Below are 140144 nucleotides of genomic sequence, written 5' to 3' on the forward strand. Positions count from 1 at the left end.
ATCGTTTAGAAATTCTTTGTTCCAGTTCAAATGTATGTTGCTGCCGCATGGGTGGGCACTTTACATGTAGACCGTTATGTAAGATACCTTAAACTATTTTTACTGTTTATGATGCACTGCTACGTTAGTCTGCTTTATAAATATTTAACTGCTCTGGTCAAGCTTTTCATTCAAATATGATTAAACGTTCTTTTTATGCGTTCCTGTTAAAAATGATGCAAAGTTTTCAATTTTAGCAATTTCAATGTGAAGAAAAGGTCCTGTTAGTACCTTCCTGTTACTTGCTGAAAATTTTGCGGGGTTTGTTTTACCAGGGCGATTCATGACGCCTCCTGGAATAAGCTATACCTTCCCTAGTTGAATCGTCATCAGTTTATCGTACGTTATTCAGGTTATTGATTGGAAAAATAATTATACTTTTGAACCTTGGTTCCTCTATTTTCAGGGGATGGGGGGTGGGCTCACTTCTTTCGGAGGTCGTTTCTTACGGCCTTTTACGATTCGTTACGTGTACGAGCCATTGGCCAAGCGATTGGCCAAGCCTTTGGCAGCCGTGGATGGTCACGTTAAGCACTGACAATCTATCTTAGCTTCATGTACTAAGTTTCTCCTCGCGCTTTTTTTTTTTTTTTTTTTTGCCCTCGGCTGTGTAATTGTGCGATATTTTCTACACAATAACTTCAATTGCCGAGCATGATAATACTGCACGTGGCTCCCACTGCCAACCTTGTTTTGTTCCAGATTATTGGCGTCGGTGGAGTCCGCCATCATTTGAAAGTATCGAGAATGACTCGAACGCACTATTTACTTTTAAAGCCCTATTAATATCCTGACTTCATTTTAAAGCTTGTCTCATATTCCATCGACCCTTTCTGGTTTATTTTTTATGTAATATCATCGACATGTCACTGAAACAAATTATGACGCCTTCCGTGGCCGCAAGACGAAAAACCCTAATGAGAGTATGTAAGGAATGCTAGAAAAATTTCCTACCATTTCTCGGCATACTTACAGTAGAAGCCCCGTGCGTCCCTCCATGCGACTTAGACGAAATTTACAACTTAGACGAAATTTACCTTTCAGACGAAATTTACCTCTTCGACAAAATTTACGACTTCAACGAAACTTTCCTGTACGACCAAATTTACCACGTAGAAGAATTTTACGACTTAGACGAAATTTATCACTTTGACGTAATTTAACTCTTAGACGAAATTTAAGACTTAGACGAAATTTACCTCTTAGATGAAACTTACGACTTAGACAAAATTTACTACTTAGACCAAATTTAACTCTAAGACAAAATTTACCTCTTAGACGAAATTTAGCTGCAAAACGAAATTTACGACGTAGACGAAAATTAAGACTTAGGCAAAATTTACCCCTTGGACGAAATTTAACTCTTACACAAAATTTACCTCTTAGACGAAATTTACGACTTAGACGAAATCTACCTCTTGGACGAAATTTTCGACTTAGATGAAATTTATTACTTAGACGAAATTTACCTTTTAGACGAAATTTACCATTTAAACGAAATTTACGACTTAGACGAAATTTACCTGTGAGACGAAATTTACGACTTAGAGGAAATTAACCTCTTAGTCGAAATTTAACTCTTACGAAATTTACCTCTTGACGAAATTTACGACTTAGACGAAATTAACCTCTTAGACGAAATTTACGACCTTGACCAAAGGCGGCCCAGACGTTGAATACGATTAATACGTGACATTATGCTGTTGGCGATTGCGTTACAATTTTAGCCGTTTATAAGGCAATGTATGAGAATGCTTCGAAAATTACTCTAAATGCTACGTGTAGAAAATAATTTGAATAAAATGGCTTACCTTGCGTTTGCATTGCGTTATTTTGATGTCTCTGGGTTCCTGGAGGTGGTTTAGAGCCATTTAGGCGAGTTTTACTTTCTGGCGGTTTGCTTCCCCTAAAGAGAAACGAAAGGCGGGCGACCCACTGGCCCGACGGCCCGCACTCAAAGCTCCGTAAATTCCACAAAAATGGTCTAATCTCGTCAAAATTGCCTCATGGCAGCCGTCGATAACTCTTCTTCCCATTCGCTTTCTCCCAAGGTTCCAAAGTTTATCTTAACCGCCCGAGAATCGCTGGTTTTCAAGCTCTTGCTTTCCATTTCTGCTCCGTCTCGATCCCTAACGGATTATCTTGGGCACAGAATTTGAATTTTTAGCTTAACGACCTCGCCATCGTGACAAAGTCGCCTCCAACCGTCGAGAGGCACGGGGCATTTTTTGATCATGCAAATTGCACCGTGCCGCGGTGTTAACTGAAATTAGGCTCTGTTAACTGCAAAAATACAAGGAGCAAACAATGTTCAGCTGAATTTAGCGCCTAAAAGCACTGTTAATTGCAGCGAGAGATGGTAACGAGTAATTTACGACTTAGACGAAATTTACCACTAGCTTAGACGAAATTTATCTATCCGACAAAATTTACGAAAAAATTAATGACTAAGACAAAACCAACCAGTTAGACGCAATTTGCCTCTCAAACGAAATTTACCTCTCAGGCAAAACTTACGACCTAGGCGAAATTTATCACTTAGACGAAATTTACGTAGGAGAAAGAAATTTACCTCTTAGATTAAGTTTACGAGGGAGACAACATTCACGTCTTAGACGAAATTTACGACTTAGACGAAAGTAACCTCTCAGACGAAATTTACGTCTCAGACGAAATTTACCTCTTAGACGAAATTTTCGACTGAGAGGAAACTTACCTCTCACACGAAATTTATGACTTAGACGAAATTTACCTCTTAAACAAAATTTACGACCTAAACAAAATGTACCTCTCAGACGAAATTTACGACCTAGACAAAATTTACGACTTAGACGAAATTTACCTCTTAAACGAAATTTACGACTTAGACGAAATTTACCTCTTAGACGAAATTTACGTCTTCGACGAAATTTACATCTTCGACGAAATTGACCTCTTAGGCGAAGTTTACCTTTTAGACGAAATTTACCTCTTTGACGAAATTTACCTCTTCGATGAAATTTGCCTCTTAGACGAAATAAACCTCTTAGACAAAATTTTCGTCTTAGACGAGATTTACCGCTGAGACGTATTTTACGGCTTAGACGGATTGTATGGCTTAGACGAATTTTACATGTTAGACGAGATTTAACATATTTAGGCGAAATTTACGTCCTGGACGAAATTGACCTTTTAGATGAAATTTACCTCTTAGACGAAATTTACGTCTTAGACGAAATTGACTTCTGAGACGAGGAGGCATCAATAGTATCCCCGCGTATTAAAACGTTTTGATAAATTGGTAGCATTTGTCTGTAGTAATAGAATCCATCCTGATATGAAGAAACTTGGCGCGTTCGGTGGTCCCGGTTAAGTCGGTTAATATACTCCAAGCATGACGATTGTGCCGCGATCAAGTAAATTCGCTTCGTAGTGGCGGAGATTCTGATATAGAACAAATTGAAAGCGATTTTAAAGATCCTGAAGATGGATTTTGGGATAAAACCAACTGAGAAGGTATCGTGAGTAATTCTGAAGTACCGATAAATCGTGTTCAATTGTCAATGAAATACCTTTCCGGTTGCAAGTTCTACCTTTGGCATGTCGTTCATTCGGATCGCTTACTTGTCTTGAGAATGTCATGTGGCGTAGAATCCAAACATAAATGTACATGGCATGCAGCGTTTTTGTCGAGGACAAAGAACTAGACTCTAATTTACATTTATAGAGGTGAGGTGACAGTAACGCGATACAGAATTTTATGTTCACACAATAATTTTCAATTGTTTTCAATCAGTAAAAATAAAAGTAAGCGGGGGCAGCCTTAGTGATAACTATTACTAGTTTTATACTAAGGACGCATCCTCGTCTGGACGAACTTAGGCAAACATTTATGGTTCGTCTTGTCATCCGTTTCTAGTATAAAGAAGGGCACAAGACGGATATTGCGTCCAGACGATCTATATTTTGAAGTGCGTCGTTCAAGACGCATTATAAGGCATCTTCTGGCCGTTTTTTTTTACTAGAGACTCATAACCAAACGAAATACAAATGTTTTCCCAAGTTCGTCCAGACGGATGATGTGTCTTTTGTATAAAAACGGCGAAAACGCTTTATCCCGTTCGCAAGCTGGTTCACGCGACAAAAACATCTATTTGCATTATGGCCTGTGATACCACAATAGAAACGGTGGTCTGGGGAGCCCTTGACCAGTAGGGCCTGGCAAATCCCGAGAAAAGTCAGGAAACGCTGAGTGAGGTCTGAGGGAAGCGATTGTTCACCTTCGAGATGCGGTCAAAGATCTCAGTATACTCTTTAGCATGCAGCAAACAAAGCAAGGAAGTAAGGTTGGAAAACTTTGTTAGACTTCCTGAGAAGACTTGATCGCGGCGTTTGGAAAGCAAATGGCAAAGAACGACGCTTTAAAGTGATTCACTTGCATTGCGTCAGAGGCCAACCATTTAGCCGGCATGGACAATGCAGTGCACTTGTCGAAGTTAGACAAATTCCTGGCCATACGTTGACAGACGGCTTATTTGCGCCAATATCACCTTTTTGTTGATTTTCGAGAATCCCAATGCATTAGTGTATTTGATGGTTAGTGTCAGGCTGGGAAAATTAAACATAAAAGGAACGTATACAAAATGGACTATATAACAAAACACTAAAAACCATTGAAATCACACTTGAATAATTTTATATGTGCGCATTAGATTATATCTTAAGTCATTCGCAAACATTAAGACATCGAGAGCTCGGCAAGGCGTCGCACTAGTTTGCTGGAGAGATAGGTAGACGACAATAGAAACGAATCGTTTGGGATAAATGGCCACAACTGTGACGAGTTTAATTGAAACTAAGGTTACAAACAAAGATTAAAATCTCTTCAGGAAAGGTGGGGTTAAAACTTTTGCCACCAGTAAAAACTAAAGTAAAATACTACATAAGATATGTTGACAGTCTGCGGGTCGGTGACCGGGGAGGTGGAGGGAAAAAGAACAAATACGTCTGAACGCTAAAAAAGCAGAAAAGTTCTTCTTGCGATGATGGCAATAGTAGAAAGGGGCTGCGTGTACGAGATAACCAACCTTTTGTACTTAACTTTGACACCCATTATTCCACACACTTTGACGCCCATTATTCATTGGACAGGAGACTTCCATTGTTGCCAGATTAGAGCACAACCCGCAAACTGATAAGAAATAGGAAATGCGTCGCAATAAAATTATATTATGCTTTCCGTTATCGGCATAATATTATGTTTGTTTATATGAGTAACTGAAAGCAGGTACAGAGGAAATTTGCTCTCAAACAAATACAAACAAAAAGGAACATCCCGCGTCTCCATTCAGCAGTGAGACAGCAATGCACAGTGCACGTAGATGCTGAAATCCAGTAGGAAAAGAACAATAAGATGTGAGGGAAGAAGGGAGGTAGGACATTATGCAAAACACATGAACAGAAGAAGCATAGAGTAAAGTACAAATTTAACTGAGAAAACTAAATTGGGCAAATCAAAGAATTCAAACCAAACGGATAAGGAACAGCAAAAACCTATGGTACCGTAAAAGCAGAAAGGTCGTAAACCAAATGGAAAGCATACATAAAATTTAAGAGCGAAAAACATTTACCCTAAACATCAGGAATGAGGACAGAACTGACAAAAGCAACACACAATGGGCCATGAGGTAACAATAACAGAACATTTCATGTCGTAGATATTTACAACCAAAACATCGTTTACGAGGCAACAAATAATAGGCCAACCGTCTCACGGCGAAAAAAATGCGAACTAAACATCGGCCATAAGACAACAAATAATAACATCTCGGACCAAAGTAGTTACAAATTAAACATCGGCCATGATGCAACAATAAACTTAATAAAACATCACATGCCGGAAAATTTTCACAAACCAAAACATCGGCCATGAGGCAACAAATAGTGAAACATCTCATGCCTGAGAATATACGAGCTAAACATTAGCCGTGAGGAAACCAGTGATAAAACATTTCATGCCGGAAAATATACGAGCTAAACATCGGCCATGAGGAAACAATTACCGTAAATCCTCGAATTAGCCTTCCCCCCCCCCCTACCCCTCGAATAAGTGACCCCTACGAATAAGCGCCCCTCCTATCGGCCGAAATTTAAAATAAGCGCCCCTTCCTAGAATAAGAACCCCCTCTCCCCATTTTGTTGACAAGTAATGAGACAACAAATGCCGTATAGTTTTCGTCATCATCATCATTATCAAAGATCAAAGCAATCAAGTCGAATGATCCGCACGATTGGGCCAACTTCAAAAGAATGCGTAACAAAGTTAATACTAAAATTAAAGCTGCTAAAGAATTATTTCACAATAATAAGTCCATCGAAACCAATGGCGACCCGCGTAAAACGCGGCAAACATCAATGATCTTGCATCTCGTAAGGCCGTCAATTCATCGATTAGAGAAATAAATCTGAATGGTATTTCGTCGAGTAGTATTAAATTTGTGCATTGTTTCAGTTTGTACACTCGTTAAGTTTGGAAAACGTACTAACGGTGCCGTGATTTAAACTTTAGGATCAGCTTTTTATGTCGATAAACACCTCGTGTTGCTGTTTACGTGCAGATGATTTATTTAAAAAATGATCATGTCAGGCCAAGATTTGGGAAAAATTAAATAAGCGTCCCCCCTCGATTAAGCGCCCCCCTCGAATAAGCGCCCCCCGTCTTCTCCTAAATTTGAAATAAGTGCTCCGGGCGCTAATTCGAGAATTTACGGTAGTGAAACATCATCATGCCGGAAAATATACGAACTAAACATCGGCCACTGTGAGGAAACAAATGGTGAAACATCTTATGCCGGAAAATATACGAACTAAACATCGGCAATGAGGAAACAAATAATGAAGCATCTCATGCCGGAAACTATATACGAACTAAACATCGGCGGAATCAAATTATGGAACGTATTGTGCAAGGGAAATACGGGGTGGCAGAAGAAGAAAAGGAATGCCCCCCCCCCCCCCCCCAAAAATATAAAACTAGACCCAGGTAATGAGGAAACCAAATAGAACGAAACAATATATAGTCGGAAAAGCAGTAGGAAAGCAATTGAATGTGATACTGCTATGAACATGCAAAAAGTAAAAGCGAGCACGCAGTAATGAAGAGAGTGCAAAAAAAAAAAAAAAAACTGCCCAAAATTTGAGTAAACTCGACAAAGAAAAAGACGATGAAACCCCGCTAAAACAAGACTAAACGTACAAAAATAGAATAGGAAAATAAATACCAAAACTTCTAAAGGGGGCAGACCAACTGAATAAAACGCCATGCGGCCCAGGGATAAACACATACGGCAGGTACAAACACGAAAGTGAAAGGTGAAGTATGATAGAAGGGGCAAAAGTTACCTCTAGCTGTTTAGGGTTATCCTACGGTGAATAACTCGGCCGGAGCCATGTTTTGCTCGACATTCTCTTCAAGAGGTTTGCTCTTGAACTTGATGAGCCGAACTAGGCACAACTGCTCGAGTCTTCTATCGAAATAATAATGAATGTATGTCAGCGATACCTCTTATACTCGCTTGGGTAAGACCGCTGTAAATAGTGTTCCATCTGGCGCCAAAATGATTGTTGTCGGGCCTAGGCCTTGACCGCGCGCTTTCGGCTCATAGGAGCCTTATCGCTCTCAATTGCTTGGATCGTCTCTGAGATTCGAAAGCTGACGTTTCGAGCGTTAGCCTTTCGTCGGAGTGAATCGAGGAATTGTGGGCTGTGTGTGCTTTTATATATAGAAAGATGGAGCTACGCTATTGGTTGGTGCATGGTAACGTGAAAAACAACAGAATAAATTTGTTGAATGAAAAGCGTTCGTTGATACCGTGAGGATTAAGAGTGCTAATTTAAAAAATAAATTTTTGTGCTAGCGTTTTGCGGCTTTCCATGCTTCCTTGATGTAGGGAAAGGCCGCAGACTGCCATATGTTGCTTAGAATGATTGGGGAGATTAAAGTGTCTCTCGACCGGTTTAGATGCGTTTTTGTCGTCTTTCTCTACGTCACGAAGGTGTTCTCGGAATCGGTCGCCTAGTCGTCATCGCGAGACACTTTAATCTCCCCAATCATTCTAAAAAGAACAGGAAGATGGACGAGGCAACAGAAAAAGAAAGTGTAGATTTTTGATTCTGTAAATACATTCTGACGTCCCGTAGAGCGCTTGCAAAACATCTGCGTTTCAGCTAACATGCGAGTTCCCATGCATATTTGAAAAAAAAAAAACATCAAAAAAGCAAAATATAACAACGAAAGTACGACAGAATAATTTTCTACAGGCCTCAAACGTCTGATTTAGGTTACAATTTCAAAGTTTTAAATATACAACTATGCAGCCTGCTTGGCTCATTGTGTGGAATTTTGTTGGGTGGATTATTCCATCTTTCTTCGCATCAGGATAATTGAAACACGTAGGGACACATGGTCCTAGCCTGGCTTGACAGGCTAATTACAATAATTTCCCTGTTGTCTCAGAGGTCATTTCTACACATTCCGAGTTGCAGACATACACAGTTCGAATTCTACAACTAACACTGAATTTACTCTCACTTCACTAAGACTGTTCGCTGACCTCTATTTTCTTGTATTTTTATTCGCTCGTTGAACGCGCGGATAAAATCGCGAGAGAACTCGACGCTAGCCTAAAACAGGATACTTGACGGGGCAGGGGGTCGGGACTGAGTTTCGCGCTCGCGTTCGCTTAGTTCGTTTTTTTCTTAATTTCGCGTGCGTTGAAAACTGGAGAGGCTGAGAACAGTCTACACGTGGCTGTAAGCCATATATTTTGAAAAGGCGTTGAAAAAAACCGATAAGTTTGAGAATGACAACGGGTTTTCAAAACATTTAAAATTTTAGAAAAAGCGTCTAAGAAAATTTCATTATTTGGGCTAACCATTGATAGTTTATAAGATAAGCAGTTTTGAGAGAAAAACGGATCTAAAAATGAAAAATTGCATTAACTATTTATAAGTTACGGTTAAATATTTACATTAAACAAACTGTCTGTGCTCACTTAGTCCTCATCACCGGAAGAAAAAATTACCCAGCAGGAAGGCTGTTAAGTTTAAACCTTCAGCGTTTACATCCAAGAAAAACACAACATAACAGGTAAAATTAGCCAAAATCACCAAATACTCAATATTCCCCCATTAGAAAGGTATCGTATATGTTTTAATATATATTAGTCCTTAGCTGGAATTTATTTTGTGTAGTGTTTACCACAAGAGGAAGTTACAGTTCACGCTTAGAAGACCAAGTCTCATGTCTGATTCACTAGTCAATTTTAACTTTTTTCAGGTATTATTTAATTGATACATATTTTCGCTGAAAACGTTCTCTTGATTATTTTCTCATCAGAATCAGTTTTTTCCAGCACTAGCTATTCCCACATTGTTGCCTAATTGGTATTCAGAACTAACGCGGTAAATGATGAATTTTCCTCTTTGCAGATAAATTCATGGAAAGGTTTTCAAAGTGAATTCGATTTCAACGCTAAATATTTACTTTGAGGCTCAGTTCTAAAATCTTAGAGCTTCTTATTTGCCAGAGCCAGGTATCTTTCCGCTTATCTTAGTTATTTGTCTAGACAAAGAGTCAGCTCAAAAATGGTTGTTAACCTTTTCAAAAGGGAACTAACTAAGCGAGAACGCAGTCACGCTCAAGCATATCTTCTTGATAGAACTTAAGCAAACCACGACGACAACAGCAACGAAAACGTCACCAAACAAAAGGTTTAATGATGGGCCCTTAGAAATTTCTGAGATATTCAGAGAAGCTAAGATATTTCGAAAATTTAGGGATATTTCGAAATATTTATTGCGTTTTTGGTGTAGCCCTGTGTTATTTTTGCTATATTCTTAAAGCAATATACTCAGTTCTATGATAGAAACAATTCAGTTCAGTGACTTTCCCCTTGAAAAATTTATTACGCATCACTAAAACCTCTGAAGCAGCAATTTTCCAAAATGGCGGTTGAACCACTCTTTATCACCTGTTGGTACAATCATTGTTGAACACGTAGTTACCGACTGTACTGGTCTCATTGATTATAAAATAGCGAAAAGGAAGCAGTTTTTTAATTTTTTTCTGTCAATAGCTAAATATCATTTCGCGAGAACAAAAGAAGAGTAAATGAATTTTTTATTTCACTGGTGAATCATCAATGGAAGCGATCTTTTAGCGCCTTTTTGTCTCGCTTGCATTTTGATATCCTGTACCGTCTAATGTTGCCCAGGTAATATTGTAGCAAGCACTCTTAAAGGTGCATAATTATGTTTCAGAGCATCTTAAATTCAGTATTCACAAGGATCGCGAACTGGCCAGTCTAAGTAAGTATTGGCTTGAATCTTCTTGACGAAACTCTTTTGCTATTTTTGCATGGCTTTGTTTAGTCTCAGACCAAGGTGCTGGTCACATTTTGTATACAATTCAAGTCATAGAACATAGTAAGATGGATTTTTTGCGCAATGACACGTTCAAAATGTGTGGCAGGTGATTTGCAATATGGAAAAATATTTGTTTTCCATCTTCCTCTACGTCGTAAGAAATAATTACATTATTTTTTAGTTTCAAGAAGGTCAGTTATTCTATAGAAAGGAAAGAAATCCTTGTTGGGCGAATAAGACATGGAATGAATATTACAGACTTTTTTTGTGGTAAGCAAACTGCCATCTTCCAAAGAAGGAGCGACAAAAGTACTTTGCGACTTTTACCGTTAATGAAAAACAAGATGTCCAGACTGTTATAAGTCGAAAATTTCATAACGTTTCATTAGCTAAACCGTGCAGGATAGGTTGAATTCTAAGATAAGAAGCAAACAAGGAGCTATATATTTTTATTCTTTTAATGCAGTTGGTAAATGGCGCTCGCTTTGATGGGTGAAACAGAGGGCGGATATAGTTAACAGTCTGCCGGAAAATATGTATTCTTTTTGCTCACAGTTGTCAAGCTGTTGACAGATGTGAGACGCAGTTTTAATTTAGTTTTGCGAAATCACGATATGTACGCCATCTGATGTTTTTTCGACGTTTGTTGCATTAATTAGGCGAAAATTGAAACTATTGTATTAGATACTTTAATTTATGTACAATGCTCCCTCCTTAAAAAAGAGTTGTTTTCGCTTTTCTTTTTTCAGAACGATGTCATTTTCTCTTCTCGCGAAAGTTAAATAAACCAGTCAGGGGCGTACTTTTTAAATTTGGCAAAACTATCTTAGTCGTATTTCTAATTGTAATCTGAATATTTATTTGGGACTGTGATTAACGCAAGTCGGAAAAATGGAAAAAGGCGGACTCAAAAATCTGGTCAGATCAGATTTAGAGCTTATTGTGTAATATAAAAAAAAAATGCTTTGGAGACCACTATAAAATGAATAAGTAAAATAAAGCATAGAGCCAAGTTCTTCTTCCTCTCTATTGACGATTTTATCTGTTTTTGTGTTGATTCATTTAAAAACATCTGTTATCAGCTTTTCCTTGCAAGACTGTTGAATAGGATAAAATTTAATCCCAGCCATAAATCTATGTGAAATTTAATTACCGTAGTGAAACTTGCAAACTTAGTATTCAGTGTTTGCTTTGCAGACATGAAGACTTTTTGGCAGCACTTGTACATTTGTATTTTCGTCACAAGAACTTTCGTACACAGTTTCACACAACAGTGCAAGTCAGTTCCGTTTCACAGAGAAATTGGTTTTGCTTTGGATGGTCACGTGATTGAAACAAGTTCGTTGTATCCAGATGACTGTTTGTGGCATTGTAGAACTACAGTGAATTGTTTCTCTGTCAATGTGAGAAAGGTAACACACACCGTTGTTATATTTTTGTCTATTTGTCTAACGAAAGTAAATTAGCTATATGTAAGAGATATACATTATTTCTTTTTTATAACAGTATACTTTATAAGAATATCGAGGCTGAAATGTACAAACTTTAAGAATATTTTAAAAAGAAACCCGAGGCTGAGATTTTGAAAATAATATATATTTTTTTGTAAGTACAATAGAGTTATATGTTTTTAACTGAACTGTATAAAATTCTCCTAGCCCTGAACGACAAAACCAGCCAAAAAACCCCACAAAAATAGCACCAGCTATATGTTTGATCCAATAACATTTCTGCAAGACGCTCTGTGTCAGATCAGGCTTCTGTTGCCTGCAGACTGGCTCAAAAATTACTCCAACGCCATCAAAGTTATGATAGAACAGATAATTTGACGTTATTACTATAATCTAAGAATATTCACAACAATATTTTAATCCTGTAATCGGCAGAAAAATAAGAATATTCAGCCTGGGCCGGAAAAACAATATTCTTACACGAAAAAGGAGTTATTAGCCGGCGGGGAGGTCCTTATTTGGAAAAAAAAATGCTTACTCAAGACTGAGGGCACAGTTTTTTTCCCAATAAGGACCGACCAAGGCCGGCAAAGAACGTGTTTATTTTTATTTTTCTCTTCGGTGTCCCTTTGAAAGCAACTTTTGTGTTGAATTTTTAATAAAACCGTTCAGTTTAAATCTGGCGTACGCGTGTGTTTGACAGTTCGGGCACACAAAGTGATACTGTTTGCATACTTGTTTGACTCTGTGTTGAATGTTGACTTTGTTTTACAATGTAACAAAAAACTTGAAAATTTGCCAAAGTTGGAAATTTCGGAGCGCTCCGCACTCGAGGTCCGGATGGGAAAATCCTGACCACTGGAGCATGCGCGATTAGCCAATCAGATTCAAGGATATAGGATTCCGAACCGCAGAGTAACTGGATGTCTGCAGTAAGCTGCACCGTCTTACATGACGTAATGCGGGCTGCTCTGGTGGTGACACCATAGATCTTTCGTTCATTCTTTTAGTCAAAGGAAATTTTTACCACGATTGCTACTAATCTCGCAATCTGATTGCCTAATTTGCCGTTGTCGATAAGAGTCCAGATAATGCTGCTCGTGTCAATTTGTCAGGCTCTTGGTCGCGCTCTGAAAAAAACAAACATTTTCTTCGACGTTGATATTGTGGTAAAAAACAAATCAAACATCGAACCGGATATGTCTTATCATATCCTCAGAGGAGAATAAGGTATGTATTGGGAATTAGTATCACCCAACTAGTGGACTAATGCAAATCCTGCATTTTGATTGGCTACGCTACTAGAGGACTATTAGTAATAGTCCTCGAGTAGCGAAATTGGCGCAATCGAGCGTGACGCTTTCTTTCGTTTTATTCCCAAACAAATATTTCTTCAACTTGCATTTGCTAACTTTATTATTGCCTTTTCTGTCCGACTAGTTGGGTGATACTAAAACAATTAGACCCTTCGCCCTCAAGGGCCACGGGTCAATATAAAACCCATTCGGCTTCGCCTCATGGGCTATTGACCCGTAGCCCTTGCGGGCTACGGGTCTAATTGTTAATTAACTCTCTTATATATAACCATTTGTCCTCTCTTATATTTAACACTTAGCAAGAGAAATCCATCTCATAAGTACTATCTTTTAATCTGTACTTGTTGTTCCGAGCGCTGTGTGTTCTAAAAGTGTTTACGTCATTTATCTTGTCAGATAAAACCAGGTTCATACTTGTGTGAATCGAATAATTCCACCAAAGATGTCGAGCCTAGAAAATTGATTAAAAAGCCTGGGTATGAATACAGAGGGTTTACGGTAAGTTTTGCTCGGAAGTAACTATTAAGGCGCCTGACGAAATTTTCTGTCTGCGTTCCTTTAAATTTTCCGCCCCTGTTGACTTAGTGACTTAACCTGCTTACAATGCACAAAGAGGACAAAAAGAAAATTGAAAGCAATAGAGAATGCAAAACGGAATGGAACGCGGAACGCAAAACGTATACTGAAGAGCTGAGCGCAAAGCAGAAAACGAAATAGAACGTAAAACGAACGTGTAGAGCGACACAAAAAGAAGCGCAAAACGAAAAAAAAAAAAAGTGAAAACGGAACGGAAAGCGGAGTGGAAAAGGGAACGAAAAAGAGCAGACAGAACGTGAAGCGAGATACAAAGCAGAATGCAAAACAGAAGGCAAAACGGAGCGGAACTAGCTGAAATATGACTTTCACCTTATGATATCATTTGTTTTTCTTTGTAGCTGGAAATCTACCATTCAGGAAGTGATTCATATTTTAGAAGAGCTAGTAAGTGGCTTATTGATCACTTTGCCTACAGTATATTATGTTACGCGGGAATCCAGGCCTTTTAAGGACTCAGTAACTACGGCTTACACAGACATCTCTTCTCCACTGCTCAATCCTAGTTCTTCATGATAATGGCCCAGAAAAATTCCACACTAATGACGTAGTTAGACAAAGATTCACATAGCGTCTCTGATTGGTTGTTACTTGCGCGGTAAAATTCAAATCGATTCACCAGCCAATAAGAGAAAGAGTAACTAAACGACATATTTAAGAAGAGTTACTTAGGTCATTAGTGCTGGAATGCTTCAGGTCTTCTTTTAAGTTGAAGCCAAGAAGAATGGGTCATATTCGTATACTCGGTATTGGATTGGAACTAGCTTGGAATGGAGGCTCAGGCGGTTAAAAAGAGATTCAATAAAAAAGATCAAGATTCTCAATTCTCAGCCTCAGTTCCAAGCTCAGCTTTCAGTCTAATACCGGGAATACAAATTTGGCCTATTAACTGAGAACGCGGATAGTCAGAAGATTAATTTAGGAAAAACGAACAATTACCTGTGCCACTATTCCACTATTGATGTTTTTTGTGCTTGTAGTTTATCCAGATGGATGGTACCGTCAAGAAAATAATCTCTACAAGTATTTTCCTGTGAAGAGAACTTGGCAGAGGGCAAAAGAATTTTGCGTTTCCATCGATGCTGAGTTAGCTTACATCCCAAATCAAGATATAAACGAGTTTGTTTATAGAAACCTGTTGCAACATGTAAAAACAAAAGCTGGTATGTTTATAGAATTAAACGTATTTGTCACAATTTTCAAAATTTTAAAATAAGAGAAAGTCAACTATTTGTCACACCTCACGTATTCCTCTCAAATTTGCAGGGTGTGTCACAACAGATGACTTGATTGGCTGCTGGCTTCTTGACAGCTCTGACACTGACGTGATGTATGTTCAGTGTTAACACTTTAGTGATAACTTTGACCCTCAGTTTTTGTGGGAATAAATTATCCAGAGCTCTAATGTCCTTTGAAGGAACTAGTTATGCCCTTGGATATTTAGTCATTTTGTTGGTGGAAAACGTTAAAAAATTAACAATTTGATTATGAGCTCGAGATTTCTTTTTACGACAACCGTAGAAGTTCTCGCGCGCTCGATCATCGACTAATTTTCATTGTCAATAAGCGAACAAACACATAAATTTATAATTTATGCGATGCGTCAACGAGCGAGATTGGACAATTTCTCATCGTGAAAAACAAATTGACGTCAGTTTTCCATGTTTCTGTCCTGTTATTGACAATGAATTTCGCCATAACATTGTCAAAGTAGTCTGCGGATCCACTCGGCTATTGCTTCATGAACCCACAGCTACTTTGATTGAGCGAACGGCATTTGTGATAGAACGCTAGTAGATTTATACTATTTTTTAATATTTCAGACCGAAAGGTGGAGCATCTTATCAATACGAAGACGGAGTCAGAGCGTTGTACATGGACGGCAATGGAGCGTACGCTGACACGCCAGCCGTCAGTCTTCCATTTCCCGCATTTACGATCACGTGCTGGGTGAAGGTCTTAGAGCCCGCCAAAACACCAGGCTACATCTACGCTGACTGGTCAGCACCGCATCAGTTTTCCATTTGGGTTCACGGTGATTGGAAGGTCATCTATTTCCAGTTTAGAAACAAGAACGGAAAAAGCGTATTGGCCATGTATACGTGAGTTTTGAACTTGCAATTGAAAAACCTAAAAAGCCACATTTATCATTTTTGTCATATTCTTCAATATACGAAAAAATTTGAATTGATTTCCTCAACTGAACAAATCCCCACCGGTTAGTTCACCTATAATACTAAAATTTTTTCATCTTTTTTACTAAATAATTTTGAAAACTTAAAGGTATAGGAAACAGAGGGGAATACATATGGGTTATCGACCAAGCATGAGGTCAGGATGGCTAGATATTGGCCTCGTTCTTTTCTCACGTGTTTATGGACCGAGACGGAGTCGAGGTCCGTAAAATCGCTAAAACAGAACGAGGCCAATATCCAGCCATCCTGACCAAACAAGCTTGGTCAATGATGAATTGACCAATTGCGGGAGACAGCGGGTAGTCCCGAGCGGGCGAGATAGAGCCATCTTGCCCGTGCCCGATCGGGTAGTCAATCACAGCGCAGGATTTGGTTTATCTTGCTCTCTCACGGAGCTAGCCATATAATAAATCATATTCATGGACATGCTAAAAGTGGTACTAATCATTGCGTTATCTATATTTTCTATTTTCTTTAGAGCAATCTCTTACAACGTCTGGGTGCACGTGGCTGTCACGTGGTCTCAAGTCAGCCGTATTGCTAAGATATTCATCGATGGGGTAGAGTCTGCGAGCAAGGCAGCTAACGCAGGTTTATCGAGCTATGAAATTATGAGCAATTCTCACACGTACTATCAAGTTGGAATGAAAAAGGACTCTTCAGAAACATTCTATGGCTTTGTGAGAGACCTCAAGGTGTTTAAAAGGCTGCTGACCGCCAATGAAATCAAGCAAGAAGCAGGTAGGTTTCCTTACTAGGGGGTGTCAATAAGAGGAGGCCGTTCCTTTGACGGTTGACGGTTAAATTTTAGGTCGTTTGGTGCTTGACGGTTAATTTTTTCGGAATGACATTTGTAACATGAAATTAAAACGCAAATTTAACTGTAATGTGCCATAAAATGATTCAATTTTGCCCATACTTGAATAATCCAATTAGTCCTATAATTTGTGCATTAATACGGTTTTAGTCCTCAAATATGTGTCTAATTCTGAGCGTAATTAGATCACCTTCGTTACCGCTGGACGTACCAATCGCCTGCTCTGACGACTAGAAGTTAAAGGACTTACACATAAATGTACTTCTGTGATATAGTAGAACGATCATTTATAAACAGCATAACCTTACCCCATTTAACTCAATCGTTTAGTTATTAATTAAGGATATCTGAGACATTTGACGGCTATTGCGTTTTTGATGGTTGACGATTAATTTTTTGGTAATTTAATTTGACTATGGACGGTTTACCCCATTGAGACCCTCATAGGTTACCCTTCTGATCAGTAATAGGAAGTGTCATTCTGGTCTGGAGAAAGTACTGACCATACAATATGTGAAAAGAAAAGGTTTTGCCAAGAACATCTTGAGTTGTCCTCAGTCACGTGACCAGGTTAATTTACCTACGTACATGTACCTTTTTCCGGGTTAAAGCTACTTTCTCTTTTGAGTTAAAAATGACTTCGTGTGCAGAGTAATGCTTAGAGAAAGATACGTGTAGACGTAGTAAACTGGAGTGAGAGCCATGTGAGAATCGTCTGAACACCATGTGAAAATCTTGAGAAAACCCTGCTCGAAAACCCTGAGAGATGTTAAATCTTGAGAGGAGCAAATGAAAAGACTGCGAGAAACACGTAAAACTGCCATTGAGAACTATGAAAAGCACAAAAAGCTGTTCAGACAGAGAGAAGACAGACAAATAGACGAAGGCGTGTGGGCACTTTCGGATGTGGGGGGCGGTGACTTTCTTACCCGAAAAAATTGCGCAATGCCCGAATGCGTGAGTGTTGAAATCGGGATGTAAACGCACTCAAAATGCGTGAAAAACAAAAACGTTCACAAAGATAGTTATATTGAAAGGTTGCATACTCAATGACCTCTATCAACAGGCTCAATCTATTAAAATTTAAAACTTATGAAAAGAAAAAAAAATTTCTTTTTACGGCGCTCTTTCAGCGATCGGCTGATCAGTAATAGAGACATGGGCCGTTTGGACGACCATTACAGAAGCTATCCTATCGTCGAGACGATAGGATATGTTCAAAGAACAACACGAGGCATTGTTAGAAGTCCTTCTTGTTTTGGCCACAGCAGACTTGCAGCGTACACTGCAAGCCTTCCATGAATTCAGAAGTCGCGTAAATAAGATAGTAAACAACATGGACATACTAGAGAAACACCTCCACAGAAAGTTTCAAGAAAAAATTTAAACACCTCATTGTTATGACATTCCAAACGACTCTTTTCAGAGCTTTCAGGAAAACAAAAGGCTTGGTCTTCGTTCGCTTTAATTCGTGTCCTTGTTTTGTCGATGGAAAATTGAGAAAGAAAATAATATCCTCACCGTGGATTTCCACGATACACATTTAACCGACTTATAGCTAACAGAAAACCCCAGGTCACTCAAATAATTTCAGTCTAAGTCCTTTTTTGCAAGGCAAATGTCAGAGAAAGTAGCTAAGCCTTGAAACCTAAAAGGAAAGGCCGGAAGGGAAAAGAAAGGCTGATTTCCCGACTGATTACCATGGCGTCTTCGGTGCGCAACGATAATTCAGATCAGCAGCAGATACAAATGGTACCTACTTTAGGTAGCAACTCTTTTAAGAAACCACTCGACGGCCTACAGAACCCCCGGTCGGGCGTCTAATAACACAGAGAGACATAAAATTAGGAACCCTTTTTGAGAGTTTTGGAAATCAAGCCAACAGCATTATTTTGTAATATTTTCTCTCAAGTGTCGTTGCCCGAATCATAAGCGTTTTGCCCGAAAAATTACGTAATTTTCGTAGCTGGGGGGGCTGCAGCCTCCCTCGCTCCCCCACCACGTACGCCTATGCAAATAGACAGACAGACAGACAGACAGACAGACAGACGAGAGAAAACTCCTGAAAAAAAATACTTCAAAACATTGATTTTCTGGTTACGTTATTGCAATCGTTTTACCACTTTGTCGTTCTATATAAACAAAAGCATGCATTCATTGTTTTATTCACAGCGCAAACGCCGCAGAACACCCAGTCTGGAGTGTGGCTCGGTCTAAACGACATTTCATCGGAGGGAAACTATGTCTGGAGTAACCATGGAAACGGACGCGCTGCGTCATTCAACAACTGGTCTCCAGGGCAGCCAAGCTCGCTAGCTGGTGATGAAGATTGTGTTGTCATGGTTACAGGGGATGGAATTTATCAGAGTCAATGGAAAGTCAAACGGTGTGACGACCAAAATGAGTTTGTGTGTTGGAAAACAGTTTGAGCCAAATACAGCTTGTGAGTGTAGTTGCATTGGCAGATGTAATCACAGTTAAGCAGTCATGGCATCATTGCTAGAGGCAATGGAGGAAGTTGACGTTTCCAGAAGAAATTCTACTGACAGTAGACGTTGATAGCAATCAATTCAGCTCTCCCTTCGAGGCGCGAAAACTCGGCGAAAAGCACTAGAGCTAAACCCTTTGTCTCCTTCGCCAGACTTAAAAAGACTTCGCCAGAGTTACAAATAACGGGCACATAACTGTCCGAGAGAAAACTGATTAGCCTTTTATCCTCCCAAGTCTCTAAGCAGAACAAGTTATAATTATTGGTCGGAAACAGAACAAACGGAAAGGTAACCATACGCAAATAAAGAGTAGACGTGACTCCCACATCGTGGAAGAAAAGAAACGTCATCTAGACTTCGCAAACTCATTAATAACTCATCAAGTTTAAAGAAAGGAAATCATGATCGTGGCGGTGTTTGGATATCCGACCTTAATTAGCACAGATTTCTGCGATTTTGTTTCTACATTTTCTCCTTAGTTTTAGTTTCGATAGAGAAGATATATAAAACACCCATGACCGTGTAGACCACATTTCCAAACACCTCGAAGCTCGTCAAAAATACTCCGGTGCGCGTCTTATTTTCAACTCTATTCTCGGTTTTTGGAAATGTGGTCAAACACGTTCTTTCGTGTTTCATATATTACTATCTAGTGAAAAAAGTCATCATAAAATCACTTACGCTTGTGTGGAAGCAAACATTTTAACAAGAGTAACGACACGAACAATGTATAACAGTGTAAAGTGGAATGTTTATTACTTAAATGTTTTCAAGGTCACCCTATGGAACAATAGATCGTAAAGTTATACTTGACGCTTATCACCCGATAGTTTTGGTAAATTCGGAGGATCATTTTTAACATCAAGAGAAGTGCTAGTTTTGCAACAATTTGGTGTAATAAGGTAGTTGAAAGATATTTCTAAATGATTGGCTGAATTCATTGATATTTCATGCAACAGAGAAAAATGGGTGATTTAGCGCGCTAATTCCAGTAAAGAGCCTCTTTTTAATGAGCGTTCCCCTTTGAGCACCGTTTTCTAATATGCATGCCTGCTTCAATAGTGACAAAGTGACATTATGTACTTTGCGTAATGCTTAGCACCTAAGTCTTATGACTAGACCTTTCACTGAATTTTCACTGAATTTCACTGAATTGCATGCCTAACTTGTATCTTTCTGGAAATTTTCAAAAATCTTCTAAATATATCACAAAACTTTTTTCTAAATATCTCGAAAATTTTTCTAAATTTCTCCCATTTTTGTTGTAAAAATACACTGATTTTTAATCACGTAGAGCAACATTTTCGGGAGTAGTAGGAGTTGAGCTCGAGGAAGACGATTCAGGCACTTCGATGTAACCAGCATCCGCCATTTTAAAAAATTGCTACTTTAGCCCTGTCAGTGATATGAAATACATTTTTTGAGTAGAAAATCACTGAACTGGATTGTTTCTTGCATAGAACAGAGGATTGTATCAAGAGATAGCCAGGAAATCACACGGCAAGCCAGAAAAAGCTATGAATATTTTTAAATATCCCTGCATTTTCTAAATATCTCGGAGATTTTCAAATATCCCTAAAATATCCGGATGTTTTTGGAAAGGTCTACTTATGATTATGCCAAACCGTAATGTTACAGTTCTTAAGCCACAGTTTTGTATAATAATGATAATAATAATAATGATGATGATGATGATGATAATGATGATAATAATAGCCATTAATATGGCGCTTTTTCTATAAATGCTCAAAAGCGCTTTACAGTGTACGTAGTAAAATAAAATTATAAAACCTACGACAAAATTTACAAGTTCTGTTGTGTTCTACTGTTGTTCATTAAAGTGCCAAATCAAATTCTGATTTTCGGCACATGTGCATGCCAATAAGAAGGAAAGGAAAGCCCCACCCCTAGTAAGAGCCCTCAGTTTAACTTATTAGCACCCTCCTTGAGCTACTAAAAGTAAATCGGCGCACCAGACGCTAGATCGAGACATTATAAGTGAATGATAGAGAGTCATTAATATAAAAGGCAAAGACTTTTGTTCAACAATGACAATCAGAATTTCTTGATAATTCCTATTTCCTAGCGATTCTTACTTCTTAATATTAGATTTAATTTGCAGTCGAATGATAGTCACGTTGTACAGCATAATTAATAGCGCAGATACCAAGGGAAAGTATTGCTCAATAGCTTTCATGTCAGAGGATAAAGCACTAAGATTTCACTACCTTTACATGTACAGCATAATTGTTCATTATAAACAATACCACATAAATTTAATTTGATTTAATTTCATTTCATTTGAGTTGTCACAGTGTAAATTAATCAGCTACCGAGATTTCTTTCATATAATTACAATGAGCGGAAAATCCTTGTTCAGATTTCATCCTCTTCCCTTCACTGATACTCTGGAGATTGCAATTTATCTTACACCTAAATATAAATATACCCCGTTATAGCTACTAGAATGCTTTCTGTCCACACCACGCCGGAAAAGTTTGAAAACGCAACAATCACCGGTCGTTTTAGATTTGTGTTTGAGGAAAACTCGGGCTGGGAAATCACGTGATTATCGTAACGCCGTCTTTTTCGAAAAGCTCCGTTTTCAAAATTAAAATATTTTCCTTTCACACTAGAACGCAAAGCCGGCGTTTTCAAATTCCTCCGGTTTGAAGAGCGTTTATTTTCGAAAAGCTCCGTTTTCGTGGCGGATTAGGGTGGACAGTAAACCTAACTGTAAAAATAAAGCTGCGTTTCCAAATTTCTCCGGCATAGTGTTTTGTGATGAGTTCATGTTTTCTCACAAACAAAGTTCGACTGCACATCGCAGTTTGTCTCTTTCCATGTTTCTCGACTAGTACCATTCCCTCCACCGATAACCACGCAGTCTCCATCGGTCGAATTAACGCTCGGTTGTCCCGGTTCCCAGTTTGTGAATACAGCAACGTTTCCATTGCTCCAGACATATTCTTTTTCAGTCGAAATGTCGTTTAGGCCTGTCCATGCAACGGACCAATCTGGAAAGAATCAAGGGATTTCCATTGTAATTAAAAACAGCTAAATTAGTTTACGGCAAAACCACAGAGGAACGTCGGATTCGTGTTGCAACCATTGGTGAAATAATAAATAATGTAATGATAATAAATAAATAAATAAATAAATAGATAGATAAATAAATAGTTAATTCAAAACTGATTCTTACCCCAGAGGGAGAAGATGAAGACTGATATAAACTTAAAAAAAACCGGAAAATATATCGTCTGCTCCCCTTGCCCTATGGACCAGATTCCCGATATTTTTTTAATTGTAATAACCCGGCCTCAAACATTTGTGACTTGTAACTAATTTGGCTAACTTGATTATGGCTTAACGCAAAACATTTCCATGACAAGAATACCTTTCCAGCCAAATACATCGATCCAAATTACGATTTCCTTTTTGTCATACAACTTTAAAGTTAAAAATTTTACTTACTATATTTATAGAAAGATTTTCCCAAAAGGCGCTTTGGGTCTGATAGTCTAAATCTTTTGGCTTCGAGTTTATCCTCGAAGGAAATTGAATTTTCGATCTGAATGGCAAGTGATATTCTTTTAATTTATAAAAATTCAAAGCTTCCGGCCACGTAGCTCTGGAATAAGCCAGCTACTGTGAATCCGTAATCCAATAATCGTGATTATTATAAAAAATAAAGAACAAATAAAGAATAAGGAATTAATACGAGAAACAGTCAAACGTACCACTTGCGTTAGACAAATTTGCCTCCGTCAGTATTTCACTTTGGTTTAAAGCTCTCTTGAAAACCTTCAGCTCTTTGATAAATCCATGCAGATTTTTGTCTCCCGACGCAGCCTTGGTCTTGCTTTGAGCTCCTATGATGTAAACACTGTGTGAGTTATTCATGGCTCTGTAGCTAGATTTCCCGTCTTTAACGTAATGACGACCTCTTGGCCTACCGTCGAAGAAAGTTGAACCAAGCCGTTCTTCTCCGTTCCACACAGCTGCCACGTGCACCCAAACATTACTAGGAATTTTTCTACAAAAAACAACAAATATAAAAACATCTTACAACGAAATTCCCTGCGATGACCTTTTACTGGTTTCCTTCTTTTGCTCTTTGATATCATTTATATTTTTGTTGTGATATAATAGGGTTTTGTCTTCCGTTTATTTGGGATCACTTGGGTTATCACGAGGAAACGGCACTATTTTTCGCTGTCAAAGTATCTCTTAGGGTGGACCTGAATAAATTTCCGTCCTTAAGTTTTATCTTTTAGGATTCAAATGAAAAGAACCAACCAACGCCCAGATTAGTCTCCTTGAGGGAGTTAATTTAATTTTCTGACGAACATCCCTGACCGGCCTCCACATGTGGGTCCCTCCCGGGAATAGGGGGGGGGGGTGGGGGGAGGGGGAGCTACTCCATGTAATGGCCTATACGGGGAGGTTACACCCGAAAGGACCACGTTTTCCAGGCTTCAGGTATATAACAGGATAGGGATTTCACAAGTTGAGGTATATGAAAGGACAGGGAAATCTGTCCTTGACTCTTGCCACAACCTGAACTGAATGAATGATACTTGTTTCTTCTGGTTCTCTCCTGATAGACCTTGATATCCTCCTGTAGTGGTTGTTTATTAACTTCATTCCAAGGGTTTAGAAAAAGGATGCAGTGTTCCAAAGTAGGTATGTGAAGAAAGGGGTACCTTTTCTGTCAAAGTGATACACGAAAGAGTATGGGGTTGAACCTCAGGGCGGAGACTCCCCGTGTAAAACTTTGTGTAGAATGCCCCCGGGAGTTCCCTTCCCCGAGGGATAGTGTCTCTTTAATTTAAATCCGAAATACGTCTGGAGTTCTATCCATTAACTATTTGCATCCATGCACTTACCCACCGTAATACGACAGCAGGCTTTCTCCCTTATTATTCCTTAACTGGAACGCCAACCTCTTATACGATTGGTGTGTCCAAAGTGTAAACTTTTTCGGCTTCGTCCAGTCACTGTAGATATAACCTGTACTCAGTGCCTTCAGCCAGAACGTAATGGTGAACGCGGGAAATTGCAGGTTGGCAGCCGGTGTCTCTGCATAGGCGCGTTGGCCATCCAAATACAGAACAGTTTTGCCTTCGTCGAATTTGTAAACAGCACCATTTTGTAAACTGTATTATAGTAAAATAAAAACAACAACGACTACTTTATTTGCTCATAGATTTACAATTGCACAAAAAGATATTAAACAATCAGCTTATTCGCTCCCAATTTCTATGACGAGGGCGCAGCTCGAGTCAACTATCAAGCATAGAAATAGAAATAGAAAATAGAAATAGTATAAATCTACTAGTCTTTCAAAACTTTATCTAAATCCTCTTCACAAACACTTCGAAAACGCCAAGAAGCGACCGTCATTTTGTTAACAAGGGCACACCGCTACGCTACTCACTATCTATCACAGAATAGATAGTGAGTAGTGTAGCCAATCAGAGAACGGCATTCGTGATAGAACGCAAGTAGATTTAGGCTAAATATAAATAGATGAACAGAAAAATACTGTATAGTTGAGTCTGGAGACTGAGGGAAACCAAACGTTTTCAAGTCAGTCTCCAGCTATTGTAAGGTTTCTATTCACGGTCATTCAGAATATACAGAACTCTTAAAGATGATTTCCAGTCCGTATTGCACAGTCTCAGCACCCTAAGGTTTATAAACATTATACGTTCTCACTCCACATACCTTATCTTTGAGGCCTTTCAAATTCTCTTTCCAACAGCTTCATTGATTTTTAATTACAGCTGCGAAGTTTTTTCATCAAGTGATATGAGAAAGAACGAAGCAAAAAGCTTCGCATCTATAATGGCGGTTTTTTTGAAACTCTGAATTTACTTCTTGTAAGAAGTTGCGAAATGTTTACATTTTGTAATGTCTTACATGAAACGAAACAAAAAACGCAAACAAACTCTCGAGAGTGCGCATTACAGACTGGAAATCATCTTTAATAGAGAGATGTGTACAAGGTATAATAAAATGAGGAAAATCAATACAAGTTTTCAGAATGTTGTTAAGACGGTAAATAAAATTTCAGTTGTATAGAAAAGTTGAAGGTATTGAGATCTTTAAGGTGAGTGGGGATATTAGTCGCTGTATAAGCAATTGTTTGTTTTCCAGAATTGGTAAGCACTGTAGATTTTGTCTAGATAATTGCCTAGGAAAAATCTAGGCGAAAAGGTTTTGGTAAAAATCTGCGCCGGGCTAAGTACGTTCCACACCGCGGGAGCTTATCCTGGGTTCCGTAGACTAGATATATTTCTACTACCCCCTGGGTGGGATGCTAGTCCATAGCAGGGCTACCCCCAGCACTATATTCACCGGTACCTATTGTGAGAGGCACTATGAGAGTACTGAAAGTGTCTTGCACAAGAACACAACAATGAAAAGATTCCGGCCAGGGCTTCGACCCAGACCACTGGATTCGGAGTCTTGATTGAGCGGTAGCATTAAGCTGTCCCTCCCCCCCCCCCCCCCCCTTCAGTATGAAAAATGACTAATACTACTAATAATAGTAATAATAGTCATAATAATAGTCATAGTAATTTTAGTAGTACTAGTAATACTACTACTAATAATAATGGTAATAATAATAATGATAATAGTAATAAAGCTTAGAGGTCTAGATCTTTTTCCTTTTCTTTTCTTTTGACTTACGTTACATCGCTGTCAAAACCATCCAGACGCCAGCAGCTCTCAATGTCTGAAGAATATCTGCAATCTTAACAAAACTTGAAATTTTCGTATTTTATAGTTGATACCGGTCTGAAACTAGTCTGATGATTAATAATGGTAATTGAACTGAGTGGAGTGCAATTTGGTCTGAAATCATACGCGTGATTTCAAAATCGAACGAGCGCGTAGCGCGAGTTCGATTTGAAATCACAAGTATGATTTCAGACCAAAATTGCACGACATGAAGTTCAATTGCCACTTTATTAGATCCATTTTGAAATCGCACAATTTTATCGCCTTAATTTTTAGACTTTTGGTGTATTGTTCCAGTAGCCGGTTTGTTAAAAAAAAAAGCGGAACCGGAAACGGCTTTACGTCTCATTTAGTATGCAAAACGATGTCATGTGACGAAAACTCATCCGAGCATGACAAAGAAACAAGCGGTTTTGAAGTCAGAAGGAAAGTAGTCTGCTTCAGGTATAAAAGTTCAATTCTCGTCGCTTGAATCAATGATGGAAGGTCTTTCTTTCTTCTGTGGTTGAGGCCGAGACTTTTCATTGTCTTTGGAGAAGGAATTTGAGGGTGCATCCTGCGTAATTCTGCGATGGATTTCTTTTGAGTTGTGAAACTCCCTCGAGTGCACGATGCCCAGTGGATGGTACGTTTTTTTCTTTTATACCGTTTAATGGCATGATTTTAAGGGAGTCCAGCTCGTTATCATCTCCGTTTCTTTTTGTAACCTCGGCGAAGGACTCAATACTCAGGACCTTGTCAAGTTCTTGCGGCGCCATTTGTTTCAAGATATTTCCAAGATGGCGGGACTAACACCAGCTTCGTAAGACGTTCATTCATTCATTCACTGTTTTGTGGAGCGGGGTGTATTTTGACTATGTTTATTCACAGCGACAGAGTCGAGCTCTTTTGTTGCTTCGTTTGAAACTACCAGAAACCTGGAAACATCTATCTTCTTGAGATGGCCCTGAATTTGTTGTTGTGTGGTTTTCGTTTGTTTATGTTTTACTGGACTCGGTATCATACGGATTTTGAGCAGATGTTGAAGAAAAATTGCCAAAATATTCATCAAAATGGACACTGAAAGTTGGAAACTTCCATTAAAGTAGGTGTTCATCCTGAAGGAGCTGATAATCGTCATTTAGAAACTGTAATTAATTACATTCGTCAAGTTTTTTGGAAAAAAAAAAACACAATAACAACAAAGTTTTGGCAATAGTAGTTGCTAAATTCTCCACACAATGGCTTTTTGCCTTTCATTTTCCTGAAATTTTATTCTTTACTTTAAACTAATATTGAAATCTGATTTGTTGTTTTGTTTTACTGTCCCATTCTCAATGGCTGAGAAAAAGATGCGATTTAGAGCAAAAAATAGTGCGATTCGTGAATAAATCGCACCATTGAGAGCCAATCAGATTGCAAGGATAGCCAGTGATTTCAAAATGGATTTAATAAATACTGGTAATTCTCGTAAGGTAAGTTTGAAAATGCATCGATAGTTTAACATATCACTCAAACTAGTCTGTCAGCTTGCGTTCAAGTTATAGGAGGCCTCTGGGACAGAAAAAAATAACAGAGGACAGAAACATATCTACAATATATTTTCAGAGACCTTGACTTAGTTCCTCTAAATCTAGATCTTATTTCCCCCTCCCGGTGGGGGGGGGGGGAGGGGGAAACTCCCATATGAAAAAGGTCGGGGATTCTTGTCGTCTCGCTTAGGGGTATAAATCAAGGATTCTCGTCTCACTTAGGGTATTGATGACGAAACGCCCATATTTTTAGCTGCCAAAGTATCTTTTAGGGTGCACTCGAAGAAATAACTATAAAAATAATCTTTTTTCCGTTTTTAGGCTCAAGAGGCTCGAGTCCGTCTACTAGCGCGGGTTCCTTTAATGAACAGCGGCTGGTAACCTAGCCTATTCCGTTTGAGGTGGTATCTTGAGCTCGAGTCATGCCCAGAGTGGTCTCTTTTTGTGATTTAATTTAAATTTTTCGATTAGCATCCGTGACCTTTTCATATGGGACTCTCCCCCTAGCTTCGGATTTTACCTACCTTGGCGTTCGACCGTCTTTTCCACTAACGAATGAATAAAGTCATTTTCCTCCTTGGTGTTGATAGACACCAGGTCCCCGCCGAGTGATTGACAGAACTGCCGTGCTTGCTCCCAAGTTTTCTTCTCAGAAAAGAACTTCAGTGACTTGGAGCCGAAACGATACCAACCATCAGGAAGAGCTATGAAGAACAGAAGGAACAGGGCCTTTTATCAAAGCCCCCTAGAAACTTGGAGAGGTGGGAGCAGGGGTGGGGGGGAAGTGGAGTGCAAGTGCATTCGATTTCCGTCTAAAAGTGATACAGAGCCTATTCAGAATTTTGAAAAAATTCCCTTTTTTCCCAATGTATGCTCGGACCGGTCTTCTGGGATGTACAACTTGCTTTTTATTCGGTCACTTAATCGAAAACGTTACCCGACAGGTACCTTAATGCGTAACAACTGTGACATTTTGAAATGAAACACCCTCAGCGGTACAAAAACACAGTTTTCAACTCCTAATCCAGTGAACCAATCAAACTCGATACAAATACATGCGCCCGACACAAAGCTATGAGCGAGCGGCGATTGGTTTTGGTTTTACTGCTCGGATTGGATGAGAACAGCAGTGGCGCAAGATTTTTAAACCAATCACCAAGAGTAGTAATGCATATCCAGTCGAAAGCAAATATGCATTACTCCTGAAATTACTACATTCCAGTAAAAACCGGTCTATCACTTCCCATGTTACGTAATAACATCCAAACTTTCGGGCTCATCAAACTTTCGAGCTCATCAAACTTTCAAGCTCATCAAGCTATTTAATTACTAGTTGTCGTTTTATTTTTTATTTCTAAGTCATGAAAATTATATAAAACGGTTCTAACCTTCTTTACTCACACACAAGCTTGCGGTACAATGCTCAATTTCCTGCAAATTAAAAGGTCACTGTGTTTAGTATTTGTCAGAAGTTACTCCAGTTTTCTTGTTCATGCCGATAGGCCACAGCGATCACGAGGCATGTTGGAAAATGCTACCTGGCACGGGCTGTCAGAAAATGACTAAGTTTCCAAACAGGTACCAGTGACAGAAAGCGCTTGCAAGAATTATTAAGGTTGCCAAATTTGGTACAGCTAACGGTAAAGTGTGAAATTCTATGGTGGTCTGAAAATTTGAATACTATTTTATAACTTGTACGTGGAATTCCTCCAGTTTTTTTTACTCTCAAACTTTCCCATGTAAAATCGCACAATTAATCCTTAGTGGTCTCTAAATGAGCTGGTACTGAACAGGTCGTCACGCTTCCGTATGTTTCCATATCAATTGTGAAACAAAAAAGAAAAAAAATGTGTATTATTATATCAAAAAAAAAGTTAAACATGGACCATTAGGGATTGCGGAATTTTTGCATCATCGGTAAAGTTTTTCGCATTGAAAGAGAATTGGAATGAAACATGGCATATCGTAGAATCATAAATGGCTATGAGAAATAAATGGATGAATTTTCCAGGGTCCTTTCTGCTGTCATAAAAAGGGAGCTGTTTTTGTCAATAAAATTCCTACAAGTTGAGCAGTCAGCAAAAAGTCCTAAGGTTTTCTCCTTTTAGTGCGCCCTATTTCCTTTATCCGTGGATATGGGGTAAAAGCTGTGTAGTAAAAATTCATGGTATTAAGTTAGATATTATGATTTTGATGTTTGTTATTTTTTTGCATGAAAGAAAACCACGTTATTCTCTCGTTTGCCTCTAACAGTACTATTTATCACGGAGAAAATTATTTTTGAAAACCACAAAATAGTTTGGAGAGCGTTCAAACAAAACAAAACAAAGCTCTTACTGCCATTTGATGATATTCACTACCAGCTTCAGATATGAGGTCCTGAGGATCAGCGACTCTGCTTGAGTTATTAAGCTCACACGTTACGTAATGGGACCCTTGCTTTCTTTTCATGTTGACTGAGAAACAAAATGTGGTATGGACGCATAGTGAGCGACAGGCGTAAGGCAATAGATCTGGTAATGACTTTATGACGTGGTTTTCTAGCGAAACATCGTGCTCTTTAAGGAATTTATATTGTAGGCATCCTGTTGTTGCTGAAGCAATTGTTATTTGAAGGAAGAGGAAATACATCGATGGCAGTCTAAATGAAAATCTTTCTCCATTCATCGTGATCTGTGAAAACGAAAACAAACACATAAAATAATCAAAATCACCCTATATCCCGCAGTGAAACATATAAGCGTTCTGTTGCGAAAACATAACACTTCAACTTGAAGCATTGAATTTCCAGTTAGCGCATTGAATTTACGGAAGGTGCTGGCAAACTAGCAATTTACAAAATCTAAGATACATTGGAAGAGTTTCTTATAGATACTAATACCTCCAAAATCTTTGCGTTAAACTTACAGACCTCCATCGAGTCCTCTTGCGCCAGCCCATGGAACGACATAACTTGCCTGATGCGTACGTACTTTCATCAATTCAGGACATATAACATGGAAATATCTCGAATGTAGTGGTAAAATTTTAATTTGCTGGAAGTACAGACTCATTATTATGATTATATTGACTTACCTTCAGCTTACCCGTTCTCAAAATTTAAAACTGTTTACTTTCAACCCCCAGCTTGCTCCCATGTGAAGCTTTTGAAACTGTGTACATTACGTTATAAATTAAATACTTAATAATATATATCAAACAAAGGAGACTGTGTTTCATTATGGCGATTATTTCCATTGTTAAATTTGACGAATTATTAATGAGGAATACTTCATCATTCAGAACGATGAATGCAATAATTAAGCCAAAAATATACTTTTTTTCTGAAATCGAGCCAATGCTGTAAACATTTCTTGTTTCATATCATGAAATACACTCTTTTCTTTTATCTTTTTTCATAAGAACGTTGTTTTTCCGGCCGAGGCTGAACACATTCTTATTCTTCTGCCGATTTTAGGCTGAAAGTATTCTTTTGAATATACTTAGATTATAGCGTATGACATTTCTGTTTTCGAATGTATTTAGTGTTTGGATTGTGTTTAAGTAATTTTGGAGCCAGCCTGCAGGTATGTAAGTCTGATATGACGCACATAACTTCTTTCAGAAATGTTATTTGCATGGAACATACGGCTACCGCTGTTTTTGTTGCTTTTTGGCCAGTTTTACGGTTTAGAGAAAGGAAGAATTTTATACGGTTAAGTTAAAATCATATAATTGTATTTTTATATTTTCAACACACAAAATTACATTCCTTTCAAATTACAGCCTCCGGGTTTATTCTTAAAATGTTCTATAAAATTTCGCAAATTTTAGCCTAGATATTCTTATAAGATATATTCTTAGAAAAAAAGGAGTGTACAATAAGTTGCTATCACTGTTCCAGAATACAGGTAGTTTATAATTTAATGAACTTAATCCTCAGACTACCTCACTATTCTATTGTTGCAAATGCAAGAATAACTCTCGGTTGTCACTCTCTCTGGCACGTGAAAAGTTTGTTAACGCTTATGTCATGCCGTAAAATAAATATTTTCACTTTTTTCACCAAGTAAGAGAGAGGATTAACCGTAGCTCAGTCATTTATTTGTTGCCGAAAATTCTAGAAAAGCTAACAGTAGTTGTTCAATTAACAAATAGGACTTTCATTTTATTGTGTTGGAAAATAGTACTTTAAACATTGCTGTCCCTTTGTACACCGGTCCATTTGTGCTTGATCATAGTTGTAGTTTGATTTTGAGGCCGACGTTGGATATTCTTTTTTTTTTTCAGCCGATTTTAGGCTGAAAATATTGTTGTGAATATTCTTAGATTATAGCTTATGACATGTCTGCTTTCGAATGTATTTGGTGTCTGGATGGTGTTAAAAGTAATTTTAGAGCCAGCCTGCAGGTACGAAAGACTGCTACAATGTACATTGAATAACTTCTTTTGATATAAATCTACTCGCGTTCTATCACGAATGGCGTTCTCTGATTAGCTACGCTACGCACTATCTATCTGTCCTGTTGTAGATAGTGAGAGTAGCATAGCAGCGAGCTCTAGGGGCCGCTTCTTTTTGTTTTCGAAGTATCTTTGAGGAGGATTTAGATTAAATTTTTGAACGACTAATAGATTTAAACTAAAACAATTAGATTATTCGCTCTCAATTTCTATGGCATACAGCTAGTGCTGTTTTGGTTGCTTCTTAGCTACTTTTGCTGTGTAGAGAAAGGACGAATTTTGTACAGTTTAGTTAAAAACGGATAATCAAGGTATTCGGAGTTTACAAATTTTCAACACACAAAATTACATTCTTTTCAAATTTCAGCATCAACTTCAGGTTTATTCGTAAAATATTCGTAAAATATTCTTAAAATTTCAGCCTTGATATTCTTATATTCTTATGTCGCTGCTTTGGCTCCCGTAGAGAAGACAATTGAATTAGATCCTCGTGTACCAGGAAATCGTGACGAGTTTCCGTTCCCATGATCCCACAGGCCAAGCACTGCTCTCCAGAGTTAGATTTGCCAAGTTTTCAAGGCGTTCCCCGCTCAGCTCAGTTCAAGACATTACAGGGCGGCGCGAAAGTAAGAATTTTATTTTGGAGTGATAGAGACAAGATTTATTAAACGAGCGCAACCAGTGAGTAAAATTCTGTTTTCAAACACGAGAGAAAAAAAAAACATTTATTACATGGCTGAATTTTGCAACCCGGACCACTAAGCTGGATCGGTCCGCTCACAAATTAATTTCGGCGAATTGCTTTTTTCAGTTCATTGCGCAAAAAGAGGAAACTTTTTTTGTTAAGTAGAAATCTTTGTCCTTCATGTCTGGAGGACAGCTTCAATTAAATCTTCTGACAAAAGCAACATGAGAAAAGTAAATTAACGTTTACCTTTCGCGCCCCCGTTCGCGGTGAGCATCAATTTTAATATAAGTAAATCATGAAAAAGAGCCATTATAGTAAATACTTTATTGAGCTAGATTGTTCGGTCCGTATTTGAGAATATTGGCCTCGTTCTGTTTAGCCTGCGAGCAAGCTCAAGTTGGAGCACAAGCGTGCGCGGCGTAGCGGTGAGCGCGAAATCAAGCGGCGAAGCCGCGAGACGAGAAAGTCACTTTCTTGGCGCCTCGCTCGAGTTAGCTCAGGACTATTATTTCTCAAATACGGACTTGCACAAACAACCATGAAAAAGGGAGAAATAACGTCTTCAATATCTTCACTAGTGAGGTCGAATATGGAAAATATGCCACCCGGGTCCCGGATTAAGTTTCGACCACTTTCTTGATGGCGTATTTTTCAGTACAAAACTCGTGTTTGTATAATGAAAATATTGTCGATGGAACAGTGCTTGACGCATTGGCGCCCTCAACTATCTCAAGTGGTAGAATTCATGAAAACATTAACTATATAGCACCGCGAAATGACTCAAAATGATATTAGTATTAGGTTTAGGTAGCCTGCTCGGGTGTGAATGAGCTTTAAAACCTTACCGCTGCGAATTAATCAAAATTTTAAATGCCAGATGAATCGCTGTTTGGCCTGCCAAAATGTTCTGATACTGGGACATTTGCGAAAATTGAAAGTGATAGCTGAGAATGGGCGAATATCGAACTGATCCCGCCAACCACTCCCCCCTCCCCCGACCCCCTACCCCCATCCAGGCTTAGGTAACGTATCGATCACCCTCCCCGGCGTGCAATAAAGGCAACTGAGTAGTCCACGCAGGCCAAAGTTAACAAATTGAATGTGTTTTGGCGTTGTCTGTACTCTTATCGAGAACGATATGCGCCTCGTGAGTCCACTTCAAATTTTGACCGCATATCGTTGTCGATAAGAGTACAGACAACGCTAAACCACATTCGATTTGTTTTTTACTACAATATCAACGTCAAAGAAAATGGTTTGTTTTGTTTTTTTAGAGCGTGACCAAGAGCGTGACACATTGACGCTAGCAGCGTTGTCTGGACTCCTATCGACAACGGTAAATTAGCCAATCAGATTGCGAGATTAGTAGCAATTGTGGTAAAGATTTGAAATGGAAAGTTCAAAAATTTCCTGTGTTATAATTATATCTGAAATTCCCCTGTCTTTCGAGCTGACAGGCTTTGACCTTGCCTGGCTGTGTTTTGCTATAGGACAATGGGCTTTTTCAGTTCATGAGTGACTGTTTATTACTGGGTACGCGTGGATCATGCAAACCCCAGTTATGACGGTCAGTACGTTCACGTCACTAGGTTTGACAAGATTACATAACCGCATTTACCTTAAATCCGAAGGTAGGTCTTAAAATTTGCCTAATAACAAGTTAGCAAGCTTGCAAGTTTGCAAGTTTGCAAGTTCCCTTAGAGGTCATTTGACATTAGATGAACTAGGTTCCGATCGTGGGGTATGTACTAAAACCCGAAACAACGAAACGAAACCACCGAAACGAAACCACCGAAACAAGCGAAACGACCGAAACGAATAAAATAGTAAGTAAATAAATAAAAACAAGTTTAAAAAAAGCCTTGATCTCTAGCACGTTACTATGGCAGCCGGATCTCGTACCCAGATCCTGCTCCTAAGCCAAATGTGTGACCTCGTGACATCACAAACCTGGAAGGTGGATGAGCGCAAGCCTGTCGAGCAGGAAGACATCGAGAAAAAGGTGGCTATTTTCACATTCTGAATAGTATTCTAGCTAAAACAAGAGATCTAATTTCAAAGAAAGGTTTTCTGGCCGTATCGTGGATTCTTACACAGTGGCGAATCGAATGGTCTTTTCGAGAATGACTTTGCAGTATTCTTCGTGCGAACCAGGACTTTCTTAAATATATATATCTCTAAAGAAAAACGAGGGCGACTTAACAGGCTTTAAATCATATTAACGTCAGGCCTTCGTGACTCCTGCAGTTCTCAAAGTAATTTCTTATTGGCCGCTCAGCTCTTCACGGATATTCTTGAGATTGTGTTTCCGTACATCCTGGGCTCGGCGTTGTCGATTCGCCACCGCCTAGGAATCCACGATACGACCAGAAAACCTTTCTTTGAAATTACATTTCTTGTTTTAGCTAGAATGCCATTCAAAATGTGAAAATTACTCACCTTTTTCTCGATGTCTTCGTGGTCGTCGTCGACACCCTTGCGCTCATCCATCTTTCAGGTTTGAGATGTAACGATGGCACACATGTGGATCTGGGTACGAGATCCGGCTGCCATAGTAACGTGCCAGAGATCAAGGCTGTTTTTTTTTTTTTTTTAACTTTTTCATTTATTTACTTATTATTTTACTCGTTTCGCTCGTTTCGCTCGTTTCGGTGGTTTCGTTTCGGTCGTTTCAGTCGTTTCGGTCGTTTTGGTGTTTCGTTTCGCTCGTTTCGTTTCGTTGTGTCGGGTTTTAGTACATGCCCGGTCATGGAGTGTTAGTTGCGTCTGTAACCACTGTCGTTATTGCTGTTATTTATATAAGCTCGTATTCAATGTTGTTTGATCAAGTACAAAGGAAACGAGGCAATGATTCAAGAAATGCCAGTGAAAGACGACGAAATTGAAACTAAATTCAACTGAACTACTGCTGTTTCAGCTGTTTTCCGATTGCTATGATGGAGTGTTGTGTGGATTTTTCCTTTGGTAATGATCACGGCGCGCGATGATCATGCAAAATTGTTCGTGTTCGATAACTCTGATTTGATAAGATATCGAGGGGGGCTGGGCATTTGCCCCCTCCCCCCCCCCCCCAAAAAAAAGATCCGGCACAAGAAAAAAGTGACAAACATGAAAAAATAAAAACACCTGGAAAAAAAGGCACGCAAAAGAAACACATCGAAAAAATGGAAAAAAGTATCGATATATATTGACCGCCTCCCACATCCCTCACAATTTAAGGCGGGGATAGCATGATGAAGGCCGTATTTTCGTTGGGTATCATGTTTTTAACGCAAATATCTCGTTAATGTTTTATGCAGTCAAAAATCTCTCTGCTCATCCCAAATAACTACGTTTTGGGCTGTTTTGTAAATTTTTTGGTGATTTTTGGGTACATTTGGAGATAAATAGTTTTTCTCTAAGGATTAGTAAAATTTATGGAAATAAGAAATTTTGAAGATCTGATGATGTTTTAAAATTAGAATCTGAAGTCAAAAATTGGTAGACGTACACCAAACAGTTGTCCACCAACCTGGGGTGCCCTTTCGTGGAGCGTTCAACTGTCTGGTGGTGTTCCAAAACTTTTTTAGCTTTTAATCCCTCTTTAAACTTCCTAAGATTTCACTTAGATTCATGCCCCCCCCCCCCCTTAATAATCAATCCCTTAGTTTAGGCTGGCTTCTCAGACAACTGGTGGGTCGTCTCTAAGGGTTACTTCCGGTGGTATTTTGCAGTTTCTACAACCTTGGTCACAAGGGTTGGAAAAATTCATTCTAATCGCACTTTGCCCCTCCGCAGCCTTGTGCCATGTCCACAAAACACTTTCATCATATCAACCATTTCAACCATTTTCCAAGATTGTAATCGGGAATGGGGGGGGGGGGAGGGGGGAGGGAGGCTGACACTTATTCTGTAGGTATTACGGTTATGATTTCTTGTTTTTGCACATTTTCCAACACAATTTGTTCATGGTTGTAGAACTAGTGCTCCATAAAGTTCCTGCCAAATGGCATGCGTCTGTCTCAGTTGGGAAATATGCATGTTTCGTTGATTCTCCTTTAATGGCTTGTGTCACGGGTTTTCCAATTTCATTTATAGTCGACGTTATACTTGCTGTCATTCCAGCAATTTTCATGCCAGTGCTTTGATATTCCTTCAATCGTTTTCTGTACCTAGTGAGCATGATCCCTTTCAGTCGTTGATCATTTTTTATTAATTTTTTCGAAATTAAACTAGGCAATTCTAGACAACGGACAGCCAGATGTTGAAAGTATTAAGTTCTCGTCGGAGACCTGACCTGCGGCACAGCTTTAAAGCTTACTGACGGAATTGAACGATTTCAAAAGAAATTAAAGCTCAACGGGCGAGAAACTTCCAATACGGTAAGACATAATGCTTGTAACTATATTTCATAACATTAATTCCAACCGTAGGTGATTTATTTTAGCTGTAAGCTCGATTGCGTGCGCGTGCACCAACGGCATAAACAAATGGAAGAGGATAGTGTTTACTGAAACCCGGTCCTGATGTCTTGTAAAAAATTTCATACAATCAGACTGCATAACATACTGCATTTCCAACCTATGGACAAATTTTCAAAGCAACTCTTCGAAATTAGGCTCTTTTAAAGCGGCAGTGTGCAGAATAGTGACGCGAAAAGCTTATGTACGGTGGATCATTCTTAATTGCTGCCCACGAAGCAATGAAATTATAAAAGCTTCGAGACCCTTCGAGCTCCGGTTTTGGAAAGATCAGTTGAGAGAGCGGGGTTAGCGTGAGTTAACATCTCAGATTTGATAGAAAGCTTTCCAGCGACGTTTTCTGTAAGTTCACATTTTCGACCATATAGTTCAGAGGTTTGAATAATCTGCCTCTACGTCCGCAAACATCAGCGATGAAAAGAGCTTTCATAAAAGAGACACTGAAACCTTTATCACCTTTTAATGCTACATTCCAAATATCGGTTTTCGAACATACCCTTGGGCTGAGTATCTAGATGAGTGATGACCATCACTGCCAACTGTTTTTTTCAGTCACTGCATACATGCATACATACATCGAATTTGAGAGTTTAAATGAGCCTGCCCACTGGCTCTTCGGCCACATTGCGGCCACATTGCGATTCATTGTTAGTATCAAAAATAGCTTCTAAATACTTTCTAAACGACCACGGTTCTGACCTCAAGAATCTGCAATTCAATCGTTCCAAAACCGTATGGAGATAGGGTTGGGGGTAGGAAGGGGTGGTGGGGGGGAGGGAGGTGCTGGTGCGAGGTGGGAGCTACAATCTCCGTCAAACGTCTTGGCACACCTTTCCACTTTTGCAATATCTGTCAGGGAAATTTATCAGTTCGTGCCCTTCCCCACAATTTACTGTTGTTTATCGTAATGAAGTTGTCATTGCCCGCTTACAACTTTGTCGGGGGGGGGGGGGGAGAGGGACCTCCCTATTCTAACAATGTCATTATGCCGCGCCAGGGTAAGAGATTATCCCCAATATCAACTTTCTTTTCTCTCGTAAGTTCTCGCGCGTCTAGAGATGCGCCCCACTCGCGTTTTAGGTGCGGGGATCCAAACCAATGCATACCTAACTTTTTAAAGATGCCACTTTTAGCCCTCCCCCAAATCTACACACGTGTATTTCATTTGTGGAAGTCTATCGATTGGGACAGCGCTTGGGTGAGAGATTCTCGCCCCTATCAACTTTCTTTTCTTTCGTAAGCTCTCGCTCATTTAGAGGTGCGCCACACTCACTAATTAGGTGCGGGGATTCCAAACAATATATACCTAACTTTTAAAAGATGCTACTTTAAGCCCTTCCCAAAATCTACACACGTGTATTTCACTTGTGGAAGTCTATCAATTTGGACAATGCTTGGGTGAGAGATTCTCGCCCCTATCAACTTTCTTTTCTCTCCTAAGTTCTCATTTAGAGGTGCGCCACACTCACTAATTAGGTGCGGGGATTCCAAACAATGTATACCTAACTTTTAAAAGATGCTACTTTTAGCCCTTCCCCAAATCTACACACGTGTATTTCACTTGTGGAGGTCTATCGATTTGGACAGTGCTTGGGTGAGAGATTCTCGCCCCTATCAACTTTCTTTTCTCTCGTAAGTCCTCGCGCGTTTAGAGATGCGCCCCACTCGCGTTTTAGGTGCAGGGATCCAAACCAATGCATTCCTAACGTTTTAAAAATGGCATTTGTAGCCCTCCCCCAAATCTACACACGTGTATTTCACTTGTGGAAGTCTATCGATTGGGACAGTGCTTGGGCGAGAGATTCTTGCCCCTATCAACTTTCTTTTCTCTCGTAGGTTCTTCCGCGTCTAGAGATGCGCCACACTCGCATTACAGGTGCGGGGATCCAAACCAATGCATACGTAACTTTTCAAAAATGCTACTTGTAGCCCTCCCCCAAATTCACACACTTGGATTTCACTTGTGGAAGTCTATCGATTTGGACAGTGCTTGGGTGAGAGATTCTTGCCCCTATCAACTTTCTTTTCTCTCGTAGGTTCTTCCGCGTCTAGAGATGCGCCACACTCGCATTACAGGTGCGGGGATCCAAACCAATGCATACGTAACTTTTCAAAAATGTTACTTGTAGCCCTCCCCCAAATTCACACACTTGGATTTCACTTGTGGAAGTCTATCGATTTGGACAGTGCTTGGGTGAGAGATTCTTGCCCCTATCAACTTTCTTTTCTCTCGTAGGTTCTTCCGCGTCTAGAGATGCGCCACACTCGCATTACAGGTGCGGGGATCCAAACCAATGCATACGTAACTTTTCAAAAATGTTACTTGTAGCCCTCCCCCAAATTCACACACTTGGATTTCACTTGTGGAAGTCTATCGATTTGGACAGTGCTTGGGTGAGAGATTATCGCCCATATCAACTTTCCTTTCTCTCGTAACTTCTCACGTGTTTAGAGATGCGTCACACTCGGGTTTTAGGTGCGGGGATCTTAACCAAGGCTTACTTAACTTTTTAAAGATGCTACTCTTTGTCCTCCCCCAAATCTACATACGTGTATTTCACTTGTGGAAGTCTGTCGCTTTGGAGAATCTCTAAAGATTCTCGCCGATTTTTTTTTTCTCAGTCTCATGTTTTCGCGCATTTAGCAATGCGGCACACTCGCGTTTTTGGTATCGTGATCTCAAAACTATGCTTACTGGACTTTTTAGGTGTGCTACATTTGGCCCTTTCTCAAATCTACATACGTGTATTTCACTTGTGGAAGTCTGTTGTTTTGCATAATGCCTGGATTAAAGATTCTCCCCCAATTATATCTTTTTTTAACTCTCGTGTTTATATTTTTTCTCTCGCGTGTTTTTGCGCGTTTAGAGATGCGAAACACTCGTGATCTCAATTAATGCGTACTGGACTTGTTAAAGATGCTACATTTGGCGCTTTCTCAAATCTACACACAAATATTTCACTTGTGGAAGTCTGTCGCTTTGGACAATGCCTGGTTTAAAGATCTCGCCCATTTATATCTTTTTTTCATTTGCGGGTTTTCGCGCGTTTAGCAATGTGGCACACTCGCGTTTTTGGTGTAGGAATCCCAAACTATGCTTACGGGACTCTTTAAAAATGCTAGTGTTAGCTCTCCACCAAATCTACACAAACGTACTTCACTTGTGGAAGTCTATTAACTTAGACAGTGCTTAGGTTGGAGATTCTCTCCCATATCAACTTTCTTTTCTTTCGTAAGTTCTCGCGCGTTTAGATATGCGCCACACTCGCGGTTTTGGTGTCGGGGTCTTAAACTATGTTCACTGGACTTTTTTAAGATGCTAGATTTGGCCCTTTCTCGAATCTACACACGTGTATTTCACTTGTGGAAGTCTGTCGCTTTGGACAACGTCTGGGTTAAAGATTTTCGCCCATTTATATCTTTTTTTTTACTCGCGTGTTTTTTTGAATTAGTTTAGAGTCCCTGGGATTTGGAAATATCGCGCAAGTTCCTGGAATTCCACCCAAAGTTGGTCAAAATCATGCTGCGCGTAGCCCAGTCTCGGCGAGTTTCTAGTCACTAAGTGGCTATATTTCGCCCAGCCTGCTCATAACCAAGCGTTGAAAAATTTTTCTTCTATCCATTTCACTGAAAACCAAAGTCTTCTCGAATTAGTTTAGAATCCCTGGGACTCGGAAATATCACCCAAGTTCCTGGAAATCGACCCAAAGTTGGTCAAAATCACGCTGCGCGTAGCCCAGTCTCGGCGACTTTCTAGTCACTAAGTTAGTTATAGAGGGGCTACATTTCGGCCAGACTGCTCATAGCCAAGCATTCAAAAATTTTTCCTCTGTCCATTTCAGTAAAAACCAACGTCTTCTCGAATTAGTTTAGAGTCACTGGGACTCGGAAATATCGCTCTAGTTCCTGGAAATCGACCCAAACCTGGTTAAAATCACACTGCGCGTACCCCATTCTCGGCGACTTTCTAGTCACTAGGTAGCTAAATTTCGGCCAGACTGCTCATAACCAAGCGTTCAAAAATTTTTCCTCTGTCCCATTCACTGAAAAGCAAAGTTTTCTCGAATTAGTTTAGTCCTTAGGACTTGATATTATCGCCTAAGTTCCTAGAAATCGACGTTAAGTTGGTCAAAATCACGCTGTGCGTAGCCCGGTCTCGGCGACTTTGAGCACTGTCCAAATCGATAGACTTTCACAAGTTGAATACACGTGTGTAGATTTGGGGGACGGCTAAAAGTAGTTAGGTAAGCATTGGTGGGCATCCCCGCACCTAAAACGCGAGTGCGGCGCGCGAGAACTTACGAGAGAAAAGAAAGTTGATTTGGGCGAGAATCTCCAACCTAAACACTGTCCAAATCGATAGACTTGCACAAGTAAAATACGATTGTGTAGTTTTGGGGGAGGGCCTAAACTAGCATTTTTGAAGAGCCCCTTAAGCATAGTTTGGGATCCTCATACCAAAAAACGCGAGTTTGCCGCATTGCTAGACGCGCTAAAATACGCGCGTAAAGAAAAACTATAAATGGGCGAAAATCTCTAACCCAGGCATTGTTCAAAGCAACAGGCTTCCACAAGTGAAATACTAGTGTGTAGATTTCAGAAAGGGCCAAATCTAGCATCTTTAAAAAGTCCAAAGAGAAATAGTTTAAGATCCCGACACCAAAACCGCGAGTGTGGTGCATCTCTAAACGCGCGAGAACTTACTAGCCAAAAGAAAGTTGTGATAGGGTAGAATCTACTACTCAAGTACTGTCCAAATCATTAGACTCGCACAACTGAAACGCACGTGTGTAGACTTGGGGGAGGGCTAAAAGTTGCATCTTTAAAAAGTTAGGCAAGCATTGGTTGAGATTCCCGCACCTAAAACGCGAGTGTGGCGCATTTGTAAACGTGTGAGAGCTTACGATATAAAAGAAAGTTGATATATGCGAGAATCTCCAACCCAAACACTGTCCCAATCGATAGACCTCCAAAAGTGAAATACACGTGTGTAGATTAGAGAAAAAGCCAAATCTAGCATCTTCAAAAAGTCCAGTAAGCATAGCTTGAGATGCCGACACCGAGATCGCGAGTGTGGCGCATTTCTAAATGTGCGAAAACACGCGAGAGAATAAAATATAAATGGGCGAGAATCTGCACCACAAGCATTCTCCAAACCGACAGACTACCACAAGTGAAATACACGTGTGTAGATTTGAGGGAGGGCTAAAAGTTGCATCTTCAAATAGTTAGGTAAGGACTGGTTGGGATCCCTGCACCTAGATAGCGAGTGTCGCGCATCTCTAAACGCGCGGGAACTTACGAGAGAAAAGAAAGTTGATATGGGCGAGAATCTTTCACCCCAGCACTGTACAAATCGATAGCCTTCCACAAGTGAAATACGTTTGTGTAGATTTGGTTCAGGGCCAAACTAGCATTTTTAAAGAGCCCCGTAAGCTTAGTTTGGGGTCCCCACACCAAAAACGAGAGTGTGCCGCATCGCTAAACGTGCGAAAACACGCAAATGAAAAAAAGATATAAATGGGCGAGAATCTTTAAACCAGGCATTGTCCAAAGTGACAGACTTCCACAAGTGAAATATTTGTGTGTAGATTTGAGAAAGCGCCAAATGTAGCATCTTTAACAAGTCCAGTACGCATAAATTGAGATCACGAGTGTTTCGCATCTCTAAACGCGCAAAAACACGCGAGAGAAAAAATATACATGGGCGAGAATCTCCATCTCAAGCGTTGTCCAAAGCGACAGACTTCCACAGGTAAAATACACCTGTGTAGATTTGGGTGAGGGCCAAATCTAGCATTTTTAAAGACCCCGTAACCATACTTTGGGATCCTCACAACAAAAGCGCGAGTGTGGCGCATCTCTAAACGCGCGAGAACTTACGAGAGAAAATAAATTTAAATATGGGGGAAAATCTCTTACCCAAGCACTTTGAAAATCGAAAGACTCCCACAAGTAAAAAATACACGTTTAAATTTAAGAGAGGGCCAAAACTAGCATCTTTAAAAAGCCCTGTGAGCATAGTTTAAGATCCCGACACCAAAAGTTCGAGTGTGCCGTATAGCCTAAACGCGCGAGAAAAGACCAGGGAAAAGTAAATTGACATCGTTAAAAATATCCACCCAAGCAATGTTCAAATCGATAGACTTCCACAAGTGAAATACATGTGGGAGATTTGGAAGAGGGGTAAAGCTAGCATTTTTAAAAAGCGAGGTAAGCAAAGTTTGGGATCTCCACATCTAAAACGCGAGTGTGCCGCCTCGCTTAACGTGCGAAAACACGCGGGAGAAAAGGAAATTGACATGAGAAAGAATATCTAACCCAAGCACTGTCCAAATCGATAGACGTCCACAAGTGAAATACACTTGTGTAGATTTGGGGGAGGGCCAAAACTAGCATTTTTAAAGAGCCCCATAAGCATAGTTTGGGATCCCCACACAAAAAACGCGAGTGTGCCACATCGCTAAACGCGCGAAAACTCGCGAGTGAAAAAACAGATATAAATGAGCCAGAATTTTTTAACCTAAGCATTGTCCAAAGCGACAGACTTCCACAAGTGAAATACACGTGTATAGATTTGGGGGAGGGTAAGTAGCATCTTTAAAAAGTTAAGTAAGCATTGGTTAAGATCCCCGCACCTAAAACGCGAGTGTGGCGCATCTCTAAACGCGCGAGAACTTACGAGAGAAAAGAAAGTTGATATGGGTGAGAATCTGTTACCCAAGCACTGTCCAAATCGATAGACTTTCACAAGTGAAATACACGTATGCAGATTTGGGCGAGGGCTAAAAGTAGCATCTTTAAAAAGTTAGGTAAGCATTGGTTCGGATCCTCGCACCTAAAACGCGAGTGCGGTGCATCTCTAAACGCGCGAGAACTTACCGGAGAAAAGAAAGTTGATATGGGCGACAATCTCTCACCCCCTGATTTTCCCGAAAATGCCTTGTTAACGCATTTTCTTGTGATCTCATCCAGGTGTGCCAAGGACTTCTGTGGTGGATTGTAGGTCTAAATTTGAATGTGTGTAATCCTAAAACAGTGCAAAGTACATTTGTTCATGCTCGGCAAAGATGACGGATATCTTAATGGTAAATTTATTTCTGATCCGTACATAATTCATTAGTCTGTAGTGCGGAAATATCGTAAAAATGTCCCTTCTGGCCCCGTAAGCGGTTATATTTTCTAACGTGAGCCGAGAAAGAAGTCCTATGGGGATGGCTAGGTCACGCAAGTTTAGACAATTTATGTATCAACGTGATGATGGCTCTTAGCCGTAGAAGAGTGGGTAAAATTGGAGAAGATTAAAACGGACTACATTCGGACGTTTGGTGTCTTTGCTTGAAAGAAATTAAAGCCTTTTTAAGCGAGTTTTTGTTTTTGTTTTTTAATTTTTTAATTTCTGTGCGGTTGTCGCTAGCTATTCAGAGTTATGAGTGGACACTTAATTAGGCAGATCAATGCAAAAGTCAATTATGTCAAGCGTACTTGGGCGTCTTTTAGAAGATCTTAAGTCATTACACAATGACCGAGCTAGCAATTGCTATTGCAAATGTAAATTCATGAATATTAAAACAAATTTGAAAAAAGTCATTTTTTTTTCGATATTGTTTTGAAATGATGCGCCCACGACTTAGCTTCAAGCAGGTGAATATATGAAATATCACATTATGATCTTTCGAGTAGAGTAAATTTATGTCAGTTTTAGCGATACTAGCAAACTCGCACCTTCTCTAAGGGCGGTCACTGAATAGGTACTTATTAATACATTTCTAGGAGGAGCTCGAACCCTGGAAGAAGCCATTTCAATTCAACAGGAAATATGCTTCACCAGATAAAACACTGTCTGCTATTTCCTTGGAAACTTCTTTTGCTCAGCAGAAGACGGCAGATTCTTTTTGTCACCGTAACAGTCGCTGCTTTAATAACAACATTATTGGCTGGCTTTGACAAGTCCCTGCAAGGTCAAGGTACACGCTTTCCCCTTAAAATGGCTCCTACTGACGACTTGGCTTCCAACAGTTTTGACCTCTTTCCTACTTACGAAAAGGGTGCACGCGCGCTCCAGACAGTGGTTCCCCCTCGGCAAAGAGACCTCACTTCCAGCAGTTCCGACCACCTTCCCACCTACGAAAATGGCGCACGCGAACTACTGACAGTGGTTACCCCTCTGCAAAAAAACTTGACTTCCAGCCGTTTTGGGCGCAAGCGCTCTTCGGGTCAGCCTGCTCCTCATAACGATTGTAAATCCTGGAGGACAACCTCCCAGCACAAAACTACTTTGATAACCAAGACAGTTTGTAGACGACAGTACTTTTTACTTATTCTAGTTTCATCGGCACCGGAAAATTTTGACAGAAGAGATTTAATTCGTCAAACATGGGGTGCCTACGACAACTTTTCCCCTAACTGGAAGACATTCTTTCTTCTCGGGAAGACACGAAATCATGCACAGTCAGATTTGATCATAACAGAAAGTAAGAAATACGGTGACGTAATACATGGAAACTACTACGAACATTACTGGAACCAGAGTTTGAAGATTCAGATGGCCTTTCAATGGGCAGCTAGATATTGTAGCTTCTCGTTTCTTTTAAAGACAGATGATGACGTTTTCGTCAACACCAGACGTTTGATCGATGTCTTGCGTTTGAAATCAACGCCTAAGAAAGGCCTTTATATGGGCAAAGTTAACCACAATCCCATAGTACAACGTGGTAAAGGCAAATGGCGGGTCAGTTACATAGAGTATAGTGGTAAATACTATCCCAACTTCTGTAGTGGTGGTGGCTTTGTTATGTCATATGATGTTATCGAGTGTCTAGTTCCGTTATTTGACGTGGTTAAGCGATACAGAATAGATGATGTTTATGTTGGGATGCTTGCAAAGAAAAGTGGTGTGACACCCGTAGACCATAGTGGCTTCGTTATGCCGTTTCGTAACTACGATGAATGTAATGTTGTCCCGAATACCTTAGTTCAGCACCAGGCTCTTGGTGATTGTTTAACGACACTGTTTAGGGTTCACAGTAAAGGGTGATACAAACCAGATGCCTTAATTCAGTTCTAGACTCTTCCAGGCTCTTACAACAACAACAACAACAATAACTTTTTCCATACTTGTTTACAGTTTTCCAATATATATATATATATATATATATATATCTAAATAGAAGGACAGGAATAAAATTTACAATGTTAGTCTGGAGACTAAAATAACCTGAAAGTTTTCTAGTCAGTCTCTTCTTATCGTAAGGTTTATATAAATATTTAAGAGAAAACAGAACTCTTAAGAGAGGAGATGTGTACATGGTATAATAAAATGAGGAAAATAAATCAGAAAAAGTTTTAAGAATGTTGTTTAGACAGTAAATACATGTACAGTTCAAGACTGTTCCAGGTACTCGGTGGGTTGGAGGCGAGCAAAAACACGGAGACTGAAATAAAAAATAAAAACGAGGGAGACTGTATATTCTAGCTTCCGAACTTGAGAGACCTATATAGGGCAATTTCCCCCCCACCGTCCTACTAAGGATCAGGGCGTTGATAGGAGCCTTAAGCTTATTTTCTCATTTATAGCACTCAATTATTGCGATTCTACAATTTAGAAAAACATCCCAAAATTATGGACGTCCGCTTTCATTGTTTGTGTGCATTCTTTTGCACATTCACACACCACGTTTCCGCATTATACAATTTATGTTTCCACATTCTACATTTCCACATTCTACATTTCCACACTCTTCTTTTTCACACTTTGCATTTCCACACTCCTAATTATCCATACTCCACATTATTACATTCCGAATTTCCACATTCTACATTTCACATTACACATTTTCACATTCCACATTAATGTTTCTACTTGTTTCATCCCCACATTTCGCGTTTCCACATTCCACATTCCACATTCCACATCTCCACATTCTCATTTTACATTCCACGTTTTCTCATATCAAGTTCGGGTTATGACCCAGACTGTGTTCATCTCTCGTTTGTATTTATGAGCATGAAGCACGAAGAATAAATTGTCACGTACTCCCCCAACCCCCCCCCCCTTGAAACATATATTTATAGCCTCTACCCCTCCTGAAAATAAGGTCAGGATTAGGAATGTTGTTTGGAAGAAACTGATTTTTCCCATCCACATCGTTTTTCCGGGAAATATGAAGTTCCTATAAGATGTTTACGCAAATGGATTTAAGCCCATACCTGGTTAGCCGAGGTCATGTATCAAGTCAATCCAATCCAATTATATATTTACATTATACTGGGCATTTCAAATACAATTTACAGGTAAAGTAAATGAAAATGGTAAGAAGTTAAGAAATATAAAGCCGTAAGGAAATAAAATTTACATGTGAGCGGTGGCCAAAGTAGCTAGAGCTGAGAACTGAAGTCTACTAATTTTAGAGGTTGTAAATATGGTATCGGTTTTTGGGTCAGGTCTGAAATAGAGTATCGAAAATCACATGTCTTTTGTTGAATCATCCTTCAACTCTAGCCTGTGTTAAACGCTGTCGAGACCAGTACAAGTTGCACCTATCAACAACACTCCACGTTCTACAAGTGTGGTATATAGCTCGATAAGAGTTGGTGAGTCTATTTTTCCTTTGATAACCACGAAGGTTTTGCACACTGCAAACTGTTCCTGTTTGATAACACTTGCTTGAGACAATTACGAGTGCTTATCAGGTTACTGGTAGGTCTGTAAGCTCTGATCATTAGGCACCATCCCGGTAGTTTTCCTTGCTCTTTCTTGAACTGTTCCCGTCCCACGGCTAGTTCCATCTTGGGCTCAGCCTTGGTAAACGCCCGATGGATTTGTAAAGTACATGTTTTTCCATGCCGTTTTTGCGTGATGGCTTTTCAGAAAACTGTCATCACCACCGCTGCTTAAACTGTCTGCTGCTCTCATGTTCAGAGGTTCTATTTCTGAGCGTGCTGATCACAATTCCAGTTTCCAGCTGTCGTTTTTGAATTTTGTTGATTAAAAATGCATTGAGTGGTTATGATGGCAATGGCATTTCCACCAGATTTGGTTCAAGATTTCGTGGATAGCAGAGAATAAACTTTTCAGTAACATTTTTTTTTTCGTCATTCTACCATCTGAGGAATTTGGATGGGTAAAGGAAACACCCCACAAAGGGGTCATCAGCAATTGCAGTCCATGCATTTGTGATATCGAGACTTGACTATTGTAATTCCTTACTCTTTGGTTCTCCAAAGTGTCAGCTAAGGAAATTGCAATATGTTCAGAAAACACAGACCTGTGTCGCAGGTCTCTAAGTTTCAGCGCATGACCCCGGTGTTGTTTGACCGTCATGGGCTCCCCGTTCATTATCGTGTAGTTTTTACAATCTTCAGTATTAGTGTTTAAGTCTACAAATGGTATGTCTCCAGCCTATCTATCTATTTTTTTTTTTACATTATTGTACTCACTTAAGATCAATGCGCTCTGTTACTAATATGCATCTAGATCAGCCTACAATCTTAGACAGAATAAAATGGAACAATTATCCCCCATTCCCCCCCCCCCCCAAAGCAATAATGAAGGCGCGAAGGAGCAAAAACGCGCCATTTTGGCATCATTGAAATGGGGGGAGGGGTGGTCCAGATGTTCCATGCATTTTGTCCAAGATTGTAGTTCATTTACGACTTACGTTCTCTGTATTTGCCCCAAGACTTTGGAATATTTTACCCTTATTAGCTTTGCGCAGATTAAATGCGATTGATAGTTTTAAGAGGGCTCTTAAGACCTATCTTTTTACAGAATTTGTGAATAGTCGTTCTTTGTTTTGTAAGTATGATCATTTTTAGTTATTTTTAGTTATTACTGTTTTATTATTTTTACTTTGGTTATTTTTATTTGTTTGCATTTGATCTCTTGTTTATTCCAAATCAACGCAACGTACATATCATATTTAGACAAGAAAGTAGACTAATAAGTCTGAGCTATTTCAAGGTCTTGTATGTCACTTTTGACATGAAGGCGTTTATTACGGGTAGGGGCGCTTGATGGGAGCGGCGCTTGTTTGAAGCAGGGGAGGGGTAAAGTCTGCATACGAACCAAGTGGCCCATCAGCGGAGCTTATCCCGGTTTCTGTAGCTTGAAGCGACAAGGAGTATTACTACTCCCCCCTGGATGGGATGCTAGTCCATCACAGGGTTACACCAAGCATTAAATTCGCTGGTACTCATTTATACACCTGGTTAGAGAGAGGCATAGTGACGGTAGAGTGTCTCGCCTAAGAACACAACGCAATGTTCCAGGCCAGGGCTCGAACCCGGACCGCTCGATCCTCAAAGACGAGCGTACCGCGCCTCACAGCTTGTTTAATTAAGGAGAGCGCTAAAATAAAATCAAGACGGGTCTATATATAGCCCGTGCTTTGATTGGTTGTGTAGTCGTTTTACGTGAGGTTATGTCAACGCAGATTGCATCTTTGTCACGTCAGTGGCTTTTATTCATGTTATAAAAGAATATATGAACAATGGCCAGTTCCTGTTTACATTACGGACTGCTGACCACACTCGAGAGAGTTTGGGAGAATTCGTATTGGACAGAAGAGTATTAAATTCTCACAGGCGAACCCTTTCTTGTTTGCGCAGACGTGGCATTTTTCACGTTCAATTGTGGTAACACATACTTAAAGTTTAATTTAATTGCATATGAATTTTCAGGTGGACTTCTACTTAAGAGACATTTATATGCCAAACTTTAATGTAAACTTTGATGGCGGATCCTTGTGATTGCGAATCAATTTCTCGGAACTATTAATATTGGTCAACAACTACAGGGAGTTAATACATCGAGTTAATGGCGCCACTTGGATTCAACCAATCAAATTGCCTTTTAGCAGGCCATTCAAATTCTAAATAAATAAAACCCATTACGGTTCTATAATGAACCATTCCACGGCAGATTTAAGGAGGAACATCCGGTCTTCTGAGCTTGTACAGGTATGAGTGGCTTATGCTGACTAGTAGATGATGAATGTAGCCAACGTTTTGTTAATTGCAGCCATTCCTCCATGTCTACTTTTCTTACCAATCCGCGATAAAACTGGTCAGTCTGTTTAGCCCAAAATATACACTGTACTTGATATTTTGTCGCAAATGACTGAATACTCAGAAACGCCCACACAATCCTGGGTCTCGGAGGATATGATCGGGGGGGGGAGGTACTCCCTTGTATGGGCTATATAGGTATGTGTGACTCGCAAGGGTATGGTTTTTCAGCGGTTCTGGTCTGAAAAAGGGCATAGATTCTGACCATTTTGGTCTGAAATAGGCTTAGCATTGGGTATTCTCAGTTTCAAGGAACTATTGTTTCCTCATTAACGTTGGGAAATTTGCAGCCCTTCTCAAATGTTTGCAGCCCTTACTCAAATGGAAGGCATTCATGGCTAGCAGCGGTCATATTTTAGAACTGTGTACTACCGTTAGATGTCTGAAATGGGGCATTGATTGTTCGCTGAAAAGGTCTGAAAAAGAGTACAGGTTTCAAGGTTTGGGTCGCAAAACCCAACAAAAAATTTGGGGTTACCCTCCCCCCCCGGAATTTTGAGACAGACGTTCAACATAAGATCAAAATATGAAACTCCTACTTTGAAAAGAAATTACCCCTTAGCTTTCGCCACAAGTCACACCACAATTTCGTAAACGTGTTAACACGATCGAATTACATTTTACAGCCATCACAGCACAGTTTCCAGGCTGTGTTGATATATTTCAATGGGGGAAGATTTGCATATGTGTACAAAGTTGCTAAAATAACTGCAAGCTAAGTTCTTTTACACCACAATTAACTTTGCGCCGAATGAACACAGCCATAATATTGTTATCATCGATGTATCGGAAGTCGACTGACGTGGCAAAAAATTCGAACTCGTTTAGCACATTTCCTCAGGGTAGAAAAGAGAACGATAAAGGGTGCGACATCAAGAAAACACAGTGAAGATTTAAATAACTGTTGTTTTTCAGTTGAGTGCATCTAATTGATACGTGAGAATATGCGTATCCAAAAATAAGCTCTTCAATGTTGGGTGTCAAACACAATAAACTGAGGTCAGTCACTGGCATTTGCGAGCCTGTAAATAGTTTGGAGCACAAAAGGAATAAAACCCCGGAGTATAAATTTGGGTTAATTCTGCTTATTCTTTAGTCTTGAAACGAGAAACGAGTTAAGGAAACATTTCGGGCATGCTTCTTCTTCAGTGCTTATTCAACGTGACTACGCACTCGTGGGGTGTAAGATGAGTTGGTAGGGGGATAGGGTACCCGACAAAGTTTTATACGGGGAGCTACGTCCTCAAGTCCAATCCTTAACATCAGTTATAAACCATTTTTGACAGAAAAGATAACCCTTTCATATATCTTCCATGGAAAATAGTACTTCTTTCACATACCCGCACTAAGTGCGGAACATCCCTTTTCCAAAAGCTCGACTAGCCCCTCATGATAATTACTGGGGCACTCAGCCGTTAGCTGCAATTGTTCGAGATGTTTTGAAAGAGCCTTTGGAATAACTAAATGGTAGTTTTCCGTACTCTTGTCTACACTCCAGTTCGTGAAGTGCCTACACCCTTTTCTTCTGTACACCTCCAGCCATAAAAAGGTACTTCTTTCTAGCGGAACTGCTTATTCACCAAAAGTAGCAAATTCGATATTTTAATAATTGCCTCTTAGCTTAACGATAGTTAATTATGCATATCTTGGCCCTCTGCTGTCTACTAAACCTAAAGGAAAACAATATAGCTATAGAATTTGACTTTGTTTTTAGCATTGTTTGACCCCCAACAGAAATACCCAATTGAGCAGATCAAAGAAAACCTGGCAGGCAAACGGTCTAGTGGCTAATTCACAAAGTCTTTGTATAATCGGCCCACGATAGTCCAACCATGCGTATCTGCTTTGCAAACACGACCACGAAGGGGTCGAATAAACTCCAGATCATGATGTTCTCGATGACTGATGAGGCAATCTTAATCTCTGGTTGCTAGCATGTGATCTGGTTCTAGAATTCCAAACGTGCCCAAGATACTTTACAGTTGGTAATAAGATTCTCTACCTTGCTCTCGGATACCTCTGCGCCTGCCGTCGCTGCAGTCAGACAGAGAAATTAAACGATGTACCAGGCAAGATGGAAGTTGAAAAAGCTTAACAACTTATATGTGGAAGTCGAATAAGACAAAATTTGTCAGTGAGTTGCCTGATGTTATTATTCAGCCTCCATAATGGTTTTTTTTTTTTTCGACAAATGAGCCTTATGTCTTTCTTTCACAATATATAATCCACAGTTTGACAAATTACAATGGGTACTTGAAAAAGTGGGTCAAAGGTTAGTTTGGCTTAATGGGACAAGTCACGTTTTAGTACCTCAAGAAAAATGGATCACTCGGAATTTTTCCTGTATAGCTATCCGACAAAATTTTTCGACGATCAAAATAAGCCAATCACAGCGTGAGATTGACGCCTGACTTTAGACATTGTGAATGTTGATAAAACGTCGTAGAAGCGAATTAGAAAGCAGTTATCTGAACAGCTTTCTTTACAACCAAGAGAAAACAACGCTTTATTTTCTTTCTTCACGCAAATAAATACTGAAAATGGAAAATTACAAAGCCAAAGGGCAACAAAAAGAAACATAGCTCAGTTGTAGCGTGACAAGAGGAGAGCCCGTCAAACAACAGGCCCTAATGGGCTACTTTCGATATCTTAAAATTCAGCTTGCATTGATAGCGAGGCCCAGATCGAGGCACAAACAAGATTAATGAATAAACACGATCATTCAGTTTGTTTGACTCGCGTAAATAAATCACTTACTGTCGTAGAAACATCTGCTCTGTTTACCTGCAGAAACGTCTGCCCTCGCCACGCATGGCCGCGTTTCATATACCCTTAATAGGAAAAAGATTTTAATCAGCTTACCGTTAAAAAAATTTAATCTCCCCCTTATCTGCTATTACACTATAGTGAGAATATTTTTATTAGTTGCAGAGAATAAGAGCTGAGATAAGTTTTCTATTTTCGTTTCGGATTGATAGGTAATCTTAGGCAATTTTTGCATACCGTCGCATTCAGTGGAGCCGTATGAAGAGACTGACAAAATATTGGATGGATGTTTTTTTTTTTGCTTCGCGCATGCAATCCTAGTAGCTATTGTCATTGCTAAAGAGATGGCAAGATTTGCATGTCACCCGTGTTGAAAAATATCTTGACTTATTTTTCATTAGCGGCTAGCGGCTAATGGCTTTCCATAATCACTGATTTCGTCCCCTTTATAAGGTGGCAAACTTGCCCGTAAAGTTTTCTAAATTATACGAACGATAGAATTATATAATACTCTTGTTTATAGTCCTTTTTTATGTTTAGAAAACTACACGACAAGATGAGTTCTGAGGTAAGACAGTCTGTCCTGTTACCAAACAATTTGTGTTTTACTTATTCATTTCATCAGTTTGTGCACAGGCTAGAGGTAAAATAACTGTTCCCCTGATCATAAATTTGTCTATTCGTATACAGAAAAGATCCGGTAAAAATTTGCTGATCTTGTAAGGCTGGGCCATTTACTCTCATGATTAGTTCTACATAGAATAATGTCAGTAAACATCAGGATTTATCGTGGCTGGAGCCAAATCTGGGAAAACAACGCGAGTCACGTTACTGTATTAATATTAGCAAGCAAGCTTCAATCGATAAATCAATCAATCAATCAATCAATCAAGCTTTAAAAACTTATTCTTTGTTAGATGGATATTGTCGAGGACCAAGTCCTTCGCAAGGCTCAACGTGGCTTACTCTTTGGTAAACCAAAGTTTGGAATTTTTGTGACGGCCTTGTACAAAGAAGACCTGGATGTAGACGACCCTTCAGTGCACAGTGGAATTCTGGGAGCAGCCTGTGACGTCATAAAGTACGCGCTAGAATTGGAGAAAGCCGAAGGAAATGGTAAAGAGTTATTTATTTCTCTTGTGGATCTTAAATATCGCAGAGGCTTTTAAAAGGCAGGAGGTGTGCGATAAATTGAGATGTGGGGGCGGATGGGGGGCAAGGGGAGTGGAAGTGGGGGAGGAAGGCGCAAGGAGAGATGACAAAGCGGAAAGGCTGACAAGCATGCTTTCCTTTTCCATTTTGAATTTTGCGTTGGACTGTTGTGTGGCCTTCAATAGTTTCCTTCACAGAGTTCAGCGGTGAAACATTGAAAAAAAAAAATCAAAAAAATTAGCACCACTTCCGATTTTCGATGCCTTGGAATTTTGCGAGAAGTTAGAGGATAATTTAGCGAACAATATGATCTTATTACGAGAAAAATGTTCCAACAACTAAACTGGCAAGCCATATGACGTGAGTTGAGTAAACTAATGGATTCTAACTACGAAGTTTCTAAGCTTGCATTTCCAACAAATGTCTTTAATTTACGTTGTGACTTGAAAGTGGCGGATTTAATTTCAGGAACAAATTCAGTCCAGGAGTGGTAAATGAGAAGTAGAGATTTTCTAGTAGAGAGAGTTTTGGCAGAAGGGTTGACAAAAACAACTATTGCCAGCAAGTAAGCCTGCAAAATCAGTGAAATATATTGGCGTTAATTCATTGTTACAGAATCCCGGACCAGAGCAATCGTCGCCTTTGACCCAAACCAGTGGAGCAAGTGGTACAAAGATGATCCAAAACTGGCAAATCTAGACCTTCGAGATCCGGGACGTCGCCTTATTCCTGACTCTCAGAAGTTCCTGGACACCGGTGGAGATGTGTTCTTCTTACTCAAATCAGACGCGCAGGGTGAACTGGAGAAAGTTCTTACTCACCTTCAGGACAAAATGAAAGATTATTGCAGGCTCTTTGATGTGACAAGATCCCAGCCCCCCAGTAAGGTAAGGCTATGAATGTTTAAATGAAGCTCAAAAATAAGGCTTGAGTTTTACTGAGCCCTAAAAGACCCCACTTTGAAACGGACAGAGAATGTTTCCTCTAGTTTCCTCTAATGCATCCCTAAAGTGCCGTAAAAGCTAAGAACTATGGCATATTGCCCTGAACACCCTAAGAGAGACTAAAATCCATAATTTACACCTTTAAGCGAGACGACGAGCAACCTCAACCTTTCTACATTAGAATCTCTCCACGGTAACGTACTAACACACAACGGTGAAGCATATATACTTTCATATTTGGCAGCAGAAGAAAACAACGATTTTACATATCGTAGAGTAAAACGCGAGTGGTGCATGACCCAAAGTCACTCTCCTTTCGGAAAGCAGAACCATTTCAAAGCAGCAAAAAGCAACCAAACCCTTATTCTTTGTCGGTTATAATTGATTACCAACCTCTTCTAATATGGAAAATTAGAACAACCATACTGATACATTCAACCTTGGCGAAGCCCAGTGCTCTTTAAGCGCAGATGTAACATACCAACTGTTGAATGCACCACCAAGGAAACTTGCACATCCGGTTATAACCATGCACATCGAATCGCCGTCTTTAAAAATCAAACGTTAAAATCAAATGCATTGTCTTTTTCTTTCTTAAAAATCTGACAGTGTAAAGAGAACAGACTATTTCTGGACTTTTTCCGATGTTTTGTTCTTTCCTTTTGCATTGTTTCCCTCAGAGGGTCCTGCAAAATTCCTTCACTGATGGAGTAGCTAATCCCTGTGATGCGGAGAGCATCAAAACTTATATTGTGAAGAACGATGGCGCCCTCTCGGGTCACCCTGGCTCAACATACCTACTGTCGCAAAAGTTTGAGTTCAACTGGACTGTCATTGGAAACATGGACAAGGTAAATGAAAGTCGTACGCCCAATTTAATCTCCAGGGCCCGGTTGTTCAAACCTCGATTAGCGCTAATCGGGGATTAAATTTCTTAACCGACGATTAAAATTTAATCTGCGATTAGATTGCGTTGCTCAAAGCCCGATTAGCACTAATCAAACTCTAATCGGCGGGTTAAATTTAATACACCTCCGGAGGAGGATTAACTCCCTAATCTGCCGATTAAAATTGAAGAAAAATGTCCGGCTTGTTGTTTCATCTCCCTCGCGTAGGACAAATGTTATCGATATAATCATAACATACTCGTTCATATCCAGAAACAGCTTCGGACTCGTTAACGATTCGGGAGAGCGTACATTGAACACCACAAACCTCATAGAGGCGGATTTGCGGAGAAAAACGAAGCGTGGCCATGCTCTTGCTAAAAGTAAGATTTTATGCTAATGACAACTTTCTTCAAGTTATCAGCTATACAGTTGGGGTAAACAAGGCCAGAGTTTCACGGGCAGTTTTTTCGCCAGGAAAACCATTTGAAAACAAAAATGTCGCGCAATTCTATGACGTAAAATAGCGTAAGAATACATTATAATCAATTAAAATAATCCACTTTACGCTTAATCGCGGAATGGTTAATCGGCGGATTAATCTCCTTTTGAACAACCGTTTTCTAACCCACGATTAGGAAATTTAATCGACGATTATGCTTAATCGGAGGTTAGTTTAATCGCGGTTTTGAACAACCGCGCCCAGGTTTAGAAACAGGAAATAAGATAGATGTTAGCCGCCTCCACGAGCTTATTTTCACTGTAGCCTTCTACACAGATTTGTGCTCATCATTCCTCCCTCTTGGGAGACGAAAGACTGTCTCTTACCGCTCTTACCACTGATCTAGGATTGGTCTCCTAGGTCGAGGTTACATGCATTAACGTGACAAAATTGACATTCAATTGCAACGGGGTGGAGTGCATGAGGGGCTTGTTTTTGGCTATGAGTTTTTGTATGTCTCTATCGATAGGATTTGCAAACAAAAAACGGGCACGCAGCATTTGCGTTCTTGGAAAGTTGCTAGATACTTTTCAAATCTGAACGATAAAGAAATAAGAGAATCGCACTTTCGCACCGCGCCATTATCAGTTTAAGTGACTCACCTCCTTTATCCCATGGCGGGTTTAGTCAGTAGTGTAGCAGCTCTCGTAAGCTTGTAATTCTCTTCACTGTTAGCAGCTGTTATTGTTTTGGGGCTAGGGGGCATTGTTTCTGTTGTTTATTCTATTGTCCTCTCAAAGGGTTTCAAGGCATTCATGTGAGATCTTACGAGAGCTGCGACCTGACCCGGTTTAGTTTGAAAAAGTTCCAGAAGTTAAAAGCTAATTGCGGTGTTAATTCTCGCCGTGGCTATTAGCAAACACATTGAAAGGGAACGAAAGAAAGGCGTTAAGAAACTAACTTCTTGGAATTTTCAGGGTAATTATAACATGATACTGAAAACTGTGGGCTGAAATTAACTGACTGATATTGAAACCAAGTTTTGTCAAGAGAAATTAAACGTTCGAAAAATACAAACTTTTCGATTTAATTATTACAGATCCAAAAGGAAGACATGGTTGGACGAAAATCTGCCACCGACACTTTCATTCCTCACACGGACAAGCGCGCCCACATTGCACGTGTGCATGTGGTACCGGACGTGCCACCAGTGAACGGCCTCCTCAGACATTCCCGTATATTCCGTGTGTCAATGCCGTACGGTCACATAGAGAACCAACCAGGTCGAGAGGAGGGACTTATGTATATGCACATGTGTAACACCACGGAGGTTTTTAAGACGATTCTGAAGAACATCGCTGGAAGTGACAAAGAGTCTAAGCTAGGTGAGGTAACCCCCGATACCTTGATCAGTGCTGTGCAGCCTCTCCAGGGAACCTACTGGTATGTGCCCAGTGCTGAGGAATTGAAGTTACCCACCCTCAAGGAACGAAGGTAACTAAATTTTTATCTAGTGAGATTCGTTTAATGTCTTTAATGCTTAAGTATTTTCGGTTGCTTTCTATCTTAGTTACATCAATTTGTAAGAATCTGGCTGCACGTGTGAATTTCTCGACGACGGGTTCAGTTATTTTAAAGTAATACCTTTTTGTATTTTACAGGTTTGAAATCATAGATTTTTGGAATGTGAGAAGTCCTACAAACGACTACTTGTTTTACAATCAGAAGGAATATCTCCACCGTATGACAACTGGTGGTTATAGCCCAGGGGATCCGCCCAGTGACAGAGTACTCCGCCTGTTGGACTACGCCTTCCAACAGTGGAATGACCAATGGTTCAAACGGCGAGAGATGCCCAAATTTCCTCATCTCCTCGAATTCGTATCGGACGCAGAAACGAGCCGTTTACTACAGAATGCTTCCATCATGATCCGGAAGGGATGGGCAGTGAAAGTTTCCCTGGGAGGATTGTTCACCACAAACAAAACCGCCGAGCTGGAAAATCCAACCTTCTTTGGCAGAAAAGCTGACACATTCAACCTTCATCCTGATGAGCTCATTGTGGGAAGGATGCCGCCGTGCTTCTCCCTTGGGCTTGGAAAGGCCGTCATGCCTTACCTCCGGGAAAACGAAACGATGCCAGCTTTCTTCAAGGGACTGAGTGAAGCTGCAGGAATGGGGCACGTGATACCAGATTTTGAAACGCTACTGCAGAAGGGTCTCGGCAAAATGATTGAAGAAATGAAAGCCAACATGGGCGAAACCGAAAAGCAGAAAGAATTTGTCCGTTCCTGTATTCTCGCTTTGGAAGGAGTTAAGAAGTACATCAAGAACTTCGGTTACCTGGCAGAATACTTTGCTCACAACAGCGACTTTGCTTTATCTGAAGCCCAACGATCACACTTGAAGAAGGTAAGACTTAAATAGTATATGGTGCCATTTATTAAGGTAGTTAATGGCGTTTTTGGACAGCCCTATGTTGACATCATTTTTATTTGGGGGGGAAATGTGTCACTGTTTATCTTCACTTGAAGTATGACCACTTGCATTAGACATCATCTGCATGCATTCATCTAGGTACACTCTTCCAAGAGCTCTCCTTTCTCGCAAGGGCCTGTATCTCTCGGGAAGAGGTGCAATGTTTTATTATTGATAAGTATTTCTAAGCTATAGGAATATCTTCGACCGGACAGCGTTAAGCGCGGACAAGTGGTGTCTTTAGATCTTTCTTATTTGACCCCAAAGTCAAGAAAGAAAAGGCCTAGAGAATTACACCGCTGGGGGCCTTCAACTGAATGGTTACTTCGCGTGTCTTATTGGTGGATAATCTAGTGTTGTGAGTCATGTAACAATTCCCAGTAATATAATTTGATTACTGAAGTGAGAGAGGTTACGAGGGTTAATAGTCAGTGTACCATGGTAGATGAAGTTTCAGGATCAGGAGGTCCAAGTTTAAGTCTTGGTCAGGGCCACAGCTTATTGCTATTAGGCAAGACACTTGACTCTCACCGTGCTACATGTTAGTCAAAATGGGCACGTCTGTCAAACTACAATCGGACACAAATTTTCCGAAAGGGGTAGCCTACGCCTAAACAGTGATGTCTCAGTGTCTCGACAATCCGTGGAGAGCTAGTATTTTCTTTAGTTGTAGTTAAGCACTGACCTTAGTAAGCCGCCTAGTGAACAGACCTCGCCTTCAGGAGAACTAGCTATTGACGAAAAAATGATTTCTTTCCACAACAGATTAAAGATAGAATGAACAAGATCTCTACCGACCGACCAGAAACCTTCATTGAGGCTGTTCAACTGCTGTTCTCCTTCCACTGCTGCCTGCACCTGTCGGGGGAACCCACATCTATCGGACGACTTGATCAGCTCCTGGAACCTTTTTTCCAGGGACCCCCTACTGAGGAGGCCCAGGAGATTATCGACTGTCTCTTTGTCAAGCTGTGTGAACACGTGCATCTCAACTCACGGCTTTTGAATGATCTGGGTGCTTGGGGAATGACCGCTGTACCATATGCCAGCACGGGAATGTTTCCCAATGGCGATACTATCAACCAGTGGGTTCAGCAGGTGAGGAAAGTTCAATAATTTTATATACAGTTGCCAAGAATAAATCGTTTCCAAACATTGACGTTGATTGAGCCACTGCTTTGCTATATTTAAAAAAAATTAGCTATCGGTTTTGCATAGGGTATAAAATGTCAGTCTTTTAGAGTTTTGACGCAAACTTTTTCTGGGCAGCGGTCACTTTTACGTTCTAACATGCATAATGTTTGATTCCGTTTCATTATTCAAAAACCGTCTGAAGGCCCACGTTGTTTTGCAAATTAAATGCCAAAAATTCTGACACAAATATATAAAGCGAGATTTACTGGAATGTACCTGATACACAGTTAAAGTGTAAACGCTTACCAGATAGATATTAGAGAGCTTTAGCAAACCATGACGGCGGCGCTAACGGAAACGGCTCCAAACAAAGGGTATGATGAACAAATTAATGGTTCTGCACGTGCATTTTGAATCTCTGCATATTTCTAAAGCCCCACCCGAACGATTGCAATATTTTAACGCAACATATCGACATGTTGGGTGTTGTTGTCTCAAGTTTGAAAATGGTCAAATTTGCGCCATCAACACCCTGGCCAACATGTCGCAACATGTCGCAACAGAGTGTGCAAACGCGCGTAACATGTTGCGCCTAACAGTGTTGCGATATGTTGCGTTGTAATGTTGCAATCATTTTGCCGGGGCTTTATCCGCCATCTGCAAAAGAGCAACGTGATATGACCGTGTTCTGCGTATTTTGGAGAACCTGAACCGCAGTGGCTAATTTTTCGTATCTTCTTGCGGAATTGAACGTTGCCATATCATATCTAGCCTGAGCAAGTTTTTAGACCGCTAAGCTTACTGAACAGCTACCCACAGTCGATACATTCGAACGTAAAAAGTAATCATTGCTTTTTTTTAACAAGGCGTCGTCCTCGGCGTCACCGTCGTCATTGCTAAAACTCCCTATACATGAGCGGCGAAATAACAAGACCACTTACTTATACTGAAATTCATTAATATATTGGTGACAGTATGTATTTCATCGGCTTAGATCACTGTGGGAGGTTACAAGGCCAACGATGCAGAGGTTCCACAAGATGCCTGCAACGCCATCACGAAAATGTGCTTAAAGGCCTCACGCAGGCTTCCCCTTAGTGCTCCATGTTTGTCCCTGCGAATGCATAAGAATATGCCGCAAGAGGTGAGCTTAAGAGAAAATAAGAAAGACAGGTCCCTCATTAATAAACCCTTTCAAATCTAATTTTTTTGAAATCTTTTATTAGTTTTCTCTCATATTGTTTTGCTATTTACGTCATTAGTATGTTAGACCGTTACTTTAATGTAAGTGAAGACACATACAAGGAAACGGACTGAAAATAACTCAGGACAAGCTATTAGAATTCAAATGTTTACCATCATGCACGGGAACCTGCTCACTTCCCTCGATTTCCCTTGGTACGCCTAATTTAAGGGAGTTCTGACCTAAGGTCTCGTACTGGATTCAATTTCGCTCTACGATCCAAACACAGTTCTAGTTTCAAAAGAAAGTTTTATGACAGAGTTAATTTATTTACATAGTGTTATATGAATTGGAGCCGTTAATTATCCTTATTTTCTTGCTTTGTGTTAATGCCTCGTTAAGCGTAGGAAAAAAAGAGTTACACAGCCGTTGTTTCTGGAGAGGTAGCTTATTTTGGCGCCTGGTAGGAGACACCGAACCTTACAGCTACGGAATGTAACCATTACCTTTGATACAAACAGGTTCTTCAAGAGGCCGCTAAGGCTCTTCTCAGCGGAGGGGCCCATCCCGTCCTTCCTCACGACGACCACTTGATACAGGGCCTTGTTGAAGCGGGAACATCAGACGTGCCAGTGAGCCTTAAAACCGCGCGAAACTACGCCTGTGACGGTTGCTATGAACCAATCATTCCTGGCGAGACAGACTTCTCATTGGCTTACGTGCCTCTGTTGCAAGTGCTTGAGATGTCAATCAACCATGGGTCTACATATTCACTCGCTGGGCCTGGATTTTTGGAGGGGGTACCTCAGTCTCTGCCTACAGCTCATCCTGAGGAAATCGTCAGTTTTGAACAGGTATTAGCTTACCTCGATATCTTAAGTTTATGATATCTAAAATCAAGCCAACCATGGTATGCCCAATAGTTTCCAGATATTAGACATAATAAGCTTTCTAAAGTTATTTTGTAATCATAAAGGTGTACTGTTGATATCTTGCATGCTAACAAGTTAAAGCCTGCTAAGCAAAGTATTAGGAAATACCGCCTTTCAATATTTTTCCAGTTTGCGTCTTTTTTTTTTTTTTTTTTTGCCGTCAAGATTTATGTACTGGACTGCCAAACGTTAAGAACTTCTCATGATTTAGCTGTACGTTTTTTTAAAGTTGCTTTATTTTTCATGCGTAAGAAATTGACTGACCTAAGATAACAATAATAAGATTTAATTAAAATCTAGTACTGCTGGTTTTGAAGATCCAGAATGGAAGGAAAATCAGGGAAAATATAGAACCATTAACAAACTCAACCCACAACATTGAGCATGCAATTAAGTAATTATACCTTACTTAATCGCACCCTGTCAAACTCCTTGAAGGCGAGGGTCTACTAATTACACCATTCCTTCATCATCAGCAAGTTATGTCGCTCACGTTATCACGTTGTTCCATTCTCAGCTCAAAGAGCTTTTTGCTCTTCATCTTCGTGTGCGGACAGAATATTCCATTTTCCTTCTACTCCTCAACTATGGCAACATCGTCGAGTTTTGTCCCAGTCCTCTGCTCTCTTCCCTCATTCGTGGCTGCCTGGAAACCAAACGGGATATTTACGACGGCGGCGCTAACTACACTTTGATTGGTATCCAGTTCATATCCTTCGCCAACACCGTCGACGCTCTGTACGCCATTAAGCGGCTTTGTTTTGATCATGACTCGGCTGTTATTTCCTTGGCCGAGCTTGTCCGCTGTCTCAAGTGTGACTGGGGATACAACATGCAAGAGCCCTTCCACGATGCGGTCGCGGGAACCACGCGTGGTCAGCGGCTGTCTGACACGTACAAGGGAGTACGTGAGAGGGCGCTGAGCCTACCGAAGTTTGGAACCAGCGCAGGTGCAGAAAACGAAGACGTTCAAAACATTACCAGGTTAGTTAAACAATAAACTTTGTAACGAGACAGTTTTCAGAGTGGATTTTTCAGCGCTCCAAGAGATTCAAAATTAGGCTAAACGTTTTGTTCTCAAAAGGATAGACGAGCTTACTTTCCCCATAGTTTGGGCGCATGCGCATACGATAAACTTCAGTTTCTGAAACATGAAGTGACCATATGAAGTGACCTCCTCACGATGGTTGCGATATTAGATTTTCGTAGGTTAACTGATCTGTTATAAACTGTTACCAAGGTTATCCTATGACAGCTAGCCTGTGCCCAAATCTAGTCTTTAAAATTCTAATTTACAATGTATCTTTTTTTCAGTTGGTTAGCTGAGCAAGTTTCAACGGTCACCAAAAAAGTGGCCCGCGATGCTCCAGATGGACAACCGCTGAAAGGACTGATTGACGGCTTGAAGAAAAAGTATTCTGTTCCCGGAGCACCATGGGATGTAATGCTGCCTACAGGATCCGGGACATTTGAAGGATACGTTGGTTGGGGAGGAGGATGTGCGGCATCTGCTGATGGTCGACGCTCTGGGTCGCCGATTGCTTCAGACTTGAGCGCTGCTCCAACTTCATTGGATAAACCTGCCATACCGAAGAGCTTCGATATCTACAAGTAAGCGTGAGAGAAATGTTGTTATGGTATAAATCTACTAGTCGTTCAAATGCAAAGAAGGGCCCACCATTTTGTCAACAACCACACACTGCTAGGCTACTAACTATCTACAAAAGGATAGAAAGGCATTCGTGATAGTGGTAGAACGCTAGTACACTTATACTAAAATACAAATGATCTGTATTGGTTGCTGCTGACTTCATACTGCAAATAGCAGATACAGGAGTTAGCCGCCCCCCTATCCCATATCCTTCTCTTGTTCCCCGCCCTGATTTAAGATACCATCTGTTTCCATGCATTTGTGTTCAAGGTCGCTTAAAAGCTGGAATATGAAGTCCATAAACGTTGGTTTTGCTAACGGTGCGGAGATTGATCTGAAAATTGACGAAACTTTCCAAGAAGACGACGTGGTAAAATTCCTGCAAAATTATGCTGAACAAAAGGAGGGCATTGGAGGAAATATCTTGACACGTGAGTAAACAAGCTTGACGCTTTATCAAATGTTCAGCCTTCTTAGGTAGTTCTGTTACGTGTAAAACGAATCAAAGTTTGTGTTTTGGTTTATACTGAAAAACGGACAAAGTTAACGAAAGATCTGAGTGGATCTTTTCTTTTTATTAGATGAAGCGGAAGATTTTCTTTTTATTAGATGAAATTTAGTTTGAATCGAACTGAGTGACAGAGATGATAGAAATAACATGTTGTGGAATTTTAATGCTGCAAAATGTACGTTGAATAGCCGACAGGACGGCATTGTTGCAAGTTACAGGAATACAAGAAGTCTGTGGCTCGAATTGTTTCGTGTAAAGTAAACCTAGAACTCAATTAGTTGTGACTGTTGCGTACGACGTGAAACATGTCGTATGACCTCGGTACATGTTTAAAACCCAACAACAAATTCAGGGGTGGATCCAGGAATTTACATGAGTGACTTGCGCCAACTTAATAATGGGGTGGGGGTGGGGGGAATGCTCCCCCAAGAAAATTTGAAATTTAGTGCTCTCAAAATGCAATTTTCCTGCATTCTTAGAGGTTTGGAAACATTTGAGTGATTTCTGGAAATCACTTGTACTACTTTGGATCCACCCTGACAATCATGACATCAATCGAGTCCATCAACAATGTTAAATATCATAAGTTGTATGCAAATTGTAAAGCATCGCGAACTACAAAAATCGCATTCAACAAAGTCTGATTCTCCTATGTTTATGATTGTTATTTCTCCTACGTTAGTCACCTGCGCCAACCCAGACACCTTCGCTAAAGCTCAGCGGAATCCAGAGCAGTATGATCTCATCCGAGTACGCACAGGGGGCTGGAGCGAGTTTTACATTGCTTTCTTCACCGCCCATCAGAAACATCAGGAGAGGAGAATGTACTACCACACTACATGAAGTACAAAACGTTTACCTCTTAGGGCCATGAAGGAAAACAAAACTACCGTCAACACATTACTTACGATAGCACTTCGGAAGTTTTTAAATAATTTTTTTAACTCTAGGAATAGGTGTGCACGCATACAGTCTCTTCCGAACAAGTTACTGCTTTTTTTTAAAGGATAAAATAAAATAAACACGTACAGTTAGTAATGACTTACTAATTTCACGAATTTTGAAATTTTTGTCATCTCTTAAGGTATGGCAGTTTTAAAACTAAAGCAATGATTGCACTCTAATTGTTAAGTGATTACCACACACATTAATTAACACACATTTAGAATACGTACAAATAACGCTGCTTACACCACTTATATACTTACAATGATAATATGGCTACATAAATGAAATACTTTCAATACTAAGAGAGCATGCAGTTTTCAATTGAGAGTCGAAAGTAATCAGGCAATTCTCTATATATCTTTAAATTACTTTGGTTTTGATTTTACTACGGTTTGAAATTAGCTGAGTAGTCTAATTGGTAAGTAATTGGTTTGGTTTTGGTTTAACGGCACAGTCAATTGAAAGCCGCTCTATAGCTACTTTAACTACTTACAGTACTACTTACAGACACTACTTGATAACGCTACTTACGATGCTGATAATATTCATCTACTTACACTACTTACAATACTTATATGGCTACTAACTATACTTGCAATACTCACACGACTAATTTTTCCCCTTCCCTCCATTTCTTGTTTAGTTTAGCAACTTAAACTGCAAGTTGGGCAGTAATTAGTATTTAGTTAACCATGTCAACTTATGCAAGTTCACTTCTGTTCAACGATAGTCTTTCTTGAAGACTTAAAAAGCAAAAACTGAGACCTCTTTCTGTCAGGTGTAAATTATTACTCCTGATTTCGATTTCGCTGATTTCATTAAATCTGATATTGTGAATTCTCGAGAAATCAAGCATATCTAAAACTCAAGTCACATTGTGGCTAAGTAATTCATTCTAATTTTCATTGTAATTTTCAAATTTAGATATTTAGCGTTTTTCTCATTTTGTCTTTTTAATACCCGACTTAATAAGCTGCAAACTATCAAACCCTTTGGTAGTCTATAAAAGTAAAAGTTAACCACAAATTGTAGATGTTTTTTAAATTAGAGTCATAGTTTAAGTGGTTGGAAAATGTACCTTTTGACTGAATAAATCATACAATCGCCTGTTTTGTTTTGTTTTGCTTTTTTTTTTTTGCTGATTCCAAGACAATTTTGCGATTTTGTAGAATTCATGCGAAAAAAAGTCTCCGGTTTAGTTTAAAGGGTTCATCCTAAGCCGAAAAGTGTTGTCCGGGTTTTGATGCCAGTGCGGAATACAATGATTATTACCATTTCATGCACCCCTTAGAAAGCAGCATGGATTCTGTCCATGTTCGCGCCACGGCACTTCTCTTCAACATAGGGTTTCTATTTCTTACTCGTTGTAAGATCGTGCTAAAATTGTGTTGTTTTCTTTGTACGTTTTTCTGTCTGTCCTAGCACGGCAAACTGTGTGTTCCTTGAGTGTTCCCACGCGAGTGTCCTCGTAAGATCCTGATGGGATCTTGGCCTAGTTGGCTGTGGTATTTTAAGTCGCGCTCAAAGGATAGATAAAATTACTACTATCCGTCAATAGACCATTTTACAGTTGTCTGCTCAGTGACCTGGCCTTTGTATGGCAGCGAGGCTAGCGTTGACCTTGTTTTGATACAGACCTCACTGCTTTTGTCATGTAAATGCACCTAGTTAGCATCAGAACAACTTGTTTTACACAACAAAAGCAGTGAGGTCTGTATCAAAACAAGGTCAACTCTAGCCTCGCTGCCATACAAAGGCCAGGTCACTGAGCAGACAACTGTAAAATGGTCTATTATTGTTGCCCCCTGGACATCAGGGATGGCGCAGTGGTGAGAGCGCTCGCTTCTCACCAATGTGGCCCGGGTTCCAGCTCGGTGTAATATGTGGGTTCTCACCACCTCCCTCCACACAAAAAATAATGGTCTGTCTCTTAGGGGGTCCGAGTATTCCATAACTATTGTTTGGCCCTCATATCCCTAGGCTCAATTTCCGCCGCTATCTCTCGAGTCCGGGATCTTTTACTCCTTGAGAAGGGAGGAGCTTCAGGAGAGGAGCGCGGGCTCCTTTCCCGAACAGCGGCTGGTAATTGAGCCTAAGTCATCTCGTATTCCGTTAATTCCAGTTTCAAAATCAACAATTTTGCCACTCGATATCGCAGGATATAGGGTTCTAAATATTCCTTAATTTTTTAGCTAAATATCCATCTAAGTATCCCGTATTCAGAAAGCCCTTAACAGGTCCGCCGGTATCGCGAATATTTCTTAGAATAAGGCATCACACTGCAGCCATCAATTCTCGAGAATTCTACCCCTTCCCCCGAGGCCTATACCCCTGGGATATAAAAAAATAGCTGGAGAACACAGTAGGTTGTGACTGTTTATTTTGTCTTTTGCATCACACAGAATACATTTCTCATCGACGTGAACTATAGTCTGACGCAACCCATGAACCTAAGAACCGAGAGTTCTGTACTTCATGTGGTGTGGTAGTAAATTCTCCTCTCCTGATGTTTCTGATGGGCGGTGAAGAAAGCAATGTAAAACTCGCTCCAGCCCCCTGTGCGTACTCGGATGAGATCATACTGCTCTGGATTCCGCTGAGCTTTAGCAAGGGTGTCAGGGTTGGCGCAGGTGACTGGTTTAGAAAAAATAAACAAAATAGATATATGATAATTTCAACAAGAGTGTTTTTGATTTAGTTTCACTCATCGGAGATTGGGTGGCAGATAGTAAAATTTTTGTAATTTGTAGTGATATATTTCTCACCCTTCATTTTTCATTTACTTTCAAATGCGAATTAATTAAGTTAATAATAATAATAATAATAATAACAAAAGTTTTTTGGGCGCATTTAAAAAAACTCAATGCGCTTACATTACTATAAAAGATAAATTAGTTTAATCCTATAAAATATTTCTAATAACAGTAAATAAAATAAATGAAATAATTAATTAAAATACAGTTTCTCATAAAATAAAATAAATCAGAAGTCGGATTTCCGAAACAAGAATTTTTTGAGGGCAGATTTAAAAGACGAAAGAGATGTTGTATTTTTCACAGAATCCGATAGACTGTTCCATAATATAGGTGCGGAGAAAGAGAAGGCACGTTGACCGTATGTCACAGAGTTCACAGTAGGGACAGTGAAAAGAAGTTTAGAGGATGAGCGTAAGCTCCGTTGCGGGTGGTAATGAAGAGGTAAGTAAGTTTTGGAAATAAACAAAACGGTAAACTAAAAATGGACAAATACCATAAAGAAAATAGTTGTACAGCTTTAAAATATAAGAACAAGTGTCTACGTCAATAAACTATAACCACCAAGGAACTTTCAGGTAGCTTTTGAACAAAACAATACATTTTTTTGAAGAAACGTTTCTATAAAGTTTTTTTTATAGGGTAATTAATCACCTTAGCGTTTTAGGGTTAGCAATGTTAATCTTGGTCTGATGAGGCACTAACGACGAGTTCTCTCTCAAAAAGTCAGCTTTCTAAATTCAAGTAGGCTAAGAACTTTTTTCCTAGCAAGGCCTTTCAGTGCATTATTGACCAGTGCCTCACAACTTACTTGTCAAGATATTCCCTCCAACGCCGTTGTGGTCAGCATAATTCTTCAAAAATGTCACCATGTCACTTTCTTTGAAGTTTTCGTCAATCTTCAAACCAAGCTCCGCACCGTTGGCGAAGCCAACGTTGATCGAGCGCATATCCCAGTTTTTAAGAGACCTAAGTACGAATGAAAACGCAATCAAGTGACTCAACCACGAAACATATCACGTGGATTCAAATTCAGCATTAAAGCACCACATTTTGAAGAGCCTTCTATATTTGGGGGAGGGGGGAGGGGGTTCTCCCGTGAATTGAGGGGATTTCACTGCAGGGACGTTCTTCCTATACGTACTTGTAGATATCGAAGCTCTGAGGTGTGGCAGGTTTATCCAATGGAGTTGGAGCGGCTCCGAAGTCAGAAGCAATTGGTGAGCATGCGCGTCGACCATCAGCGGATGCCGCGCATCCTCCTCCCCAACCAACGTATCCTTCAAATGTCCCGGATCCTGTAGGCAGAAGTACGTCCCATGGTGCTCCGGGAACCGAGTACTTCTTCTTCAAGCCGTCAATCAGTCCCTTCAGCGGTTGTCCATCTGAAGCATCGCGGGCCACTTTCTTGGTGACCGTTGAAACTTCCTCAGCTAACCAACTGCAAGAAAGACGCGTTTGCAAAAATGTTTTTAAATGATGTTGTTTATAGTGCCTGGTTGATGCCCTTAGCTACACTTAGCTAGCTCGTAGGCATGCCACTCAAACTGAAAGAAACAAATATATCAACTAAACATAATAGGCTTAGAAATTCCAACTGGCTGGAGAGAGACCAGTTGGCTCTTTACAAACATGACCGAGGAGCTGAACTGAGTTGAACTGAGTTGAACTAAGGTCTACCGAGAAACAACTCCATCTTAGTGGTCAAAGCAAGACTAGACCCGCGATCTCCGTATTTCAAGTCCGGCGAACTAACCACTGGGCCACGCTACCTCACAATGGGAAGTGCACTCAATGAATAGACTATAAAGAAAACGTATTTATGTTCCAATCGGTGGAAAAGGAGAATCTCAGCGACGAGCCAGATCAATTAGTCATCAAAAATTTCTGCAGAATGAAGCAACCAAAAGTTCCCACTCTTCTAAGGTGGGATGCTCATCGCAGGTTACTCTTAACCGTACCACCAGGTAATTCCCTAAAAATTCACTTATAACTGGTATTATTATATGACCAGCTCCGTAAGCGGGCAAGATGAATCAAATCCTGCGCTGTGATTGGCTACCCGAGCGGGGAAGATGGTGCTGTCTTGCCCGCTCGGGACTACCCGCCGTGTCCTGCAAAAAGAATTTCCACGGAAGCCATATAATAAATCCTTTATTGACCAAGCTTGTTCGGTCAAGATGGCTTGATATTGGCCTTGTTCCTTTTTTGCGAGTTTATGGACCGACTCAGTCTCGGTCCATAAACACGCAAAAAAAAGAACTTGACCAATATGCAGCCATCTTGACCTCACACTGGGTCAATAACCCATTTATACCTTTTGATGGGAAGAGGAACGTTAACTGGGAAAGTACAGGAAAGTGCATGTGACCACCAAGAGTGATAATTTAACCAAAGGGAAAACTAAATAGCCTAGTTGGGTAATAAAATCAAAGGTCGTAAAAAAGCAAATTCTGACAACTGTCTCGTCTGGGTTAACTCCTGATTCAACTAACCTGGTGATATTTTGAATGTCTTTGTTTTCTGCACCTGCGCTAGTTCCAAACTTCGGCAGGCTCAGCGCCCTTTCGCGTACTTCCTTGTACGTGTCAGACAGCCGCTGACCACGCGTGGTTCCTGCGATTTCGTCATGGAAGGGCTCTTGCATGTTGTATCCCCAGTCACACTTGAGACAGCGGACAAGCTCGGCCAAGGAAATAACGGCCGAGTCGTGATCAAAACAAAGCCGTTTGATGGCGTACAGAGCGTCCACGGTGTTGGCGAACGAGATGAACTGGACACCAATCAAAGTGTAGTTGGCACCGCCGTCATAAATATCCCGCTTAGTTTCCAGGCAGCCACGGATGAGGGAAGAGAGCAGAGGACTGGGGCAATACTCGACAATGTTGCCATAGTTGAGGAGCAGAAGGAAAATACTGTATTCTGTCCGCACACGGAGATGAAGAGCAAAGAGCTCTTTGAGCTGAGAAAGGAAAAAAGAGAGATAACACAACAGATGATGCAATAAACTGTTTTCGATAGATTAAAATTTAGCTTGGTAGTGAGGCTTAGAGGACACAAACAAAGGGAATTGAATGACATGTTTATTCATTTCTTTTGTTTGTGTCCTCTAGGCCTCACTGTCAAGCTCAATTTTAATATGTCGAAAGTGGCCTGTTGATAAGCCCACGCCTCCAAGGAGTGAGACTGGATGCGATTCTCCGTAGAAAAAACGATGGCGGCTGTATATTTTACTACAATATCATGCGAACCTTATACAGCCCAGAAAGGAAAGTCATATTCTTGCAATATTTTTCTCTGTGCTAAAGACATTGTGTACGCCAAGTTTGAAGATGGTAGAACATTTCTGCGTGGTTTTATGAGCGTTTTTCAAATTTTCGTGCCCTATGAATCGTGCATGGTAAATATACCAGTCGCCATCTTTTATCTTACTGAGGATTAGAACATAATCCCAATAATTGCTAAATGTTGTGGGTTGAGTTAGTCAATAGTTCTCGCTATATCCCTTCGATCGACATTATGAACATATATTTGACGAGAGACGTTCTATAGTTTGGCAGCTGTTAGGTTCGTACATGATGTCAACCAACAAAATGAACATGCTGTAAGAATATTGGTCTTATAGGGTTTTGATGGTACATGGTATATGGTATTTTGATGGTATAGTTTTTACCGAAACATAACCTCTAGGTTTGCCAATTGTTTTTTGAATGTCGACAAAATGAACATTCTCGGATTATCATTCATTTCCTATAAGTTCTGACAGAACGGATCCAGCTCGATAACTCCGTAACAGAAAAGACTGAACGGCGATATTTTATTAATACGTTGGTTAGCAACTTTTAACTTGTTATCAAGAAATTAAGAGTACACCTTTATGAATACAAAATAATTTTCTGAAAATTTACCCTAATATTTAGAAAATTTTACAGAGACAAGATTGCATTCTAATCAGTTTGATTTTAGGCAAAATATACTTAAACTAATATCACTAAAGATGCTCAGCGAGGACATTAACCAATACCTGTTCAAAGCTGACGATTTCCTCAGGATGAGGTGTAGGCAGAGACTGAGGTACCCCCTCCAAGAATCCAGGCCCAGCGAGAGAAAATGTAGACCCATGGTTGATTGACATCTCAAGCACTTGCAACAGAGCCACATAAGCCAATGAGAAGTCTGTCTCGCCGGGAATGATAGGTTCATAGCACCCGTCACAGGCGTAGTTTCGCGCGGTTTTCAGACTCACTGGGAGGTCCGGCGTTCCGGCTTCAGTAATGCCCTGTACAAGGTGGTCATCATGGGGAAGGACCGGATGGGCCCCTCCGCTGAGAACAGTCTTAGCGGCCTCCTGAAGAACCTGTATAGAATCAAATGGTTTTTGATCAATTTGAGTGCCTTAGCTTTATATTTACGGCGGAAAATTTATGTACACAGTCCCATCGAACATTTTCTTTCTATTTTTGGAAGAGTATAACAAAACATTATCTTACTTTAAACTGAGAAGATAAAATAATACCGCCTCTAAAGGGAAAGGTTTAGGTCATTAAACGTCATTGTTATACTTCTCAACTCAAATACGTTTTCCGATTGGAGGAGAACGTGTCACATGTCGTGGGTCAAAATTCACTTACTCCCTAGGGCGAACAAAACTCACTAACTCCCCAGGGAAACAAAACTTAAACTTTCGACTCGCACGTGATCAGGTCGTGCTCCTTGAAACCGCGGCAAATTTGTGAGCCAGCCGACGTCAAGCAAGCGATTTCTTCGCAGATTTTTTCCATTTTTGAGTTGGGAGGTATAACAAAACTTCGCGTTGGGAAACATTGAGAGTCTTGGAGCCGGTTATTAAGTGCTTACTGGAAGATTACAAATTTAAATTACACACTGTGACACAAGAAAATAAGAAACCAAGCTTTCAGATCAGTAACTAGACAAAAACTGTCAGCTCAGGGTACATTAAGGCTGGCGAACTTTAGATTCCTAAGTCTTTCTTTAGTTAACAAGTATTAGTTAAGTTTACCTCTTGGGGCATATTCTTATGCATTCGCAGGGACAAACATGGAGCATTAAGCGGAAGCCTGCGTGAGGCCTTCAAGCACATGATAGTGATGGCGTTGCAGGCATCTTGTGGAACCTCTGCATCGTTTGCCTTGTATCCGCCCACAGTGATCTGAACAGAAACAAACGCATTTATGACAAGTTCATTACCAATATTTCCCCAAAACATTAGCACCGTCTTGCTTTTCGGACGTCTGTATATTTCCGCCTATATCTTTGATGACGTGAAGCGTTTGTATGAGAGAGGGCTAAACTCGAGGGCCAGACTCTCTCTTCTTTGCCTTCCTTGTCATTGAAGAGAAAGAAAAATAATCTTTTTTCTCAACGACAAGGGAGGCAAATGAGTGAGAACTTGGGATCGAGGTTGAGAGAGGGCCAGAGGTGAACTACGTATCTTTCAAACAAACTATGAAGACAACGCATCATCAAAGGCTGATTGCAAAGTTTTCTAAAATTTGTCTTTTTGAAAAAAATCTTCACATCTAGTGGCAAAAATTTTGTTTCGGACCAGTTAGGGGCCTCAAGCTTTCTTACATTAACCAAGTATATCAATTAAAATCAGTGTTTTTTGAAAATCTGGACAAAAATATATTAACGTGCGCGCAAGAGAGTTGGTTCCATAATGGTAGCCTACCCCTCGTATATAAGCAAACTCGAATTATCCTCACCTGCTGAACCCACTGGTTGATAGTATCACCATTAGGAAACATTCCCGTGCTGCAATACACCACAGCGGTCATTCCCCAAGCACCCAGATCATTCAAAAGCCGCGAGTTGAGATGCACGTGTTCACACAGCTTGACAAAGAGGCAGTCAATGATTTCCTGGGCCTCCTCAGTAGGGGTCCCCTTGAGGAATGGCTCCAGGAGCTGATCAAGTCGCCCGATAGACGTGGGTTCCCCTGACAGGTGCAGGCAGCAGTGGAACGAGAACAGCAGTTGAACAGCTTCAATGAACGTCTCTGGACGATCAGTAGAGATCTTGTTCATTCTAGCTTCAATCTGCCGTTGCGGACAGAAACATTACAATTTAAAGGAGCTCGGCCACGGTATTTTGAGTTACGTATTTTGGAAACGTAAAAAAAATACTTTTAAATTGAAGGAAACTTTAAAACATTAGTTTATCAAGATAGTCAAACACCAAGGAGATAACAATAAACCATTGAGGAGCAAGGATGAAAAAAGACGGAAAAGATTGATCACGCATTACAAACGAAGAATCTGAGGAAACTAGGCCAAATTTTTTAAGAATAGAAAACGACGAAGCTACTTTAAATGTTAAAACAACCTGGATATGCAAAGTAATCAGTAACGTTGTAGTGCTGACCTTTTTGAGCTACTTAAGTCTCACCTTCTTCAAGTTTGACCGCTGCGCTTCAGAGAGTGCAAAGTCGCTTTTCTGTGCACAGTAACCCGCCAGGTAACCGAAGTTCTTGATGTACTTCTGAACTCCTTCCACAGCTAGAATACAGGAACGGACAAATTCTTTCTGCTTTTCGGTTTCGCCCATGTTGGCTTTCATTTCTTCAATCATTTTGCCGAGACCCTTCTGCAGTAGCGTTTCAAAATCTGGTATCACGTGCCCCATTCCTGCAGCTTCACTCAGTCCCTTGAAGAAAGCTGGCATCGTTTCGTCTTCGCGGAGGTAAGGCATAACGGCCTTTCCAAGTCCAAGGGAGAAGCACGGGGGCATCCTTCCCACAATGAGCTCATCCGGATGAAGGTTGAATGTGTCAGCTTTTCTACCAAAGAAGGTTGGATCTTCCAGCTTAGCGGTTTTGTTTGTGGTGAACAATCGTCCCAGAGAGACCTTCATTGCCCATCCCTTCCGGATCATGATGGAAGCATTCTGCAGTAAACGGCTCGTTTTTTTGACCGATACGACTTTGAGGAGATGAGGAAATTTGGGCATCTCTCGCCGTTTGAACCATTGGTCATTCCACTGTTGGAAGGCGTAGTCCAACAGGCAGAGTACTCGGTCACTCGGCGGATCCCCAGCGCTGTATCCACCAGTTGTCATACGGTGGAGGTATTCCTTCTGATTGTAAAACAAGTAGTCGTTTGTAGGACTTCGTACGTTCCAGAAATCTAAGATGTCAAACCTGTGGAAATTGTGGAATGAAATCAGTTGAAAAATGGATAACTCGGGCTGTTCAAAATTTTTATCACTTTTGGAATGTCCCTTTCCTGCCGATGAAATGAAAATCACTACAAATAAACTGGCTAAAATGCAAAATTATCGCTTATGTCCTTCCTTCTAGTGTAATTATATTTTAGCAAGCCGATCAGATGGGAAAATATAGGGAAAATGACCAGGAGTATTCATGCTCTAAACTACCTCAGTCTTGAGCCATAGTATGAAATTATATCTATAAAGGTCGAATCTTTCCCTTGACAATGGCGCCAAGATGTCGCCGAAACGTCGGATTTATCTATCGTTAGTTTTTGCCTGAATATGGTTATCTAAATCATTGTTGATTAGAAATCTTTCTCAATCGCTTTTTAGGCCGTTATGCAATTCTTCTTGAACGAAGCGACACGCAACGCTCTAAGTAGTGAGTTACATATAAAGAACTTTTACCTTCGTTCCTTGAGGGTGGGTAACTTCAATTCCCCAGCACTGGGCACATACCAGTAGGTTCCCTGGAGAGGTTGCACAGCACTGATCAAGGTATCGGGGGTTACCTCACCTAGCTTAGACTCTTTGTCACTTCCAGCGATGTTCTTCAGTATCGTCTTGAACACCGCTGTGGTGTTACACATGTGCATGTACATAAGTCCCTCCTCTCGACCTGGTTGGTTCTCTATGTGACCGTATGGCATTGAAACACGGAATACGCGGGGATGCCTGAGGAGACCGTTCACTGGTGGAACTTCCGGCACCACATGCACACGGGCGATGTGGGCACGCTTGTCTTTGTGAGGAATGAAAGTGTCCGTGGCAGATTTTCTTCCAATCATATCTTCTTTTTGGATCTGTAATGGTAAATTTTACGTTTTTGAGAAGTTTAAATTTGCATCGGACAAATTGATTTAATTAGCGTAGATCGTACCAAGTTTGTTTCTCTATTATCTCCTTAGTTTTGGCTTCAAATCGAGAGCACACATTCGAAACAGTGTTAACCACATTTCTAAATACCATAAAGTTCGTCTAAAACGTTACTTCACTGCGCGTCCTTTAACTCCGTTCTCGGTGTTTTAAAATGTAGTAAAACACAGTCTTTCGTGTTTGCTATATCAGGAGTCGGGTGGGGTGTTCGCCCCGGGGGGTACTCTTCAAAGTTTTACACGGGAAGGCTCCGTCCCCAAGTCCAACGCCTTACCCTTTTGTATATAATTTTGACGGGAAAGGTACCACTTTCCTATACCTTTAATTGGAAAAAGGTTCTAGGTTCCCCTTTCACGTGCTTTATGAATTTGAATAAATCGCTTAAAAAGGAAATCTTCTTGTCATTTCCATATAGTGTTTAATAAATTTTAATTTAAATCTAAAAATGATATGATAATTTAAAAATGATATGATACAGCCAAGGTGCGTCTATTTGAAATGTTCTAAATGACAGATTTCCCTATCCTTTCATATACTTCAACTTGTGAAATCCCCACCCTTTTATATACCTGCATGAAGCCTGAAAAAGGTGCTTCTTTTGGGTGGAGCCTCCTCGTAAAGGCCATTATAAGGAGCCCTCCCGCCTCCCGGGGAGAGGTGTTCGATATATTACTTTAAAAAGTGGTAAAGGAAGAGAGAAAAAAACGTCACTGTACCTTGTCCATGTTTCCAAGGACCATCCAGTTGAACTCGAACTTCTGCGACAGCAGGTATGTTGAGCCAGGGTAACCTGACGTAGCCCCTTCATTCTTTACAATGTAACTCTTGATACTTGCCGCATCACCAGGATTTGCCACTCCATCCGTAAAGGAATTTTGGAGGATCCGCTGAGAGAGATAAGTAAAGAGAAAGCATGAAACATGTCGAAACGTCGGGGTGCATCGTAACATTCCCAGATCCGAAAATTGGAGTCATGATTCAGGTTGCTTACAAATACCTATATCTGTAACCTCTGGTAATAAGGTAACATCTTACATCCCATAATTTCCCTTTATTTCCCGCCGCCCTCTGGAGTCCGGTGTGCGGGCCCCTTTCCCGAACAGCGGCTGGTAATCGAGCCAACCCATAAAGGGACGCATTCAAAAATGCGATACGTCTTCGTAAAGGCAAGTAGCTGGTAAGAGCAGGGCCTCTCTAAAGTACGTTCAAATCTCCCGAATAGAGAGGTAATGCAAACGGTTGAAAAGAGGGTTGACTACTTTTAAATGTAGCTATGAATCGAGAGTTCACTTGCTTAAACTGAACGGTTTTGAATGCTCACAGAATGAAGTGAGCTTTTTGTCATCAAACGCCAACGTGATTAATGTCAGCGATGCAAGAGAGAGCAAACGTTTACATTTTTATGTAAATACTAAATGAACGAGTAGTTTTCACTACTGAGCTAACGACAGCCAACACCTTCCCTAGTGAATCATTCCCTTACCTTACTAGGGGGCTGGGATCTTGTCACATCAAGCTCCCTGCAATAATTTTTCATTTTATCCTGAAGGTGAGTAAGAACTTTCTCCAGTTCACCCTGTACGTCCGATTTGAGTAAGAAGAACACATCTCCACCAGTGTCCAGAAACTTCTGAGAGTCAGGAATTAGGCGTCTTCCTGGATCTCGAAGGTCAAGATTTGCCAGTTTTGGATCATCTTTGTACCACTTGCTCCACTGGTCTGGGTTAAATGCGACGATTGCTCTGGTGCGCGAGCCTGTAATAACACACACATGTATGAGTTATTGGTGCGTTGTCAATAGGGGCTCAAGCAAAAATAACGCCGGCGACCGCGACCCCGAGGAAAACGCCTAATAAAAAATGAATGTATATTTTATCTTCCAAATTCGCAATTGTCTAGATCTGTTCAGTGTGCCTATTGGTCACAAAACTGGCTCAAGCTAAATCTGTAACGCCAGCGTTCAATTCCAAATTAAAATGCGGAAAATTAACCGCCCTTGTTAGCGTTCTTTAAAATACGCAGAACTTAGTTATTTAGTATCAAGTTCTTGCAAATTAGCCTTAAAACTCTGCAAGCCTTCAAAAAACTGAAAAGGCGCTAAATATGCGTTTTATAACGCCGTGTGGAACTGCGATATGAAAAGGAAACTATTGCAAGACACAGGGGACCAATTCCATTTCCCCGTGACCAACGATTTTCCTGGAACCGAAAATGTTCTCTACCGTCTTTCACGCTTTACCTCCTTCCCCGCGGATTTCCTCGCGCCTACCTCGAGCTAGAACCTTGTGATCAGAGCATTCTTAATGAAACAACCCTTAGCACAAACAGAATTCCTAACCGATTCCTTCGGCTTTCTCCAATTCTAGCGCGAACTTGATGACGTCACAGACTGCTTCCAGAATTCCACTGTGCACTGAGGGGTCGTCTAATTTTAGGCTTTCCTTGTAGAAGGCCGTCACAAAAATTCCAAACTTTGGTTTACCGAATAGTAAACCACGTTGAGCCTTGCGAAGGACTTCGTCCTCGACGATATCCTTGAAGCAAAAAAGCGATAAGTATGATTACTTTCGAGACCTTGAAATCACAGCAACCCAATGTCACTTATCCCATATTGTCTCTCCCCAGAGGCCGTACTCCTCTTGGCCGCTGACCAAGAGGAGAGCGGCCTCTGGGGACTAGAATGGTCACGTGGCCGACAACATGCATATTTATTGAACAAAAGGAAGTGTTTACATAAGAAAAGAGTTCAACTATCACAGGTTTGGTTTGGTACACAAACATGGCCGCCGTTTCATTGTTTTAGAACACAAATATGGCTGCCGCGACGTCACGTACTATCGCTCTATCCCGCGGTCGTCGCTCAAAACTTTGGAGAATTTCACTTAAAGTGCCACTATGATGAAATTCACGATATCCATTTCTTTACATTTTCGTACACATCAGGTCTTTCCTGGATATCTTGCCAAATTTCAATTTTCTACGAACATTAAAACTCGTGGTTTTTGGACCTTAATTTCCGAGAATTTACGGCCGCCATTAATTTTCCTTGTTCCAAGTCTTGGTTGAAAATTTGAGAAAATGACGTCATTTTCTCAAAAATACCGCACGGGTTGAAATTATGATGACAATTTATGTAAAAAAATTGCACGAATATATGAGCCAAAGTTTTTGTTATTCTTTATGCGAATTGCTGTGCTAATTGTTATTATAATTTCAACCCGTGTGGTATTTTTGAGAAAATGACGTCATTTTCTCAAATTCTCAACAGAGACTTGGAACAAGGAAAATTAATGGCGGCCGTAAATTCTCGGAAATAAAGGTCCAAACGACACGAGTTCTAATGCTCGTAATAGATTGAAATTTGGCAAAAAATCTAGGAAAGACCTATTGTGTGCGAAAATTTAAAAAAATGGGTATGGAGAATTTGATCATAGTGGCACTTTAAATACATGGGATAAATTTCTTCAGTTTCTATGCGAAATTTACTGCGTTAAGGTTGGAATTCAAATCATCGTGAAATTCATAATGTCTGTGTAGGAAAATTAAACATAACAGGACTCACCTCAGAACTCATCCTCGTGTCTTGTTTCCTTAACATTCAAAAATTGAGAATAAAAAATTAAGTGCATTATAATTTATAAGCCCCTAACTAATTTAGTTACATTTCACAACCGGCTTTGCTTGCAAGCTTAATGATTGAGCCACATACTTTTAAACCATCGTCTCGTGCATCGGAGTGCGGAATGGGGTTCAAATGGTGGGCGGGATAAAAGTACTTTGGAGGGAGAGAGATTGGCTCATATCATACAGACGCTCTTTGCGCTCGTCACGCAATCTTCATTGCGTGACCAGCCCAAAGAGTGTCTGCGTAGGAAGCTGATTTTGACAATGGGGGTGAGCAGGATGAGATAGTTTTAAAATTGACGGCGGGATGCGGTATAAGATGGCGGGATTGAACTAAAAATAGTGGTGGGTGCGCGATTGAAAAACCTATGTTGGACCTTGAGAAGATACGAATGTTTTGTGGTCTAGACGTGTCAAAACGTCTTGAAACAATAGACGCGAACGATGTCTGAATTATCATTAAAGTGCATGTGACACGAATTTTTTGTTTTGCTTTATATTAGCTCTATATGTATTATAACGGATTCAGAGCTTGAATTTTGACCCCAGTTTCAAGTGCCGTGTTTTTCAAAATGCGCGCTATTTTGGCCGAAAAAGTGCGACTCAGTAGCGCGCGGCCAAAAGATCACGTGATATGCTTCTTCTTCTGAATGTAAATTTTTACATCGACAATGGTTCTTCTTGGCCGTAATCTGGTCTACTGGGTTGGTTTTGGCAATAAATTTAAAATACAATGTTGTGGACCTGTTATGTGGGCGATACCATGCTGACATGACGAATATAAATTAGCACAAAGCTTTCAATTGTTTACCTTAATCCCATTTAGACACCAATGAATTATGAATTAAGTCTAGTTTTCGCGTAAGATTGTATTCTAGACTGTTTATGGGCTCTCCGCCAAAAAAACTGATTTTTTGCTTATAAGTAAACATATTCTAAGCTATCGAAACACTGCGACGCTGGAAATCCTCGCGTAGAGATTTAATTCTCCGTGTCCTCTTTACAGACGTCTGAGAAATTCGGGGGAGGGGCGTCTGTGCTCTAACGTGGATAATCCTGTCTCTTAAATTATAGACCCATGTATTACTTACACCATTTCAGCCTTAAAACACGTGGAGCACGGGCAGCTGCACATACGTACACGAGCTATCATGTTGTCGTCGTAAATTGCTGTTTGCCTTCGTTAATCGTTTGACAAAATTCTCATGCAAATCTCGGTCATAAAATGCAGTAAATTTCCATTGTGTTTTCTTGGTCCAACTCTAAAGTTATTAATTCATTTGTGCTACCGATGAAATGCAAAGCACCTAGTTAAACAATGAACAAATCAGGTTGTTTTCCACACATTTGGGGAAAAATCATGCGGCTATATGAACACGAATACGTATGTCAACGGTAAAACTCTAAAATACAGATTCCCTCCCTCCGAGCTTTCGGGGGAAGAGCTGGCGGCTGAAACCGGTTAGGTCCAGTTAATTCTGCGAGGCCGGCTTGAATGCTAGTTAAGTCAAGACTTATTTGGGTGTGGCTCGAAGCTACCTTGAAAATTTCTTCAAATGTGATAATAATAGATATATTTGTCCATGCGGTAATTACGTATAATAGCTTCAAGAAAGATGCATAAAAATATCGAAACAGGTCATTCAACAGGATTCGAGAACGGAGATGAAAAGCGAAGCATTCATGTACATGTAATTATTAACGTACAGTTGCAATAAGGCGAGAATTTAACAAACCCTGGACACCTACTGCAGCTCGCTCGATATCATTCAGGTTGAGCAAGTTTTAGTTTAATTTAAAATGAACGTTCTTGGTAAAAATAAAATTGAGACCGCACTTAGTTTGCAGGAACATAAAGAATAATTCTTACCTCAATGCCTCCGTGCAGCGTCTAAGCCAAAGCGACAGAGAAATAATTTATTTATGATCTTTTTATAGCTCCTTATTGTCGAGTTCTATTGTTCAGTTTACCACAGTTTTTCGCGAGCCAATAGGATGATCTCTAGATTGGTAATCTAAGGCGGGCCTGGATCTCAAGAGAATACAGATTGACAACATGAAGAAATCATTTGATAAAAAATTATTTTCTCCTTGGTTATGCTTCCGTTAACTCTGACTTAGAAAATTTAAGTTTTACTGAAAGTTAAATCCCCTGGGGTGGGGTGCTCCCATATATGAGCTAAAAGGTGTGTGTGGCCCTAAAGGTTATAGTTTTGCGCTGATTTGGTCTGAAAATGTACTAAAAATCTAACTTGGCTAATTCTGACTTGCGGTTATTTTTGTTTTATTCCCTCAAGCCAAATTAGAACTCTAAAATATCGAAAAGGGTCTATTGTCTTTATATAACATTCAAGAAGATTGTACAAAATGTACACGTGTGGAATTACTAGTAATAAATTCACGCGAATTAAAAAAAAAGAGTGGGGAATTAAAAGAAATTTTTCCACGCAGACTGAGGAAAATTCCCTGCGCCGGAAATGCTGTCAGATCTTCACAACCCTAGCGATGAATGTTGAATGTGATATATATTGTTCAAAGGGAGGGTTTCATGGCTCGACGCATGTGCAAGGTACAGCGTTGATCATTCAATTCCATTGTTTATAAAACAACTGGAAGCGTGCGGATGACTCTTGCGGGAAATTTGCCTTTGAAAATTTCTCGGTCACTCGCGAAAACTTGACGATATAGGTGATAGTTCTCATTAGCATTCCTTTCGTATTTTCCGACATCTTCGTTTTCGTGTTAATCACATGTATTTCAGTAATCAAAGACTATAATTTCTTGAAATAGAATATGATAGTATTTTTAGAGCCATTCGGTTACACGAAGGCTAGTAGAATTACTGATGCGCAAAATTCACTGAAGATGTCAACGGATTTTCGCAGAAAATGTCGAACTCAGTATTGAACATGGAATTTGTTATTTCGCCCGACGGTTTTATTCTGGAGAGGATGCAGGAGTTATCTAATTGCATCTGATTGGTGTATAAACAATGAAATTGGGTGGACTACATCATAGCTTGCACATGCGCCGCACCCCTGAAAGAATCTAATTATATGTAGGCACTTAATAGCGTGCGCAAACCTTCACTTGTATGTACGTAGAAATTCTTTCCCTTTCCACCCATTCTTCGTTCTCCCAAGGCGCTTCCAGCCTCCGGAGTTCAATTATACATCTCAACGTCAAATCTTTTTTCAGTGCACCATAGACTGCCAAATTATATGGTGTTGTACAGCTACTTTTTAGAATCTTGAAACAAAATAAAGTAAAATAAAATAAAATAAAAGGATAAGCCCACTGTAAGAATGTATTCTGTCCCGGTTACTGACAGTCCCTGTTCAGCAGGGTCAACTCGTTTAACATACAGTACAGTTTATTTATTACATGAAGTGATCTTTACACGATCCAGTTAAACGAGTTATAAACGTTAAAGGTTTCAGTAGGTTCTCACAAGTTTTGAAGGTATAGCTATCTTTTATTGAAGTATTCTACTTTTAGTTCTTGCGCTAATCATACATAAACGGAAAAAAACGATTTCTCGTGGTTTTCAGCTACCTTGACTACAAAATATTCACTACAAACTAAACCTTACTACTGAGTAAAGAGCCAGGAGCAGTTTTTAGTTCAGCAGTCAATTCTGCGCTCTAGAACTACAGCACACAAACTTCTATCTTTTGAGCATCTTAAAGCCTTGATCTAATCAACTAATAAAAAACTCTGATATCCATAATAACTAGATACTGCAATCTAAATTTAAGCTCTCCTCGCTACAAGAGATGCACGGAAGATGGCCGGACGTTCACTGTAAGAACAATCCAAGCATGGAACAAGCTAAATGTCGATCTTAAGCGTAGTCTAAGCACAAAACCTTTTAAAGGATCACTCAAATCAATTTTAAAAAATCAATCTACTACTCAATCATTTATTAGTATCTAGCAGTTTTACATTTTTACTACTTAGATATTTAAAGATTTTAAGGAAAACGACCAATTTTTTAAGTTTGAAAGACATGTTTCGACAGAACTTCTGTCATCTTCAGTTGAATGAATGATTACAAAGCAAGTTGAATAATAAGTAGGCAAAAATGCTAATTAAGACAAATAGTAACAACAGAACGTGAAAAGGTGTACATTAAAAGGATAATTTTAGATTTACATGGTGTAATTGCTGATTGAGGCAAGGTAGTTCTTTTTGAATATGGATAGCCTCCTTTATCTTGAGTCGAAAGCTGGTAGTGGCGTGATCTAAAATATGAAAGCAGTCTATTGAACACAATGAGCGACAACGTTCAGAATTCTGAAGATGTTTGAAGATGTGAGAGGCCCTATCAACGGCTAAGTGCTCAGGTTGTACATAGTGATTTTAACTAATTTCCTTTTAGTGTTTATTTCGAGGGCCATTAGTTTATCAGTTTTGTTACTGTCAAATGTTACCCTCTCCAATAAAGTCTTCTAGTGCTATTACATCTCGTTTGAACACAAGAAAGTCGGCTTTTAGAAGCTACGTCACGGTTTCCGCATCTTGAAAAGTTTCGCATAAATTTTTGAAGTTCGTCGTTTGTAATCCGTGCTAATCTGCTCCATCCTTAACCATCCATGTTCCTTTATGGTTTATTATTATCTCTTTTCTTTTCTTTTTTGTTTTTTTTGTTTTTTTTGTTTGTCTTAGTAAACTATTACTGAGCTCCTTTAATGACCTAATTAACTTGAGAACATGCAACGAAGTTCCCGCCGAATGTCCTTCTTGAGAAATGCATAGAAGATTGGATTGACCGCGCTGTTAGCGATCAGGACAAGGTAGATGATATACATCAGAGTGCCAGTGACAGGGCAACTGTCGGTGAGTAGACAAATGCACCGGTAATTCCCTCCAAGGTAGGTGACGTTAAAGAACGTCATGATCAGGACGATGAGAACGATAGAAGCTCTGGCGTTTGTTCTTGGAGAAGGCACTTGGATGTTAGCTTCACCAGAGGCGTGATTGAACTGAACCTGCGCGACCAAGGCTTTCGTTTGGCGGTGGGATTTCAGGGCAAGGTGTAGCAGGTGACATGTGGCTATGAGAAACATCACGAGGGGAGAGATCTGAAAGATTATCACTCTGGAAAACTCCACGAACATGGTGTACCCTGGGTTGCCTCTGTACATAAAAATGGCGGGGAAGCCAAAGAGCAGAAGTGGAGTTATCCACGCAGCGAGAATCAAAATCCGGATGGTTTCTGTCGTCATCAGAGAGACATACCTGAGGGGCTTTGTGATTGCAAGGAGACGATCAACCGTCATTGCGCAGACACTGGCGTTCGAGCAATAAAAGAAGGTGAAGCTGACTTTGAAAAAGACGCCAGCGTGGGTGAGATCAATCGTGTAAAAACCGAACTTGGCTCCAAACAACGGAGGAAAGAAGGATAGTCCACAGCATAAATCAGCCGCGGCTAGGGACAGGATAAACCAGTTTGCTGTGGTGTGAAGGCGAGACCTGGTGGCGACCAGGTAAATTACCAGTCCATTTCCAATCACTGTTAAAACAACTAGAAGCCATCCACAAATCCAAAACCACATCGAGGGCATGCCAACTAGGAAAAATACAAATAATTAAGAGTGATTTTCTGAGAGTGTCGAGAATACGAAGACACTCACGAAAAATCGATTTTTCTTTTATCTCGCCAAAACATACCTTTGGGTGAACTTGTTCATGGAAAAATAGTTTAAAGTTCCAACAATTTATTTTACGGCCAAAATTTAAGAAAGTTGGAAATTTGCATATAATGACGGTTTCCGCGGCTTAAAATGTTCAGAATTTCACGCTTCTCTACCAAAACAGCGGGGGCGTAAAAACAATCCTATGAAAACAAAACTTGGCACAAATATTATTTCATTCTTATACTTTAAAATCGTGTAATAAGTTTCTTGAAGTTTTGTTTGTAGCTTTGGAACGAGGGGTATTTTGTACAGCCGCCATATATGTCTCTTGGCAAGGAAGAAATAAAGGCCAACTTTGACTAGTATAAATGGCCTCTGGTATATATCATTTGGTCAAAATATCTACATTTTAGGAAACCTTGGTTATTGTTTTTTTTCACCCGAAAAGGTATAGCTCTGGGAATTAAAATGTTCTCCGTCAGTAAAATAAAATGCAACGGCATGTAAGCGAGTTCAAATTTATGCAAATCACAAGGTTATTCTTTGGAAGTCAACGGTTTAAAACAGGAAACAACGACTCACCGTTACTTACGTTCCTTCTGCTGCTATACAAACGATTTTAACTTCCCAGTGTCCTTGTGAGCTGTTCTGTAAAATATTTCCAGTAAAACAGCGAGCATAAACGGCCATAAAATTCGACAAGGTCGACAATGTTTATATTTGAGATGAGACATTGAGTGGCACACACAGTCCTGGCTGTTTTCATCGTCTTGCTCACTCGAGAGTCCTTAAAAAATATTATAGAATATTCGCTTCAAACCGAAGCAAATTAGTTTCTCATATCCATATGCCTCATGTCGACTCATGAGTAAATAAATCAGTCCCCGTACATTGAATTAACCACTCGACTGACCTCTGAGGTCAGGAGGTCACCTGATATGTCATTATGTTATTTTTCCCCGGTTTCACATTACACGCGTAACGCCGTATTTGAGGACGCTCGCGCGAAAATTTTCCAGTCGATAGATTTTTTCTTAATTTTTACGGCAGTCAGATAATGAGTTACTTGCGTCAGAAATGCAAAAAAAAAAAAAAGAAAAGAAAAAGAAATGGGGGTCACCGACTTCGTTTCAGAGATAAAGCGTGTAGAAAACGACCTGATTTTGAAAATTCAGCATGGTCTACAGGGGTTTATAGTTAAAAATATCGAATGTGAGTCAAAGGAGGCAAACGATCTTACTGGATAGCACCACCGCCTGTGGTTTTTAAAGCAGTGACTATCCGGGTCAGATCTCCAGAAATCGTCAGTTACACGGACTAATAAGTGGAGATGAATAATGCCCTTGGCAGTGAATGCGTTATTTAGAGGCACGGAAGGAACGAGCTGAATACGCAAATCTCACGCGAAAAAAATAAGCTTTGCTCTCGCTGTTCGTATATCACCAGCCTTTGCTAACTAAAACGGAACAGCCTTTGTTTCTGTGTTTTAGTCATTTCAGTCACTTATGACGCTCAATTTTGCTGTTATGATTAGGTTTTAGAAGTGGCGCTAATCCACCCCCACCCCACTTCCAAGAAAAATAATTTCAAAAGTCGATCGTGACGGCTAATACTCCCGAAAGCAGAATGCAATCTGCATGAATTGTATTGAGAGGCACTAGCCTGCGAACAGGCATATATTGGGGAAGAGAAAATAGGAACGGAAAAAGGGAATTAGAAGTGCCACCCAAGCCTGTGAACTCGCCTTAAACGAATCTACCTGGACATACTTAAAAAAGCCATATTACCATTAAAACGGATTAACTCTGTGCTGCTGTAACTGAGGATCATGTGTTAAATGTTTGTATAATTTTTCACACAAAATGTCATGCTGCTCTTGACAGATATCGCAATAACTTTATAAGGAAGTGAACATGTTTGATTTGCATTAACAAGCGCAACTTACAACTATCAAGAGTACAACTTTAACAAGTAAGTAATAAATGTCTGACACTTTTTTGACGCCTTCAACGACACAGCCAAATATTGAACCTCCGCAAGATATGTGATTGTAAAGTTTTACAGTAATCAAATGAGAAGGAATGTCTTCAAATATGGCCGGAATAGGAAATTGAACGGTAACTTTGGAAAGAAAATCTTAAGCCTATATAACATAAATTTCAGATTAGAAAAATAAAAGAATGAAACAAATGTAAGTAAGCCTTTATTTCCATAGGGAGGCGCGGTGGCCTCATGGTTAGTGTGCTCGTCTACGGATCGAGCGGTCCGGCTTCAAGCCCTGGCCGGGGACATTGTGTTGTGTTTTTGGGCAAGACACTTTACTCTCACAGTGCCTCTCTCCACCCAGGTGTATAATTGGGTACCGCGAACTTAATGCTGGGTTGACCCTGTGATGGACTAGCATCCCATCCAGGGGGGAGTAGAAATACTCCTAGTCGCTTCATGCTACTGAAACCGGGATAAGCTCCGGCCTGATGGGCCACTTGGCTCGCATGCAGACTTGAACTTACCTTAACTTTATTTTCATATAGCAAGTTTGTCACTTTTGCTAAGCGACACGAAGCGTTACTGAAAGCAAGTAGCTTGCGTTACTCGAATAAATAATATGCAGAATTTAAAACATTATTATCTTCGGCGGTCCAGCTTTTCCTGCAGATAAACGGTTTCTTATTTTTGAGTATTTATCTTTGCGCACGTTTAGATGTGTGCCAAATGTTACTAAGTGCAAAACTATGAATCACGTCGACATCAGAGAAATCAATCCAGTGTTGAAATTATGTCAGGGTATCATGCACCTATGAACGATATGTTAGAAGCTAACAATTATGTCAAAATGTTGCTTTTTCAATTTTCTTTTTAAATCGAAATGTCGTCAAAGAGATTTTGAATACCGTAATTCAGCTAAATACCGTAATGTTCAATACGGCGTTACGCGTGTAATGTGAAACCGGGGAAAAGTAACATAATGACATATCAGGTGACCTCCTGACCTCAGAGGTCAGTCGAGTTGTTAATTCACTGTACGGGGACTGATTTATTTACTCATGAGTCGACATGAGGCATATGGGATATGAGAAACTAATTTGCTACTGTTTGAAGCGAATATTCTATCACATTTTTAAAGGACTCTCGACTGAGCAAGACGATGAAAACAGCCAGGACTGTGTGTGCCACTCAATGTCTCATCTCAAATATAAACATTGTCGACCTTGTCGAATTTTATGGCCGTTTATGCTCGCTGTTTTACTGGAAATATTTTACAGAACAGCTCACAAGGACACTGGGAAGTTAAAATCGTTTGTATAGCAGCAGAAGGAACGTAAGTAACGGTGAGTCGTTGTTTCCTGTTTTAAACCGTTGACTTCCAAAGAATAACCTTGTGATTTGCATAAATTTGAACTCGCTTACATGCCGTAACATTTTATTTTACTGACGGAGAACATTTTAATTCCCAGAGCTATACCTTTTCGGGTGAAAAAAACAATAACCAAGGTTTCCTAAAATGTAGATATTTTGACCAAATGATATATAACAGAGGCCATTTATACTAGTCAAAGTTGGCCTTTATTTCTTCCTTGCCGAGAGACACAAATGGCGGCTGTACAAATACCCTTCGTTGCAAAGCTACAAACAAAACTTCAAGAAACTTATTACACGATTTTAAAGTATAAGAATGAAATAATATTTGTGCCAAGTTTTGTTTTCATAGGATTGTTTTTACGCCCCCGCTGTTATCGTAAAGAAGCGTGAAATTCTGAACATTTTAAGCCGCGGAAACCGCCATTATATGCAAATTTCCAACTTTCTTAAATTTTGGCCGTAAAATAAATCGTTGGAACTTTAAACTATTTTTCCATGAACAAGTTCACCCAAAGGTATGTTTTGGCGAAATAAAAGAAAAATCGATTTTTCGTGAGTGTCTTCCGATTCTCGACACATTCAGAAAATCACTCTTAAAAACCAGAACGGTTAGTCAGTGAGGCTGACAGTAATGTCAGCAAGCCATATCGACTTCTTCCTTCAATGCGTTGTTTCTCACCAAGCCGGTAAAAGTTCAGGTTTTTTTTTTTTTTTTCCAGTTTTGCAATGAATGCGACGAATTTAAAATACTTCTCACGGACGCATCTTACAAAAGTCGGTGGCTTCCACTATGACAGACATTATAGATATTCAGTTAACAATAAAGATTAGCGAAAAAACTGAGCAACGACGTTTCGGTGTCATCCTGGCACCATTTTCAAGTTAAAAAATATTTGTGCGAAAAGTAAACTAATTTATACCAATGGTAGAGGTGCGAAATTGAATAAATTAAGATTAAGATAGCTGTTCAATGTTCATGTTCATTCCAATGAGGTGTCAAACACTGGTAATGAGTTCAGTGTCTGTTCAAAGCCTAAACAAATACTTTTGCGCGAATGGAGTCTGACTGTGTGTTAAGGCTCGGTTTCTTCTTGCGAATCCACAACATTTCGTGGATCAAGCAATCGAACTTTCCCTGACATTTCTTTAGGATCTTAAAGTTGTTAGTCAGGTCACCAACTGTATCATGTATATTGTAGTTAATATACGCTAAAAACTAATAAAACGAACCTGATGGTTTCCTTGTTTCAAAGCGTTTTTTCTTGCTGATATGATCAAAGCTGTGCACTCTTTTGCGATTGAATTCTCGGAATTAATGCCGTGCTTTTTATGTATTTCTCGCAAGCGCATTTCACAAAGGCAGTCTTTGATTTCTTTCCACCATCTTGGAAGTTTCCGCACACGGTGTTTTGCGCTTTTTTCAGGAAAAAAGAAACAAGTGGCGACGCAAACTGAAAGAAAAAAAAAAACAATGAGTCAAGAGAGACGTTAATGCCGCCTAAAAACTTATCTTTTATGAGTAAGAAACAGCTTTACGTAAAAATTAACGACCCGATCGTTTTACAATGCTACAAAATCTGCCGGACTTAGCAGCAAAATACAAAAAAAAAAAAAACGTCGTAGTTTATACTCACTTGCAAGATCTTGCATCCAGTAATCTAAAATGCGATTGCAAGCTTTAATTTGAAACTAAATTGCGATCTGTCTTTGTAATATGCTACAATATTTCTCTTTCTTTCTTTTTTTTTTTTTTACTTTTTTCAAAAAAAAAAAAAATCCCAAATGATAATAATCAATTGCTGTGTTTTCGTGAGCGAAGCAGTTTTTCGGTGTTCGACAAGCACGCAGTAGCCTTTTGTTTTTGACGATGAACCATCAATTGTTAAATTAGTTACGTTCATTTTCTGCCTGTCGGAAAAAGATCATTTTACCTCATTCACGAAAAGATTTGCTGGAAATCACGAATGTATTGCGACGTCAGTAGAAAAATGATTAATAAACTGCAACATTTTATCCATCACATCTGAATACAGTCGAACCTCTATTAAGCGGCCATCTCTTATTACTAAGCGACCAGTTATCAAAGTCCCGAAATTATTGTCAGTAAAATACTGTAAATAAAACCCCTATTAACCGGCCACCTCTATTAACCGGTTGCGGCCACCTTTTGGTTGTCCCGATGATAGTTTTTCTATTTTCTTTACTCCTACTATACTTTAAAAACTTTGTTCTGGAAAAGGCAATGGCAGATAAGAGTCCGAAATAGAAGGTGACGAGTGATAAAAACATTCGAACACATGTTTGTCATGATTGTCTTGAAGTGATTCCATGTTCACTAAGAAATTAACCCGATGGTGAAAAATATTCAAGATACACTAACCCCTATTAAGCGGCCAACCCCTATCAAGCGGCGGCCACCTCCCATTTCCCCGAGGGTGGCCGTTTTTTACTAGTAGGGGTTCGACTGTGATGAAACCTCGTGTTACCATGATTACTTAATCCTGTTAATCACTGTTACTTTTCCCCTAATTAGCACTCTCTGTAAGAAATTAGCCCTGGATTAGTACAAAGTTAGAAATTGCAGCAACCACTGTTTCTGAAGTCGGACAGGATGTGTCTTGGAACAAATCCTCAAAATTCAATTTTCCGCCTCGGCTCCGAGTCATAGAGCCGGTTGATTTTAGTTGTGTGTAGTTAAAGATTGACTATCGTTACGTTATCAGTATTTTTTGTTTTTGTTCCGACGTTCAGTTAATCACTCCGATTTTGTAGGGAAATTGCAAAATCAATATGCAACGATTGTCCGAACAAGCAATGCTAATTTGTGAGTGACTTCATATATAATTACTTTCGGCTTAAAGCGGTTTAAGCTGTGCAGGTGCCGCGCGATTCTCAATACTGTAAGTGTGTGATCAACATGAAAATTTATTTTCAAGTTATATTTTCTATACATTGCAAAGCCGACAGTTAACAAGAGTATAGCACAGGATATAGAAGATCATCAAAAAGCAACATATTTTCTTGAAGTAACAAATATCAAGTTGATAGCAAATCAACTACAAATTAGCCGTAAACATTTCGAACAAAGTAACTGTGGGGAGTTTAAGAAAACTACAACGGTAACAGCAATGAGAACGTAGGTTACCTAACTAATTAAACAAATGGTTTAATGAGCAGTACAATGGCCGTGCACGTGCGTTATAAATCATGGTACATTTCTTTGCCGTCCTCTGCAAAACAACAACGTGAAATGACCCAATTCTGCGTTGACTTGAGAACGTGAACCAACGACGGATAGTATTAAAAAAATATTTATCTTAACTTTTATTTTATATTTGCATCTAAATTCATATTCAAAAAGAAACAAACTAAATGACGTTAGAGTGTCGCGAGATTCGTGGGTAAAATAGAAATCATTTTCTTTCGGCGCCACCTTCGTAGTCACAAAAAGTCAATTGTGTCTTGATGAAGCGTGCAAATCCCAAACCGTGAACACCTGTCAGTGCTGTAGTTTCAAAATTATGAACGAAACTAAAATGAGTATAAATTAAAGCGATAAGGATATACAGTAATTAGTACATTGCCAAAAGTTATCAAAGTTTTAGGTCGCGGTTGCAAGATTCTACAGTGATAGGAATTCCGGATACTAATAAGACATGGAAAAAATTATTTTCTGCAAAGTTTAAACTGGTGTATATCGATCACTGACACGGAATTAACAGTAAATTTTAAAACTTTAAACGAAGGAAAAATATTGTTGCTTTGTAAAAAGACCGCCTTTTCAAAGCTTTGAACAGTTCCATAATTGCTCCGGCACTGAATTTCACGCAGAATTCATCGTTTTTTGCTGTTAGCATGCAAAATGAACACACTTTTCTAATTTGATTGAGTAGAATAAGAAAAATTATAATTTTTTTGCTGAGAAATCAGAGGAAAAATATCAATAAATGTGGAAAGAGGAATTCGCTTCTAAGCCCGTGTATGCGCGCACAATTAGCGGCATTACTCCGAAAATAATTAACCAAATAAACTTGCAGCATATCATCGAAAAGACTGAATAAATATCAAATCGCTAACAGTAAATTTTAGCAAATATGGTTAAAAAAATGGCATTTTAACAAGCGGTGCAGCAATGTTTGATCCGAATAGTCAATACATAGGGAATTTTACGACCAGAAAATTCGCCCTCAGTGCCGTTTGAACGGTGCGTGAGGACACAAAAGAGATTTGACGTTTGCCGCCGTTGACGAGAATCAATGTTAAGCAAAAAAGAGCAAAATAAATCATTGTTGCTGGCGTTGCATTTGTTTTCAAAGTACTACCAAATATCTAGTATCAAATTAACTGTATCGCCCTGTGAAATAACATGCGAAGTTCGAGATACTAGCGAACACATGCGTTTTCTGACATTATAGGTATCGTATTCGATATCCTTGGTATCACAGTACAGCTATGGTAACTTCACAATATCGTTTTAGCGGCGTTTTGGGTGAGTCACAAAGACAAACAAGAAGTTTAATTGAAAACCAGCTGCTGCACATAAAAAAACAGGCTCGATTTCCGAACTGCGGCTGGTAATCAAGTCTAAAAAAAATTATGGTTCTGTTGATTCTACGAGGAATCTTATCAAGTGAAGATGCATGTAACGATGTAACTGGAAGTGCAAGTTCAAACAATTTGATTTAGATGCTACATAAATTATGTACATGGCAGATATTTGTTCTTAATAGGAACTGTTCAAGTTTATTTCTTATTTGTTTACACCTTGCAAGTTAGAGGAATTTTTTTACGTGATTCAGTTCAGTAAAATGGAAAACTAAATTGAAATTCAACCAATAAAGGCAAAAAAGACATGAAAACAAGATAAAATATGTTTGCTATACCTCCCAGTTCAAATATGTTTTCCAATTGGAGGATAAAAGGTGTCATGTGTCAGAACTCGCTAATTCTCCTACGGCTTGAACTTTCGACTGGCACGTGATCATGTCGTCCACATTCAAACCGCGGGAAATTTGTTTGCCATCCGGTGTCAGGCAAATAATTATGTTTTTCGCAGTTTGTCCCACATGATTTTTTAGTTGGAATATTTAACACTTAATGTCCGGCCCACGTAGACTACGAGTAGTTCGATTCCTTTTATGCTTTATATAGTCCGTCGTGCGTGACGGGGAAGAAATAGTAGTTCTTCCTTTCGCGCGCTTCTCGCCCCCCAGGATTTCGCGCGGCCATTTTTTTCTCACGGTTTTCTTTCGCGTCACGCACGACAGACTAAGCGAAAGAGGGACTACTCGTAGTCCAGGCCCCAAGGGAAACAGCGAGTTTTGTTTCCCTTCGACCCTCAATGTTCTCCTCGGCTTCGCCTCCCGGAAACAAAACTCACTTTTTCCCTTGGGATCAGTCATTAAGTGCTTGTAAACTATATCTGTTTCGTTTAGACGTAAAATAGTAAAACGTACATCAGTTTAATTGGCAGTTCTTGCCAATTTTAGCTTATTTATCTCAGACAAACTTTGTAAGTTTTGTACTAAAGCTATAATCCCTAAGACCCAGTTCTATCTCGACATGCTGGGTGGGGGCGAGTTTACAAAGCGTAGGACTGGGGCAAGTAGGGAACCCTCTATGCTTGTCACGCAATATCCTCTATAAAGATGGCGTGACTAGCCTTCAAAAGATCAAATTCGGATCCGATAAGTCAATCACGGTCTTTGAAACCAGATGGCTATTGTAGCTATGAGAGTAACGATGATGAAAATAACAAGAAGCAATCTATCTGTCGCTTCCCCGATCTCTTTCCACGAGTCCCTCCATTCGTTCAGTTCCTTCTGTTCCTGTATACTGTTGGCAATAAATTGCAGCGTGCGTTCGCTGCCAAAGTCTTCAATCTTTTTAATTTCAATCTCCTCTGTTTGCTCGTTTTCTGGTAGCGACGCTGAGCGTGCGAACACTGTGTTGCTCGTTTTCTTTCTATCTCGACGCCTGAGCACAAACTTGGCGAACTTAACCAGAGAAGCAGACGGTTTGCTCTCTGCGAAGTGACATCGCAGCACCACAACCGTACCCACCAGGCTGAACCCGATAAGAAATATGGTCGCCATGTAATACATGCCGAGTATAGCCACGTTATCTGACGTGACCGGCAAGGAGTCGGCCAGAATTAACAGATACACACTCATGGACAGGAGGATTGTTATACAGAAGCTGATTCGTTCCCCACTGTCAGGGGGGGTGATGAAGTTGAGGATGACGAGAAGTGCTATCACAACACAAGGCAGCATCTGGTACAGCACGTGATATAACGATTTCCGTTCAAAATGGAACGTGTATGTGACATCAGAGAAGGGATGATTGCAGCAGTCGTATACTTTGTCCACAGTCTCAATTGTCACATCTTCTAAGGTCCAGTCCCCACTCGCTATAAAATTTTCTGGCGGAAAGAGTTGAAAATTTATTACTCAAAGTAAAAAAGAGTTGAAAATTAATTACTGATTAAAGACTGATTTTTAAAGAACAGAACTTTTGCCATGTAACACCTGTTATTTATGAATTACACTAGTTACCGATTGGATACAAAATCGAGTTTAAAATACTTTTAATTACTTTTAAGATTCTTAATTTTTTTAGCGCCTACTTGTTTATCGTCTCTTATTTCTCTTAGGCTCCCATCCAAGCATAATCTCAGGAATTCTAGCAATAACTTTTACTCAGTTATCCGCGTTTTAAATCAAAAGCCACACTAGGTGACCGTTCTTTTACCTGTGCTGCACCGAAACTTTGGAATGCGCTACCATTTGACATAAGAAGCGCCAAAACCGTGTGAGGGTTTGTCGATATTCCTATTGGTTGTTTTGGAAAATTTGATGTCGCGACACGTTTTACGACGAAGGCCATTGCAGGAGATCAATTGTGAAAAACGCAAATCCCCCACACGGTTTTGATGATTGATGCCTCGTGAATGATATAATGCAGTAGCTTTGTTGATGCGGTCGAGTTTGATACCCGATAAATTCGCTCAATGGAACGTCGGTCGTTTCGCGCTTTTAGGTCGCGCTCGCCTTATAATTAAAAAAAACTGAGGCAAAACATTTTTATCGAATAGAGCATTCTATAACCTTTGCATTGATATATAATTTGTAGTGGTTGTCTTTAAGACAGCGCGGTAATATTTTTTTCGCTAAGGACACCCACGAAGGTTTACGGTAACCTTAAGCTTTTTAAAATCGTTGTAAGTTTACTTTTAATTGTAATTTTAGCTTTTTATCCTTTTTATTCCGTTTTTAATCTTGTCATGCGCATTTGCACATTTTATGAAATTTGCGCATTATAAATGTTATTATTATTATTATCATTATCATTATCATTATCATTATTATTATTAAAGGGAGTCTGCTATCTCTTCTTCTACCATTTCAACTCAATTTAATAGTATGAAAGAGTGAATATCTTTATGCTTACAAATTAAACAACTAACAGTGTCCGACATTTTAGCTGACATGCTTTTGTTAACCTCGGTATCTTAAAGTGGTGAATAATCAGCGATAAATATTTGAATGAACCAATCAGTGATTTAAAGCTACACCCTCTTCAGAAGAGTTTTTCCTAAAGAAGCTTTTGAAGTAAAGGATGTTTCAGGTCGACTTTGTCTGCCTGACTGCTTGCTTTAATTTACAAGTTTTTGTCAAAACGAAATAGACAACTAACTTTACATTTAAACTCCATGCTCTCTCTAAAGCTCCGCTTCTTAACACTCTAATCAGGGACGGATCCTAGAATTCTTGAAATGGGGGTTGTACATCGTAATATCTTTGGACATCATGGGTGCGAATGGCAAGCGCCGCAGGCGCGCAAACTTCTAAGGTTCTAGGGGGATCCGGGGCCATGTCCCCCAGAAAAGTTTTCGATTTTACTTCTAAAACGCCATTTCATGCATTTCCGACACTTCGAAAACGTTTGTGAAGGCATGATAAAAAAATCGGGAGTTTCCCTTTCATTAGCCAGAAAACCAAAGATAATAAGGTAGTCGCGAAATGTTCATTATCTTTTCCTAACTTGACAATCAGTCAGTTGATGAGGGGGAAACTAGCTACGAATAAAACTGTTTTATTCTAGTATTTTTATGATGAGTAAAACAAATAAAAAAACTTGCTGCTCAAAGGGAGATTGCAGCCCCCCCCCTACTCAACCCCACCCCCCGGACCCGCCTCTGCTAATTGATTGCCAATTGATTGCCATAGTTTACTTTAACTGTAAGTTTTCTCTGATGTCGTGATACATGAAAACAATATCCTCTTGTTGATCAGTGTCTTACGTCTCATCGGCTGTCTGGTTAGAACATATCCGTAAAGTAAAGAGAAAGTAGGTGTTAATCACACCAACCTGCATGTGTATGTTTACTGCTCTTGCTGACCATCTTTAGTAGCCTGTTGTCAAAAGTCCATGAACCAAACGTCATTTCGCACCTCTGTTTGTCAAACGGATAAAATGTGACCACCATGTCACAAGAACTCTTGAATGTGGCGGGTGACATCCACTTGTTCACTCCTGAACTATCCACTATCACATACGTCTTGAATTTCTCTTTAAACCCCGCCAACGTCACATCCTCGTCGGCGCTGATGGAAGGAGATTTCACAGATTGATCGATAAGAGACAGCAGATGATAACCACAATCATGGAGAAAATTATTGGGACAAATTTGCACTTTTAGCGCTATTGCGCACACGCCAGACGCGAATACAACTTCACCCCTACCTAGCCTCTCCCCGCACCCCACATACAATGTTGAAAACTAGTACCTACAATTTCTCCTGAGTTTCAACATTGTGATTGTGTGGGAAGGGGGAACAGCAACGCGTCTTTTAAAGGATAGAGGAGACGTAATCGCTTCACACATAAGCGGTGTCTTGATCATTCTTACCTTGTGTAAATCTCATATGTAAGTCATGACACTTAACCTCAACAACAACAAAAACAAGTGATTCAAGGAGCTTACTTATTGTAAAGGACAATATCCGGTACCCAAACGTCGTTAGGCGACATATGCAGTGTGTGTAAACCTTCGTATTCAGTCTCATTCCATCCAAGGTACGGGTTTTCCCACGACTGTAATGAAAACAAGATGAGTGTTAGTGCAACGCGCCGTGTTGAGATCGCAGGGTGGGGAGGGAGGGGAAGGGAAGGGGAGGGAAGGGAGGGGAGGGTAGAGAAGAAGGAATAATCTGGGGTATGGTGGCTACTGTGTTATTATTAAGTTCTCTTAATTTTTAAAAGTGGAGATAAGACTTACACTTTCCACAGAAATATTGACAGAAATAATGGCTTAATTTTAAAGTAGTTCAGCATTAGAGCATCCTGGTGCCTATTGAGCGTTTTCACTCACATGGCCTATACACATGCAAATTTATTGACACAAAAGGAAGTGTTTACATAAGGAAAGAGTTCAACTCCCACAGGATTGGTTTGGTACACCAAATTGGCCGCCGTTTCATAATATGGCTGCCATGACGATGTGAAAACGCCCTATATTCATGTTGTTAGTGATACGACTCGCAAGCTCACGAAAAGCGTTATGAATAAAACGTATTACTAAACTGATCATAACATTTAAGCTATGATCAGTTTAGCAATATGTTTTATTTACAGCTTAAAAGTTAGAAGTCGTTCTTGTCCTCTTTTGACTGTACTGAGTTACCTGAATTATCCAAGCATCTGTAGTGAGGACCTGATTTTTGATGTCCTAAAACAAAAAGAAAGAGGATGAGAACTGGTCCACTTGTGATTGAATGTATCAGAAAGGTTACAGTGAAAAATGGCCAAGGGTAACATTGACGTGGGAGATAACTTAAATGGCCATATGTTCGTGTGAACAGCACGTGAATTAGTCGCGGCAACATGTTGTTGTGGTATTCACTTCTCGTGTGAACCGAACTACGGAGGTCATACAAGGCTTATCCTGCCAACTGGAAAAAAATTATGAGGGTCGGGACCTTGTGACTTCTTTGCCCGTCCCGTGTTCTCTGCCCTTACCGTATTTAAAGAAAGAAAGACAAGGTATCAGGGTATACCACAGACTTACCAAATCGACAATCCTTCCAAGCTTGTAATCAAAAGTGATGTTGATGACGTCACCAGGCTTGATCACGGGCCGAACGTCATGATGGTAACTGTTTGAAAGGTCTTGACGTAATCTTTGTTCTGGAGTTCCAAGAGTAGCCGTTACAGAATCTATAATTTCGGAAAAATTTTAGTATTACTACTGTAGGGGAGAATTAAGGAACGCTACGTGTGCAAGATTCATGATTCATGATGAGGCACATGATCTCTGGGTTGCAGCAGAAGGTTCCACAAAATTTAGAATTGTTAAGAGATTTTAAGATTTTAATAAAGGGGTTAGAAAGGATGGGGAATTGATTTGTGGATTTGAGGTAAGTAAGTAAGTAACCTTTATTTAAACACGGTAAGTAATTAAGCTCAAGGTCAATGGGGAAAATCAAAATTAATCGAGAATTTAAAGTCAAATTGCAATTATTGTTTAATAATTGATAAATGAATAGCAAAAAGGACTACGGCCTAATTAACCCAAAGTGCTCAGTACAGGACCTCAGCACTACCTGGTCCTTAGAGGTCATCCCACTTCTTCCAAACTTCAAGGGAAAAGGCCTGGGAATTGATTGCTAAAGTTCATGTAGTTAGTCCTTAAATAAACAGGTTTCTTGGTAGGATCATGAACACCTAGAGGGCTTCAAGGTGAAAAGTAAATCGGTGACATTGTAATAATGTGTAATAATTATATAACCGTGAGTAGAGTACTTGGCTCACCGTAAGGGTGCCATTTAGCACACTTCCGTCCAATGTAATTAAGTCTCCCCTGCCCATCCCCACCATTGAAATGACCGCTTCCTAAATTTATTAGAGTTAGGGGTCTGTTTTTTTTCTCTTGAGGCCCCATTAGGGGGCCCTGAGTATGCCATATCTCGATATGTTCCAATATCAAAATTTAGCAATTTTTCTATTCGACATCACGGGATATCTATTCTAAATATCCCATATTCCATTAATTTTTCCCCAAATACCCTGTTTTCCGTTAATTGTTAACCTGAAGACCCTTATATGGGGCTGCTCTCTTCATACAGGCGTAATCAAACTGTCAACTTAAGCTGGCTTAGTGTCGCATTCAATGCTACAGGTGCGATCTTCGGGTGAAGAAAATTTAAAAAGGATGCGACCATTAATTATGTTAGCCGCTCCACGATCTAAGATGCTGATGTTAAACACACAGCAAGTGCATAAAATCGACTGATGATAGTGAGATAATTGAGTGATGATTTTTCGTTGAGACGGCAAGACTAATTGCTGCGTGATACATTTGATATTCTGCTCCGGGGGTTCTTGCATAGCTGATCATTCAAGCCTCGACAATTAAGCCGCGATAAAAACGAAATCATCACTGGGCTAGACAAATTAAAATAAGTTACAAAATACTAAAGACACAAAAATACAAAAAGGGTCAAAAAGCAACAAGGTCCAACAACAACGCTGATCTGGTCGACCGAAACAGCGGTTTCTCGCTTGAGAGGAAATGATACAAAGCAGGCCAATATGTTTTGAAGTGCCGCCGATTGATAATGACAGGAGGTGTGAGGACTCTGAAATTATTACAACGCTTTGGTGGTTTGCCTTCCATAAAATGGATGAAATCGCAGCAGAAGAGGCCGACCGACCAACGTTTGAAAGAAAGGTACAAGCCATCGTTCAACAAAGCGACGAGAATTTCGACGAGAGCCAGATTTTCTCGACAATCGGAACATTAGAGGAAGGGCTACGTCATGTTATGAATGAAGTTCATGGGTTACATAGCGAGCTGCAGGGCATTGAGAAGAATGCTAAAGACCTAAAGAAACGAATGGATAAATGTTCCAAGCTCGCAAGAAGTAGTACGGAGTAAGGAAGACTCGATTTTAGATGGCAAGGTAATTTCTACCACGTTGATAAGACTGTATGCGCAGTGAAGTTGCTATATTACTGCCAAGTCCAACACGGCCGAGAATCAAAATCTCTGGTAAGTTGAGAGAATTAAAATCAAAAGGAATGGAAACGATTTTATAATCCGTCGACGCTACGACTGCTGTTTATTTTCCATGAACGATAAAGTAAGGTGATTGAAATGACATGAAATTACAAGATGATTTGAGGAAAATGTGAACAAACTGATAAAGCGCTGTATATGTGATATGCTGTTATATGTAAATCTCTGAGGGTGTTCTTTGGCGAAACGTTGTTTATACGCGCAAGCAGTTATACCGAGACATCACCACAGTCTACGTGAACTGTATTTAGCAAGTCTATTAAAATCCCTATGTTTTGCTGTACTTTAAACGTGTAATAAATGAGAAATTTTAAATATCAATCCCATGTACGTAATTTAGTATGCCTACGGGCTATTATTCAAATGAATTGGATCCTTGGTTAAATATCGATTGCTGATGAGCACAAGAAAGGATTTGACGAGTTTTTTTAAGTCGAAAATATTTGCTTTCGTAATCCGAAGGGTACTTACAATGATCACGCAAACTGCCGGGTCAAAAGTTGACATTTTCTGCGCAAAAGGAGAAGCTTTCTTCGTAAGAAAAGTAAAACAGGCAAGATTTTTTCCGCGAATTTCAAAGCGGACAAAGCCAATAGACCATTTCCGAGTTACTCTTGTGCCTCTTTTTCAAAATGAGTCCACGTGCAAAACCTATCATACGAAAAGAAGTTTGGTTTGCAAGAAAATGAAGCTCTTGGCGGAAGACATTTTCATACATGAATGATTCGTTTTGACACAGAGGCCAAAGCCAACTCGAAAATGGCCTATTTCTTCAAGTTTATGTTTCGAGCCTGATTGCAGCGATTTTACGCATGCGCATCCGCCCCTCGGCTCACCCTTGAATTTCTGACCGCCCGCAGCAGAGCAACCTCGGTAAGCTAACTAAGACCTATATTTTCTTGTACACTAATTTGAGTCGTTCAAACATGTTGAGGGCTTATTAACCTGCGATCATACCGATCCAAAGACTTATGAAACTACCGACCACCCACATTTGGAGAGGGGTGTCGAATCGTCGGTGAGTTAGGCCCAGTTCAGACGTCGTGCTTCTGCCGTGCCGAACTAAATTCAGGAATTAAGTTCGACAAAAGCACGGCAGAAGCACGGCGTCTGAATCAAACTTTTGAATTAAGTTCGGCAAGCAATTAAGTTCGACAAGCTCTGCCGTGCTACACGACTCTGGCACTGCAGCGATTCAAACGTCGTGCTTCTGTCGCGCCAAACTAAATTCATAAAATATGTCGATGTGTTTTGGCGAGATTTCGTTCCCTCGGGGAGTTAGGAGGAGAATTGTTACGAGGCTTCAGTAAACCCTGGATTTGATTCGACTCTGGCACGACGTCTGAATCAGAGTTGATTTCCTGCCGTGCTACAGTCGAACCAAATTGCAATTTAGTTCGGCACGGCACAAGCACGACGTCTGAACTAGGCCTTACCGTTCCATTACATCATGGGCCCAAAATGAGTTCTTAATTTTGGCCCGAAATTTCGGCGTTAATTTATAATTTCACATGTGAAATTACAAATTTGCCGTGGCAACGTTTGACACGAAATTTCTCGTCATAATAAACAAAATGCGCGTGAAATTATTTCTTAAATCACTCGTCACTAGTTGATTACCAATACTTTTTTTTCCCCTCGATCGGAGCAATCATACGGAACTCCAGCCTTTGTTGAATGCGCCAAGAGCCAGTTATGATACTTCATGCGCAAAATAATTAACTGTGAAAAGATGAAACGGATTTCTTGTTTTCTTTTTCTTTTCTTTTATCGCAACATCATAACAATCAAATCAGAAAACTGTCCAACTAAACCTTGGGCTCGAAAAGATCGAAAAAGAAAATGATCAAAACTCCGCCAGCGCAGGAACACTCAACAGTTCCTAGCGAGCCCGCTGGCTCACCTTTTGAACATGAGCCGTTTTGAATCCTAAAACGGTCGTTCACAGAAAGTTAATTGCTAACAAGTCTGTAATGATCTGCCTCGTTAGATCTAAAACCTTAAGAAATGGACAAATATACCCTAGGGGTGACGTGATGAAACTAACGATCCTCAATTCCTGTTAACTAAACAGTCGTCGATTTTCAGTGCAGCATCATAACTTTAACATTGTTTAAATTTTCATTTCATTACTTTTATTTTATTTTGTCCCCAACCTATCAGGTTTTTTGCGTTGGTTGAGTTTTCAGTTCGTCCATAATGACCTGCGGCCGGAAGCTGAGACAACTGACCGCAATAGGCAGCAGTGGCCGGTATAAAGAAATTAGACAGTACATGTCATCAGAGGCAAATGATTGTCTCAAACAAAACTGTTTTGCTGTTGTAACTTAATGATCCCTAGATTGTACAACTCGCATGCAAAAATCGCGGCGAATAAAACAGATTCCCTGCAGGGAAATCAATTTCCTTTTTTTTTTATCAGTAACTCCGGACACATACTGTGCGAAAGTTAGTGAAGTGTCAATAAAGAGGTGATTACAAGCGATAACTTGCACTTGATGACGACAGTTATAATTGCAGTGTACAAGCTTTGAAAGGTCAAATGTGAAAGGATCTAAATTTGGGCGAAGGAGGAGGAGTTTTCAGACTTTTAGTTCTTAGTTCTTTCGCAACTAATGAACAATTAGGAAAATTGTTCACCTCGCTTTCATGGTTCATTACAGATCTGCAAGACATACGAAAACACTGAGAATTTGACGAAAGGAATTGTTTTTATCAAACATGTACATGTATTGTATTTGCCTGTTTGAAACCCGGGTAGGCCTTACGGAGAAGAATTACTTATTAATTCAATGTCGGCTATGATTACAAGTCACGTAATTTAGCTATATTTGTCCGCCATAAGTTTACCTTTAAAGCTTGCCCATTTATTACAAATTCGCCCGAGCTGCCGAACTCACCCTTCGGTTCTTTTCAGTCGGTGAACTGCCGGATTCACCCTCCGGTTCTTTTCAGTTGGTGGTCGTTTAGGGCGAAACAGTACGCGGCCGTAATTAATAATTAGGGGAAAAAATCCTAACGTTGATGTTTAGTCGTTGTTTTTTTTTTTCAAGAAACCATCACTATTGAATTTGATTTGTCATCGGATCTGAAAGAGTTCCCCCATATATCTTGGAACCGACGATGGAAATACAGTTCCAGCCTTTTTCATCAAACCATTTAAAATGCTCAGAACGTTTTGTATGTTCCCAAACTGACTTCGGAGAGGATCGAAACAAAACCTTAGGGAAGCAACTGATGACTGAAATTATCACTCTCTACGATGCACGTAAATTAAAATACTGTTAGCGCTTCATATGTAAACCAATGAAATGTGTATGGACAAGACGTACCTTTTCTCGATATCAATATAACAGCCAAAATCCATTTCAAATAAGCTAAAAGTCTTCGAGGCTTCATTTCAACTGCGAGAGAAAAGTAATGCTTTTTGCTCTATGATCTCGAAACGTTATCAAAACGCCTGACAAGATCTAATAATTAATTCACGCATAGTGAATTACTGATGTTTACGGTTCTCATCAAATCTCCAGGGAACAGTTCTGTACAGTTAAGCCGTTTATTGTTAATTTAATTGCACAGCAAGCTTTTGAAAACAGTCATTTCAATATGAATGAAAATCCATTTCTTTTTCATCCACGTTATTGAAACCAAGTTGGCAAATTAAATGTGCACGGAATCGAGAAATTTTTTCTCGCTTACGAGACGATCGCGCGAGCCATCGAAGAAACATTTATATCATTTCACTGCCTTTTGCAATTAACACCTGTTTCTGGAAATTTTACACAATTCAAAAAGTGCTACATGGCACCATGAAACGAGGCCATCGCCTGCATGTGTTCAATGCAGAAATTTGTCTTAAAGAGACAGTTAATTTTCCACTGTTTTGAACACCTCGCATAAGCTTAGTTATACCGTTGATCATCTCACGCCTTATATTATTGCGTTCCTCAGGCGGTGCTGTCCAAATGACCGAATATGAATTAGATGTTATGACAAAGTTCGAGATATGAGACTAGTAAAGCCGGGTGTTCTTGTTTTGGGGTGGAATACTGTAATTAAATTGATACGTTTCGAAAAACAAGCATTTTGTTTGCATTTCAGTGTATTAGGTGTTTGGAAAAAATAAAAAATAAAAAATATATTCGATTTTCTATCGGATTAAATTCAGTGGGGCTTCTCTGGCGTATATTAGACACTGTTGTACACGAAATAAAAATATTTAGACATATGAAATAAAGACACTGGCAGTACAGTTTCAATGAAACACCGATCTTGACTAGGATGTCGTTTTCACTTTCATGTAATAAGCAAAAATGCAAAACTATATTGTCAGTTTTAATTGGTTCCTCTATTTTCAATAAAGAAATTTTAAGCTCCTTCTTTTTGCTGACTAACCGGCTTACAGTTCAGGTCACCTAAAACCCTTAGAAATTAATCAAAACTGTGATAGTAGCAAGATACTTGATCGATTTCCTTTTCTTTTTTTTTTTTCCGGCAGTTTTTGCTGTGAAGGAATTAATATTTTTTTGTTTTGTTTTGTTTTTTTTTTGTTTCTTCTCGAAATTGCCCACATCCCCTTCCTCCACCTCAAATAAATTATGGTACGTCAGCCTTGTTATATTATATACATTTTTCGTTAGAGGAGCGTTTCCTCTGGAGTCTGAATTCATTTTCCTGACGCAGGAAGATTTACTGAAATCAGTTTTTCCCCTGCTCCCTTATATTCTTAATCAGTCAATGATTCAAAGCGAAGCGAATCGCCCTTATTATTACAGTATGTAAGTTGCCGAGATTGAGTTCCATTAATGGAGTGATTTCGATTGATAGATTTTCGTCTATTTTGCGAAATTCACAACAAACGGTCAATTAACGCTTCCACAAGTTGCTCGGCAACTTTTTGGCAACTTCTCGTATTTCGAGCAATTTTTTTCGTTAATTTCGAGCAACTTTTCGCATTATGAGGAATTTGTGGTTTTCTACTAATTCTGAGAAATCGGAGCAGCGTTTAGTGCTTAAATTGGCCTTGCTTCCATATTTCACAATGTTTTACTAGACAATTTATGAAATGAGCCAGATCCCCTCCCCCTAGGACAGATCATGGGTGCAAAAGGCGTCTAGGTAAGCGTTTTAAAGGCAATTCAAAATGGCAGACGATGCTGACTTGCGTGTCTCATGATCGGGTGAATAATTTTTTCAAAATTGATATTAATATTGATGCGTAGTCTTAGCTCGCACATTTTTTTGGTTTTAATTGAGGAAAAAGTTAGTTGGCAACGCTGCCGGGTTCTGTCGCAAAATTGCACAAAAGTGCTAGAAATCTTACTTTTGTTGTACAATGCATTTTTCTTTCTTTCTTTTTTTTTTTTTGCATCCGACCAAAAATAAAGGAAGAGAGCAACAAAAACAAATTGGGTTTTTGTGAGCAACTTTTGAGCAGCGGTAGCAAACTAAAGGATTTCACATCTTCATCACATGTGACACAAAGAGGTCACGCAGCGTGATCTTCGAGCTGATTGCACAATGCGACAAAGCAGTATAAACATATCTGTTTTCGTTCAGTGATTTCACTTTCACTTGCTCCTCAGACTGGTGTTGTTTCATTCTCCGGCTGTTTGTTATCGGTAAGTTTTATTCTCGCCTTGTGACTAAAATTTTTCGTCGTGCATGACATTTTTACGATCAATGGAAGCCAAGAGGTCGGTCTGAACGACCCGTTACTGATCATGACTTGGCCAGTAGCGAATATTTTTGCTCTCCGGGTTTTGGCGTTTTGAGCCGTGACGCATGCATGTTTCGCTTCAAAGAATTCCTTGTTGTCAAATGTAACAAATTTAGCTTTAGAGTGTCACTGAGTAGAGTTAGAGATCTGAAATGTTTGCACAATCAACTGCAAAGAACGGTTGCGTTTCTTCATGCTATGTGCGTAATATTTTATCGAGTCAGTTAATTTAATCCGAGGTCGCATGCATATCGCATGATGTTACATGCCTCGTGTAGGGGCTTTCGCAATTAATCAATGCAAGATTCCAGCATATCATATTGAAATATTCCCGTTTTCTCATGTTTGTTGCTCATTTTAGAGCTAGACTATATTCTTTGCGCCACATTTATCGTATTTCATGCCGGCTTACGGTGATGTCTACTGTCAACACAAAAATCGTTCTGTTGCATATCAACGAAGGTCAAAATATATGTTCGTTTCACGACAAAATTATCAATGCAGAAAACGAAGTATAACTTCATTAAATATGTTGAAAAACATATCTTGGTTTTCACAATAGGTTATTGCTATGCGGAATTAGCAGTGTGTGGGTGGCAACGTTGTTGATTCTCGTTGAACTTCAAAAACAGGCTATTGTGAATGGGTCAACGCTTGTTTTCTTCTCCGTCTGGTTAACAACAACAAACTATTAAACCCAGTGAAAAATGGGGAGCTTACTGTACTTAAAGTCCAGATCGCTGGCCGAAAAACTTAATTCATGTATGTACTGAAACTTGGTGCTGGCCGCGGTTTCGGGGATTCGCAAGTCAAGAGAGCAGAACGTTGTTGTTTTCATCGCAACTGAAGTGTGCCAATATATATAGTGAATTATCGATGGGAAACCTATTTCTCCTGCATGTAATCCGCCCTCTAGCCCTGTTCACCCGATTGTCAGTGTCTGTGAATGGATTATACACCTGAAATCGCAGTGTTTCAAGTGTTTCGTAATCTCCTTTGGCCGAAGTCACGCAAGGCCGGGAGCGTTGCGTGACTTCGGCTGCAAAGAACTTTTACACGGACATAAAGGGTCAGCACTGAGTGTCCGTAACATGGAATTGCCTTTGTTCTAAAGTTAGAAATTATATGAATTCTGGTTTTGCTGGGGTGAAGTGAACTTTCCGTCATGTAAAGGTGCCTGTATTCTGGAGTTTTCAGGTCTGTCATGTAGGTTTTGATGTCACCTGTTGCCCTTGATCTTCACACCCGAAACAAACTTGTTACGGTTTGAGTGAATTATATGAAGAGGGTCTATCAACAACGGGCAAGTTCACCCGTAACATCAAGAGCCCGTGAGTCATACTCATCCCTAATTGACAGCCCTGGGTTCGAATGTATTTTTTTCTTATTTATCTATTTACTTTGGTAACGTCTACACTTCGTCGGAGAAATTTGAAAAACAAAGCTTTATTTCTACGGTTAGGCCTACCTTTTACACTATAATCCCGGAAACGGAAAGGGAGCTTTTCGAAAACGCTCTTCAAACCGGAGGAATTTGATTTCCCTGTGATTGCCAGGGCAACACAAATCCAAAAGACCGGTGATTGTTGCGTTTTTAAATTTCTCCGGCGTAGTGTGAACAGAGCCTTGCGCTTATTTCAGTGTTGACCAATTGCTTGCTCGCTTGATTGAATGAATGCTTCTTCTTTATTTAGACAGGTCCAGAACAATGTCGACCGCTGAGATTAAATACCCCAAGCGCTTCCTAGACTTGAACATGAACTCGCCAGTGGAGGATTCCAAACTGGCTTACGATGAAATGGCTGCTTGCTGGGAAAAGGTAACTATGACAACATATATTGTCAGAGTACGTTTACCGGCAAATACAGCCGCTTATCAACTCTTTCGGCCGTTTTGCGTCTCGCGAGACACCAAACCGACCAGGAGCGCTGAAAGACGGCTGTATTCTGAGCCTAGCTAACCTCCTACGTAGAAGCTCATTGTGCTCGTCACGCAGTCTTCTTCCTTCACGAAGAAAGACTGCGTGACGAGCGTCCACGTAGGAGAGTAGAGGCTAGCAGACACTAGCAAACGTTTGTGGCTTCAGGAAAGCGGCGAGCCAAGCTGACTCGTTTCCAGTCCTCCGACGCAAGGCAGAAGGGAAGGAGGGAACTGGAAGCAAGGCGAAAGAGGAAATACAGGCTTTGTGTGAGCAATGGATTTCCTGTAGTAACAGATTTATAGTAGTCTCAAACAAACCATCAAATCTCGAGAAGAAGCCCGGCCGGAGGTGAATATTGGTGTTGACAGGATGTCTTTTTTTCCCTTTGAGGGTGGGGGAAGGGAACAGGAGAAGGGCGATGTTGCATATTATATCGACTTCAAGTCATTATCTTTAGAATGATCGAATAGTAGTTGGGCATCTGTTTGAAAGGAGATCGGCGGACCAGTATGCGTCTGAAAAGCCTTTGGTGCATAGAAAAGTATGAACGCAAAACAACTCATACAATTGTGGTTCTCAAGTTTTCGGGTAGCTGGACTCATTTTCAGAAGAATTTCTAGAACGAAGATACATCTTATTGTGAAAATCAGGTTTATGTTGTAGTGTCAAGAACAACACTCGTACGTTTAGCCCTGTAGTAGTAATAGTAATAATAATAATAATAATAATAATAATAATAATAATAATAATAATAATAACAATAATAATACATAATATTTTAAGAGGAAGCCTCCAATCACCATAAGGTCGTTTTCAGGATGGTCCTTTGAGAAAATAAATGTAAAACCTTTAACATGATACATTAAAATCTAAAATACAATAAAAAGGACAAAAACATATGCGGTAAGCTAACTAAGATTAAAAAAAAAAAACTAAAACAAGAATTAAAATGTGGAGTGATGAAGCGCAGTTAATGTCTTGTCGTAGACCCTCGAACACGATACGATAGTTTTGACCTGGCGCGGGCTCGTTTCTGTTTACTACGCTTAAAAATGCGACAAATCAATAATTCCTATTTCTAATTGTTGTGCTTATGGTTGTAGATAAGCGACAACACGGGTTACAAAGGCCACATACTGTGCGTGGAGGCGTTTGATCGCGCTATGCAGACCAAAGAGGTCTACCTCAATCCGACAAAAGACATGAAAATCCTTGACGCTGGGGCAGGTACAGGAGGAATTGGAGAGATGCTGAAAGTTCGAGGGTACACCAACGTTGACGCGCTGGACATTTCTCAAGAAATGCTCAATTTAGCTGCAGCCAAGAACCTTTACAAGAAACTGATCTGTGCTCCCTTGATTGACACGCATATGAAGGAGGTAGAGACCGCTGAATACGACGTCGTGCTTTGCGCTGGCACCATAGTGTATGGACAAGTGAAACCAGGAGCGATCGAGCAGTGCGCACGATTTGTAAAACCCGGTGGGTGAATATGAACCATATTAGTATCTTCGGAGATTCCGTCCATAACTAAGGAAGCCATTGGATATCCTTCATAAGCGTGATGTGATTTGCTTGACGTGTTAGAACAGATATTTATTCGCTGTCTACGCCAAGTACCAGAGTTTTTTCTCTCTCTCGTGCAGTGTGTTGTGTTTGGCCTGACGTTTCAGCAGTAAATAAGGACTGAAACCAGAAACCGAAAACCTGAATATATAAACAATAGCCTCCATTTGGAGCGAAAACGGATGCTCGGATATTTGTCCGCGGACATTATCTGTTCCGAGAAGCGAACAGTTTTCCGAGAGCATAGCTCGACAGGGTTCGTACGGGTCGTGGAAAACCTAGAAAGTCATGGAATTTTATAATTTCATTTTCCAGGCCTGAAATTCCAGAAATTAAGGTGTGTGTCATGGAAAGTGATGGAAAAGCAATAAACGTTCTGAGAATTAACAGGCAAGAAAAAATTCAAAAGTCAAAAAACCAGTTTTAATAAAAAATAAATAAATAAATAAATAAATAAGCACTAGCACGCATTTTATGCGTCATAATGAGGGGAAAAAACCTGAAATTATAGATTATTTTGACAATACTTTGAGAAAAACTGCTGAACATATAGGTCATGGAAAACTCGGAACGATCATGGAAGAGGACATGGAAAGTCATGGAAAGTCATCGAATTTCAGAAGCCCCGAAGAGTACGAACCTTCCTCGAGGAGAACTGTGAGCTTCGATTATCCTTCAAATATTTTTTTCGAGACACGCGCAGGTTTGAAAATTGGGGAATATCACTCGGATTTATTCCCCAATTTCCCCAATTTTAGCCGGGGCATATTCAGTCACATGACGCGTTTCGACCAATCGCGCGCGAGCGAAAATATTTGATGGATTGCAAGCTCTGGTACCCACTGCAGGCATTTTGCTGAATAGCCTCTGTCACGCAGGGTATTTGCTTTGACGTTTACTTTGAGGAGGCTGATACTGGTGTAACTTATGTAGCGGGAGAGTAGGGGGTGGGGGAGGGGCAGCATGCCGAAAAGAGAAAATGAGGTAAAATATTGTCACGCAACGCTCTATTCATTGCATGACATCCCTTAGTAACTACAGTGTTCTTGCGTGCTTCTGTAGGTGGACTTTTTATATTCACCATCCGCGTGGACTCGTATGATCCAGTGGAGTGCGGATACAGTGCAATGTGCGAGAAACTGGAACAAACTGGCAAGTGGAGCCTGGTGCTGAAAGAAAAACGCGAACTCCACGTCACACCCAACGCTGAAAGACTTCGATACTGCTATCTCATCACTTACAAAGTATTACAGTGAAGAAGTGATGGGGATACCTCAAGCAAGGCTAGGGCAATCTTCTTGAGTGTAACTGGACAGTCTTTGAAACGTTAGATTGCGAGCAGTCTCTCATTTGCTCGGAAATCGGTGGGGAAGAACGCAAAACAAATGAGCGTGCGAGCGTGACTGTGAGCGTGACATGCGAGCGTCGAGTAGTGCAAGCGTGATAGCGCGCGTGACATGCGAGCGGCGAGTATAGCTCGCACGTTCACTTGTGTTGCGTTCTTCTTTGCGTTTTTCCCCTCGGAATTTTGAGCAAAAGAGACTGTTTCAGTCTATCGGAATTTACTAACACATCAGAAACCTTTGAAGAGATTGGAGTGGACGTGTGATAAGACATTTGCCCGCAAGTTTTTAGCGAAGAGATACCTTACAACAGTTTTCATTTACTTTTTTTGTGAGCAGTCGATTCAATTTTGGCTGACTGTAGCTAGTTGTCCCATTTGTTTTGAAAGCATAAGGTTGTCTAACTTTGGCAAAACTCGTGCTCATACATTCGTATAGTGATCTCTGAACTCTGATCTCACTGTCTTGAACATCATCGATTTGATGACGAACAAAAGTGTTGCTTGAGTGTGTGACATAATTGCAAAGAGTTTAATTGAATAAAGGATAAAATGTAAAGGGCTCAGTTTACAACATCTTTTGACCGCCCTTCGAAGCCATAAGGCTATATAATACCTAACTTAGCTTTGTGCGTGTACAGTCCCGTATCAACATTTATACCAGGCCATAGAGAATACAGCCAATCAGAATACTGGAAAGCCGTTGTTTATTTGACGGCATTACACCCAACCTTCCCATCATGCCCTCGCGTATGTCGCATTTATTGTGTTGATCACTGTATTTTCTATGGCATGGCATAAAATAGTTATACAACGCCCTCTCGTGATATACCACGGATTATCCCTCATGTCATCTAAAGGCTCGTGTATACCGAGAAATTAAGTGACTCGTGGGATATTTCATGGTATACCATTCGAAAGTGTTACATAATTAGGATGCATTCATCGAGGTCGTACGCGTTCTTCAAACGGCCGCCATCTTAGCCAGTTCAAATGGCAATCTGCAAGAAATTAACCTGATGTTAAACTGGGGAAGGCAAAGCGTTGATGGAAGGAAGGGGACTGGGAGAAAGGAAGAACGCATTGTTTCTTATTCTTGCGAGCGTTTTTTACGTACCTCCCCACCCCTTCCCCGTTTGCGCCGGCAACGCAGGCTAGGAAAGAGTACAAACTAACTCTATCGAACGGACAGGAAGGGGGAGAAAGTATTTTTTATCCGTTCTGCATTTTTGCAAATTTCCAGTGCACGATATTTCATTCAAGGAATCTATAATCGGCGATGTTTTCATTTCCAGAGACCCAGCTGGAGAGGCGATTGCTCGAAATGTGTTACATTCATATCAGTGTTCATAGTCATTTTATGACTAAGCAACCGTTGCTATGGCTGCTAGCTGGCTGATACTATTATAAAAAAGAATTGTTTTAAGGGACTATCGTTATACCCCGGGGAGTACTCCCAGAAAAATCGGGTGGGGGTGTGCGACACGCTTCGCAAAACCCTTACCCTATTTATGACCAAAATCTGCGATATTCCCTACTCTATTTATGACCTGACCAAAAATTCGAAACCCTATTTATGACCTAACCCTTAAATCAAAACCCTGTTTCAGACCTGCGTTATAATAAGTTCCCTCGTTCAGACCAATGTTAAATTACCGTAAACATAATTTGTGAAGGGCTTTTGTTGATTTTCTTTTCGATAACGACGAAAAAGTGGGTCAAAATCGTGGTTCAAAGTCGTGGGTCAAAACTCTCTAACTCCCTAGGGCGATCAAAACTCACTAACAACAACTTGAACTTTAGACTCACACGTGATCAGGTCGTGCTCCTTGAAACCGCGGCAAATTTGTGAGCCAGCCGGCGTCAAGCAAACGGTTTCTTCGCAGTTTTTTTTTTTTTTTTTTCTGTTTTTGAGTTAGGTGGTATAACAAAACACTTAAGGTTACAGTATACCTTCGGGTCGGCAATTTTCTTCAAATTTGGATTTTTGAGTCAAAATAGAGGGCGAAGAATAATCTCTAATTTCTGAAAAAATTTTTTGAAAAAGGCTAAATATTGGCGGAGAAATGGCGGTTTTACGTTGTCACCGGAAGTAAAAGTTTACCTCTTGATTGACAGCCCTATGGCGCGTATGTAATCAACCGAGACGATTTTCGCGGGAATTACCTATATGGATGTCACGAATTGACTACTCAGTTGATCAGCATTGTTGTTCCGACTACCCAGCATTTTTGATATTAGGCGTGTCTCTATTAAGTTATAAGTAAACATAGACCACGTTTAAACCATGGACCGGTTCGAAAAAGCGAAAACAGCGAAGAACGAATGAAAATACATCAATGAGTGAAGAAGCGAAAGTTCGCCAGGCGGATGAAGCTATAGTTATCGTATAAGGCGGGCAAATATTCGTGGTGAGAGAAAAGAAAGGTTCTGTAAAAATTTCGGAACTTGACAGCAATAACAGGGATGCTGACAGAGACTCTTCTGATGAGTCCGATATCGACGAATCGTTGGACTCATTGAGACCATTTGAAATATTATCCATGCACAGTTGCCCACACACAGCTGCTCTCCGCGCTGTCTTTTGTTTGTTTCCTTCGCTCAGCCACTCTAGCGTTCGTATCCTTTTTAGTCTTCCCCATTTTGCCAGACCAGCTTCAAGAAAAACCGAGCTACAGAAAAATTATCTCTCTGCCTTCGGTTCCTTGAGCGCATTGCGAAACACAAGAGTTTTTTAGAGATTCGCGCGTAAATTTCACCAGGCGGTTAACGGCAGTAAACTTTCCCTGCACTGATTGGCTTAGTTACCTGAGAACCCAGTTGAAGGCGTTTGTGGGCGGAGTTTGTTCGCGAAGCAGAAAATTTTTCTTAGCGCTGTTTTCTCGAATAAATTTTTTCACTTGAAGCAGACACTTAAAAACTCAAAGGGAATTTGTTCAATTGCTCTTAAATTTGGACAGTGGCTAGTTTAACATATAAACTACAAAAGCGTGTCTGGGAATTGTTAATTTCGAAATACTTTTTCTTCGAGAGCGATTTTTGTACGATCACTCCACATTTTTTTAATCCTATTTCGAAAACGTTCTGTCACTTTTTACTGCAATCGAATATGCCAAAACGCAGAGACGTTTTTTAAGCGCTTTGGGCCCTGAAACCGAGGAAAAAATTAAATTGGCGAAAAACGAAATTCGCTTTGACATGTAGCTTTCGAAAGGTGATTCGGGCGCTTGCATTTAGTGGTCGTGAAAAATTCGACAATTCATTTTCTTTCAAAATTGTTGGTGTAGTTTGATAGCCAGCTCCATAAGCTTTAATTTGATATAGGGGTTTAGGTATCTACAGCTTAAACTGCACGCGCTACATCGCTTGCGCGCGAGACACCCCTGAAGGTATACTGTAACCTTAATGACTGGTCCCGCGGGAAACAGTGAGTTTTGTTTTTTTCCCTGGACCCTCAATGTTCCCCTCGACTTCACCTCGGGAAACAGCAAACCGCCAGAAAGTAAAACTCGCCTAAATGGCTCTAAACCACCTCCAAGAACCTGCAAGAACCCAGAGACATCAAAATAACGCAATGCAAACATAAGGTAAGCCATTTTATTCAAATTATTTTCTACACGTAGCATTTAGAGTAATTTTCAGAGCATTCTCATACATTGTCTTATAAACGGCTAAAATTTTAACGCAATCGCCAACAGCATAATCACGTATTAATCGTATTCAACGTCTGGGCCGCCTGATATTTAGTCCGCCTGTTGTGTTTATTGCATAATACGCTGAATCCCTGCGCTGAATAATTGCGCAATGAATCTGATGAATTCGCATACATAGGCGCAAGATTCTATAGTCTCAGTAGCGCGACCATTGGGAATTTACGAGGTAAGCCTGAATTAATTTTTAATTTCCATCTGCGGTGCACGTCATTCGGATACAAGACTGCAAGATCATAATATATTCTAATTGCCTGCGAACACAGACGGATTGCCAGTTAATTTTTCACGCCGCCAAAAAGTATAATTCGAGCCTGAAAAAGGTTCAGGCTTAAATGGGATTCGCGCCCAAGACCTCTACAAATACCGGTACAGTGCTCTACCAACTTACCCGCTAGCAGAGCCGCTTCGATCTTTCCTAAATAGGGAGAAATAATCCCTCGAGTTTGGACTCCAGTTCGAGTTCGAGTTCGAGTTAGACTTCGAGTTGGACTTCGAGTGGAAGATCGAGTTAGACTTCGAGTGGAAATAAATTTGACAACTCCTCTATTACCCCAAAAATTTGGCCTGCAGGTTAGCTGTCTTTTGTACATTATCTTAAGCAAGTAATGAAAAGTTAACGTTAAAAAGCAACGACGTTCATTTTCAAGTTGAAAAGTAAAATTTTTGCATGCGCCCAAATATTTACAATCGATTATAAGAATGCTAATGAGACACTGACTAAAACTCTAAAATATTTACATAGAAACAATACAAGAGATAATTAAGTAAATAGCTTCGCGCGGATCGAGTCACTCTGTTTGTTCAATTTTGGTTGAAGTTTACGAATAAAAAGCATTTCAAAATCAAACAGTCGAGTTTACTCTGACATTTTTTTCAAAATCCTGAAATTGCTTCCAATGGTCTCTAGATCCTTTCCGTGCTCATCCTTTACGTGGTTGTCGATTGTTGATCGCTTATGTTCCTCCACACGTTGATGTAGGTGTCGACTCGTGAATCGAAGCCGTCATAGTCTGCATCGCACAGACCACACTTGTAATAATAACCAACGTTTTGTTGATTCACAATTGGAGGTTTATGTTCCTTTGGTTTGAATTGTACGTTGATCTTCGGACTTGAGTAAACAGGCTGGACAACGGCATCAATCTTTCGACTGAGATCACCGACTTGGTGTCCTACCGCATTCGCCGATTTCTGGTCTTTGAACGGTAAGACAATTCTGATGGGAGCATCTTGTTCATCGGATACTTGTTTTTATAGAACTTATTTTAACTCCAGGGATACGGCAATCATGCAGAAAGGAATTGTAGTTGTAATATTTGACTTGATTTGGGACCGAAGAGTTAAACAGTTGAAAAGGAAGTCAGTCTTACTAATGATCGAGGTAATTGATTTCTTGGATTCTTTTGTAGCTTGTACTTGAGGGAATTTGAGCAAAGGATCGTCCTTGTAGCCATGACAACAGTGACGGAGAGCTCGAAACACTCGCTGGTACTGCCAGGCTTAAACGCGACCTTGGAGGAAACAAAAATAGCCTATGATGAACGTGCTTCAATTTGGGAACAGGTAAACATGCACGTGCAACAGCAGCAGTAAGCTAATTAAGGCCTCGTCCACACAATGCCGGAGGAAATTGAAAACGCAGCTTTATTTCTACGGTTAGGCCTACCGTCCACGTACATTAATCCCGAAAACGGAAACGGAGCTTTTCGAAAGCGATCTTCAAACCGGAGGAATTTGAAAACGCCGACTTTTCGTTTTCGTGAGGACAGAAAGTATTTTGAAAACAGAACTTTCTGTAAATGATGAATGACCTCACAATAATCATGTGATTTCGCTCCCCGATTTTTTTTTTCAAATACAAATCGAAAATGACCAGTGATTGTTGCGTTTTTGAATTCCCCCGGCGTAGTGTGGACGGAAAACATTTGATACGTTTTCAGAGTAAAATTGTCAAATTCCTCCTCCTAGCAAACAAATGAATTTATCTGTTATCTTCGCACTTCGCAATCGTCTACATCTGCTCAGTATGCCGGTTTACGACCTGCCAAGACTAAATATGTAATGCCTGCGATCAGTTCCAAAAGAAATTAAAACACGAAAAAATAGCCGGCGTGGCTCGCGTTCTTCAATGCACAGTTCTTACTAGTGATTTGAAGACATCGATCTGGTTCTTTCTACCCTCTCAACGTCTTCTCGGATAAGGACGATAAACCGTAGGCCCCGTCTCACAGCACTTCACTGATCTGGTTCTTGTGGGACGTTAAAGAACGCATGACACTGTTCGAAAAGAGTAGAACCCGGTGTCATGGTCTATCTGACTTGTGCCGGTCATTGGTCTGGGGTGGGTAAGGTGAGATCATACATGGACTGAAGTGGCTGCAAAGTGCGCCTTCACTGTTATGCTGACGTCCGATCTTACCTCTCTGGTTCCTCCGCAATTCAGCCTCTGGCTGCAAGGGAGGAAGTTGGCACCAACTATCTATCTATCTCTATCTATCTAGTGGGAAAAAATTTATTCAAAGTGTCGAATGGGGCGTCAAGCTGGTAACAAAATAACATCAATAGTGTATTTGTTTTGCTTTCCTCAAAGGAGTTCAGTCATGGTATATTGAGTTATTTTGGCCGCGCACAAAATTACCTTTATATTGGAGGAAACCCAGTGAAGATAGGACTTTACAGAACCAAAGAAAACCATAAATGATTAGGGATGGAGAACATTAAGGGCCATTAACCGATCTTTTCGAGCCGTTGCTAAGGAAAATTCAGTCTCATCTAACCTCCTCATTTTTAGTTAGTTCAGAGTTATTTCATGTGTTTCAACTTTTTCATGACCAGTAACACTAGTGATGACGTCATCAGGCCACGCCCATGGTCATGTGACTAATACAGAAAAAATACAAAGGCTCCCAGGCAAATTTCTTTATCGGGATTTTTTTCTTTGATTTAATATTTCAATTTAAATCCTCATTACGCTATGCATCGATTTTGTTTCATTTCGAAAAGGTCAGATTTTGAGAGCATTTCAAAATATTGAAAAATTCGTAATTTTCTGAAAAAAGCACGATTTCGAAAAAGGAATGCATAGCTATGTTGCCAACGTTGGCTTTAATCGAAAATCGTCGAAAAAGGTTGGATTTAATGAAAAACCGCGTTTCCTTTAGCATTTAAAGAAACCGGAAGTGCGCCCGATATCTATTGGAAGTTACCCTATCAGCGCGTGCACAATTTACACTACCAGTGCACTTCGGTGAGATCACACAAAGCCACACGGAGTTAGTTTTTCTCTTTCTATTGCTCTTGTTTTTCTGTCTTTCTCTTATTTTGTCTTTGCTTGTACTTTTTTTGCTTTGCATTTTGTGAAACACAAAGAAAAACATCTAAAATGTATGCGAATTTGCAAGCTTTTGAGTTGCTTTTATTTTCCGTGCTCAGGCTGACGTAAGTGACCGGAAGTGAAATTTCACCTCCTTAGCAACGCGCGCGACCGCGCGCATGAATCGGTTAATGGGCCCTTAACACGGATTACAAACGACGAACTTGAAAAATGTAGCCTAAACTTTTCAAGATGCGCAAGCTGTGACGTAGCTCCTTCAAGCCAGCCCCTTTCCCAGGTTCTCTGTCCTCTGCCACCCTTGTCCTTGGGAGAAAGATCCCGTTGCGGCTGGTCACGTGACCATCCAGAATCTGGCTATTGAAAAAAGTCTGTTGCGCGGGAGGGAGGAGAGAGAGGAGAGAGAGCCTGGGAACGAGGTTGCCTTGAAGTTGTCATATTTACATATATCTTGAGATTTTAGTTAAAGTCAAGCTTCGTTTGTGGCCTTTTCACGTAGATTAGCGACAACACAGGTTACAAAGGCCACATACTGTGCGTGGAGGCGTTTGATCGGGCCATGCAGACGAAAGAGGTTTACCCCAAGCCGACAAAAGACATGAAAATCCTAGACGCCGGGGCTGGTACAGGGGCGATCGGGGAAATGCTCAAAGCTCGAGGGTACACCAATGTTAACGCACTGGACATCTCTCAAGAAATGCTCAATTTAGCGGCACCGAAGAACCTTTACAAGAAACTGATCTGTGCTCCCTTAACTGACTCATACATGAAAGAGATCGAGACCGCTGAATACGACGTCGTGCTATGCGCGGGCACCATAGTGTACGGGCAAGTGAAACCAGGAGCGCTTGAACAGTGCGCGCGATTTGTGAAGCCTGGTACGTAATTTTCCGAGTATGATTTGTACGAGTACTTAGCATTTATCAGAATAAACTGGTTGGGATGACCGTTGAATAATGGTAAGGGTTTTTCCAAAATCAGCAAACCAACCGAACGAGATGGCACTTAACATTTACAATTCAATTCCCGGTAATTGTTTTCGGCTGATGAGAGACTGGAAACTGGAAAATTTAGCAAATTGTGAGGGAATTTGCACCGTTCCGTTCCGAACGGAATAAGAGGACTACCTCTTGAGAGAGATGGGCTTTAATTTTCGAACGTATTTTCCGGAAAACTACTGTTTCATTTGACTTGCCCATGAATTTTCCAGATTTTTGGCTAAATGGTTAGCACCGTAGTATTTTTTAGCTATGTGCAGATACCAACATAGCTTATTGCTTTTAAAATGTAGAGAAATGGTTTTATAAATAAAATGAACCTTCCTCCTTTCTGCTCTATCGAAGCATCTGTTTGTCTTCTTTTGTCCTATTTACGTTTTTGATTTCCCACCACAGTGTTCACCTATGCTTTACGCTTTCTTTCAACTGTGCCGAGATCGCACAAGCAAGTGATATCTTCCGGTTTTTGCTGTGGGGCCGTTCTCGACATGAAGTTAACTCCAATAAAATGCATTAGTTTAATTTTTGTCAAAAAAAGCCCCGCACTAAGGTCTAGAAATATATCGTAATCTTTCCTCACCTCCTTCTTCCAAAAGTTCAGTTGACTACCGTAAAATATCACGTTAAGGACCCCCGGATATAAGCCCTTAATTCTATTTTCTAACAAAGTTATTATTCCAGATATAAGCCCCCCCCCCCCCCAGATATAAGCCCTCCAGTTATATAAGCCCATGTAATGTATAAGTGCAATAAATGTATTATAAATGTAATAGCTCTAAAGGTAATGGTACGTTCAGATACGTTTTATCTCGTCTTTTCGAAACACATTTTTTTATTCCGCTTATATGCCCCCTCCGGATATAAGCCCCACCGTTTATAAGCCACCCAAAACCCCTTAGGAAGCTACATTAGCCCAGGGGTTTAACGTGGGATTTTACGGTATGTTGACGGTCCCATAATGATTCTTTCTCTTTCATGATTTTCATTGCAGGCGGTTTGTTTATCTTCTCCATCCGTGTAGACTCGTATGATCCAGCAGGTCTGGGCTACAGCGACAAGTGTGTAGAGTTGGAGAAAACTGGTAAATGGAGTCTGGTGTTAAAAGAAAAACGGGAGCTACACGCCACACCCAACGAGGAAAAATATCGAGATTGTTATCTGATTACTTACAAAATATTGAAGTGAGCAGTACAGGTCGAAAATACCTCAAGGCAAGGAGGACGGTCACTTTACAATGGACAAGCAAATATTCAGTCTGAAGCTTAACTATATTTTGTGAAATAGAGGCAAGCGTTAGAATGATTTTTGTTGTTGATGGTGTGTTTGACTTCGTTAGACTCCCTTCTCATGTGTACACGTTGCCAAGCCCCAGCCAAACGATCGCAACAACGTGTTGCAACATATTGGATGTTATTGGCCCAAGTTTCAAAATGATCAAATTTTAGCCAACAACACCCAACATGTCGCAACACGTCGCAACAGAGTGGCCAACCGCTTATCGATCCGGGGGGAGGTACTATGTAAATCTTTGGGCTGGGGTGTGCCACTAGGACACGAAACCCTTACCCTATAGTAGACCATGATCTGCTTGATTTTGCAACCTTATTCTAGACTAGACACCTAAAACCGCTACCTTCTCCCAGACTAGCTATTTTTAATGCAGAAACTTTGTAACTATCGTAGTCCAACATACGCTAACTAAACCAATATCATACAAAGTCACTTCCGAGTTTCAACTTCCATCATAGAACCCTTGGTAAAAAAAAAAAACCCTGTTCTGCACTAAATGAGCTCTACACTGGCCACTTTTCGAGTGAACTATACCCCATTCTAGACCAAGACTGTCTGATTTCTATACCCTATCCCACACTAAACCGCCTGAAAACCATACCCTTCGCAGCGGCCCGTACCCATATAGCTCATATATCGGAGTATATATCTATCTTCCCCCATGGTTGCGATACCGTGACTGACATTTATTATATGGCCAGCTCCGTGAGCGGGCAAGATGAATCAAATCCTACGCTGTGATTGGCTACCCGAGCGGGCAAGATGGAGCTATCTTGCCCGCTCGGGACTACCCACCGTGTCCCGCAAGAAAAATTTCCCCGAAAGCCATATATATAATAAATGAGAAACCAGAAACTGCAAAGGACCACATACGATAAACGCTGCCAACGTAGGATCTACAAGAGATCCGATCAGCCAAAAAAGTGTATGGAGACAAACAATAGACTGTAAAGCTGATACCACGTGAAAAACGTTTGGAGACACTAACATGACAAGAACCGATAAAGTAGGATTGCAACAGTGGACAGCTGTTTCGCCCTTCTTGGAGCTCGTCATCACTGTGTAGCGAAGATATGTAACGCCAGCCTAACAGCCAACGCACATAAATTGCGAAACATGAATGACCCGTTCACTAAATCAAGTTCCGTACTTTGAACTCACTTGTGCCCCGAAACACGCGTTGCCACACACAGGCGGCCCAAGCTCTCAATGTTATCCTTTTTTTTTTCCTTTTTATGCGAACGTTCAGGCTAACGTGACATATGGCATGAACTATTACATAACGACCGAATTTGACCACGCGAAACATGACTCTCGCCTTGCAGCATATGGAGGTGTTGTGTTATAAAGGTTTGTATGGGAATGCGACGGCTTTGTTTGAAAAGCCAATTATTCTTATATTTTGTGAATGAAATTTACTAACCCTCTTGCTGAGTTGTATTCTTTGTTGTTTGCCAGCTCCTCGGGCCGATCTAACGCGATTTCGGCGAGTTATCGTTCTGTGGGTTTCCACTCCCTTTATGCGTTTGACAAATAAAGCACCAGGGTACCCGGGGAGCATTTTGGTTTGACTGTTGACAAATCGTTGCTGACTAGCTACCCCCGGTCGGGCTAATTATAGTTACCCAACACTGCGAAAGTGTCCTAACTTTTGTAACGTAGTCTCCTCCGCAGCCGTTTGATGGGATGTCACGCAACGCTCCCCCCAAAGAAACGGCTGCTCACATCCGAACAACATTCCTTTCACGAAATTAGCCAATTACCACTTCCGTTCCATTTTCAAGAACGTTTTCGCGCCAAATTCGCCCTTTGAAACTTGTCCAATCAAAGAATGTTTTTTATCTCTGTATCCCGTCGTGAGAGACGTCACAAATGAACGTACAGATTTCCGGCTTTTGTTCAGGGACGCCGAAAAATACCGGCGACGCTTGAACGAGCTTTCTCTGTAGCTGAAGACTCTTCAAAGTTCAAGCTACTTATTAGAAGCTTTCAACTCAAAAAATTATTGTCGAGAAGGAAGATATCTATTTTAACTTAATAAAGGAATCAGAAAATCAAGTAGCTTCGCTCGATTTGTTGACAGCGAGTTCTGAATGCCGCTCTTTGTCCTCTTTCCTCCTGATTTAAATCTATAGGAAGCGTTTCGCCCTTGATTGACGCTTACAATTTGACATTTCCCGAAAATATATATTCTCTCATTAGCTGAACATAGCGATGAGCACATGAAGCAGTTGCAGTTAGGACTTTCATTTACCTTTTTTCGTCTGTCATGATGGTAGCCCGCGAACACCGCCTATTTTGGCGACGTGCGGCGTGAAACAAAAGACAGAAATCCCTCGCGTGTTCGCACCGCAGGCCTGTTCGCGCGAAAACTTATGTCATTCTCACTTTGCTATTATGTGATTGGTCTGTTCAACAGAGCGCAAACATACCACAAACACAAAAGGAAAAGAATGTTGTTCGGATGTGAGCAGCCGTTTCTTTGGGGGAGCGTTGCGTGACATCCCAAAAAACGGCTGCGGAGGAGACTATTTGTAACGCGGCTGTTTTCGAATTTGCGAGCGAAGCAATCTCGAAATAAATGTATCGTTCCGAAGGCGTTGTGGACGGAATCGCGTAGCGAGTGAACTGACATGGAACTTCAACATCTCTTCTTCGATTCTACGGAGGAATTGAGCCGGCAGGGTTATTTTCAGTGGATTTATTCGCTTCGAGCGGCGGGTACTCCGGAAATCAGTGTCCGGCCTTGTCTTTCTTTTAGTAGTGGAAACCCACAGAACGATAACTCGCCGAAATCGCGTTAGATCGGCCCGAGGAGCTGGCAAATAACAAAGAATACAACACAGCAACAGGGTAAGTAGATTTTATTCACAAAATATAAGAATAATTGGCTTTTCAAGCAAAGCCGTTGCATTCCCATACAAACCTTTATAAATTCAAACCGTTGTAACACAACACCTCCATATGCTGCAAGGCGAGAGTCATGTTTCGCGTGGTCAAATTCGGTCGTCATGTAATAGTACATGTCATATGTCACGTTAGCCTGAACGTTCGCATAAAAAGGGAAAAAAAGGATAACATTGAGAGCTTGGGCCGCCTGTGGTCAACCCAATTTTACATTGATAATCAGGATGATCCGCTATTGCATCGCTCGAGACTCTTTGTTATGCTTCGCGCGAAACTTATCACGCTTTATTTTCCCGTTGCGATCGTTTGGCCGGGGCTGAAAACTACGAAGGGGTGGCATGCGACTCGTGAAGTAAATGCATTTATCAAGCGTTCTTTATTTCCTTTCCCCGTTCGCCAAAAAAACGAAAAAAACAGGTCTGATTCCATGTTAATCTCCACATGATCTTTTATGTTACGGCGTCAATTTATCGATTGGTTAAAACTCTCCCCCAGCTCCCTACGCAATTTAAAACCGCCTATTGCTGTTTCAAAGTTCATTTCTTGTTTCATCAGTCCATCGGGAGTTCTAAACAACAATTCCTCTCAGATTTGCATTTATAACAGCATCAACACGTTTGTTTTCAGCAGCAGCTTTGACTCGGTACAAAAGAAGACACAAAAGTTGAAAAATCAGCAGAGCAATGATGTGGACGATACAGCTTTTCCCGCCGCTTTCAGTGTTAACAAGTTCAATTGCACTGCTCATTTTAGCTGTATGTCTCTATCTTCACTACAAAACCGTGGATCACAACCGCCCCGCGATCACAGCAGCTGAAAAGCTTTCACGGAGGTTGGGTTCCTACGAGAAATTCTTCTTGACGAGCGCTAAAGTCAACAACACTGGTAATATTCACACGGTATTGTTTCTAGAATCTAAAGTGAAGCTTGACCACGTCCACGTAAAGAATGCCTTGTTACTGCTTTTAGATCAATATCCCTTGCTACGAATGCGAGTTGTTGAGAGCAGATTCAGCCAGCCATATTTTGAAGCGATGGAAAACCCAGAGGGCAGTTTAGACTTTCAACGACTTGAGGATGTTAACTCGGGAGAATGGCTACGTGCTTTTGAGAACCAAATTAATGGCATGCCTTTAGACACAGGACGAGGGCCTTTGTGGCGAGTGACGCTACTTAAAGAGACAGCGCAACTGACTTGTGACCACAAGGAAACACTCTACAAAAACACGCTTCTTTTTACGTTTCACCACATGATCAGTGATGCGCTATCTATTTTTGAATTTCTGAAGAAACTGGTCGAATTTGTGGGCTTGCTGTACCATGGTGAGCCAGCTGTAGTGAAAAGTTTGCCGTTTCGCCCAGTGCTCGAAGACACAATGCAACATTTAATAGGCAGCGGTCCAAGTATCTGGGAAAAGATTTCGACTGCTGCAGCTTTCAATTGGCGCAAACTTAAAGTAGCTTTGTGCAGTCCTAAGCTAAGAAATCCGTATTTATCGAAGTTTCATTCGCGAATTTCTAGTCACTCCGTGCCTCAAAAGACGTATGTTGTGCCTCGAAGCATGACAAAGGAAGAAACAACAGCTCTAATAAGATGCAGCAGGGCTAACAAATGTACTGTTCACGGCGCCATTATGGCTGCAACACATTTAGCAATATCACAGCTGCTTTTTGAGGGAAGTAATAAAGACTTCAAGAATCCGTTGGTGATAGATAGTGCTTACACCGTTAACGTGAGAAAAGAATGTCAACCAAAGATCGAAAGCCAAGAATTTGGAGTATACGTCACTTTTGATTCACTTCAGATTAAAGTACATTCTTCCAGCGTGTCGACACGGGAAAGTTTTTGGGATTTCGCATGCTCCTGTACTCGCGAAATTCACAGCAGAATCCGCCATTTAGGAAGTCACCGCAATGTTCTGAAACTTTTTCAGTGTGTTAATCCAGAAACAGTTTGTGCTTTGTCCCGCTTTGATGCCGACCATGGAATTTACAGAGAACTGTTCAATTTGACAAATCTTGGTTCCCTGTCAATTGATCCAGAAGGAAAATTTCCTTACAGATTTGCTGGTTCCCATCTAGCCGTGCAGTGCGCAAAGATTAATTACGCCATCGGCCACAACATTTTTACCGTAAATGATCGATTATATTGGACTGTGGAGTATTCCCCTGAGGTCACGTCCAAGTTTCAAGCAGAGAAGTTCGTTGATTTGTCTCTTCGTATTCTGGTGGACGCTTGTACTCCATAGATTCTGTTCTGTTCTGAAGGCACGAAACGACTAAACATACGAAACGGGCCATCAAAACAAAACGAACAAAGGCCGACGAAGAGCCAATGGACTAAGACTTAAACCTATGACCTTTGTAATAGTCAGCTTTCTCTTCAGTTGCAGGTCAGCTAATGTTTGTCTGTGTGCATCAAGAAAGAATTTTGATTTGATTTGTCTTGAAGACTTTCGATAAGCGATTTGAACTAAGTTAACCGTGACTGCCAATGCACGCATATAGCAAAAATCAGTAAAGGATCGAATCGCGCATGGGAGGACTTTGCATGAACAGAAAATTTAATAAAGGGATTTGAAGAATGCGTTTTGTAAGCGAATTCAAAGACGCTTACCACAACTGTTCGTTTGTTTATGTCCAGCCAGTACATGCCTCCGCGAGTTGTTTATGACAATATATACATCAAAAGTCTTATGAGTGGTTTTGATGTTTTGTTTTGTTTTGTTTTTGTTTTTGCTTTTGTGTTTTTTTTTTTTTTTGTCATATATTTAAGAAGCGAATGATACGAAGTATATGTGTACATCAATGAGATAAAAATAACTTTTTTACCAACAAAGAAGATAATGACACGCCAGGAATTTGAGCTTCTACATTCTCAAGTGCTCTCAAATAACCATCGTGAAACTAGTTTTGTTTTAGGTACCTTGAGAGTCTTGCCGAAACCGCTCAAAAATTATAGGTTTTTGAAAAGACAAAAGTTACACCTTGTAAAATCAACAAAAATTAAGTAATGAATAAAATCTTGTCTGGTTTGCATATTATCGCTACAGCCGCTGCAATCTTTCTGTAATCGTTGCATATCTAAGCATAGTTAATAGAATGAAATGGTTAATTAGCAAGGCCGGTTAACATAAAATAAGCACGGAGTTTACTTAACAGTAGTTAATATTGACTCAATTTTTATTTTTTGTTGACATTTAATGACAGTACTCGAGACTGCAAGATTAAGTGATTCAATGAATTTAAAAACATTAACAATGTTAATTGTTACAATTAATTTTTAAGCTTTTAGTTTAAGTGGACGGCAGGTTGTCACACTGTACCTGTATCTAACTATTTTTTGGTAAATAAAGAAGAATAACTATATTGTTCCAACATATTTCTTATAACTCGAACTCGAACTCGAGTCCAAACTCGAGGGATTATTTCATGGCGCTTCGATTTTGCTTAGATAGTTATGCCCAGGTATAGATAGGAAAGATCGAAGTGGCTCTGCTAGCAGGGTGCTGTTCCCAACTGATTCAAGACCGTTCAATACAGAGTCTTCCTTTTTCTTGAGGGTCGAGGGTCGAAAGTGCCATGTCGCCGGAGGGCGCCACGTCGAGGGTGGGGGATGAAATGTCGAGGGTCGAGGTTGACATGTCGAGAGTTAATACCGTATCTCGCAGACCTGATTGTTTATCAACCTTACAACATTCCAACATTCATGACACTTTGTCTCCTTGCGCCCCGAAACATGTGGTGTGGCAACGTGTGTTTCAGGGCGCAAGTGAGTTCAAAGTACGGAACTTGATATAGTGAACGGGTCATTTTGGAGGCTCTGTTAGGGGTGTACCCATGTCCCCTGTCTGAAATTCGCTAGGCGTTTTAGGGCACTCAGCTGAGAGTGAGAAAAAATACTCAGCAATGACGGACTCGATTTATTGGACGTGGACGTTTTAGCATATATTGAGACCTGTTAGGGTTAAATTCCGACAAGCGACATGGCCTTGAAAAGGCGACATGAGGGCTATGAATTGGCGACGAACGACAGACTACTCCAGCGAAATAGAGAAAGCGACACCAATGGCAAGATAGACCGACAACGAATTTCGGAACTGAGAAGGCATCGATTGTTTTAAACGTCTCAGTCGAAGTGAAGACGCATTTCCAGAGTTTTAAATGTGTTTTCCTCTCTCACGCGCGATGTCGACGGGTCGTGAAACCCAGGCTTTCTTATATATGCTAAAACGTCCACGTCCAATAAATCGAGTCCGTCATTGCTGAGTATTTCTTCTCACTCTCAGCTGAGTGCCCTAAAACGCCTAAAAACACGCTTAAGGACAAAGGAAAGAGATCTTCGACCGTCTGCTGCATATTTTTATTAGTGGGTCACCAGTGAAAGAATATGAAGCTGTATTATCAACAAATGGCATCATGGAAGGAAAAGAGAGACAGGGTCTTCTCGTCTTCAGCAGAAGATAAGGGTTATGCATGTGTTATACATGTGTTATACATGTAGCTTCGTTTTAATCGAAAAAGGCCAAATTTCCTGACACAACTCCTCTGAGACGAAATTCCGACAGGCGACATAGGAATCTTGCGAAATGCCGACATGGCTGGTGGCGAATTTCAGACAGGGGACATGGGTACCCCCCCTAACAGGGCCTCATATATAAGAAAGCCTGGGTTTCACGACCCGTCGACATCGCGCGTGAGAGAGGAAAACACATTTAAAACTCTGGAAATGCGTCTTCACTTCGACTCAGACGTTTAAAACAATCGATGCATTCTCAGTTTCGAAATTCGTTGTCGGTCTATCTTGGTGTCGCTTTCTCTATTTCGCTGGAGTAGTCTGTCGTTCGTCGCCAATTCATTGTTCTCATGCCGCCTTTTCAAGGCCATGTCGCCTGTCGGAATTTACCCCTAACAGTTTCTCATTTTGCAATTTATGTGCGTTGGCTGTTAGGCTGGCGTTACATATCTTCGCTACACAGTGCTGACGAGCCCCAAGAAGGGCGAATGGGACGAGATATGGGCCCGGTACGCACGAGAAGAAAAACAGACTGCAGACTCTTCTCATGTTTTTGAGGACATTCACACTTGTCAAAAATAATCTAATTAACCAACTGAATTAACTAATTCAAATCAACTAGTTTTTGCGGGAGTAACATGAACCGATTGCTCAAACGCTAGCGTTATGTTTACGAAAGACCAAATGCAGTTGTCGGACGAATTTCGCAAGCAGAGGTTATTCTTCAGTCGATGTCGTCCACAAGAGGAATACCTAAGAAGGTTGCTTCCGTACTCAAACCGACAAACGCGTCGTGCTCTGGCGATTGCTCTCGACTTTGTGAATGTTTATTTAAGCCGAACAATGGCATATACAACACGCAAAACAATCGAGAGTTGCGCGTAAACAACTAACTTTGAATCATGTGGTGCCAGAACGACCTAAAGGAGGAATAAACCTATACACCAACCTCGAGAAACATAAGCTCGATCAGATAGCTGCAAGAAATATAAGAATGTCTCCAAAGAAACGTATAGCTTACTTGAAGTAAGGCTACGGCGTCTCCGAGGAAAAAGGTACAAGGACTACGAGGACAAATTTTTACTTGCAAACAGTTCTAATCACAGCCGGGCCCGGCGTCACAATATAGAATGCAAGTAAGCAACATTTTCACGGTAAATCTCATATTTTTTCCTCCGAAAGCAAATACTTGGAGACTTTAAAAAAATTACAATACAAATGAGCCTCAAAAATGCATAAACACATGGCAAATTACAGAGGTGAAACGACATGCAGCTAACAGCGGAAATCAAGCAGACCTATGACCTATAAAAATTTTGCCATAGCACGGTCTTTATACAACATGATGTGCCCGGCTTACGGTACTTTGCGACACGAAACGAAACGAAACGAAACAGTACTTTGCGAAATGGTACTTTGTCAACGGTCAAACCAAAATGCTCCCCGGGTAACCAGGCACTCCCTTTATGGGTTTGACGAATAAAGAACAAGGGTACCCGGGGAGCATTTTGGTTTGACTGTTGACAAATCGTTGCTGATTACCACCGGTAGGGCTAATTAACAATTAGACCCATAGCCCGCAAGGGCTACGGGTCAATAGCCCATGAGGCGAAGCCGAATGGGCTATTGACCCGTGGCCCTTAAGGGCGAAGGGTTTAATTGTTTTAGTATCACCCAACTAGTCGGACAGAAAAGGCAATAATAAAGTTAGCAAATGCAAGTTGAAAAAATATTTATTTGGGAATAAACCGAAAGAAAGCGTCACGCTCGATTGCGCCAATTTCGCTACTCGAGGACTATTGCTAATGGTCCTCTAGTAGCGTAGCCAATTAAAATGCAGGATTTGCATTAGTCCACTAGTTGGGTGATACTAATTATAGTTACCCAACACCGCGAAAGTGTCCTAACTTTTGTGACGCGGCTGTTTTCGAATTTGCGAGCGAAGCAATCTCGAAATAAATGTATCGTTGCGAAGGCGTTGTGGACGGAATCACGTAGCGAGTGAACTGACATGGAACTTCAACATCTCTTCTTCGATTCTACGGAGGAATTGAGCCGGCAGGGTTATTTTCAGTGGATTTATTCGCTTCGAGCGGTGGGCACTCCGGAAATCAGTTCCCGGAAACCCACAGAACGATAACTCGCCCAAATCGCGTTAGATCGGCCCGAGGAGCTGGCAAACAACAAAGAATACAACACAGCAACAGGGTAAGTAGATTTTATTCACAAAATATAAGAATAATTGGCTTTTCAAGCAAAGCCGTTGCATTCCCATACAAACCTTTATAAATTCAAACCGTTGTAACACAACACTTCCATATGCTGCAAGGCGAGAGTCATGTTTGGCGTGGTCAAATTCGGTCGTTATGTAATAGTACATGTCATGTCACGTTAGCCTGAACGTTCGCATAAAAAGGAAAAAAAAAAAAGGATAATATTGGGAGTTTGGGCTGCCTGTGGTCAACCCAATTTAACATTGATAATCAGGACACAGGTCGCCCAAGCTCACAATGCGAGTTTTTTTTTTTTAAATCTTTATGCGAACGTTCAGCGCGCGAAACGTGACACGGTTACCGCCGACATCTACTATTACATAACGACCGAGTTTGGTTACGCGAAACGTGACCTTCGCCTTGCAGTATGTGGTGGTGTTGTGTTACAACGGTTTGAATTTATAAAGGTTTGTATGGGGAAAAACGGAAATCGACATTATAGCTGAAATTTTGGTATTTTTGCAATAAAAATGACTCACCTCAATGCCTTGTTGTCTTTTCCATTGTCATCTCGCTTCTCAGCTCGATCCGAAGCCTTTTAAGCAAGTTGTCGCTTTTTGGTTTTCCTCTACTAAGAAAGAGTAAAGGCTACACACTCGATTCTGGACTGACCCCCGCTCGAAGCGAAAAAAAAACACTGAAATCCCGCCAGCCGCCCCAATTCCTCCGCAGAATCATAGTACAGGTTTAAGCGCACCCTTGCAGTTAAATTCCAAGCCAAATTCATCTCCACAGCGCACGATACAAAGCTCTGAATCGAAGAAAGCTAACCATCAGGAATCAGTGATCATGCTGCCGGGACCATTTGTGGACACATTCGAAACCCGAGCGGAATGCCGGGCTAACAAATTGACCCTGACCAGGGGAAGGGAGCGCACAGTTCTCGACAAGCCAGGTACTTTGCTCCACGGTCCCCTGGGAAGATTTTTGTCCAGGCCGCCGACGGAGCATTGTTGTGACAAGCTAATCAAAGCAACGACTAGACGTGTTTACAAATTTTGAAAAAAAGTGCTTCGTTCACACCGGCAATCTCAGTCTAATTGTTGGGTTGTCCGTGAAAGTTTTAACAATGCTCACAACAATGCTTCAACAATGATTACCGTTTTTCCCCATACAAACCTTTATAAATTCAAACCGTTGTAACACAACACCACCACATACTGCAATGCGAAGGTCACGTTTCGCGTAACCAAACTCGATCGTTATGTAATAGTAGATGTCGGCGGTAACCGTGTCACGTTTCGCGCGCTGAACGTTCGCATAAAGATTAAAAAAAAAATAAAACTCCTCGCATTGTGAGCTTGGGCCGCCTGTGATCAGGATGATCCGCTATCGCATCGCTCGAGACTCTGTTATGCTTCGCGCGAAACTTATGACGCTTTATTCTCCCGTTGCGATCGTTTGGCCGGGGCTGAAAACTACGAAGGGGTGGCATGCGACTCGTGAAGTAAATGCATTTATCAAGCGTTCTTTATTTCCTTTCCCCGTTCGCCAGAAAAGGAAAAAAAACAGCTCTGATTCCATGTTAATCTCCACATGATCTTTTATGTTACGGTGTCAATTTATCGATTGGTTAAAACTCTCCCCCAGCTCCCTACGCAATCTAAAACCGCCTATTGATGTTTCAAAGTTCATTTCTTATTTCATCGATCCATCGGCAGTTGTAAACAACAATTCCTTTCAGATTTGTATTTATAACAGCATCAACACGTTTGTTTTCAGCAGCAGCTTTGACTCGGTACAAAAGACACAAAAGTTGAAAAATCAGCAGAGCAATGACGTGGACGATACAACTTTTCTCGCCGCTTTCAGTGTTAACAAGTTCAATTGCACTGCTTATTTTAGCTGTATGTCTCTATCTTCACTACAAAACCGTGGATCACAACCGCCCCGCGATCACAGCAGCTGAAACGCTTTCACGGAGGTTGGGTTCCTATGAGAAATTCTTCTTGACGAGCGCTAAAGTCAACAACACTGGTAATATTCACACGGTATTGTTTCTGGAATCTAAAGTGAAGCTTGACCACGTCCACGTAAAGAATGCCTTGTTACTGCTTTTAGATCAATATCCCTTGCTACGAATGCGAGTTGTTGAGAGCAGATTCAGCCAGCCATATTTTGAAGCGATGGAAATCCCACAGGGCAGTTTAGACTTTCAACGACTGGAGGATGTTAACTCGGGAGAATGGCTACATGCTTTTGAGAAGCAAATTAATGGTATGCCTTTAGACACAGGACGAGGGCCTTTGTGGCGAGTGACGCTACTTAAAGAGACAGCGCAACTGACTTGTGACCACAAGGAAACACTCTACAAAAACACGCTTCTTTTTACGTTTCACCACATGATCAGTGATGCGCTATCTATTTTTGAATTTCTGAAGAAACTGGTCGAATTTGTGGGCTTGCTGTACTATGGTGAGCCAGTTGTAGTGAAAAGTTTGCCATTTCGCCCAGTGCTCGAAGACACAATGCAACATTTAATAGGCAGCGGTCCAAGTATCTGGGAAAAGATTTCGACTGCTGCAGCTTTCAATTCGCGCAAACTTAAAGTAGCTTTGTGTAGTCCTAAGCCAAGAAATCCGTATTTATCGAAGTTTCATTCGCGGATTTCTAGTCACTCCGTGCCTCAAAAGACGTATGTTGTGCCTCGAAACATGACAAAGGAAGAAACAACAGCTCTAATAAGATGCAGCAAGGCTAACAAATGTACTGTTCACGGCGCCATTATGGCTGCAACACATTTAGCAATATCACAGCTGCTTTTTGAGGGAAGTAATAAAGACTTCAAGAATCCGTTGGTGATAGATAGTGCTTACACCGTTAACGTGAGAAAAGAATGTCAACCAAAGATCGAAAGCCAAGAATTTGGAGTATACGTCACTTTTGATTCACTTCAGATTAAAGTACATTCTTCCAGCGTGTCGACACGGGAAAGTTTTTTGGGATTTCGCATGCTCCTGTACTCGCGAAATTCACAGCAGAATCCGCCATTTAGGAAGTCACCGCAATCTTTTGAAACTTTTTCAGTGTGTTAATCCAGAAACAGTTTGTGCTTTGTCCCGCTTTAATGCCGACCATGGACTTTACAGAGAACTGTTCAATTTGACAAATCTTGGTTCCCTGTCAATTGATCCAGAAGGAAAATTTCCTTACAGATTTGCTGGTTCCCATCTAGCCATGCAGAGCGCAAAGATTAATTACGCCATCGGCCACAACATTTTTACCATAAATGATCGATTATATTGGACTGTGGAGTATTCTCCTGAGGTCACGTCCAAGTTTCAAGCAGAGAAGTTCGTTGATTTGTCTCTTCGTATTCTGGTGGACGCTTGTACTCCATAGATTCTGTTCTGTTCTGAAGGCACGCGCTAAAATAAAGAATTATACAAAATGTATCTAGATTTCAACACTAAAGTGTACATTACAATGTATACATTTTGCACCTTTGTGAGATATACATTTTGTACATTCAATGTATACATTTTGGACTATGAATTTGGAACTCCATTGTATACATAATGAAAGAATGAAAAATGCGAATGTAGCCATAACACTACTGGAAAAATGACCTGAAAAAATCTTCAGGCTCTGAACGGGATCAGAGCTTGAAGATTTTTTCCGTTCAGAGCCTGAAGATTTTTTCAGGTCATTTTTCCAGTAGTGTTATGGCTGCATTCGCATCTTTCATTCTTTCATTTAATTGCTACTGTTGGACATCTATTACCATGTATACATAATGTATAGAAATTTTAATTTGTACATGATGTATACTTTTTGTGTACAAAACATTAACGTTGTGATGCACACTTTTTGTATACATAGTGTTAGATGTGTATACATTTTGTATACATTCAGTTCAAAAAATTAATGGAAATGGTCCATATTGTATACTTTTTGTATACAAAACTAAACAGCCTGTAGTTGCCTTTGGCTTAAGGTGGCTGCGATAATGGTTGTCAGCATTTTCCAGCCCTTATACTTTGATGGGTCAGTACTATAACTCTTTATCAGTTGCTATTGCAGAAATGGTATGAAACAAATTGGTCAACAACTTCTGATCATTTTCTTGACATTAGTGGTTACCATAGCAATAGTATAACCTGTTAAAAACACCCTTAATTATAGCTTTCAGTGCTAATAACTCAAAAATGAGTTCCTTGACCCCCATTTTTTATGATTGAGTTATGATCAGCATGTCATGATACAACTTTTGGCAACATTAAAAAATGTTCTATCTGAGGGGTACAGAGCCACGTTAATTTTCTGAAAATTTAAGATGGCTCTGTACCACTCATGATAGAATTTTTTTAACTTTGCCAAAAGTACAGTTGTATCATGACATTATTTACTTTATACCATTACTGCAATAGCAACTGATAGTTGAAGTACTGTAGACCCAAAGTATAATAAAGGCTGGAAAATGCTGAAAACTGTTATCAGCCACCTTCAATCATTTCAGATATACATACAGATCTAGATTGTAAGTACTAAGAAGCACCCATATTATAAAGGTATAGTGGAAAAAGTGCACTTCTTTTTCCAGAAAATGTTACTGTGGCTGCATTTATTTCCCAAAAAAGGCTGTGTTAATTTATTTAGGATCTGATCATAGCCACATTAGTTGTTCACTTAAGATGACACAGAGAGAACCTGAGCTGCACTGCATTCGGTCTGAACTCATCACAACCTTGGTCAAGACTCCGCTGTACAGATTTCCTGTCCTGCTAATGTTAGACCTCAATCTCTATGACAGTTACGAAAACAGAGAAATGACTTGTTTAACTGCCGCAGTTTAATGACAGTAATATTAAAACTGTCTCACTTATAATTGACAACATTCTGAAGTCTCTAAAGAGTCAAAAGTAAGTTACAAATGTCCTTCAATATACAGTGAGTTACAAATAGATATGCATCCGGATACAATATTCATTCTTAATTTCAATAATAAAACAAGTTATAAGAGTAAATTCAGGTAGAAATTACCTTTACAACAGAAGTTGTAAAAAGAGAAAGTTAAATTAAAATGAAGAGAAAATCAATCTTTGAACATAATTATTAAGTTGTATGTTAAGGTGATCAAGGTTTACAAAAGAATAAACCTCTGCTAGTTCATCAGGGCTTCTGATATCACTCAATGGTGCGATTTGGCATAATCGGCCTGAAATCGCATCCGATTGCACAATTCACGAGCAAACCTGGTAAAACAATTTGAAATGACCCCAGAAAAAAATGCATAATTTGCCGCACAACAGACTCTTCTTGCCGCATAATTTGCACTGAAAATGTCACATAATTTCCCATTTTTTTCCACACCCTATCAGAAGCCCTTGACTTCATCCATGTTAAACTCCCTTACGGGAGTTGAGTGTGGTGAGCTTGTTATGGGGACTTATCTTGATGGCAGATTCAGTGCATCCCTGGTACTTCTTCAGTGTAAATCCTATTTTGAATCAATGAGACAAAAATGTTTTGTAGCTTTAAGATTTATGGCAGGATGAGGGATAGTTACTCACATTACGTTGCTTGGCAAGAAGTACATGCATTAACAGTTAACAATTAATACCCATCAATTAAATAATTAAAACTAAAATAAATGTAGACTACTATTCCTGGGGGGGGGGGGGGTGGTGTGGGGGTCCCATTTAGCGGTTTAAATTTTGGATTTTTGGCCTCACTTTGGATGTTCCAGGCAAAATGCCAATTTTTTAGCTGTCAAGGTCTCATTTAGGGTTGCACACAGAGACATTATAGAAATATATACTCTATATTTAGTCATTTTTTTGTATCTTTAAGGGGTCAAAAAAAGTTTCAGCTCTGCCCAGATTGTTGTATTATTGCACTCTGTTGATTTGATTGCTGTAATGATCTTGCAAATGTGCAGCTGTACTGCAATTGGTTGTATTTAACTGCTTGTGCATTGAATGGCACAGGGTTTACTGGATTTGTTAGGCTATAATGAAATGAAAAAATTGATTGACTGTATCATTTGGGTCAATAACTTACTTGTGGTTCACAAAATTGCAATAAACTTGTACATCTTTAAATTTATGCTTACCAATTATGCTGTTTAGAATGTCTGGATCAATCGCTGATTTTCCATTTGCTCCAGTAAGGTTTTTGCCTTTCAATTCCTCATTTGTGTAAAAGGCATTCAGCAGGCATGCTGCACAGCCAGTACCTGATGCTCGTCTGGAGGCCTGCTTGATTGTGTTAGCATAAACAAACACACATGAACCTGGGATGAGTTCTACCATCTCCAAATAAAGCAATTATACAAATTAAAGGGCAGTTAATTAATAGTGAATTATTAATTAGAGATAGCAGGTGGAAATGCAAACTTATGAAAAAAAATTATGACTATTACCTGAAAACGGCAAGCATTCAGTGGATGGACCTTTCCAGGTCTTGGTGGCTCAGAAACTGCAAAAGTTAATGGGAAATTATCTTTCTCTTTGACTATGTACTTAGCTTATAAAAGCATCTCCAACAATTACACAAGACTTGCAGTCACTGTATTGCTTGACAAGTGCCTCTTTAGCTTAGTCTGCTTCCAATTATCCCACTAGGCTAGCTTGATTTGCGGGAAGGTTTTTACCATCTGTTCGTATAGTGAAAGTCATTCTTGTCCCCAGAGTACCTGCCCCTCTCAGCCCATGGGACCTGTGCATGTGGAAGAGGTGGCTCTGGAACATAATTTGATTGATTGATTCCCTAGATTTTAACCAAAGTAATTTGAAGTCTACCCAATTAAATCAACTGTTTTAAAATCGCCTTGTTATAAGAGAGTTTAAAGTGGTTGATTTAATTGGGTCTGCATCACTGACTTGTTTGTCTGGTGACTGTGAGATCACATATCTTGATCTACAAATGCTGCAGGTACTTATTACATGCAGTTGCTACTACAACAGAACACATTACCATACCTTTATTTTGTAAAATTTCCTCCAAGTTTCTTTTCAATTGATCATTTTCTTGTTTAAGCTTCTTGCACTTGGAACACACAAAATCTTCATCATCTTCAGACTCGTCGATAGCTTGATTCAGTGGTTGTTGCCTGGGTCTCTTCATTCCTGTAGCTGGTCTGGAGGTGTTCACTGGCTGTCCAAATATTGAAGTAAATTGATGCCTTCCCATTGGCTGTTTTTGAACAGATTTGTCTGCTGATGGCTAGGTTGGCCGCAGTTGCTGTGCAGGAGATTGTTGCTGTCTTACTGGCACATAAGTTTCTGCAAGTTTTCTAGCTTCCTGCTGCTGGATCATTAGATCCAATTCTGCTTCTGGATTACTGTCCAGAGATCTTGGTCTTTGATGGCTAGTACCTGGCGAGACTAAAGTGGATTGCTTATTCCTTGACTGGCTTAACAAGGCTTGCTGTGAAGAGTGTGCCTGTGGTTACACTTCCATATATGGGCTATTTAGGTATGTGCCACAGGATAGTGTTTGGTTTTTGAGGTTCTCAATCCTTAATAGGGTATCGTTTTTGCCCCTGTGAACAATGTGTTCCCAGCATTATCCTTAGGCCCGGTTCAAACGTCGAACTTTACATGTGCCGAACCAAATACCAATTTGGATTGACCCGAATAATTAAGTTCAGCAGTTGATTCAAACATCAAACCTAATTTAATCAAACTTAATTGCAAAAATAAAAGAGTCACTACTGCAAAGGACGGTTATTGCTGACCAAAATGGCAGAAAAATGTGGGAAAGACAAATTGTGAAAATGAAGAGCTTGCTTTTCTTGCAAGTGCGATAAAGGAGGGTAGAACTAGTTGAAGAAGGCGACCCAGATGCTATCAGCATTAAACAACCGAAGATGATTTTTGAATTTGGTTTGCCTGATATTATTGCTTATTCCCAAAGGAACATCGCAATTCCCCGTCTAGTTCGTTCCTGTTGTTGGTTTCTTCAAGATTCATTTATTTTGTCACCTGCAGTACGCCACCGAACTGGCTGCTTTCCAACCTGCTACAGTCTCATTGTTTTCAAACAAGGAACACTGCATGCAGAAGTGGTTTATGCACATCAGGCAAGTATATTTCATGCTCTTGAAGCAATAGTAACGCATATCGTCCAGCTCTTCCTGCTTTTTTATTCCAAATGATCAAAACAAGGTGTGTGCGCATGACAAACGTAGGAAATGTCCAGATCTCTGGGTAAAATTTATTTATTTGATGTATTTGTAATGTATGTATTGGGTTAGGTACATGAAAAGTTCGACGTCTGAATCGGAGTCGCTCCGTAGTCGAACTGACCGACTGACCATGTCGAACTTAATTCCCAGGTCGACCCAGATAACATCTGTCGAACTTAATTGATTCAAACGTCGATCTCATTATGTACCGGTACTTAACTGGGGCCATTAGGTTCGGCACATGTAAAGTTCAACGTTAAAATGACACCTCAGGCTGTTCTTTATCAAGGGAAGGCTTTCTTCCATTTACGTATTCTGTACATAGACTGACAATGAATATGAATATTAAAATAAGGTAAAATAAATCAAAAACATATTCACTTCAATTCGATTGTTAATATGTTATTGTACCCTGGAGAACAGGCATTCTTTTATTTTATGTTTGCCTTAATAGAAAAGCTCGCGGAGGCGAGCGCAAGGCTGTTTCCAGCGCAGCGCTAGCCTACTCGCAAGTGTGTACAAGGAAAGTCTCTTACCTTCATCCTCGCTCCGAGAATTACTTTTCCGATGTCTTGAACCCATAACTTTTGAACTCTGTGGGCTAGATTTTGTACACTCGTTGTCAATTTCAAGCCAGTAAGAAACAAGCAAAACAGCGTGAAGAAATGAGATCGACCAAAGCCTACATAAGGCGTTGGCGGTTAAATGAAACGCGGCTGCCCGAACGACTGAGCATGTTTTCAAGAACGCCGCTGAACTTTGGTCGTGGACGCATAAACGAGAGGTTACTAAGTTCTGTCCTGTTCGCTTTTTCCGTCTGTACGACCTGTATGATAAAGTAAGTAAAGTAAAAGCTTTATTAATGTGTCAATGTATTTAGTTTTCACAACTAATTGGGGACACAACACAACACAACACAACAGAAAAAAATTAAAATTATTTACAAATAAGGAATAATAATAAAAATGTATATACAATTGAAATATGTAGCATGTATAAACTGTACAATAAAACAATGGGTATATAAGAGGTAGTCTTTAAGAATTGCAAAAGTTACAGCAGCTATTGTTGTTGTTTAAGAGTGACGTTAGGCACGGTCTTTTTTCCCCATGTTCTTTTTAAAAGATTCAATTTTCGAGGAGCCTTTCAATTTATTATCTAGTTTCGACCATGTATGAGGTCCTTGATATGATGGCTTCTTCAAATTCCAGTTCTTCCAGGACAGTAAATCCGAAGCCACAGCAAAGAGTGGACATTATGGAAACTATCTTTCCCAACCTAACGCAAAGATCCCTAAAACGACATTTTACCGCATTTTTAACAAGTCAAAGATGCGGTCTGAAGATAATCTAACATGTGCCAGTGAAAACGTGTTGCCAACAAAGATCTAGAGGCGAATGTGTTTGAGCCTCTTCAGAACGGGTTGAATTGTTCGAGACATGCGCAGTTATCCAGTTTCGTAAATGATAATCCAGAAATTTTAGACGCCAGTGGAATTCCTACCTGCTCACGACGTTCTAGTCATCTGGAGTCCAAAGTTCCAACCGGCTTAGGTTCATCTGAGTTTCAACAACCAAATGGTGGTAACGAAGGACTTTACGTTAATGAGACGGATACAACACT

The 140144-nt window shown here is 40.3% G+C and overlaps 11 protein-coding genes and 1 pseudogene across 21 annotated transcripts in view; 7 read left to right on the forward strand and 5 right to left on the reverse strand.

The window, feature by feature from the left end:
• Positions 1-10177: 10177 nt before the first annotated feature.
• LOC110062116 (uncharacterized) lies at positions 10178-21107 on the forward strand. Its single transcript, XM_020768978.2, has 9 exons — positions 10178-10386; positions 11641-11855; positions 13607-13708; positions 14146-14191; positions 14785-14967; positions 15071-15134; positions 15628-15906; positions 16478-16740; positions 18989-21107. Exons 2-9 carry the CDS (start codon positions 11643-11645, stop codon positions 19243-19245), a joined length of 1407 nt encoding a protein of 468 aa, XP_020624637.2. The 5' UTR covers positions 10178-10386; positions 11641-11642; the 3' UTR covers positions 19246-21107.
• A 471-nt stretch (positions 21108-21578) lies between these two features.
• Positions 21579-30284, reverse strand: LOC149114511 (macrophage mannose receptor 1-like). The gene is made up of 7 exons (XM_089287679.1): positions 29904-30284; positions 28955-28997; positions 28091-28270; positions 26005-26068; positions 24195-24464; positions 23046-23341; positions 21579-22322 (listed from the first exon to the last, which is right to left on the reverse strand). The coding sequence occupies exons 1-7, from the start codon at positions 30261-30263 to the stop codon at positions 22096-22098; spliced, it is 1440 nt and encodes a 479-aa protein (XP_089143805.1). The 5' UTR covers positions 30264-30284; the 3' UTR covers positions 21579-22095.
• Positions 30285-36778: 6494 nt separating this feature from the next.
• Positions 36779-46202, forward strand: LOC110062244 (beta-1,3-galactosyltransferase 1-like). The gene is made up of 2 exons (XM_089287662.1): positions 36779-37055; positions 44928-46202. The coding sequence occupies exon 2, from the start codon at positions 44974-44976 to the stop codon at positions 46189-46191; it is 1218 nt and encodes a 405-aa protein (XP_089143788.1). The 5' UTR covers positions 36779-37055; positions 44928-44973; the 3' UTR covers positions 46192-46202.
• A 3830-nt stretch (positions 46203-50032) lies between these two features.
• On the forward strand, positions 50033-66357 carry LOC110062177 (uncharacterized). Of its 2 annotated transcripts, XM_089287651.1 has the most exons (14): positions 50043-50114; positions 53512-53556; positions 53906-54104; positions 54756-55027; positions 55765-55935; positions 57513-57907; positions 58075-58825; positions 59657-59989; positions 61020-61169; positions 61730-62062; positions 62658-63124; positions 63455-63751; positions 64062-64222; positions 64985-66357. In XM_089287651.1, exons 1-14 carry the CDS (start codon positions 50058-50060, stop codon positions 65143-65145), a joined length of 3792 nt encoding a protein of 1263 aa, XP_089143777.1. In that variant the 5' UTR covers positions 50043-50057; the 3' UTR covers positions 65146-66357. The 2 variants fall into 2 exon arrangements, with proteins under 2 accessions (XP_089143778.1, XP_089143777.1); XM_089287652.1 differs by lacking the exon at positions 53512-53556 and having other exon boundaries at positions 50033-50114.
• Positions 66358-67613: 1256 nt separating this feature from the next.
• Positions 67614-81625, reverse strand: LOC110062111 (uncharacterized). Its single transcript, XM_089287677.1, has 14 exons — positions 81604-81625; positions 79672-79699; positions 78448-78643; positions 77593-77864; positions 76826-76996; positions 75642-76036; positions 74412-75162; positions 73730-74062; positions 73024-73173; positions 72028-72360; positions 70499-70965; positions 69148-69444; positions 68815-68972; positions 67614-67884 (listed from the first exon to the last, which is right to left on the reverse strand). The coding sequence occupies exons 2-14, from the start codon at positions 79681-79683 to the stop codon at positions 67724-67726; spliced, it is 3696 nt and encodes a 1231-aa protein (XP_089143803.1). The 5' UTR covers positions 79684-79699; positions 81604-81625; the 3' UTR covers positions 67614-67723.
• A 1472-nt stretch (positions 81626-83097) lies between these two features.
• Positions 83098-85323, reverse strand: LOC110062115 (octopamine receptor beta-2R-like). Its single transcript, XM_020768977.2, has one exon. It carries the CDS (start codon positions 85298-85300, stop codon positions 84434-84436), a length of 867 nt encoding a protein of 288 aa, XP_020624636.1. The 5' UTR covers positions 85301-85323; the 3' UTR covers positions 83098-84433.
• Positions 85324-93448: 8125 nt separating this feature from the next.
• Positions 93449-104273, reverse strand: LOC110062105 (neuronal acetylcholine receptor subunit alpha-7-like). The gene is made up of 6 exons (XM_089287680.1): positions 104147-104273; positions 98805-98953; positions 98421-98465; positions 97722-97831; positions 97106-97341; positions 93449-95156 (listed from the first exon to the last, which is right to left on the reverse strand). Exons 1-6 carry the CDS (start codon positions 104211-104213, stop codon positions 94429-94431), a joined length of 1335 nt encoding a protein of 444 aa, XP_089143806.1. The 5' UTR covers positions 104214-104273; the 3' UTR covers positions 93449-94428.
• Positions 104274-106059: 1786 nt separating this feature from the next.
• Positions 106060-111924, forward strand: LOC110062266 (methyltransferase-like protein 27). 2 transcript variants are annotated; one of them, XM_020769141.2, is made up of 4 exons: positions 106060-106435; positions 108228-108352; positions 109558-109936; positions 111083-111924. In XM_020769141.2, the coding sequence occupies exons 2-4, from the start codon at positions 108242-108244 to the stop codon at positions 111274-111276; spliced, it is 684 nt and encodes a 227-aa protein (XP_020624800.1). In that variant the 5' UTR covers positions 106060-106435; positions 108228-108241; the 3' UTR covers positions 111277-111924. The 2 variants fall into 2 exon arrangements, with proteins under 2 accessions (XP_020624800.1, XP_089143791.1); XM_089287665.1 differs by lacking the exon at positions 106060-106435 and having other exon boundaries at positions 108194-108352.
• A 2939-nt stretch (positions 111925-114863) lies between these two features.
• Positions 114864-120706, forward strand: LOC110062254 (methyltransferase-like protein 27). 4 transcript variants are annotated; one of them, XM_089287667.1, is made up of 4 exons: positions 114864-114949; positions 116485-116638; positions 118906-119284; positions 120396-120706. In XM_089287667.1, exons 2-4 carry the CDS (start codon positions 116528-116530, stop codon positions 120587-120589), a joined length of 684 nt encoding a protein of 227 aa, XP_089143793.1. In that variant the 5' UTR covers positions 114864-114949; positions 116485-116527; the 3' UTR covers positions 120590-120706. The 4 variants fall into 4 exon arrangements, with proteins under 4 accessions (XP_089143793.1, XP_020624789.2, XP_020624790.2 ...); XM_020769130.2 differs by lacking the exon at positions 114864-114949 and adding an exon at positions 115067-115241; XM_020769131.2 differs by lacking the exon at positions 114864-114949 and adding an exon at positions 115295-115645.
• Positions 120707-122370: 1664 nt separating this feature from the next.
• LOC110062232 (uncharacterized) lies at positions 122371-126979 on the forward strand. The gene has a single exon (XM_089287661.1). The coding sequence runs from the start codon at positions 124285-124287 to the stop codon at positions 125848-125850; it is 1566 nt and encodes a 521-aa protein (XP_089143787.1). The 5' UTR covers positions 122371-124284; the 3' UTR covers positions 125851-126979.
• A 3340-nt stretch (positions 126980-130319) lies between these two features.
• Positions 130320-140144, reverse strand: part of LOC110062233 (uncharacterized) — a 38402-nt gene continuing 28577 nt past the window's right edge. For 2 of the 6 annotated variants that reach the window (XM_089287672.1, XM_089287671.1), the window contains exons 2-5: positions 137314-137718; positions 136755-136810; positions 136446-136590; positions 130320-135830 (exon numbers count right to left, since the gene is read on the reverse strand). In XM_089287672.1, coding sequence (XP_089143798.1) covers positions 135733-135830; positions 136446-136590; positions 136755-136810; positions 137314-137524 — 510 coding nt within the window. In that variant the 5' untranslated portion in view covers positions 137525-137718 and the 3' untranslated portion in view covers positions 130320-135732. Of the gene's footprint in view, positions 135831-136445; positions 136591-136754; positions 136811-137313; positions 137719-139057; positions 139235-140144 lie in introns of those variants that run through there. The other 4 variants (XR_016206615.1, XR_016206614.1, XM_089287673.1 and 1 more) reach the window with 4 other exon arrangements.
• On the forward strand, positions 132166-135429 carry LOC149114512 (uncharacterized; annotated as a pseudogene).

The sequence above is a fragment of the Orbicella faveolata genome, unplaced genomic scaffold, assembly GCF_042242905.1.
Source record: "Orbicella faveolata isolate gen_17 unplaced genomic scaffold, um_ofav_v1 contig_14, whole genome shotgun sequence".
Taxonomy (NCBI): domain Eukaryota; kingdom Metazoa; phylum Cnidaria; class Anthozoa; order Scleractinia; family Merulinidae; genus Orbicella; species Orbicella faveolata.

Bases quoted from the DNA above. Each gene is read 5' to 3' on its own strand.
- LOC110062116 (XM_020768978.2), top strand. From the start codon at position 11,643: ATGAAGACTTTTTGGCAGCACTTGTACATTTGTATTTTCGTCACAAGA. The intron at 14,968-15,070 runs GTATGTTTATAG...TCAAATTTGCAG, and splicing joins ACATGTAAAAACAAAAGCTG to GGTGTGTCACAACAGATGAC. The intron at 16,741-18,988 runs GTAGGTTTCCTT...TTTTATTCACAG, and splicing joins TGAAATCAAGCAAGAAGCAG to CGCAAACGCCGCAGAACACC.
- LOC149114511 (XM_089287679.1), bottom strand. From the start codon at position 30,263: ATGTGTTTGTTTTCGTTTTCACAGATCACGATGAATGGAGAAAGATTT. The intron at 28,998-29,903 runs GTAAGAGCTTTG...TTTAATTTGCAG, and splicing joins GTGAATATCATCAAATGGCA to GAAATTGAGCATTGTACCGC. The intron at 28,271-28,954 runs GTTAGAACCGTT...TGTTCTTCATAG, and splicing joins CTTGTGTGTGAGTAAAGAAG to CTCTTCCTGATGGTTGGTAT.
- LOC110062244 (XM_089287662.1), top strand. From the start codon at position 44,974: ATGCTTCACCAGATAAAACACTGTCTGCTATTTCCTTGGAAACTTCTT.
- LOC110062177 (XM_089287651.1), top strand. From the start codon at position 50,058: ATGAACCATTCCACGGCAGATTTAAGGAGGAACATCCGGTCTTCTGAG. The intron at 57,908-58,074 runs GTAACTAAATTT...TGTATTTTACAG, and splicing joins CCCACCCTCAAGGAACGAAG to GTTTGAAATCATAGATTTTT. The intron at 61,170-61,729 runs GTGAGCTTAAGA...TGATACAAACAG, and splicing joins ATAAGAATATGCCGCAAGAG to GTTCTTCAAGAGGCCGCTAA.
- LOC110062111 (XM_089287677.1), bottom strand. The intron at 76,037-76,825 runs GTACAGTGACGT...TTACCATTACAG, and splicing joins TCCTTGGAAACATGGACAAG to ATCCAAAAAGAAGATATGAT. The intron at 73,174-73,729 runs GTGAGGATAATT...GTTTCTGTTCAG, and splicing joins TCAACCAGTGGGTTCAGCAG to ATCACTGTGGGCGGATACAA.
- LOC110062115 (XM_020768977.2), bottom strand. From the start codon at position 85,300: ATGCCCTCGATGTGGTTTTGGATTTGTGGATGGCTTCTAGTTGTTTTA.
- LOC110062105 (XM_089287680.1), bottom strand. From the start codon at position 104,213: ATGAAGCCTCGAAGACTTTTAGCTTATTTGAAATGGATTTTGGCTGTT. The intron at 98,954-104,146 runs GTACGTCTTGTC...CCGAAATTATAG, and splicing joins TATATTGATATCGAGAAAAG to ATTCTGTAACGGCTACTCTT. The intron at 95,157-97,105 runs GTTGGTGTGATT...TCTTTCCGCCAG, and splicing joins CAGTAAACATACACATGCAG to AAAATTTTATAGCGAGTGGG.
- LOC110062266 (XM_089287665.1), top strand. From the start codon at position 108,209: ATGCTTCTTCTTTATTTAGACAGGTCCAGAACAATGTCGACCGCTGAG. The intron at 108,353-109,557 runs GTAACTATGACA...TTATGGTTGTAG, and splicing joins TGGCTGCTTGCTGGGAAAAG to ATAAGCGACAACACGGGTTA. The intron at 109,937-111,082 runs GTGGGTGAATAT...GTGCTTCTGTAG, and splicing joins CGCACGATTTGTAAAACCCG to GTGGACTTTTTATATTCACC.
- LOC110062254 (XM_089287667.1), top strand. From the start codon at position 116,528: ATGACAACAGTGACGGAGAGCTCGAAACACTCGCTGGTACTGCCAGGC. The intron at 116,639-118,905 runs GTAAACATGCAC...CTTTTCACGTAG, and splicing joins GTGCTTCAATTTGGGAACAG to ATTAGCGACAACACAGGTTA. The intron at 119,285-120,395 runs GTACGTAATTTT...TTTTCATTGCAG, and splicing joins CGCGCGATTTGTGAAGCCTG to GCGGTTTGTTTATCTTCTCC.
- LOC110062232 (XM_089287661.1), top strand. From the start codon at position 124,285: ATGATGTGGACGATACAGCTTTTCCCGCCGCTTTCAGTGTTAACAAGT.